Source organism: Mus caroli, unplaced genomic scaffold (assembly GCF_978045245.1).
Source record: "Mus caroli unplaced genomic scaffold, Mus_caroli_1 scaffold_4, whole genome shotgun sequence".
NCBI classification, from domain to species: Eukaryota; Metazoa; Chordata; class Mammalia; order Rodentia; family Muridae; genus Mus; species Mus caroli.
In genome coordinates this window covers 21,999,495-22,143,296 of record NW_028227259.1, presented here as the reverse complement: position 1 = coordinate 22,143,296, position 143,802 = coordinate 21,999,495, and the positions used below count along the sequence as shown (strand labels likewise).

The following is a 143,802-nucleotide window of genomic DNA, read 5'->3' as shown; positions in this document are numbered from 1 at the left end:
GTGCTGTAGACAGCATCTACAGGAACACTGTTGGGGAACCCTAAGGGCTTTTTCCAGCCCCACACCCTCCTTACAGCTTCCCCCTCCCACCTGAGGTCAAGGCTAGGCCTAGTTCCATTCTCCACCCACAGGATCATTCTTGAGTAAAAACTTCTCAGAATGACTGACTGATAGTTACCTGACCCTCTGGAAAGTCCCAGGTAGAGTTCAAATGCATGTCATGCTTGCTCGCTAGATTTAAAAGTCAATATGCTTAGTCAATAAGTTTGAGCTGTAATCTTGCTGATGTAACCTGTGCCCCTAAGAAGTATAAAAACTGCTTGTGATAGCCTTGGGGGTGGGGCTGCTTTCTCATCACTTGCCTAGAAGGACTGACTGATTGAGGGCTCTGACCCCAACACTCCTGAAAATAAACCTCTTGCTTTTGCATAGATCTGTGTCAGTGTCTCACTCAGGGGCATCTCGAAGTATCACTGACTGAGGGTCAGGGTCTTATACTGTGTTTCCACTGAACCCTTCTCTGTAGACCAGGGATGAGGTGAGACAAGAGATGGTAAGGACACGGGGGAGAGGTCAGAGTACCCCCTCACCCAGAGATGTGGGTGGAGTGGATAACCATGACTCTCCTCTTCCCTGCACAGCGGTTAACTGCCCTTGGGTATCAATCACATTATGCCTTTCATACCTAGAATTAAGAACATACCTGTTTTTGTTGGGGTGTTTATTAAAATGAAAATAACTAAACTTCGGTCCTTTGATGCCTGACAGCCCTAAAATGTCACCATAGATCAATGGTGATGGTGACCAATTAACAACACTCTGGCTCTTGTGATTACACCTCCAGGTTCCTAGCTGGGAAGAGTCTGGGACATGGAGTCCTGTGAGTGAGTCTCCAAACAGGCAGCATCATTTCTTTGCCAAATTCAAAAGTTCTCAAATTTAAAGTCATCAAAGTCTAGTTTAGCCCCAGTCAGGTGAGAAACTAGGGGCTAGGAGGTGTGCAGTGTGTGGAAGATGTGAATCAAAGACCCACAGACCTCTCCTGGATACCGCATGTTTTCAGATACTTAACTAAAATGAAATCTTTGCCATTTAGGGTACTGGAGCATCATCTTCTCATCTTTGGGCTTTAGGAGAATGGGACCAAGAGATTAGAACATTTCTTGCTGGATTCTGTCTTGGATTTCAAGAGCCCCATGCTCTGCTAAAGCTTGGGAACACTGAAAGAGAAGAAACAGTTTTGAAGATTGCTTCAAGAGGCTATAAATGGGCTAGATGTGGAGCCTCATTCCTCTAATGTATATGCAGGGAAAGAGAAGTGTGCCTCTGCTTCACGTCTAAATCAATGCTTGCTGGGTGTCTTAGTCAGGGTTTCTATTTCTGCACAAACATCATGACCAAGAAGCAAGTTGGGGAGGAAAGGGTTTATTCGGCTTACACTCCCATACCAAGGAAGTCAGAACTGGAACTCAAGCAGGTCAGAAAGCAGGAGCTGATGCAGAGGCCATGGAGGGATATTCTTTACTGGATTGCCTCCCCTGGCTTGCTCAGCCTGCTCTCTTATAGAACCAAGACTACCAGCCCAGAGATGGTCCCACCCACAAGGGGCCTTTTCCCCTTGATCACTAATTGAGAAAATGCCTTACAGCTGGATCTCGTGTAGGCATTTCCTCAACTGAAGCTCCTTTCTCTGTGATAACTCCAGCTGTGTCAAGTTGACACAAAACTAGCCAGTACACTGGGTACATACCTTTAACCCCAGCACTTGGAAAGCAAAGACGAGACAATTTTTTGTGTGTTTTTTTTAATTAGATATTTTCTTTATTTACATTTCAAATGCTATCCCGAAAGTTCCCTATACCCTCCCTCCCGCCCTGCTCCCCTACACACCCACTCCCACTTCTTGGCCCTGGCTTTCCCCTGTACTGGAGCATATAAAGTTTGCAATGCCAATGATGGCTGACTAGGCCATCTTCTGCTACATATACAGCTAGAGACACGAGCTCTGGGGGTACTGGTTAATTCATATTGTTATTCCACCTATTGGGTTGCAGACCCCTTTAGCTCCTTGGGTGCTTTCTCTAGCTTCTCCATTAGGGGCCCTGTGTTCCATCCAATAGCTGACTGTGAGCACACACTTCTTTATTTGCCAGGCACTGGCATAGCCTCATATGAGACAGCTATATCAGGGTCCCTTCAGCAAAATCTTGCTGGCATATGCAATAGTGTCTGGATTTGGTGGCTGATTATGGGATGGATCCCCAGATGGGGTAGTCTCTGGATAGTCCATGCTTTCATCTTAGCTCCAAACTTTGTCTCTGTAACTCCTTTCATGGGTATTTTGTTCCCTATTCTAAGGAGGAATGTTGGTTTTCCTTCTTGATTTTCTTGTGTTTTTCAAATTGTATCTTGGGTGTTCTAAGTTTCTGGGCTAATATCCACTTATCAGTGAGTGCATATCTAATGACTTCTTTGTGATAGGGTTACCTCACACAGGATGATGCCCTCCAGATACATCCATTTGCCCAAGAATTTCATAAATTCATTGTTTTTAATAGCTGAGTAGTACTCCATTGTGTAAATGTACCACATTTTCTGTATCTATTCCTCTGTTGAGGGGCATCTGGGTTCTTTCCAGATTCTGGCTATTATAAATAAGGCCGCTATGAACATAGTGGAGCATGTGTCCTTATTACCAGTTGGAACAACTTCTGGGTATATGCCCAGGAGAGGTATTGCTGGATCTTCCAGTAGTACTATGTCCAATTTTCTGAGGAACCTCCAGACTGACTTCCAGAGTGGTTGTTCAAGCTTGCAATCCCACCAGCAATGGAGGAGTGTTCCTCTTTCTCCACATCCTCGACAGCATCTGCTGTCACCTGAATTTTTTATCTTAGCCATTCTGACTGGTGTGAATCTCAAGGTTATTTTGATTTGCATTTCCCTGATGATTAAGGATTTTGAACATTTTTTCAGGTGCTTCTCAGCCATTCGGTATTCCTGAGTTGAGAATTCTTTGTTTAGCTCTGTACCCCATTTTTAATGGGGTTATTTGAATTTCTGGAGTCCAGCTTCTTGAGCTCTTTGTATATATTGGATATTAGTCCCCTATCAGATTTAGGATTGGTAAAAATCCTTTCCCCATCTGTTGGTGGCCTTTTTGTCTTATTGACAGTGTCTTTGGCCTTACAGAAGCTTTGCAATTTTATGAGGTCCTATTTGTCAATTCTTGATCTTACAGCACAAGCCATTGCTGTTCTGTTTAGGAATTTTTCCCCAGTCCCCATATCTTCGAGGCTTTCCCCCACTTTTTCCTCTATAAATTTCAGTGTCTCTGATTTTATGTGGAGTTCTTTGATCCACTTAGACTTGAGCTTTGTACAAGGAGATAAGAATGGATCAATTCACATTCTTCTACATGATAACCGCCAGTTGTGCCAGCACCATTTGTTGAAAATGCTGTCTTTTTTCCACTGAATGGTTTTAGCTTCCTTGTCAAAGATCAAGTGACCATAGGTATGTGGATTCATTTCTGGGTCTTCAATTCTATTCCATTGATCTACCTGTCTGTCACTGTACCAGTACCATGCAGTTTTTAATCACAATTGCTCTGTAGTACATCTTGAGGTCAGGCATGGTGATACCACCAGAGGTTCTTTTATAGTTGAGAATAGTTCTTGCTACCCTAGGGTTTTTATTATTCCAGATGAATTTGCAAATTGCCCTTTCTAACTCAGTGAAGAATTGAGTTGGAATTTTGATGGGGATTGCATTGAATCTGTAGATTGCTTTCGGCAGGATAGCCATTTTGACTATATTAATCCTGCCAATCCATGAGCAGGGGAGATCTTTCCATCTTCTGAGATCTTCTTCAATTTCTTTCTTCAGAGACTTGAAGTTCTTACCATACAGATCTTTCACTTCCTTAGAGTCACGCCAAGGTATTTTATATTGTTTGTGACTATTGTGAAGGGTGTTGTTTCCCTAATTCCTTTCTCAGCCTGTTTATCCTTTGTGTAGAGAAAGGCCATTGACTTGTTTGAGTTAATTTTATATCCAGCTACTGCACTGAAGCTGTTTATCAGGTTTAGGAGATCTCTGGTGGAAGTTTTAGGGTCACTTATATATATACTATCATATCATCTGCAAACAGTGATATTTGACTTCTTCCTTTCCAATTTGTATCCCCCTTGATCTCCTTTTGTTGTCAAAATGCTCTGGCTAGGACTTCAAGTACTATATTGAATAGGTAGGGAGAAAGTGGGCAGCCTTAAGACGAGACAATTTTTGTGAGGTCAAAGCCAGCTTGCTCTACATAGGGAGATCCAGGACAGCCAGGATTACATAGAGATCTTGTCTAAAACAATAACAAAAAGCCAGTTTTTTTCATCCTGAGATTATCTGACCTTCAAGTATTTTGAGTGAGGTACATGACAGTTGAGTTACCTTTTATTTAGCTTCCATTTCTACCTTTTTATCAAACAAACTGAGAGAAGACTAGCCAAGAAACACTTGTGTAATTCGTAGTACATTATGATAAGTGTTTAATTGAAAATGGAAAAAGAAACATTACGAGCAACTCCTGCCTACCAGGATGACTGGGCTTCCCTGAGGAAAAGAAAATGCTCACATCTGGAAAGGCTGGAAGCCGAAAAACCAAAAAAAAAAAAAAAGGCTGGAAGCAGAGCCTGCCATCTGGGAGTGGGTTCAGTGCTCCAGAGCTCCCCCTCCCCTGCAGTCCCCTCCCCCCCCCCCCCCCCGGCAAGGACATCTCTTACTGTATTCCAAATGAAGATTCCAGAGCTGTCTTGACTCTCTTGGGGATGTTCAGGACCTAGAGCTTCACTGCCTGATGTTAGCATGGTGCCTTGGTCTCTGTTTGCTGGTCGGTAGGTGGGACAATAACTGTGGTTCTTCCCCATCAGGGAGGTCTTGAGGTAACTCCTGTAGGCAGTTTGGCCAGCACAGCATTTGTAAAGCTAGAGGGCTTTGCAACTGTTAACTCTTGTCCTTGGTCACCACTGTCATAACTGTATTTTAGCTGTGATTTTAGTACTTTCATGAGTGCTGTGATGTAACAGTGGAGTCTGTGGTAGACAGCAAGACACAGGGGCCCCTGGGCTTCCTGACTCCACCTCCCAATGCCATCAAGTATCGTTTACATTTATTCCTATTATGCAGACAACCTAGATGTTGGTAGGTGCTGTGGTATTAGAACCATAGACATTAAGAAACCACTGCCCAGGAGGATGCACAGGCCTCTGATAGTATGGTTACTATGGTCAACCTGGGAGCCAGGATCAATGGCCCCCTTGCTGAGAGCAGCACCACACACAGGGCCCATCTTAGGTATCTATTTAATGGGTGTTTCCACTCCAAGAGACCCATCGCCTTACAGAACCATACCAATAGTGGGATTGAGCACAATACTTATCCGTGATCATTAACTTGCTGTCTACTGCGGCATGACAAAACACAGCTTAGAGGAGGAAAGGACTCATTTCATGTAACAACTTACAGTGCATCACCAAAGGAAGCCAAGGCAGGAACCTGGAGGCAGGGGCTGGAGCAGTGACCTGTAGGAGCACTGCCTGCTGGTGTTCACACATGGCAGTGACCTGTAGGGGGACTGCCTGCTGTCATGCTCACATGACTTGCTCACTTGGCTTTTTTATACAACTCAGGCCTAGCAAGGCGTCGACCTTGGAATTAGGAACTCAAAGGCCCATCTAATGGAGGCAGTTTCTGACTGAGGCTCCCTTTCCCCAGATGACTCCAATGCATGTCAAGTTGACAAAAACCCCAACCAGCATAAGTGGCTTCCCTTTTTAAAGTCTAAGCATTGTAATTCTTCACGCCCTTCATTTAGAACTAATTCTCAGTGTATAATTATCCCACACTTCACATTGTTCCGCTGCCACATCTATCTGTGTGAGCAATTCTTGCTGAGGGCCAGGGTGGGGGAATTAAGCACTGAAGCACAGCCCAGCACTGGGTGATGCTCTTCACCAGCAAGCATGGGGGACCTAGAAGCCGTGTGCTATAACTAGGATAGCCCAAAGGGATAGGGAGAACATCAGAGACCATGGTGGGTGCCATAGCAACATTGTTAGGGCAGCCCAGACCGGGAACAACTACATGAGCAAAGGAAGACAACAGAAAGCATAGAATATTATTTCCATATAATTTTTGAGTCCAGAGCTAAGTCCTGTAGTTGGGATAAAGGCAAACAAGAGATCCCAGAGAGTGTTGGAGAAGAATCCAGAACGTAGTTGTCTCGGAAACCAACCAGGCTAGAAGAAGCTGGAATGTTGGTCTCCAACCTGAACACCCAGAGAAGTTGTGGCCACTCAGGGACAGCATCATCTTCAGCACAGCTGGTGGCGCCGACCCTGTCTGAGGATTGAGCACCAGGTTCCCAGCCTGCTTCTAACGCATTTTAGAATGCAATCTTTGTATGGAGTTGAAATGGGGGAAGGGAACCCTGACCCTCCTCCCACCTCAAGGGTGAGCAGGAAACACTGGGTCTATACAGGCCTTGCAAGAACCGGGGACATGGAAACACATGCAAAGTGTATCTGCTGTGCTTGCTGTGAACGTGAATCAAAAGAACACGGTTGTGTAAAAGCCATTTTATTCTTTGAGAAATGATTACAGGATAGGCGTGGCAGTGCCTGCAACCTGGCATGGGTTAACAAAATCTATTTTGAGGATGGGCCTCACCTGTTAATTCTAGTACTTGAGAGGCTGAGGCAGAACTGAGTTTGAGGACCTCCTAGTTACTATGTGACCATGTCTGAAGACAGCACCAACACCACAAACTACTGACACCTCAGACTCTGGCAGTACTTACCAAGTACAGAAGGCAGGCAGTGTGACACACTGTGATTTCATGGAAACTTCCAGTAGGGATGGTTTGAATTATCTCCATCTCACAGATAAGAAAACTGAGCAACAGAAAACCGCATTTACAGAATGCAACATTAGTTCATGCCAAAGTCACAACCTTTTGAGACCTTCTGACATCTCCTCATGTTTATTCTCCCCCTACATGGCTGTCCTGTAGGCCTCTGGTCCTTTGATCTCACTGTGACTCGGCTTCTCTGGGAGAACATTCCAGGAGCAGAACGGGGGGGCTGTGAATGATGTGTAGTGCTCTCTGAACCACCTCATGGGCCCTATCCACTTCATTCCAGTCATGCTGGGCCCAAGGCCGCAGCAGCTTGGCATGTTGGTTTCCCTCTCCATGATGTTTGTGACCCTGGGCATGTGCACCATTTCTTTCATGCAGGAGGAAGAAGGCATCTGGGAAAGGCACTTGGATGCCTTGTCTTAGCTCTCTGGGCAACTTAGACCCATCACTCATGGAGTGTCTCCAGCTGTTTTGTGCATGTCTTGTGCCTTTTCTACAGTTGAGAGCAAATGTGTCACTTTCTGCCAGTGACGTCACCTGCTTCCAGCACAACCCTGGGAGTCAGGGGGACAACTTGAAGGGCACCCATTAACTAAAGTTAGAATGATCTTCCTCTCAACTCCTTCAAGGGACTCGTTTTGATTTTGCCAGTGTCAGGACTGAGGATGTTGCTCAGTTGGCACAGGGCCAGCCTAGCATACAGGCTGGCTTCAATCCCCAGCATTGCTTAAACAACTGGGTATGGCTGAGTGGGGTGGCCCACGCCTTTTAACAGCAGCACTCAGTAGGCAGAGGCAGGTTCCAGGCCAATCTGGCCTACAGAGTGAGTTCCATGACAGCCAGTCATACATAGCCTGTCTCAAGAAAGAAAAAAAACAGTTGGGTGTGGTGGCCTATGGTCTAAGTAAATCCAGTACTTGGGAAACACAGGAGGGAGGGGCAGCAATTCAAGGTGACCCTCAGGACTAGGCTTTAGCAGGGGGGAAATGAACTCAGTGGTTTTTTTTGTTTTTTTTCTTTTTTTTTAATTTTTAATATTTTTTATTACATATTTTCCTCAATTACATTTCCAATGCTATCCCAAAGGTCCCCCATAGCGCCCCCCACTTCCCTACCCACCCATTCCCATTCTTTTGGCCCTGGCATTCCCCTATATTGGGGCATATAAAGTTTGCAAGTCCAATGGGCCTCTCTTTCCAGTGATGGCCGACTAGGCCATATTTCTATACATATGCAGCTAGAGACAAGAGCTCCGGGGTACTGGTTAGTTCATCATGTTGTTCCAGTGTTTTTATATTTTATTATTCTCTGGGGACATAACCAATCAGAATATTCTGGCCCATGTGCCTGCCGGCCACCGTGCTCTTGGTTATTTGGGTTGAGTTTGCTGCTCTTCTGGAAGCATTCTTTGGTTAAGTGTCTTTCATGAAGTGAAGCCATTTGCCGGAGATGACAACAGTCTTCCTGGCTTACAAACCTTGGGCCAGGTCACAGATTTTCTCATCTGGTGGCCAGTGTGGGCAAAGCCTCATTTCGGCAATCAAGCTAAGACCACCTCTGAGAAAGAGTGTGTGTTGTGTGCAGTGAGCACATGGGGATATCTAGTGATTAACTAGTTTCTAAGTGTTGGGCTATACAAGGTCATCTGGAAATGAAAACAGTACACCTAGCCACAGAGCCCCTTTGGGCTCATACTCCACGGAACCTGTCTGAGTGCCAGGAATTGCCTGTAACATTCGTACCTAGGCAGGTAGGTGAGTACCAGGTGCCAGCCTGGGCTCCTTGACTGGGTTCTGTCCCTTGAGAGGAGATAAGAAGTCAGCAGGGGGTGGGGTGAGTCAGGCATGGTGGGCAGGGGAACCTTGCAACTCTGAATGACTGGCAACCAGGTTGCTTCTTTATTTATACAGGTTTCACAGACAGACCAACTAACGTACAGACAGGTTTCTGGATATGTGTTTGATTTTTTTCATTACTTGTCTGGGGTCACAAGTTCAGTCAGAATTGGAACAATTTTATTTGTATTATCAGCCCTATAACTCCAATTCAAAAAATCTAAGAAGGTCTCAGCCAAAGCAAACACATTTATTACCTGGCAACCTGCTAAAAGCTGGCAGTATCTGCAGTTTTAAAACACTCCAGACAAACAGAATATCTGACCCAGACTTTTGTTTTGTTTGGTTTGGTTTGGTTTTCTGTTTGTTTGTTTTTTGGGGGTTTTTGTTGTTGTTGTTTTTCAAGACAGGGTTTCTCTGTATAGCCCTGGCTGTCCCGGCACTCACTTTGTAGACCAGGCTGGCCTCGAACTCAGAAATCCGCCTGCCTCTGCCTCCCAAGTGCTGGGATTAAAGGCGTGCGCCACCATGCCCAGCACCAGAGCCTTTCTATTATGTCATAAATCCAGCAAGGTTGATCATTTGTACCTGGGGAATAATCATAACAGGAACTCAGAGGTAAGGGCCCTTAAAGAGTGGGACCCCTGTTAGGGTTGATTAAGGGAGAGATCCGGGGCTGAGGAGGAACCATGCAAGGTAGTGTTGGCAGGTACCGAGACTAAGAGGGGACTCAGAAAGGAGGCACAGAAGAAACATGGAGAGGCATTGGGGTGGGATGTGGCAGCAGGTCAGCTACATACTGAACATGCTGTAGCCAGGACAGGGTGGATCGAGCATTTCTTCTCAGCCCAGGGATGTGTGCAGCATAGCCAGTGGGGCACAAGTTTTCCCATGATGCCTGGCTTCCATCTTTCATCACAGCATCATCTACAACAGTAGTAAGATGGCTACTTAGGTTTTGAAATTGGCTATTTCCATGAGAGTGAATCCTCCAAGCAGTCCACTTCTCCTCTGTGGTGCTTTTATCGATGGGGTGACAGGTAAAGTTAGGTTAGACAGGAATAGAAACAGAGCTTTGACATTCTTGGTCAGGGCAGTCTGTGGACCCGATTTCCTAGTTCTTGCCATCATAGGTTTCCCTAGCAGGAAAATGCCAGTGCTGGTTGTTGGGGACAGAATTATAGGGTGAGCATTGGTGGATAGGTCTGCAAAATAGCAAAGACTGCCATTAAAGTATCAGAGAGAGGCTTGAGAACACATGCATTGTGCAGTTACTGCCAGGTCATGAATGTCCTACCAGGTGGTCTTGTTCCCTGGTCACAGATATCTGTATCTCCTCGTGGGTCTCCTTCCCTTTCCCACCAGCAATAGATGGGCCATCTTCTAGGTGGGTGGGAAGGTGTCATACATGTTTTGCTCATATTCAGATGGCCAGAGGCTGATCCTGTGGGAATGCACAAAGTCCCTGCCCATCGTGAGGAGGTCAGATCCTTTCCAGATCCCAGGCTTGGAGGGCAGAGATGCACCTGAATGTAATACCCCACTGGCTGTGCTGCTCGACAGGCTCCCATGGAAAGGGCTCCCTGGCCAAAAACCTCATCAAAGCCCCACATGACTTCGTCTCAGCCCTGACTCCACCCAAGTCGTTAGAGGCATTCATCCTGGAAGAGGGTCTCCCATTGTAAGACAAACAGGGCTGGACAGGGAAGAGTGACAGATGGCCCACCTCTCCTGGGATGTGGTTAGAGTGGCAACTTGACTTTGGGGGAGGAATTTAGTCAAAGGGATATGGCTGCTGCCCTCCTTGACTGCCTGTATGAGCTTTTTAAAATCTGTAACTTGATAGGGGTACAGACTGACTTAGCCCAGGTGAGGTAAGCACTGACTGGGGAATACCTGAAATTCATGACCTGTGGTCCTCCCTTCTCCCCAAGGTCACTGTCCAACAGCCCATGAGGACAAAGGAGATGGCAGACTTATCTCTGAGATCAGCTTCAGAGAGGCAGCCCAACTTTACTCTGGGTGAATCAAGGGCTATATAGTTTTGAGGAAGGCAGCTGGTAATTTCTAGGGTGGGTATGTTTCATTGGCTTCAGCTTAGGGTGCCAGTAATGCCTGGGGTGGAAGAACCTTACAAGTGTGGGTCTCCCTTTCCTCATGGGTCCATGAGGGTGAGGGGAGCAGAGCAGGAGGCAGGGTTCTGATAGCCATGAGTACAATGGAATGGCTACCAGGATCATAAAGAGGCTGTAGAAATTCTGTAGGGAACCATGACTGGAGCCATTAGCATCTGAAGGAATACTAGAACTGGCTATGAGGATGGAATGAGGTTAAGGAAATTCCTGTCCCCAGGGCGATGGAAGCATAAGTCTGAGTTCTGCCTCGCCACTGGGAGGGGGGGGACGGGGGGACATGAACACTGCTCAAGCAGACAAAATGGAAAGGCGCTAGTCTACATCCCATGCTCTCTGCCGTGGCAGTGCTGGGCTTGCTGAATTCCAACACCCGCTCAGGGTGGCAGAATGCCGTGGTTTTGTGTTCTGCCTCCCATGGGGTGTGGTAACACTGCTGGGCAGGTGAAATGTGGAGCGCTAGCCTGCATTTACTCTGTGCCGCCATCTGGTGCTGTCTAGTGAGGCGCAGAAACACTGCTCAGGGGAAGGGAAAACAGCCTAAAATGCGGGAGGCTGAAGTTGGAATCCTGAATTCCATGTGGAAAGTTGCTGCTAGAAAACACTGAGAATAAAGAAGCCCTGTGGGCTCAGGATGTGCCTGGGGTTGGAGGCTCCCAAACTCTTGGACATCCTGACATTGTTCCTAACAATGAGTTGGGAACAGATTTGGGTCAGAGAGCTGAGGAACCTGGAGGTAGGGGAACTCTGGCTTAGCTCAGTGGTGGAGAGTACAGGGAGCATAGAGGGGCCTCTGCCAGGAGGCTTAGATGGTGTGGCTCTATAAATAAAGGCTTTCTCCATGTCCCCCACGGTGATTCTTGATGAAAGAGGCAAGTCCTTGGTGCTAAACTGTTTATTGATTGTTGTCATGGAAAATGAATGCATACCAGACACTTGGAGTGGAGCAGAGATTAAATACCTTTTGCAGGGAGAAATGTCAGAGAACGAATGCTTACTGGACAATGAGATACCTCATTAGAATGGAGAACTCTGATCTGGGATACATCAGGTAGGGAGTGTGGTCCTGTGACAGGGGCCTGGTCGGGAGCAGGTGAAGCTACTACCGTCCTCAGAGGTTCCAGGGTTTGCAACCCGCTCACCTGTACCAAGTTCCCTGGCACTGTCCACTGCTCCACAACACCTTTCCTCTTTTATAATATAAAGGAGAGGCATCACTGGAGTGACTGTCTCTTATGTTATTTGCAATGAAAATCTTGGGTCAGGTGGGGTGTAAGCATCAAAATAAAACACAACATAAGCCAGAGGGGTAGCACAATATAAGCCGGAGGGGTAATGAGGAATAGGGGCTAGGAAGACAAAGGATTACTGAATCAAAGATTTGGTGGATTAAAACTGTTATATAGTTTGTGAAGGTATTAACATCTGTTTTAAACATCTATATATACATCATCAAAGTTTCCCCAAGTTCAGTAGCCATTAGGCTCTGGCAAGAGAGTTCATCTGTTGCTGGAAGATCCCAAGACTGTCAGCATCTGCTTGTCTTAGAAGTCTTCAGTTAGATGTTATATGTGGACAAAAGCAGCTTTTTAGCCCTAGGTAGGTCCAAGGGGGTGGGGAAAAAAACAATCCTTAACATCTATGGCCAATAGTGGAGTATTGACTGGGATTGCAAAGACAAGGAAAGGCGCCACTGAGGGGACGCCCAGTTCCAAGTGGCCTTGGTGATAGCCTGCAGGTGTTATAATAGCTACCATTGCCTAGAATTCTTTTTAATTGCAAGTATGAGAGTATTCCAGGGGCTACAGGAAGGGGAGAGATTTTGGAGTATGAGTTGAGTAAGAACTTTTCATTTCTCCCTGGGTAAAGGCCACTGCTCAATCCAGACCGGCTCATCTGAGACCCAGTTAAGGCAGGGAATATCATACCTAACGGTGGCTCTTAGAATTGGGGCTGACCCTGGGAGGGTGCTTGTCACAGTCCTCTATCTGGATGTACTCACTTTGCATGTTATTTGAGAGGACTATATTTAGGGCTTCTAAGATCTCTTTCCCCAACAGGTTGATTGCCATGTCCAAGACAAGAGGTCTGATAAGTCTGATCCAATGGCACCATCTGGATCCTACTTGAAGTCCTCTTTTGTGGTATACACCCAGGAGGAGCCTCCTATGCCCTTGTAGTTATAGACCGGGGATTAGCCCCAATGCTACGGGACCTTGGATCAGAGTCCTATCTGTTCTGATGTCAAGTAGGCATTTAAATAGTTCTCTTCCAACTTTTATATTGAGTTAGGGGTGTGAGTCTTCAAAAATATTAATGACTCACATTTTGTGGGTTTTCTGTCATATTGTTTGGGCTGCAGGTTGCCCCTTTTGGAGTTTAAAGGCAAAACAGGCTAGCCATCCTTATCATATTTAGAATGGCAATGCTTTTTCCAATGGAATCCTTTAAGGCATCGAAGACAAAGGCTTTTAGGATGTGCAGCTTCCACACCCTTAGATGGTGCAGAGTTGAGACATTCACCTTTCAAGTATCCCTCCTTTTTACCTTTAAAACATTTTTTTGTTTTAAGAGCCTCTATGAAGGCCTTGGCAAGGGAGGCGGCTTTATAGGAAGGGGTCCCAATGTCTTCAGTGGCAACTATCATTTCTCATGTTTATCTTCCAAGCCCTGACACACCAGCCAGTGTTCCAAATTCACGCCTCACCAAACTATGCTTTTAAGGAGGACTTCTCTACCCATAGAGTCAGGAATTTTGATTTCCAGGCTCAGGTTTGTTCTAAGAACAAAGTCAGAGAGGGCTTTTCAGGTATCTGCCAGAGGCAGAGAAGCAAGGAAGCCCAGTCTTGGGATGCAGAATCAGGGACTATGTGATCCCAGACCCGAAGTGCACAAAGGCGTACTTGATCAAAGCACTCCAGAGGTTGGGTAGCCTGTTGTTCTGTGGAGAAGTCATCTTGGCCCAAAAGCTCATTAAAGCCCCAAGGGATATTTTGTTGGGTTTGGTTTTGATTTTTCCTGATCTGTTGCAGGCATTCATTTCTATAAAAAGCTTCCCACTAAAGGAACAGGAGGGTAGGCAAGGAGGATCAACAGATGTCATGCCAGTCCTGTGGTATATTAAAGGCAGCAGAAAGGTTCAGGAGAATAGATTTGGCCCAATGGGGCATGAATACCATCCTCTCAAACTGCTTGTCTAAACTCTTGGTAGGCTTGGTAGGGATGCCAGTCTAAGGGCCAACCAAGATCAAGTGAGTTGAACTTTAACATGGAAAGCCAAGGTGTTATTTCCATTGTGGTCAAGTTTAAAGGAGTCTTAAATAATTATTCAGAGGTAGCTTGTTGAGGGGTAGAAGTCATGGAGCCTTCAACAGTTTCCGGAGTGTCTTCAGAGGGCGTTGCAGGGGGGATATAAGGCAACAGTGGAGGATTGAGAGAGGTGGGTGTGTGGGGGTCAGGGGTCATTTTCTGTCTAGTGTATTCAATTGCTTGTTTTAGGACAGCAAGGTCTGCCACAGGGAAGTCTTCAGGGCTTTCCTCCTCAGTCTTGGCTTGGAGTAAGGGGTTTAGGTTCATCCTCAAGTTCCTTCTCAGGGTGACCCATGCATTACTGAATGGCCGCAATGATGGGTGGAACAACAGGGAGTTGCCCCTTGGAATTCTGGGAGTTTGGGCGAGATAAGCCACCCACATCCATACCTCAACGTCATAGAGCCCGCTGGGGTTCATCAAAGGGGCTAAGGGAAACTGCTTCCTTAAAAGAGATTTTAAGCCCCCCAAGCTAGAGGAGGGCCTGCAGGCCTCTCATTTGGGATTCCAGCTGGTGAGAGGTAGAATTTCCCATGGCAGAAAAGGATAAAAGCACTCAGCCAAAGGGGGAATGTCCTGGCCAGGTTGCAAAGCCTGCCTGCAAATTTAAGAAAGCCAGCAACCACCCTAAGGCCTTGTAGCTGGTTGCTGTGCTACCAGGTTCTTTCAGAAAGTTTTTTGCCAATGCCAATGCCAATGGGGCTGTTGGGGTCAAACCATCAGGGAGACAGTCAGATGGAAGGTAAAGAGCCAGACGATCTTCAGGTCAGGGTGAGTTACGATGCTGATGTCCCTTAGGGAGGGGAGGACTCACCCTCTTCAGACTGCAAGTCCTGATTCTGCGCCACCAAATCCCAATCAGTTGTTACACACTGGTGGTGTCAGGACACAGAGGAAATGTGGAGCAAGGTCTTAGACAAGGGTTCGGTCAACAACTGAGGTGTAAGACCCCCAAAGACACAACCTGACGACAGATCGTTGCAATGGCAAGGTGTTTATTGCTCCCACGCGTGCGCGCTCGGGGTTGCTCAGCCTCGCAGGGAGAGTCAACCCCGAGCTCTAAAAGCACAGCTCTTTTTATACTCTTTTTATGGAGGGTTGAATAGTCATATTGTGATTGGTCAGCAAAGCAGCAATATATTTTTAAATTCATTGGTCAGCTAATTAGTATCTCAGGGAATTTTGGTGGCAAGATCAGGGCACTTTGTGGTTTTCTTTGGAATTCAGTACAGGGAAGGGCAGGAAACTTTTTCTGAGAACTAGTAATCTTGTTTTGGTGGCTGCAGACTTGGTCTGGTCATCTTCACCACTAAAACTATGTTTCTACACTAGGATACTGTTTCGGAGGACAGCTCAATTATTGAACTAGCAGGACTGGCTTATATAACTCAAGTCAGGGGAGAGGGAAGGAAAAAGGACAAGGGAAGAGATGCTGCAGCTGGGCAGAGCCTTCCAAGCACATCAGCTGGACTAGCAGACTGCTGCTTACTTGACTCTGAGAGGCCAGTTCTCTAGCAAGGAAACAGAAGCCTAACTGACTTTATCATGAATTAGCCTTTGGGCCTATGGAGTTGAGTAGGCCCAAGCCTGAACCTTCAGGAAAGGTCTGTACCTGAAACAATCAGGCTGGAGTGTTTTGGTTTCTCTGTGTAGCCTTAGCTGTTCTGGAATTTGCTCTGTAGGCCAGGCTGGCTTCATATTCAGAAATGCACCCGCCTCTGCCAGGATTAAAGGTATGCAGCACCACTGCACAGCTCAGGCTAGGCTTATGAGTGTCAGGTGAACCCTTGCCCATGGTGGTTGGCCATTTAGGGAGGAATGAAGAACAGGGTTTCTAAGTCACAAGACTCCTAAGAAATATAGGAGGTAGGTTTCTATCTCCTAATGGCTACCCTCCCAGTTTAAGTTCAGGCAGCCATTTTAAGTACCTGCAGCAACTGTGTACCAAACCATGGGCTGCTGTGCAATAGCCTGTCCTTTTGTTCATAAGGGAACAGGGACAGTCTGCGGGATCAAAGCAGGTCAGGCTGGCAGGTGATGGTAGATCTGACGAAACCACCAGAAACATAAGGTTTACTCACTATCAGGTAACTGCACTGGCTTTTCCTGGGGAAAAAAAAAAAACCTAGAGATAAAAAAACAATCATTTATTAGAGATGAGAGACCAGTGGGCCTCGGGGTAGGGCTAGGGCCCTAGAGTGAGATTCCTGCATTGGAGATGGGTAGCTTGTGGGCCACATTAAGTCCTTTATACTCTCTTCCACTAGGTCAGAACTGGTTATATGGTAAAGGCATTCTCTGAAGAACAGGTCACGCGCTTCCCTTTATTGCTGTCAGCAAATTAAAGCCCTTTGGTCCCCACCCTCCATGCCACAGATGTGAGCAGGTTTTGGAGTGGCTGGCGAGCTGACTCTGAATAGTGTCAGCCAGTTGGATGTAGATCTGGTGAGACTGTGGCCACCGCCCGAAGCCCACCAGACCATAGTTGCCGAGTTTACTCTGCTCATGCCTGGGAGCGCCACAGTGCATCACCGTGGAGAATGTAAAGCTCTTTCACTCCATATGTTCGAGACTCTTACTTAGAATTATGAGTTCTCTGAAAACATGAACTTTTCGCCTCATTTCTCTACAGGACATTTGAACATAATAATGAGGCATCAACATGGTAGTTTAAATCACATAGGCTATTTGCTCATTCCAGCTACAGCTAGAGTACACATGGCAGGTATAAGCCAGGACACCAAATGGATCCTACCGTACAACTCACTCTCCTGGGAGGACTTGATCTCTCAACTATGTGCTGGACAATTCTGAGTTGCCAAAGTTTAGGGCTCAGCAATGAAGAGCCCTGGCTGCCTGCTCTCCTTGGAGTTAGGTTCAATTCCTAGCAGCCAACTGTAACTCCAATTCCAGGGGGATTTGATGCCCTCTTTTGGCCTCCATGGGCACTGTACACACATGGTACAGACATGCAGGCAAAACATATAAAAGTTTTATAAATAAAACTAAAATTTTCAAAAGAATTTCTTGATGCCCTCTTCTGGCCTCCACGAGCACTGCATGCACATGGTACAGACATGCAAGCAAAACATAAAAGTAAAAATTTTATAAATAAAGCCAAATTTTTCAAAAGATCTTTTAGGTTAATATTGTGGCATGTTTCAGAGTAGGGCTGACCCATAGAAAATTAAATAATGGAACTTAGTTCTACAGACACAAAACTCTCATGTTCTCTATATACAATGAGAATGCCTCAGAATTCACCCGTTCCCGATATGAAGGGGACAAAGTAACCTAAAACCTTGACTCTACACACAGATGCCTACCTTCTCTTCTGGAAGTCGAACCAGTTCATCTCAAGCTCCAGAGCTGCAGAAGAGACGTTACAGAGATGATTAGACCCGCAACGAGATAATTAAGCAACACGCCCATGTTGACATTAACTACCTTCTTGTATAAACAGAACCCTTAATGTACTACCCAGAAATATTTGAACACAATTTTTATCTCCCTCTAAGTATTAATTCATTCACCAACGCTCCCATTTATTACATTTATTATTTTGAGTGAGCACACATGTGTGCTAGCACACACGTGAAGGTGCAAGAATAACTCTAGAGAGTTGGCTCTCTCCACCAGGTCCCAGAATCAAAGGTAATGGGCTTGGCACTGCTAAGCCCTCTCTCACTACGTTCTCCAACCCCTCATCTACTTTAAAAAGACGTGGGGTGACTGCATTAAATTCCTGCCTGTTCTGTTGGCCTCAGGTAAATCCTTTAACCCATCACAGCAGCGTATCCAGTCAGGTTAGAGTTCTCATCCTTGGCCAAGAACTGTTCCTGGGATTATGCCTGGGAAGTCAAATCTTTCCATCTAACACATACCTTGAATTCATGGTCATCCTGGACACAGCACTCATCTGCTCAAAAGAGAAAAGAGCCAGCACTGTTATAAGCAGCAGCCACAGCTTCTTTCAGAAAGGCCCTTCCTGGTGGCTTCTAGCTGCATTCGATGATGGAAGTCCTGCCTCTGACTAGCATTATTCCTGCACAGAGCTCTGATCTTCATACTGCTGACAGCTGGCAGTCCATTTTATTCCCTCTGGGAAATCTTTCCCACTGTTTCCACCCCTGAAGCAAAAACTCTTAATGTTTAGAAGCAAATAGTACCGCAAGTAATAGCGCTATGTGAAACATTTTCTTTGATTTCAAAACCAGCAGCAACATCAGAAGTGTCTGCTGAGGCTGAATGAGGAAGGGAAAAATAATCCCTTACCTTAGAAGGTGGCTCATGCTGCCCTTCACTCTCAGACGGGCTCAGCAGAACCCTAACCTCTAATGGAAAGAAAACTACCACCCAGGGAACTTGTTTACAAGAGCCCACAAGCCTATTTTTCCTCTAAAATGTCCTTTACCAGGTACAGTGGCTTATGTCCATAAATGCCAATACTTAGGGTCCTGGAGCAGAAATATCCCCTGGGCCAGCATGACAATCTGTCTCAATAATCAAATAATCTTTTAAAAAGACTTATTTCTTCTATATGAGTGCATTGTTGCTATCTCCAGACAACACCAGAAGAGGGCATCAGATCTCATTACAGATGATTGTGAGCCACCATGTGGTTGCTGAGAATTTAACTCAGGAACTCTAGAAGAGCTGTCAGTACTCTTAACCACTGAGTCATCTCTCCAATCCTGATATTTACTTTTAATTGGTGTCTCAACCAGCCACCTCTTAAACAGGGAGGACTCCTGGGTGCTCGCTAAACACCTATACCCGGTCTTAGGAACTCCAAATCACGATTCCTATATCATTGCTAAGAGGTTGCCTAGCCAATTTAGTCACTCAGATTTCTCCCAGGCCCCAACACCCAGACAGGCTGGGTCTGTGTCAGCAGTAGGGTAATCCAGGTCCTGTAGGCAGAGGTCCCTGCTGGACTCGCTTGCAGGTATCCGCCTGAATATACCCTCAAACCTTAAAACAAACGAGCACAAAACAAAAAGCCCAGCCTCTGTGCCAAGCGGCATTTGAAGGACACGAGCGGCGGCGAGGACGCGCCTGCGTGGGCGAAATTACCCCTGTCCTTGCTGACACTGGGATTATCCTGCCTCCTGCTACTTCCCGAGCTCTGATCTCATTCGCTTCCTAAATAGGCGATGTCCCTGTCATCGGAGTCCTGGGCAGGCAGGAGCCCCGAGTGTGCCCAGGACCCGGGCCGTCCGGACGTCGCGCCTCCACCCGGGAGGGGACAAATCCGGGCAGCGCAAGGCCGATCGCCTGTCCCACACCGAAGGGACGCGTACGGGCATGGACCGGCGCCAGGGGCGAGCGCCGTGAAAATCTCCGAGGCCACGTGGTGTGGTCCTGGGACTCGCAATGGGGACAGTACTTACCAGGAGCGCGCCGCGGCGGAAGAGCTGGGCGCCAGGGCGGGACCGAGTTTAAAACCGACCGGACATTGAGCACCGGGGCTCAGCCAACCAGATTAGCCCAGCGCCCCTCCTGCCCGCCCCTTCCCTGGTTCCCGCCTGACTCCAGCACCGACTCGCGCGCGCCCCCTGGGGGCAACAGAGCCACTGCCCCCGCCCGCTCCCCCAAAAAGACTTAAACAATTTTAAAATTATGTCTGTCTGTGCCCGAAATGCCAGACGTAGGTGTCAGCTTCCCTGGAGCTGGACTCACAGACAGTTGTGAACCTCCTGAATTGAATGCTGGGAACTAAGTTCAGGTCCTCTACAAGAACAGAACACTGTTTAACCGGCAAACCATCTCTCTAGCCATGTAAAAACAAACATAAACCAACCAAACAGACCAAAACATCCGCCATTAAATTCCTGCTACATCCTGCCACAAGTAAGCCACCTTTTATTTCTCCTTATAGCAACAGCCCTCAAAAGAGTTGCCTACTCTTTGTGTGCTCTTGGTATGTTAAGCGTCACAAGCCACTGAGGAACTGAAAAGTAAGACACCATCATCGGACCATTTAGACACTTATCAAAACACCTGCACCCCAGACCCCACTCATCCATTGCTTGTGGGAACGCAAGTGGAGAATCCAGAAGACAGTGGTGTAAGAAGGAACCAACTGAAGCCATTTGGAACAGGCCTTAACTCAAAGTTTAAGTTCCCAAGACCTCCCTGGGTAACTGACTTCCTGCTTGGTGAGTAGAAACATGAATGCTAGGTGAGTGCACTTAGACATGAATGCTGCAGTTGAGTCCTGTAGGAACAGTGTACCACAAAGACATGTTCTTAAGGAAGTCCCCTACCCCTAAGTCCTGATAGGTGGGATAACTTAGCACAGATGTTTGTGGATTTCAAGCTTAAAAGCCCTGTGCCATTCTGGCTTGGGGTTGCAGTTCAGTTCCTGAATCTCTTCTATGGCCCTGATTGATCAGCAGCAGCCTGAGTGCAACACATCTTTGTCATCTGCTTAAATACTTTACTAAGATGTTCGAAAACGCAGTCAGACGGAGTCTGTGTTCCTGACTGGTCGATTTTTGCTGCCTAATGCAAATAAAGATCTTGCTTTGGGTGGACTCTTGTACCTGCTTGGATTGTTTTGGATTTTTAGACCCCAACACAGGACCATATCTATAGGCACCTTGAATGGTTTCACTATCTGTTTCTGAGTCTGTGTATGTGAGTGTCTTTGTGTTCGTGCTCATGTTGCCCATGCACGGGGAGGTCAGAGGTTGGTGTTTCTTTCCCTCAATTATTCTCCACCTTAGTTTTTGAGACAAGTTCTGTCAGCTAGACTCTTCACCAGCAAGCCCCTGGGGCCTTCCAGCCCTCCCCTCTCCTGCATGAGCCACAGAGAGAAGAGCCTTGGGAGGTGAGGTAACAGGCAGGTCAGCTCCACAGGACTCAGTGGTCAGCGCTGACAAAACTTTGACAGTCAGACCTCAGTTCTTTATTTTAGGTATACTTAAGCACAGCACAATCGGGCAGAAACTATCCTTGTGATGGTCACCTCAATCCCACACGCACAGGAAGCATACCTAGGTCAGTCTCTCTGTCTCCCCTCTCCGTGCCCTCCTCTCCTCTTATTCCTCCACCCCCTACCCCTCTCTGGTTTTTCAAGACAAAGTTTCTCTGTGTTTCCCTGGCTGTTCCGGTACTCAAACTCAGAGCTCTGCCTGCCTCTGCCTCCTGAGTGCTGGGAGTGAAGGCGTGGGCCACTGCAGGGCCATACCTAAATCTCTGTGTGGAACATAGACAGATCAAACGTGACTACAGCAAAACTCTTTCTAAAGTACGTGTGACACCTTCCGTAACAGGAGGTTTTGTTGCTTGCCTGAGGAAAAACAAGCTTACAAGAATGGCTCTGGAGGAGCATCCAGTACCAGAAAGTCTTCAGCCACACAGATTGTACAGAGGTCACCAAGCTAGAAAGTATGTCTGCTCAAGGCTTCTGGGAGGAAAACAGGTTTGATTTTACATTCCTTCTCCTAAAAAAACCAAGCCTGTGTGGTTACCATCCCAGGCTCCCCTAGTGCATGCCTATGAGTACCAAGACCACCACGCCCCCTATACTTCCCAGCACTGGTGTGAGAGACAAGTGCCTCTGTAAAAACTGTCCCTCCCCCTTTCAAAGTGGGTGCTAGGTTTCCAATCCAGTCCTCAAGCTTGCTGGGAAAATACTTTACTGATTAGACCGAGACTGCAGCCCCTCATTTTAGTTTTAAATGAACCAACATGAACTAAGAGGCAGCTTTCTTGACACTCCTTCCACAGAGACTGACTTGTCACAAGGTTTCTCTTCTACTTCTAATGTACATAGAAGATGGAGAGGTGGGCTAGAGAAGGGAATCACATCTGCCATTGATTCAATGTGAAGATATATTGTTGCAACTATCAACTTTCTGGTCCCTGAGAATAATCGGGAAGTAACAGGGCTGGGGACAGAGAGGAAAGAAGGGAAGAGAAGTGCACAGTGAGGTGGCTCAGTGGGTCAGTACTTGAAGAGTTCAATCCCAGAACCCATGGAAGGGTGGAAGGAGGAGAAAGACATCTCAAAGTTTTCCTCTGAGCTGCATACGTACACTATGGCATGTGCTTGTATACAAACACACATGCACACACACCTCACACCTTATAGACAGATATACACACACCACAGACCCACACAGACATACATATACCACACACCTCACAGACAGACAGACATACACACCACAGATGCACATAGACACACACACAAACCATAGACCCACACATATACACATACCACAGACACACACATCACAGACACATACATGTCACATACCTCACAGACAATCAGACACACACACACCACACACAAAGAGACACATACAGAGAAACAAATACACCACGCATAGACACCACTCACTACAAGGACACAAATAACACCTCATAGACAGACACACCGCACACCTCACAGATAACAGACACACACATACACCACACAGACACATACACACACATCATACCTCCCAAACAGACAGACACACACACACACACACACACACACCACACACCTCACAGATAACAGACACACACATACACCACACAGACACATACACACACATCATACCTCCCAAACAGGCAGACACACACACACACACACACACCACACACCTCACAGACAGACAGACACACACATACACACACACCACAGATACACAAAAACGTATACCACATACCTCAGAGACTGACCAACAGACAGACAGACAGAAATACGTACACAGACACACACAAGTACATACACACACATCATTCCTCACAGACAGACAGACACACACACACATCATACACATACATACACACACCACAGACACACACACACAGAGACAGAGACACACCACACAGGCAGACACAGACACATATACATATTCAGCACACAGCATGCACACACACAACGCACACAGAGACATACACACACACACACACCACACATACACACCACACATAACACCACACAATAATAATAATAATAATAATAATAATAATAATAAAGTTTTAAAAAGAAGTGACTGAAAGGTAGCTAAAGTGAGTAAGAGCTGAGTGCTCCTGATTCTCTGGCCTTTGTGTTCCTATTAGGATCTTTGCTGCATATGTTAGTTTGTTTTGGTGTTGTTGGTGGTGTTGTTTTGGTTTTTTGAGACAGGGTTTCTCTGTGTAGCCCTGGCTGTCCTGGAACTCACTTTGTAGACCAGGCTGGCCTGGAATTCAGAAATCAGCCTGCCTCTGCCTCCCAAGTACTGGGACTAAAGGCGTGCGCCACCATGCCCAGCTCTATTGTATTTTTGATCCTAGAGTTGCATTTTCTACACCTATGCTCTTTATTATTGGTTTTTTTCATTGCATTGTACTAATAAAAATGTATTCTTTGAGGATGAATGCAGTGGGGCAGGAGAGAAAGACAGAATTAAGGAGACATGGAAAGGGAAAGGTGTCCTGTCTGGCTAAAGAATCCCACCAGCCGAGCAAAGACTCCCCTGACATTTGACAGCATTTGCTGTTACAGGGCAGTAGTCCTTTTATACAGAACTATTTTCAAGTAAGAATATTGAAACAGTGACCACACTTGAGGCTTAAGCATATCTGACTTTACTCCTTCCCAGATGTAAACTGCAGTTTTCTGGGACTCTCACACACAAAAGTCTGTAACTTCCTTTACAGTAAAAATGTAGCTGAACTCCCTATGAACCCCTGGTGCCCAGTGATCTCATTAAGTTCCTTGGCAGTCCTTGAGATGTGAGTCTAGAAGCCAGAAGTGTCTATACAGATGGTGTAACCACACTGAAGCGAACTCCCCTGGGAAGTCCACATTCCCAATTGGGGTTACCTGTACATTGCAGATTCCATGTTGCGCCTCTTTTGTATGTGTGTGTGTATAATAAATAACTGGTGCCCAGAAAACTCTACCAGGGGAGCTTTAACATGGGAGGGAAAACAAGGCTGGACAATTTTGATCCCTAAAATTAGTGAAAATAAAAAGGCAAGCTACCGAGAACAACTACTGTGGCGTGTGTTCTGTGAGTGGTAAGTTCTGTCAGGCAATGCTGCAGAACCCAACACTGTTAGCTCAGTGAGTTACACTCAGGCAGGCAGGTTGCAGTAGGTGATGGTGGCAGGAACTATTTTCCTCTTCTACACATGAGGGAGAGACTCCAAGAGGTTAAGGGACTTGACCATGATCATGGGCTAAATGAGAGAGCCAGGATGCTGATACAAACCTTTTGACTCCCTGGTCCTTACGTTTTATCTCGTCTTTACAGTCTATTTTTCCGAAGATAGCCACTTGGAGAATAACTTATATGTATGCTTGCCTTTATCTCTAATTATATGGTAAATCCTTTTTTTTTTTTTTCCTGATTTTTCGAGCAGGGTTTCTCTGTGTAGCCCTGGCTGTCCTGGAACTCACTCTGTAGACCAGGCTGGCCTCGAACTCAGAAATCAGCCTGCCTCTGCCTCCCAAGTGCTGGGATTGAAGGTATGTGCCACCACTGCCAGGCTGGATGGCAAATCCTTTATGTGGGGACTATACCTTAGTGACCCAGAGGACAAGTTGCTGAAAAGCTTCCAGAATGATGATGTGTGAAACGTCATGGCTATCAACAGCAGTGTTAACATTAGCTAAGTGCCTTGTTCTTTGTGAAATTTCTCCTGATTGTTCACCTTACAAGGCTAGCTCTTTGATTCACTTTAATTTTCTTTGATTCCAAAAGAGTACAAAGGAAACTGTTTTTTCCTTAATTACTCTTGTCTTTCTGAGTGTTGGTTGTCATTGATTATGATATGTTCAGTATGCTCATGTTTGTGAAAAATTCTCACAAACAGTAACTGCTTTTATTCCTCATTGTAATTCTGAAAATTAAGCTTATTTTCAGAACCTAGATTTAGTGAGAGTTATAGCCAGCCCAGCTGTGCAGGCCTGCTACTTGGGAAACTAACGACTATGATTGCAAATTGAAGGCCACCTAATAATATCTTTTGTCAAAACAAAAAAGAACTCGGGGGACAGCTGAGCCATGGAGCCCTTTCTTAGCATTCTTGAGGCCATGGGTTCAATCCCCTGTGCCTTTCCCCCAGTGTTCTAGTTGCTTTGCTCATTGCTCTGGTGAAGGCAAGTTAAGGACGAAAAGAGTTTATATGAGATCAGTTAGAGTGAGGATGTGTCTCATAGAAACCATAGGGAAGCTGCCCCTATGACACCTCAACAATATGGCTGCCTATATAAGACCTGAAAAATGACAATACCAACAGACTTGCAGACATAGAGGAGAAAATGCCATGAGGCCCACCCCTAAACAAAGAACTATAGGCAGCTAAGGGATGCAGAGTGGGAGAAAGTCTTCCCTCAGAAATAAGGCTCCTAATCAATTATACTAAGAGGTCGTCCTGGAAATTGTGTACATGCAAGTAACACTGAAAGGACTCAGCGTGTGTGTGTGTGTGTGTGTGTGTGTGTGTGTGTGTGTGTGTGTAAAACAATAACAACAGAAGAGGTCAGGAATTTTTAGAGGGAGTAGAGGAGTACTGGAGGGGTTGGAGGAAGGAAGGGGAAGGGAAGAAAATCATATAATTGTATTTCACTTTTTTTTCTTTTCGGTTTCTCTGTATAGCCCTGGCTGTTTTGGAACTCACTTTGTAGACCAGGCAGGCCTCGAACTCAGAAATCCACCTGCCTCTGCCCCCTGAGTGCTGGGATTAAAGGCGTACGCCACCACACCAGGCTTATATTTCACATTTTTTAAGTTTAAAAAAAGAGAATACTGGGCTGCAGAGCTGGCCCTGTGGCTGAGTGTGTACTGCTCTTGAAGAAGACCTGGGTTTGGCTCCTTTCACCCACTTCAGGCAGCTGACATTCACCTGTGTGACTCTGGCACCCAGGGAATGCTACACCTCTAGTCTGAGTAAGTACCAGGACGAAAGTTCATATCCATACACAACGTACATATAGACAGACAGACAGACACACACACACACAAAGGCAAAACACCCATTACACATAAAAAAGAAGGAACTCTCTTAGGGTTTGAGAAATCTAGACCTGTCATCAAACACTCAAAGGGCTATCACCAACTTCTATCTTAAAGACAAGATGTGAGGCAGAATATCCTGGCTTGTTGAGTATTAAAACTTGCAGAAGATGAGGAAGCCCCCACTCACACGCAGCCAACAGCTGTCACTTATTAACTCCGATTTATACAATGGATTCTGTCTGGCCAAAAGCCAAACAAAAATGGTGGCGCACGCCTTTAATCCTATCACCAGGGAAGCAGATCTCTGAGTTCCAGGCCAGCCTGGACTACATAAAACGGTTCTAGGACAGCCAAAGTTACAAAGTAAGACCCTGTCTCAAAGAAAAACAGACAAATAAACCCATATTTCACGCGAAACTTCCCAGATTTGAAAATGTTGTTAAATGAAAAACAGAGCACGGGTGCAAAGTAGAAGGAAACCTGGAAGAGTGCCCGGTGACGTCCGGTTTTAGCAGCCATAGAAGAAACTGATTCTGGGATAGTAAGGAACTTAGCCAAGATAACAGAACAGTATATAGAATAACATTCCTTCTTTCTCAAAGATCATCGCTGGGATGTGTGCTTTAAAACTCTGGAAAGATGCTGGAAAAATATAAAGGTAGTTGTAGACAAAAAGTAGGCCTCAAGTAAGTGCGTCTGGCAATCTACATCAAACAGCGCGCCTTGAATCCCAGCACTCAAGACTCAGATGCAGTAGCAGCTCCATGGGTTCAAGGGCAGCAAAGTCTTAAACAGGGAGCTCCCATTTGGAGAGACAATTCCCGCCCCGCCCCTCCAGGAAAAGCCGGATTCGTCCCAACAATAAAACAACAAAACAAGGCGGGAGCAGTGAACCCGCAAGGCGGAGCTAGGTTGCTGGAAGGCGACGGATTACGGCCTCTGTCGGCGATGCCTCACGACTCCTGCCGTAAAGGCCCCACGTGACGCATGCGCAGCTCCTCTCCCTTCCGGAATCCGGACGCGGTGGTGGTTGTTGGGCTCCTCGTTCCGCTGGTCCGTCGTCGCCATGGTGAAGCTGAGCAAAGAAGCCAAACAGAGGCTGCAGCAGCTCTTCAAGGGCGGCCAGTTTGCCATCCGCTGGGGCTTTATTCCTCTCGTGATTTACCTGGGTCAGTGATGGAAGAATTTGGGAGGAGCCGCAGGGCAGGGGTTGGTGGGGTCTGAGTCTCCTTTTTGCCATCCGGGGCTAGGAAATTAAACCGGGCCTCCGCGTTGTCCACGATTTCCGAGGCTGTCTGCCCGGGCTCGAGAAACCATCTTCGAGTTCCTTTTAGCTATTTGAGTAGTGTTTAACCAGTCACACAACCCCTTATGTTCCCTACTTAAATCTGTAAAATAAAAGCAAGGCCTTTCAAGATTGGTTTTAGGTTTATATGACTCCTAAAGAAAGATTAATCCTCTATTTGACTTTTAGAACGTTTCCCTCCTGTAAGTTAGCCTAAATGGGAAGACGGTAACCAGGTTAAAAGGTCACTGCCTAAAAGCATGATTGTGACCGTTGGATGCCTACGTTTTTCTTGTGTAATGAAGGATTTCGGTGATTTTTTTTTTTCTCCCAAAAGTTACAGACCCCATTTTGCAGGGAAAGAAACAGAGCCATAAAGTTGTACTTTCCTTGCCCAAGTGTCCAGGCAAATATTCTCACCTAGGGCTACACTCTGGAATTTGTTCTGTTCCTGGTTGAGTAGTTGTACAATATTTTATCTTAATTGCCTTATTCATCCCGTAAGGTAAACAGCAGAGGATTTTTAGCTCCAGGTCTCAGAGCTCTAATATGGAATCTGGCGTTTCTCATTAAAGCAGGACCCTCACAAGGTGCTGCTTCTGGTTTGTTTTACATGACTTGCATTATATAAGATAAAATACATTCCTTTGTAGTCTTGGCAGAGCCTTTAACTAGGCTGGACATTTCTCCAGGCAGCTGTTGTACCTGTGAGAAGTATGTGAGCTATGATAACCTGGATATTTTGATAAGACTTAAGTATTTTTCTTGGTGTTCCTAAGTATTACTGATGAGACAGTGCCTCATGTAGCTCAAGCTAGCCTTGAACTCCTGATTCTCTTTTTCCCTACCTTTCCAGTGTTTGAATTACAGGCCTGCACCATCACATACAGCTCTTTTCTCCTCTATTTTGAAAGAAAAGAAAATCTCAGACAGTGATATTATATAGGTATCAGATAAATAATTGTGACAGCTTACTTTTTTTGTTTGGTTGGTTGGTTGGTTGGTTGGTTTTTTGAGACAGGGTTTCTCTGTACAGCCCTGGCTGTCCTGGAACTCACTTTGTAGACCAGGCTGGCCTTGAACTCAGAAATCTGCCTGCCTCTGCCTCCCGAGTGCTGGGATTAAAGGCGTGCGCCACTACCCACTGCTGGCTCTACTTTTGTAGGCCGGATTGTCCATACAGTTCTTTGAGTCCCCCTCCATTTTCATAGTTTGCCTGTAGATGAGGCTGGCTGAACTTGCAATTCAGCCTCATCTCCGGTGTAGTTGGAATTACAGGTGCACTAGGCTCTTCTTTTGAGATACACCTCCGCCCCCACCACCGCCAGATGAGCCCCTTTCATGCAGCCTAGGCTGGCTTGGCTGTAATCTCAAGTTCCTCCTGCCTTCAACTTCTGAATAATGTGTTAAAGTTGTGCACAACTATGTCGATAACTAGAAGCTTTAGCTACTTGTCAGAATCTTGGGTCTGAGAACTGGATGCTTCACATTGGTTCCTTTCCTGGGACTTGTCATGGCATCCAGTAGGGGATTTAAGATTGATGCTGATAGGGCTGCCCTCCCAGCACTTCTGTGTGTGTGCCTGACCCAGACTTTTAACTTCTACCAGTGTCAGAAACCAGCAGTTGTTGCTTGAAAGTAGGATAAAATTCAGATCCCTCACGGTTGTGGTGTGTGGCTTTTTTCTTATCAAACTTGGGATTCCTAAGTGCTAGTTACTGTGCTCATCCCTCACAGTTCTTAACATTCTTAATGTTAATCATTTATTCAGGAAATTAGTGTGTGTGTGTATCAACAGAGTTTAAATTGTATTTAAATAGTAAAGGTATATTGCTCTAAATAGATAGATAAATAATATTGAATTATTTTCCCTCCTTTTCTATCTTGAGGCTTGCTTTATCAAGAGAGTAGTTTGTGGAAGATAAAGTAAGATATCCTCAATTACTCTTTCAGAAAAGGTGTCATTTTCCTCTTTCTTTAAGCATTTTGGAGTTTTCCAATGTGATTTGGGACTTGTAATGGTCTTGAGTGGCTGTAAAAGTAAGCCATGCTAAGATGATCTGCTAACTGCACAGTGGAAACAACTGTCCTTTCTGATGAACGAATGGTCGTGGTTGCTGCTCTACTTTCTGGTGGAAACTAGAAACCTTCAGCAGCACAAGTCAGCTGAGACTGGTGTCCCAGATTGGACTGTAGACATTTTGTATGCTGGACTTGTAATTGTTTCATTTGAAAGTTCTTATTTTTTTTTCCTTCAGGATTTACAAGGGGTGCAGATCCTGGAATGCCTGAACCGTCAGTTTTAAGGTAATGCTCTTGAATATCAACATTTGAAGACGGATGCTCATATATTAATTGGTATTAAGTCACTGGGAAGTGGATGGGTTGTTAGAAGTATTGTGGTCTAGCCTAGCTTGTATTAATTATTGTGTAGCTGCTTTCCTTTCTTCCTCCCACCTTAAAAATCTACTTACTATGTTATAATCATAATGATACACATTTTTTAAAGAAAAGAATTAATTTATCCCCTATGCCATGAAAGGGTAAACTTGTATATCTAATGCTAACATAGAATTTTGCTCTTTTCACTTAAAATTAGAATTGATAATATATCCCACTCAGAGACATGCCACCACAGTCTAACTTCCTATAAGACTTCTTCTCTTAAAGGTTCTATCTGCTTCCAGTATTTTATAGGCTGGTTTTGGTTTTTTTGTCTGTTTTTGGTTTTTTCGAGACAGTGTTTCTCTGTGTAGCCCTGACTGTGCTGACGTATGAGGCACATAGCACCCAGCTAAGACATAAGTAAGATGAGCATCGTTTCTGTTATTTGTGTTAGACCGAGGAAGGTTGTCTTTTTTTCTTTATCTTGGGTGTTTACTCCATTGAGAAAGAAATCTTAATAGCTGAAGAGTTTGCTTTCATCTCTTAGCTGTATATAAAAATACTTGGACTCACTGGGAGACCTTTATATCTGATACATAATGGCGAATGTATGCTGTGTTTTCTAAACATAGAAAGGCCTGGATGGCCTTTAAGGATAAACTATAGAGAGCCTTGGCACAAAGTCACATTTTTAATCAGTAAGATTGAGACATGAAACATGTCTCTTCTGTATTTTTTTCTTTCTTTCTTTTTTTTTTTTTTTGTTTTTGTTGTTGTTGTTTTTGTTTTCTGAGACAGAATTTCTCTGTATAGCCCTGGCTGTCCTGGCACTCACTCTGTAGACCAGACTGGCCTCGAACTCAGAAATCCGCCTGCCTCTGCCTCCCGAGTGCTGGGATTAAAGGCGTGCACCACCACCGCCCGGCACATGTCTCATTTCTTTCTTGGATCCTGGTGCCCTCCCTTTAACAAATGCTGTGGCAATCTGTCCCCCTTCCTGGATTAAAGATTCTGGATGGGAGTTAGCATAAGTGCAAATAGTGGCTGATTGCTCCCAGGGATGTGGGTGGGCCAAGGTGGCCCTTAGGTCAAAGTCACTCTTCCTTGATTGTGTAGCCATTTTCCTGTCAGATTTGGGGTAGTTTGAAGCAGGACTGGTAACTGGAGTGTGGGCTTTCCAGTCTCATTCAAAATACTCAGTGAAAGGGTGTTTGTTATGTCATTGACGCTTTATGTAGTAGTAATACAGTTTTACTTCAGTTCCCTGGTCATTTACGCTAATGAAAGTCAGTGTTTATCTTTTGGTTGACTTCATTTTATATTTTACTAAAATTTTCCTTTTCTCAAGGTAACCACATTTAAAAGTAACAACTGTATTTCTATGTTTGATTTTTGGGTTTTTTTTTATTTTTTTAATTTGTCTGCTTATGGATTCTTCTCCTCTAGTAACTGAGTTTAATAGAGAAACAACCGTGAATGTGTGAGACCTGGTTCCTCAGCTGTGTGTAGAAAGTTTTTGTTTCCAAGTTAATTTAATTTTCCTCTTCACAAATGTTTTAGCCTACTTTGGGGATAAAGGACTGTTTGGTCATCTGGATTTGGACGCGATCCAACATGGAAGGTGTATACTCCAGCTGGACAAGAAAGGAGACGTCATTTCAACACTTCTGTGGCAGAGTGGAGGAGCCTATATTGACTTATGATAGACTATCAAAATAAATATTTTTAACAATGTAATATTTTGCCTTTCATACTTTTTGAAACCTTGTGTGTCTCTCTCTTGGTATGTGTGTTTATATTATATTGTACCAGTGTGGAAGTAAGAGGACAAACTACTGCAGAAATTTGTTCTCTCCTTCTACCATGTGGTCTGGGGAGGTAACTTGGCAGCAAATGTTTTGACCCACTGAAGCTATCTGTCTGGTCTGCCTTGATCTTCTTGGATTAAGTATGCTGGGACTAATAGCTGAGGTTCGAGCCTTTTATTACATCTTTCTTTAGAACAGAAAATCTATGTGTGTGCTTGAGTACTGTAGCCTTAAAAGTAAAAACCTTTCCAAGAGAGTTCCTGGTTGGTCATTTGTCAGGTGCAGTTCCCTTTTGCAGATCATCAGCCTCAGTCCAAGTCGGGAGAGGGGGGGAATGTCAGTTTTTGACAGCCTGGATGCTCCACTGCACTGACATGAAGCTAACTGTAAGAGATGACGGTTTAGTGTCTGCACTGCTAGGGGATGGGAATAGTGTTGGGGATTGGGCTTAATTTATTTGTAGATTAAATGAGTCTAGAATTTTCTTCAGGTGTAAGCAAAGTAGAGCTGGCTTTGGCCGAGGCTCAATACAGCACTTTCTCCCAGTAGAAGAAAAGACAGCTAATGGATTGAGTCATGTCTTTCACTGCTTTCCTGGGACTTTCTGTATTTTGTTTTGGCCTTAAAAAAAAACTGTTTAGCATCAGTTTATCAGTGTAGTCCTAGCAGTTGTGGGACTCTGTGACCATCTCTCCGTCACATGTGCTTTCCCTCCTGCGTGTTGGGATTAAAGGAGTGTACCACCACACCTGGCTCATTTTGACCTGGTGGTGGTGGTGGTTGTTTTTAAGAATCTTGCTGAGTAGCTCAGACTGGCCTTCACCTCACTGAAGCCTGCTTTATTGTTTAGCTTTTTCATTTACTTACTTAGAAGTTGTAATTACCAATGGAGGAGCTAGAGAAAGTACCCAAGGAGCTAAAGGGAACTGCAACCCCATAGGTGGAACATTATTATGAACTAACCAGTACCCCAGAGCTCTTGACTCTAGCTGCATTTGTATCAAAAGATGGCCTAGTCGGCCATCACTGGAAAGAGAGGCCCATTGGACTTGCCAACTTTATATGCCCCAGTACAGGGGAATGCCAGGGCCAAGGGGTGGGGGTGGGTGGGTGGGGGACTGGGGGAATGTACTGGGGACTTTTTGGATAGCATTGGAAATGTAATTGAGGAAAATACCTAATAAAAAAAAAGAAGAAGAAGTTGTAATTAGTGATCAAGGTAGAACCTGAACAAGCTATAACATCATTTGGGAAGGGTCCATTGACTGAATGTTTTAACACCCACTGTCTAACTGCATGAACATGAGAATGACCTCTGCCTCCACTGCCATTTCAAAACAAACACCATGCCCCAGCCCTTTCTAATGGAAGTAACTCTTGGCTAAGGAAGTCTGTATCCTCAAGTTTTGTTGCATTTGCCTTGGAGGCACAAGACTGGAGACTTATTGCATAAGTCATGCAATATTTTAAGTGGAATTCTTGAGTGCTAACTGCAGAAAAGCATTTTTAGCAAGTATTTCATTTCTGAATTTAGGCATGTCTGATTTTGATTTTAAAACTTGTTGGCAACCAAAGCCCAAGGTTCAAACCAAGGCAGAAGCCACAGCTCCAGCTGAGGCCCGGGCTTCAGCTCCAGCCCAGGCCCCTGTGAAAGCCCCATAGAGAAGGCTCCTGCCAATGTGAAGACAGATGGTCTGCTGGGACACACCCACCTACACTATTTGCAGATGACCAGTGTCCTGTGCTGTTCTTACAAATAAACTTGAGGCAAGATTTAAAAAAAAAAAAGCCGGGCAGTGGTGGCGCAAGCCTTTAATACCAGCTCTTGGGAGGTAGAGGCAGGCGGATTTCTGGATTTCTGAGTTCAAGGCCAGCCTGGTCTACAGAGTTCCAGGACAGCCAGAGCTATACAGAGAGACCCTGTCTCAAAAGAAAATAAAAAATGTGTTGGCACTGTCCTTGCTCCATCCCTCTGTCACATGTGTTTATTGTCAGTGCTTTTCTGTCCGAGGAGTATTTTGGTGGACTTTAGTCAAGCAGGGTTTCTAGAAGTGAGGAGGTTGTAGGGGGCTGTCTGCCTAGATGACACAGCAGCAGGGACAGTTAGCATCTGGTTTTACTGTCTTCAGGGTTTGCCTTGAGTGAACTTAGGTGTCTTACTTAAGCAATGACTCTAAATTGAGCTTAGTATTCAGAGGCATTGCATTCGGTTTAAGAAAGGCTGGGCGTGTAGATGGCAAAGCACTTGCCTACCATGCAAAAAGCCCTGGCTGTCAGATACACAGAGAAACAAACTTGGTTAATTTTCTCCCAAGTTAGAAGGAAAAAACCCAAACAATTCCAGGTTTGAATCCAGGCTGGCTAACTCTAAGAGAGTATGATCTTATTACAGTCATGCTACCTTTCAAAATGATTTATGCAAATAATTAACTTTTTTTTTTTTTTTTTGGTTTTTTCGAGACAGGGTTTCTCTTTATAGCTCTGGCTGTCCTGGAGCTCACTTTGTAGACCAGGCTGGCCTCGAACTCAGAAATCCGCCTGCCTCTGCCTCCTGAGTGCTGGGATTAAAGGCGTGCGCCACCACGCCCGGCTAATAATTAACTTTTATAGCAGATAAAAATAATGTCAACAGCCAGGCGGTTAAATGGCTTTTTGGTGCCTGTAGGTCTGTATGCCAGGGAGAGGGCTCAGTAGGTGGCAGAGTCTAGGGACTGTGCACCTCCAGGTCTTCCCCTTAATAATGAGAGCTTGGGGCAAGACTGAAGCATCGGGGGCTGGTGAGATGGCTCAGTGGGTAAGAGCACCCGACTGCTCTTCCGAAGGTCCAGAGTTCAAATCCCAGCAACCACATGGTGGCTCACAACCATCCGTAATGAGATCTGGCGCCCTCTTCTGGAGTGTCTGAAGACAGCTACAGTGTACTTACATATAATAAATAAATAAATCTTTAAAAAAAAAAAAAGACTGAAGCATCACTCCCTTCCACTGTACAGCTCTTCTGGGAATGCTGGGAGGATTAAAGAATGAGGGCCAAGCCAGCCTTGGGCAGGTGAGAACAATCTTCAATTCCATGGAGTCTATAATTTAGCTAATGTTAATCCCAGGACCACCAACCCAACCTTTTTTTTTTTTTTTTTCTTTTTTTGGTTTTTTGAGACAGGGTTTCTCTGTGTAGCCTTGGCTGTCCTGGAACTCACTTTGTAGACCAGGCTGGCCTCAAACTCAGAACTCTGCCTGCCTCTGCCTCCCAAGTGCTGAGATTGAAGGCGTGCACCACCACGCCCGGCCACCAACTCAGTCTTATGGAGGCATTTTAATAAGGACTCAACCTCTCCTCTAACGCACCACCCAGCAGAGGGAGTAGAAGAGAAAAAGCTGTTAGGCTATGGGGGAAGTGGACCAGTTCAGCAATGGTTCTTTGGGGGCGAGCTCAGTCGTCTTTAGCAGCAGTTCAGTCCCATAGCAAACACCAAATCCGACTCAGCAGCTGTAGACCAGTCCTTTAGGCAGGCAAACACCAGGCATGAACCAGCAGCTGTAGTTCTAAAGGAACCACAAAGTTCACCAACCTGCCTGAAGCAAGGCCTCAGAAGTGGCAAGCTGCCACAGGAACTTCACAAGCAGTTCTTGGGAGAGTTTCTCTCTGGAGGCATTACCACAAGTTGAGCTCAGCAACGCTATGCAAGGTGAACCAATACACGTATGTGGTTCCTGAAGAATAGTGAGGTGGAGCAAACCAAACCACTGCTCATCTCCCGCTGTCTGTGGGGTCATCTTTATACTCCTTCATCAAGTGTCCTTTCACATATTTGCTGTATCAAAACATCCTTTCACCTGTATCTGCTTCAGGAAAAGTCTTTCCTGGTCTGCTTTAGCAAGATATCCTGTGTGTCCTCAGCAAAACATCATTTGGAAAACTAACTTTCCAAAGAAATGAGAAGTTTCTATTTCAGAGGTTCCCTCCCATCAGATGACTTTAGCTTGTGTCAAGTTGACATAAAACGAGGCAGCACCCCATCTATGGTTGGTTTGCTTTTTTTTTTTTTTTTTTTTTTTTTTTTGGTTTTTCGAGACAGGGTTTCTCTTTATAGCTCTGGCTGTCCTGGAGCTCACTTTGTAGACCAGGCTGACCTCGAACTCAGAAATCCGCCTGCCTCTGCCTCCCGAGTGCTGGGATTAAAGGCGTGCGCCACCACGCCCGGCAGTTGGTTTGCTTTTAAAGGCAAGGCTTCATATCCCAGGCTTCCCTAGAACTTACTAGGTAGCTAAGTCTGGCCTTGAACTCCTGACCCTTCTACCTCAACTTCCCCAACCCAGTGCTGGCATTCTAGGCACATACCAGCATACCTAGCCTTGAATGATATTCAGAATACCATTGGTAGACCCTTGGAAACTTGCGTACTACCCACCTACATAAAGATACTAAAAGCAATTTTTTGGAGGTGTGAAGTGTATTGTGGCTAGAATAGGCCCTTGTGGATCATATGCCAATTTGGTCCATGTGGGCAAAGGGAGCAGAGACAACAGACAGGAGTTTCAGAAGCCCTGTGAGTACATACAGTGAATAACACACCTGGACCAGCTGCTGGGAGTCAGAGCAACTGTACTTGGGGTGACTCGAGGGACTGAAGGTAGGAGTCCTCAGGATGCACTAAGGTCACTGGCTGAAGGCTTAGGGTACCAAAATGTCTCATTAGCATGGGGGAGCTTTACAGGAATCATCTCAGGTGCTAGCTGAATGAGCTCCTGTCAAGAGAAAGGAAATTCACCCTGTCATCTAGTGTAGGCTCCATGGCATTCCTTAGGTAGAGGCATATGTAGGGGGGTTGAATTTCCCAGACAAGGTCAAAGAAGGAGAAACCCAGCTAATAAAGATGTGAGACGTGCAGATAAGGTGCACAGGTGAGGTGCACACTGGGAATGTGTGGTGGTTGCCATGGCAACCGATGCATGAGGGTCCTTGTACCTGGGGGTGATGTTAGCAATGGATTTGGAGGCTGTTATAGACAGCTCCTGATGCCAACAGTGGACTTCAACCTTAATTAGCAGTTTCCCCAAACAGTACTGTGGTAATATGAAAAACAGTCTTTATGGTGGTTAATTCCAGTTGTCAACTTGACAAGGACTAAAGTCATCTAGGAAATAGGCCTCAGGGCACATTTGTGGGAGACTATGTTGATTAAGTTAATTGCAGTGTGAAAGCCTGTCCACGAGGTGGCAGCACTCCCAGGGTTAGGGTTGTAAGTGGGGAACGTGATCTGAGCTTCAGCACTCTGCTCCCTGCTGCCGGCTCTCCCTGCCTGCCCGCATGGACTCTGCTCCCTGCTGCCGGCTCTCCCTGCCTGCCCGCATGGACTCTGCTCCCTGCTGCCGGCTCTCCCTGCCTGCCCGCATGGACTCTGCTCCCTGCTGCCGGCTCTCCCTGCCTGCCCGCATGGACTCTGCTCCCTGCTGCCGGCTCTCCCTGCCTGCCCGCATGGACTCTGCTCCCTGCTGCCGGCTCTCCCTGCCTGCCCGCATGGACTCTGCTCCCTGCTGCCGGCTCTCCCTGCCTGCCCGCATGGACTCTGCTCCCTGCTGCCGGCTCTCCCTGCCTGCCCACATGGACTCTGCTCCCTGCTGCCGGCTCTCCCTGCCTGCCCGCATGGACTCTAACTTGAAACTGTGAGGCAAAATAAAGTCTTCCTTTCGCAAGTTGCTTTTGTAAGAGCATTTTAACATAACGACAGAAAAATAACTAAGACAGAGATACACTTTGGCCCTGGCTGTCCTGGAACTCACTCTGTAGACCAGGCTGGCCTCGAACTCAGAAATCCGCCTGCCTCTGCCTCTCGAGTGCTGAGATTAAAGGAGTGTGCCACCACGCCCGGCAGAGATACACACTTTATTAGTCAAAATAATCAGTGTGATCTTTTTTTGTTTGTTTGTTTGTTTGTTTTTGGTTTTTTGAGACAGGGTTTCTCTGTGTAGCCTTGGCTGTCCTGGAACTCACTTTGTAGACCAGGCTGGCCTCGAACTCAGAAATCCGCCTGCCTCTGCCTCCCGAGTGCTGGGATTAAAGGCGTGAGCCACCACGCCCGGCCAGCGAGATCTTCTTAAAATATACATGGAGATACCAGGTGTGGTGGCAGTGGTGGTGCACACCTTTAGTCCCAGCACTGGGGAGGCAGAGTGGATCTCTAAGTTCAAGGCCAACCTAGTCCACAGATCGAGCTCCAGGACAGCCAGGGCTACACAGAGAAACTCTGCCTTGAAAAAACAAACAAACAATAACAACAACAACAAAACAAACTAAAATAAGTATATATGCAGAGAAGGGCAAATAGATGAGACTATAATAAAATAAGTTTGGTCACTGTCTTAGTTAGGGTTTTACTGCTGTGAACAGACACCATGACTAAAGCAACTCTTATAAGCACATTTAATTGGGGCTGGCTTGCAGCTTCAGAGGTTCAGTCAAGGTGGGAGCTTGGCAGAATCCAGGCAGATGTGGGGATGGAGGACCTGAGTCACACCTCTTGTTCTGAAGGCAGCTAGAATGAGGGTCCTAGAGCCCACGCACACAATGACATACTTCCTCCAACAAGACCACACCTACTCCAACAGGGCCACATCTCCTAATAGTGACTCTCTCTGGCCAAACCACCACAGTCACAATCTTATAGTCAAAGTTGGTGATGAGTTCATTTTCTTTTTTTAAGGTTTGTTTATTTATGTGTATGTCTGACTAAGTCTGTGTCATATGTGAGGCCCCAGGAGGGCATTAAATCCCTCAGTACTGGAGTTACAGGCTGTTATGAGCCGTGTGAGGTAGGTGCTGGGAATAGAACTCAGGTCTTTTACCAAAAAAAGTATTAAAGTGCTATTAGCAGCTCTCCTGCCCCATATCCTTTCATTTTTTCGCAACAATAACTTAAAACTGAATGTTTTTTTTTTTTTTTTCTTCTGCAGTACAAACTTTATTGCTTACCCCATCAGGAGCCAGTGGAGAAAGGAGCCAGAGAGAGAGAGATATGGCGGAGCCCCCTCCCTTTTATGGAGGACTGTCCTCCGCCTCGGACGTGTCACTCCCTGATTGGCTGCAGCCCATCAGCCAGAGTTGTCTGAATGTTTTTTAAATGCAGGCATGGAATGTATTCCAAGAATAAATGGCAGTGATGGTGCTGCTTGCATCTAAGCCCGTCCACCTCATGCCTGACTTCACCATGACTGTCTCAGTAGTTTTGGAAAGTAGATTGGACTTTGTTTTTAAAATCATGTAATAGAAGAGCCTGTTGATGCAGAGCACTGCTTCTGTGTTATATGTAAACATGCTGCCTTGTCAGAAACTGCATTTGTCCTAAGACTCTGCTTCTGTACCCATGTCTTAGCAAGGCAGCTTCTTCCCCAGCCCCCTCTGCCAACCCCCTCTGTCTTTCTGCTTTCCATCTCTGTCTGCAAATTACATCACCTGGAGAGCTTTATAAAAATGCCCAGGTCCATGTGGCAACAGAACCGAGGGAGGGTGGGAGGTTGAGAGTCACGTGATGGATCCTGGGAAATCCAACTCTGAAGAGCAGCATCGGGGTGCAGATCTGAGTTTATTGCCCAGCCCCAAAAACTATAATATATAGTGTTTGATCCAATCCCAAGCCACTAAATCCTTGACCAATCGTATCTCACCACAATGTGCCCCAATGAAAGCCCTGCCTAATGAGGTAACTCAGAAAGAGTGGGTGGGGGCTGAGGGGAATATTATCATCTTCGAGAATGGGGGAATGGCCCCATTGCCCTGGCCTGGGTTCCCTTTTGCTGTCTCACAGGTCTGAAGGGAGCCAGTTTAGATCTAATGCCCAGTAGAGCAGATCAGGACTCTTCAAGGAATGGCGGGAGTCTCGTGGCTCACTCTCCATCCTGCTCCCCACAGATGATCTCCAGACTGCCGTGCAGTCATACGAGGTATGCTAAGGAGCTGCTTTGTCCAGTTCTCTGCTGTACTGTTTCATGAACCAAGGCCCACAGCCTGAGTGCCTAGCACAGCACCTTCAACATAGCACTCAACTTTTTTGTTTGTTTGAGACAGGGTTTCTCTGTGTAGCCTTGGCTGTCCTGGAACTCACTCTGTAGACCAGGCTGGCCTTGAACTCAGAAATCCACCTGCCTCTGCCTCCCAAGTGCTGGGATTAAAGGCGTGTGCTGCCGCCACCCGGCGGCATTCAACGCTTAAGGGACTATTTCCACTTGTGACAGTTTAACACTGAATGAAACTCAACTATTTATTTGCAGAAAAACCAAGAGCCTTTTCTCTATATTGGAACAGCTGAGAATCACAAAGTTGACAGACGCCTCCATTCTTTATGGACAACATCGTGCCGGTGTTTAAGATAATGGGCATCTCTGGCAGAGGTGTGGTATAAAGGCTCATGTGGCCTATAAACCTATAAAAATAATTCTACTTTGTATATTTTCATTTCTTCTCATTTTTGCAGTACTGAAAACATTGGGTCTGTGTACTGCACATGAAGTTTTGAATGATGATGGACATTTAATAACTGGATAAATTCAAAGATGAAGGATAAGGTTTTTAATATTTTAATGACATAGTATGATTTTTTTTCATGATTTATTTATTGATTATATGTAAGTACACTGTAGCTGTCCTCAGACACTCCAGAAGAGGGCACCAGATCTCGTTACGGATGGTTGTGAGCCACCATGTGGTTGCTGGGATTTGAACTCCAGACCTTCGGAAGAGCAGTCGGGTGCTCTTACCCACTGAGCCATCTCACCAGCCCCCATAGTATGATTTTGAAGTATCAATACCATTGCATTTAGAGTACCACCACCCTTTTGTGTATGTGTGCTCACTGGAGTGTACACATGTGGCGCCTAGAACAATCTCAGGGATCAGTTTTCATCTCCCATTTTGTCTCTTTGTTTGCTGCTGCACTGTGTAGCCCATGCTAGGCAGCCTGTGAGCTTCTAGGATTCTCCATCTCTACCTTAAATCTAGCTGTGGAAAAACCGAATTCTGCCCACAGCGTGCAGGTTTTCATGGCTCAGGACATTCAGATTCCGCTCCTCACCCCTGCACAGCAAGCACTTTACTGCTGAGCCATCTCTCCACTCCCCACACCTACCCTTTGGGTGAAATGTTTCATTCCCTTTAACTGTCTGCCATTAGGAAGAGAAGGCAGGGAAGGCTCACCCTGGCAAGGGGAGGTGTGATGATGGAGGTAGAGAGGAAGTTCACGCCTTCTCACTGGGAAACCTCGTCAGTTTGGGGCATGTTGGAACACACCTCTCAGCCCAGCACTCAGGAGGTAGAAGCAGGCAGGGCTATGGAGTGACCCTGTCTAAAAAAAAAAGGAGACCTTACCAATCCTCCCACAGGTGAGGAGACCCAGTCTGCTAGAATTACTAAACCTCTCAGCTCCACACAGTAGTTGGAAAGCTGCCATACAGAACATAGAGGCGGCTGGAGAGGAGGTGCAAGTGTTTCCTATGCAAGCCAGGCAGGGCAGGCAGAGCCTGCCAGGAGCCTGGGGACCCACATAAAGGTGGGAGGAACTGCTGACGACACAGACACAGCATGCTCTGCTTCTGTCCACATGCATGCTGGCTGGCGCTCTCTCTCTCAGACACACACACACAACACATTGATATGACTCTACATGGATAACAGAGGGCATACTTAGAATCCCAGTACTTGAGGTTTAACACCAGCCTGAGCTATAAAACAAGTCGCTCTGCCTCTCTGAGAAAATAGAACAGAAGGTACCATCTTAAAGAGTTTTCTCAAAATTATACAGTCTGCAAAGTAAATATCAACAATGAAGGCCCCATGCAAGCCTGACAATTTTTGAGATTTTGTTTTTTTTTTCTCTAGATAGGGTTTCTGTGTGTAGTCCTAGCTGTCTTGGAACTTACTCCACAGACCAGGCTCAAACTCACAGAGATTCGGCCGTATCTGCCTCTCAAGTGCTGAGTGTGCCACCACTGCTCAGCAAGATTTGTTTGTTTGCTTGTTTGTTTATTGAGACAGGGTTTCTCTGTGTAGCTTGCTTGATTGATTGATTGATACAGGGTTTCTCTGTGTACCTCTGTCTGTCCTAGAACTCACTTTGTAGACCAGGCTGGCCTTGAACTCAGAAATCCACCTGCCTCTGCCTCCCAAGTGCTGGGATTAAAGGCGTGCACCACCACCGCCCGGCTGATTTTATTATTTTTATGTGTATGAGTGTTTGTCTGTGCACCACATGCATGCAATGCCTCAGAGGCAAGAAGAGTACATTGGATCCTAGGAGGCTGCAGTTACAGTCTGTTGTGAGCAAGCACATGTGTGCGAGGTACTGAACCCAGGTCCTCTGCAAGAACAGCCTACCAGCTGAGCCACCTCTCCAGCCCCCAAGCTGACATTTCTAGATTGAGATAGGACAGCAGTGAAAGTACTAAATAAATGCCATGTCAGAAGAAAAAAAATGAGAATAAAACTTTATAGGAGTAGAAATCTTCCAGCTAAGCTCAGTTTGTGTAAACGTTTTATTAGTCTCTGAGGATTTATTAATGAAGGAATCTCTGTCTGGGCTGAGGATGGTGGTGGAGCCCTTCCTTCCATTAGCAAGGCTCCAAGTTTGATCTCTAGTATTGCATACACACACACACACACCATCACTTCACATAGCCCAAGACCAGGAAATTGTGAAAAGGTGTGTGTGGGGGGGAGTTTAAGATCTTTTTTATCTCTGGTCAGGGAGATGGCTCAGCTGGCAAGGACCTGAGTTCAAATCCCCAGCTCCCATGTAAAAGCCAGGCACAGTCACTAAAGTCTGTAACGCCGTCACTGGAAAAAGCAGGTACATTCCTGAGCTCAGTATCTGGCTTCTAATATGTTTCAGAGAAAAAAAGATGGCCATTGTTACAAGAAGTGGAACCAGGAAGGACTAGTGGTAAAGTACTTGGCACTGAGAACCCACTCCCTAAAACTCATGGGAAAAATCTAACATGACGGTGGTACACTTGAAATACCTGTCCAGGGGAGGCAGAAACAGAAGGAACCCTGGGGCTCGCCCAAAGTCTAGATGGGAGCCTGTTCCAAATCAAGGTGAGCATCTTGGGGAACAGGACCCAAGGTTGATTTCTGCTCTAAACACACACACACACACCCCTTACACACCTGTGTGTTCGCACTTGCACACACACACACACACACACACACACACACACACACACACACACACACACTAAGAAATACTTAAATGGAAGGACGTAAGAATAGAATATTAAGAACAGCCATAGCTTAACCACCATCTCATAAAACTATTGTGCTTTGGTCTTGGGTTTTTGTTTTGTTTTGGTCTTTTTGTGGTGAAACAGATAATATCTCACTATGTTGCCCAGAAAAGTCTTGAACCCTCAGTGATCCTCCTGCCTCAGCCTTCAGTTGATGGGATTATAGGTGTCTTCCACCTATTATATAAACACTGAATTCCCAAAATGGATACAGGAACCTCAACTATGAACATGCACCCATGAGTGTTTCTACAGTCTATGGCTACATTCAGCTTTTGACAACAGCTCCCCTTGAATAGGACATGGAGGTCAGGTATGGCCGACCTCTGCTCTCATTCTGTCTTCAGATGTCTCCATTCCTACTTGCAATACACTTACTCTGCTTCTCACAGCTGAGTTTTCATTCTTTGTTTTCTTAGGAACGGGAGGATGGAGGATGGTCACCGACTTAGTGATATCATAACTCAAGACAAGAAACTATTCTGCCAAGTTTTCTTTTGTCCAGGTTCATTAATTCAGAACTTTATCAGAGAACTTCAATCCAACTCTTGACTTTGTTTTGTTTGTTTGTTTGTTTGTTTGTTTGTTTGAGACAGGGTTTCTCTGTGTAGCCCTGGCTGTCCTGGAACTCACTTTGTAGACCAGGCTGGCCTCGAACTCAGAAATCCGCCTGCCTCTGCCTCCCAAGTGCTGGAATTAAAGGCAACTCTTGTCTTTGTTAAACAACACTTTTCTCAAAGATGCATTATTTTCCAGTGTTAGGCCAGTTTGTCCTCAAATTAAGCAGAATCTCAACGTCTTGCTGAGCCAGTTTGTAAACTCCAACTTCATTTAAGGCTGCTGTGGCAGGAATGTGCTCGGTTGCTGACTGCAGGACATCTTTCAGGAGCAATGCAGAACCGATGTTCAAATTCAGAATGATGCAGGCTTCTTTTACACTGTTTAGGAAAACAAGAAAGAAGAGATGCTCTTTTGGACCACCTTTGGAGAGTCTACACAGCCATTTAACTATCTATGGAGTACTTGATTCTACATGTGCTAGGACTACACAAGCTGTACAGGGTTAATAGATCATTCAGGCTTGTCTTGGCACGTCATTAGGATTTATCTCAGGACACTGTTTGATGCTAACAGATTATTAAATGTAACTATGAGTTCAGCTAGAATTAGGACTTAGGGGAAAAGCAAAGGAATAAAAATGAAGGCAGCAAAAAGGCAAAACAGCAAGGTCAACCAACCATAAAGAGGCTGGGGACGGTGATGCGCGTGTAATCCCAGCACTCGCACTCTGGAAGCCAAAGCATGACCACTGTGAGCTCCAGGCCAGCCAAGGCTGCATAGCGAGACTGTCTCAGAAAACCTAAACCAAACAGAATAGGAAGGCTGGTGTGGTGGCTGAGGATAAAGCTGCTGCAATCCTTGGCATCTGCGTGGCAGGAGAGAACTGTTCCCACAAGTTCTCACCTGGCCTCCACCCCACACATGGAAACCAAATTAGAATATTTAAATAATAATAAAAGCAAAAGGGGGCTGGAGACTTAATGTACGAGGTAGGGTACTTGCCTAACATGAATGAAGCATGGGAGGGGCTTTGGCGTGTGGGGTGAGCACCTGTAAACATGGTACTCAGAAGACAGAGGCAGGAGGAGCAAAAGCCCAGGGTCACCCTCTGCTACTGAGTACTGGGTTCAAGGCCAGGCTGGGATACATGGAACCTATCTCAAAAACAGAAAAGCAAATCAGAAACAACCATAGTTCCCAGGAAGCATAACCTTTTATGTTTCAAAGGAAGGTTTCCAAATTGCACAGACTTACACTTAATGTGAATTTTAAATCAATAAATTTTTTACTAGATTCCTAGTAACTGTTCTCATGTTTATAACTATAGTAAGAGCTAAAATTAATATTAAATTTGTAAGAAAACTGACTTTCATCTGGTCTAGGCTATTGTTAGGCACTAAACCTAATTTTCTGCATTTTCCTAATTTCCTTATTTTCTACAGGTGGCAGAATTATACCTGTATCATTTTCTATTTACTCTCCCAGTTATAAGCAAATAGCATTGAACCAGATGCTATGTAGCAAGTCCAACATGTAATTTATAGCTGGTTCTGATCAACTTTCTGTTGATGTATACCATATGCATTATTTTGGTTTCCCTATTGTGTTTTGAAAATATTAAAAGACATACAATGAATGTTTTAAGGATTTTTTTGTTTTTTGTTTTTTGGGTTTTTTTTTGGTTTTTTGAGACAGGTATAGCCTTGGTTGTCCTGGAACTCACTTTGTAGACCAGGTTGGCCTTGAACTCAGAAATCTGCCTGCCTCTGCCTCCCGAGTGCTGGGATTAAAGGCATGTGCCACCACGCCTGGCTTATTTTAAGGTTTTTTTGTTTTTTGTTTTTTGTTTTTTTTTAAGATTTATTTATTTATTATATGTAAGTACACTATAGCTGTCTTCAGACATTCCAGAAGAGGGCGCCAGATCTCGTTGCGGATGGTTGTGAGCCACCATGTGGTTGCTGGGATTTGAACTCTGGACCTTCGGAAGAGCAGTCGGGTGCTCTTACCCACTGAGCCATCTCACCAGCCCTTATTTTAAGGTTTTAATTATGTTGGGTCCCATTTTGGCCCTGGTTTGGGCCTTGAGGACAAACCTGAGCCTGGCTCGAGTTTTGAGACCTGTCTCAGTCACTTCCCTATTGGGATGACATGTTAGGCCCTGCCTCTGCCCCACTGTTGCTGATGTAGAGCTTTGCCATTGGCCCTGTCAGTCACTCCATACTCTCTGCCACCCTTCCTCACCCCCTATATACATCATCTTACCCCACCAAAAATCCCTCTCCCTATGTTCTGAACTTATATAAGCAAGAGGCTGATGCCATAAAATTGAGTTCCTGCTTCGACAAGACTCTAGGCTCGGTGTGTTTCTTTTGGGCTGTCGATACTTGCCATCCCACTCAGACCCCAGAGAGACCCCGGCAGGGCAGGACTGGGACCTCTCTCCTCTCACCTGGACCTGCTGGCAAGGAGCCAGCAATTTGTTGCTTTTTAGATTTTTAAATTTCATGTGTCTGTTTTGCCGGCATGCATGTCTGTGCACTGTGTGTGTGCCTGATGCCTGTGGAGACCGAGGAATGTGTGAGATGCCCTGGAACTGGAGTTAAGGGTGGTTGTGAGTCACCATGTAGTGCTGAGAACAAACCCCTGTCCTCTGCAAGAGCATCAAGTGCTCTTGACTGTTGAGCATCTCTAGCTCCAGATTTTAATTGATGCTATTACAAAATATATCAGCAAAACTCTGAAACTGTTAAAAAGAAGCCAGCTCCTCCAGCGTTTGCATACACCAATACTTATGGCTGGACATTGGACTTACTGTTTAAAATAGTTTTCTGGTCTCTTGCAATAGTGAGAAAACAAAGGAAAGAGGTTCCTTGTCATATCAAACTGCAGCTGGGCTGCTCCTCCTTCGTTGAAGTGGTTAGCAAGGATTATCTGCAACAAAGAGCGATCCATGTAACAGCTGCCATCCCAGGCAAGGATTATCTGCAGCAAAGAGCAGATCATGCGGTGGCCGCCCTCTCGGCCCCGGCCCCAGCCCCGTCTCCCGACTCACTTCCTGGTAGATGTACAGGTCCAGTTTCTCTGCCAGCATTTGCCAGAAGATTCTGAATAGTGAGAAACACAGCTGCTGCTCCAGCTGGAGCAGACGGTCCCGTAAGGTCAGCAGGAGCGGGCACGCTGAGCTGGACAGCGACATCACTGCCTGTTCAGACTGAGACGGCAGGGACAGCCATCTGGAAAAACAAATAACCTTCACGAATGACCCTTACCACTCTGTCTCCTTAAAGTTTCAAAACGCAATTTTAAATGTGAGGGGGAAATATACCGTCCTGGGGGAAATCTGGAGTTTAAAAAATCATGATGTCTAATACTCAAAGCTCTACCAGAAATAAATGTCTCTATATTTACATTTTAACTTTTAATTAATATTTCCTGAAAAATGCCCTAAATTTAATTACTTTATCTTTAGAATTCCAAAGATACCAGTTAATCTTATGCTCTGGTTTTAGCATACAAACTAACAGTATTTCCAAACTGACTGCAGTACTGTGTGGAGGTGCCATGCTAGGGTACAGAGGCAGGAGAGTTGTGACAGGCAAGCATGACAGGGCATAGACCACGGGGCACTTTGCTTTGTAAAGTGAGTGACACTGGGACAACTGAACCTCTCTAAGAGGTCACTCATTTATTCTAAGTAAATTCTTCAAAAGAATAGATTCTAGAACGATCCCATCAAACCCAATGCTTAAAGCTACCGTACACAAAAGCCCCAAGTTCCATCTCCAAGACTTGGAGTGAGGATTTTACAGAAGCTAAAACAGGGAGTAGAAATGGTATCTTTGACTCAGACTAACGTGTGTAAAGGGTGACTGATACAGGACATACCTTTCTTTCTTATACAACTTTGCAGAGTCTTTCACTTCTCTGAAAACATGGTCTACTTGGCGAGTCAACATATCAAGCTTTAAACGCTCTAAGAGGTTGATCATGTCATCGAAGACCGAGCTCTCCATGGAGGCCAGCTGTCCCAGCTGCAGTTTACTGAGGACGTTATTCTCTGCAAAGACCTCCAGTGCTGCCTGCTGCAGCTGCAGAAAGAACTGCAAACAAACATCTGTTATTACATTTATTGGCACAATTCTGGACATGGCAAAATAGAAGCTCTATATCACACACTTTCCTTATTTAACGTGTGCAGCTCAGGGCCAGTGAGATGGCTAAATGGGTAGTTACTTACTGCTAAGCCTGATGACCTGAGTTCAATCTCCAGGACCCACATAGTGTAAGCAAACAACCCTATCCTCTACATATATGCCATGGCACATGCATAGGCACATACTCAAGTGCATGTGCACACACACACACACACACACACACACCACACTGCTTGGCATGGTGGAAGATATCTGCATACGGGCCAGTGTGACGGCTCAGTGCACAGAAGCACTGTCAGTCACTAAGCCTGATGCCCTGAATCTTTATTCCTGAACCCCACATGGTGGAAAGACAGAGCCAAGCTCTGCATCTCAACATGTATGCTGTGACACACACATACACATGCATGCACAGTATAAATCATTTTTATAACTCAGTAGTTGTAACTCAGAGCTGTGCATCCATCATTTCTCTAGAACACTGCCATTACTTCCTCCCAACAAAATCCTCATCCATGCCTATCTCCATTTTGTGCCCATTCCTCCAACTCCAGGCAGTCACTAATCTACTGTTTATGGACTCAATGATCATGGACATTTCAAGAAAATGGAACCATATGAAGTTCTATTTTTATGACCAGCTCCTCTCTTAGTGCCATAGCATGTTCTAAGTATGTACTTCACACCCCAGTACATCACAGGACCATACATTTTATACATTCACTAGCTGATACACGTTTGGACTGTTTCCATTTTGTATCTATTATGCATAATGTTGCTGAGACTATTATGTGCATTTTTCTGTAAAAAGTGTGTTCCTTTGTCTTTGTCTGTCCTGAGGAATGGAACTGTTGGACTTGTAACTCCACCCACCGTCTTAAGAGCTGCCAGGCTGTCTCGCCCAGAAGCTGTAGCAGTTATGTCACCACCAGCCATAGCCAGAGGTTTGAAGCTCTGCCTGCACAGAGCGGGTTTGTTGCTTCAGTTTGGGTTGGGTTTTGATGTATGAGGGGTTTGTTTTGGTTGGAGACTGAATCTTGCTGTGTAGTTAAGGCTGACATCAAATGAGTAGTTCAGTGTAGCTTTGTACTCATGGCCAGCCTGCATCAGCCTCCCAAGTACTTGGTGTGCACTCTTTTCTGTGGTACTATGTAGTCTCGACTGGCCTGGGGCTCTGCAGATAGAGCTGGCCTTGAAGGTGTGGCACCCCTTTGCCTGTGCCACCACTGCTCAGAAGCCAGGGGTGTGCCTCCCCTGCCAGTTTCTTTTTCTTACTGCAGTTGTTTTTATTTATGATACTTTATTTTTCTGCTAGTGAGCATGTTCCTTTAAGTATTCAGTTTTTCTAAACACAGACTGAAGGCTGTCCGAAACCTGGAGTTCTGACAGTCAGAGAACTAAAATGTCATTTTTGTAGTAGTCAGCCCAGAGTTACCAATGGCCACACGTCCAGGAAGTGCCTGAGAATGCAACCAGAAATGACCTGTGGAGTGGGCATGCCCAGTCTATTCATTACACACACCCTGCCTGCACTTATCACCGACAGTAGAACTGGAGCTCTGTCACAGACAACTGAAAAGAAAATTCTGAGAGGCTGGACAGTTCAGGAGTGGCATGGCCCAACAACAAATGGTTATCAACAGCCAATCAGAAACAAAGGAAGGTAAGCTGCCGTTCTCTTCTCTGCATCTGGACTTGTGTGGGAACAGACCTTTGATGAAGCACTGTGAGGATGTCTGAAGGACTTGGTGTGAAGACAAATCAGCACCATCAAGGCCAGAACCCAGTTAGTACAGCCACAGCCACAGCCACAGTCACATAGTCACAGTCACACAGTCACAGCCACAGTCACACAGTCACAGTCACACAGCCACACAGCCACAGTCACAACCACAGTCACACAGTCACAGCCACAGTCACACAGTCACAGCCACAGTCACTCAGCCACAGTCACAGTCATATAGTCACAGTCACAGCCAGAGACACAGCCAGAAACACAGCCACAGCCACAGCCACACAGACATAGACACAGTCACAGCCACACAGTCAAGTCTCAGCCACAGCCACACAGTCACAAAGTCACAGCCACAGTCACACAGTCACAGCCACAATCACACAGTCACAGCCACACAGTCACAGTCTCAGCCACCATCACAGCCACAATCACACAGTCACAGTTACAGACACAGACACAGTCAGAGACACAGCCACAGTCACAGCCACACAGACACAGTCATAGCCAAACAGTCTCAGCCACAGTCACACAGTCACAGAGTCACAGCCACAGTCACACAGTCACACAGTCACACAGTCACAGCCACAATCACATAGTCACAGTCTCAGCCACCATCACAGCCACAATCGCACAGTCACAGTTACAGCCAGACACAGCCACAGCCACCATCATAGCCACAGCCATAGTGACAGTTACATCCAGAGACACAGCCACAGTCACAGCTATAGTCACAGTCACAGCCACAGTCACACAGCCATAGCCACAGCCACACAGTCACATCCATATCCACATCCACAGTCACATAGTCACAGTTACACAGTCAAAGTCACAGTTACAGCCACACAGTCACAGTCAGAGCCAGTCACAGTCAGAGCCAGAGCCACACAGTCACAGCCAGTCACAGAGACACAGTCATAGTCACAGCCATACAGTCACAGTCAGCCCTTACCTTCTGCTCTTTTTCTTGGTCTCAGCAACAGATTCTAATCTACCACAGTAGAGAATAGCTAACTCACTCATCCTCATTAACAGACAGTGGCACCAAACAGCCATGATGTTCTACAAGGAATTCCATTAACACTAAAACTCTATCCTGGCATGAGCCTCTCACTGAATCATCTGGCAAAAGAATGACCATCTGTTTCATGTGTGAAAAGTCTTAGCAGAGTGGATCAGCATGGAGCTGAAATCCAAGTACTCCCTGAAAGTCCAACATAGCACAAAAGAACCAAGCAAACAACTACAAGCTGGTTGGCTTTATAAGATGAACACACCAGGCACTGCATTCTGTATTGAATACCTATATGCTGGCTGGCTTTATAAGATGAACGCACCAGGCACTGCATTCTGTATTGAATACCTATATGCTGGCTGGCTTTATAAGATGAACGCACGAGGCACTGCATTCTGTATTGAATACCTATATGCTGGCTGGCTTTATAAGATGAACGCACGAGGCACTGCATTCTGTATTGAATACCTATATGCTGGCTGGCTTTATAAGATGAACGCACGAGGCACTGCATTCTGTATTGAATACCTATATGCTGGCTGGCTTTATAAGATGAACGCACGAGGCACTGCATTCTGTATTGAATACCTATATGCTGGCTGGCTTTATAAGATGAACGCACGAGGCACTGCATTCTGTATTGAATACCTATATGCTGGCTGGCTTTATAAGATGAACGCACGAGGCACTGCATTCTGTATTGAATACCTATATGCTGGCTGGCTTTATAAGATGAACGCACGAGGCACTGCATTCTGTATTGAATACCTATATGCTGGCTGGCTTTATAAGATGAACGCACGAGGCACTGCATTCTGTATTGAATATCTATATGCTGGCTGGCTTTATAAGATGAACGCACCAGGCAATGTACTCTGTACTATATTCACTAGGTCACTGTTTTTCCTTCTTCCAGCAAATGACATTATGCACACATATTTCAAGTAAATTCTTTCTCTTTTTTTTTTGCGCTCTCTCTCTCTCTCAATCTCTCTCTCTCTCTCTGTGTATGTGTCTCTCTCAGTGTTTCTCTGTGTTTCTGTCTCTCTCTGCCCCCCCCCCCCCCCCCGTCTCTGCCTGTGGATTGAGATGTAGCTCTCTGTTACTGTTCCAGTGCCTGCCTGCATCCTGCCAGGATCCTGTCATGATAATGGACTAAGCCTCTGAAACTGTAGAAAGCAGGCCCCCAATTAAATGTTCTTCCTTATAAGCGTTGCCTTGGTTATGGTCTCCACAGCAACAGAACAGTGGATTTGACACATATACTCTTCAAGGAGAGGGCAAAAGTAGGTAGTAGAATCCTTGAAGGAGAAAACGGATGTTTAGTGATCATTAGATCCAACTTTGGATGTTTATTGCTGTCTATGTTTTCTGTGACAGTGCAGGATAGCCTAGAACTCACAGCAATCCCCACCTCAGCCCTTGAGTGTTGTAATTACAGGCATACACCACCACTGCCAGTCATACTTTAAAATACACTTTGCAAAGCGAGACGTTAGTTCTTTTCAATGTAATTGTGGTTATGCTGTGTTTTGTTTTGATTTTTTAAGAAGTTCTTGGGCGGGGGAAACGGATCAGTGGGTAAACTCCCTACAAACATAAAGCACCCAACGTGGTGGTGTGCACCTATAATCATAGCACTGGGAGGCAAAGCTGGGTCCATCCCAGGGTTTAACAGCCTGCCAGTCTAGCCAAAAAGACAATTTCCAGGTTCACCAAAAGACTGCCTCCAAAACTAAGTTGGGAAGGGAGAAGAATAAAATCCAATCTGGTCTCTGTGTATAAACACACACACATGCACATACACACCTATACAACACCAAATTCTTATCTAAAATATTTATCATTAAATATGGTATGTGAGATATACTTTTAAAAAAATCAAGTTAGCTGCAGCAAAGAGAAGTTACGACAACCCAAGGGAGTTATGAGCTCTGACTTCCTTCAGAGGATCCTAGTTCAGAGCCCAGCACCCACATGGTGGCTTTCAACCCTCTTTAACTCCAGTTTTAGGAGGTCTTTTAACCTCTGTGGGCACTGCACGCTTAACATGCATGCAAAACAGTCATACACATAAAATTTAAAAATCTTAAAAACAAAAACAAGTGACAGTTGCATAATGCACCCATCAGGTGGGCCTGTGGGAAGCCTGTAGTGCAGTTTCTTAATCATTGATTAACATGGCAGGGCCAGCCCTTTGTGGGTGGTACTGCCCCTGGCTTGGAGGTTCTGAGTACTATAAAAAGCAGTCTGAGAAAGCCACGGGGACCAAGCCAGTAAGCAGCACCCGTCCATGACTTCTGCATCAGCTCCTGCCTCCAGGTTCTTGCCTTGAGCTCGGGTACGGACTCCCCAGATGGAAGCTGCTTTTGGGCACGGTGTTTTATCACAGCAACAGGAACTAAGGCAGTCCTGTTTTAAAGATATTTTGTAAAAAGTCAAGCCCTGACTTCATTTTTCTTTGCAGTGCTGGGTGATGAATCTAGGGCTTTCCACCATGCCCCATCACTGAGCTATACCACCAACTTAAACATACTGATTTTGACATCATTGTCAAATAATTACTTTCTGTGGTGGCATTTAGCACACTATTATTTCCAGAGTACAAAGCCGGAAGAGAAAAACGGTTCATGTTATTCAGGAACTCTGTCTGTCTTTGTTTTCTTTCCTTCCTTCCCTTTTGTTTTGCTTGTTTTGAAGTAGGAGCTCATGTAACCCAGGCTGGCCTGGGACGCACACAAGAGTGATCCTGAGACTCCCAGGCCACGTCCCCACGTGCTGGAGCTCAGGCTGCACTGCCTGCCCGCCTGCTTTCTTCTTTTTCTCTTTCCTTTTTTTCTCCCTCCCCTCCCCCCCCCCCCCCCCCCCCGGTCCTGAAGATCAAACTCAGGACCTCGCTGGTGTGGCCGTTCGGATGCTCCTGAGGGACACCTCCAGTCCTCCTAAGAGTAACTCATTACACTATTAGTATTTATTAGTATTTACTCAACTGCTTTAGACCTTTACTCACATCTCCTACATTTGGCATCACTATGCTTTCTGTCTAACATGTAATTCTTTGGCTTGCAGCAAAGTCAACATTTGAAAGGCTAAAGGAGATCAAGGTACTAGAAAATTATTTCCTATAAAAGCACATTAACTCACAACATTGTCAGCCCAGTCTGCCAGCACTGCTGAGATATAGTTCACGGCATTGAGAATCGCACAGTACCGAAAGCCCAGGGCCGCTCTCGTCTCCTCCTTCATCACCTGCGTTAACCGGATCCTGAAATCATCTACTAGGTCCTTCTGTAGCTCCAGGAACTGCAGCTTCCGGGAGGCTGTGGGGAGATTTTTATACCTGTCTGCGGAGAGAGTGAACAATACATGAAGGAACTTGGTACTCTCCATGACAGCTGGTTTTCCCTAAAGCCTGGCTTTCCTGCCTTTATGATCAAACTCTTAAGAAATTACACAGGTATAACATGTCAGGACTTCCAGAGTGCTGGGATTAAAGGTGAGTGTTACCACACCGGGCTCAATCAAAAGTGAGGCTACTGTCACAGATTTCTTTTTTTTTTTTTTTTAGATTTATTTATTTTTATTATATATAAGTACACTGTAGCTGTCTTCAGACACTCCAGAAGAGGGCGCCAGATCTCGTTACGGATGGTTGTGAGCCACCATGTGGTTGCTGGGATTTGAACCTCGGACCTTCGGAAGAGCAGTCGGGTGCTCTTACCCACTGAGCCATCTCACCAGCCCTACTGTCACAGATTTCTACTAGTGTAGAAGCAACATTAAGTTACTGCACCAGTGTTTATTAACTACTAAAAAAATAGGTACATGTGAAACATACTATTGTTTAAGTTTTATTTTGATGTACAAGCATGCCAGGTGCCTGAGGAGGCCAAGAGATCACTGGATACCCGGGGCTGGAGTCACAACAGGTTATAAATGGGAGCTGACTACATCTTCTGTAAGAGCAACAAGTGCCCGTACCTGCTGAGCAATCTCTCCTGTTCCACTCACTGCATTACTTTTGTTGTTTGTTCATTTGTTTGTTTTGGTTTTCTGAGACAGGGTCTCATATATCCCAGGCTGACTTCAAACTTGCTTTGGAGCCGAGACTGGCCTTGAGTTCAATCCTCCTGCTTCTGCCTCACAAGCTAGGATTACAAGTGTGTACCCCCATGCCCAGCTTTAAAAATTAATTCTAAATTAGCACTGTATGTTAAAGGCCAGGGCTTACCAGTTATAACCAAAAGCAGGGTCATAAAGACTTCCGCACAGTCCGGAACCTTCATTTCGTCCACATCAGAGATGTCTTTATACTGGGATACCCAGGCAGCCTCTGACGAAAGCATTGAGTCCATTTTTTGAAGAGCAACTAACACGAAGGAAGAAGGATCAGTTAAGGATCAGTTATTTCATCCTTCAATTATCAACTCATACCTTTTTTTAGGAACTATGTTTTTCATACAAAATAAATTTTCAATCTCCCACTAACTAATCACAGTATACTTAAAATGTCCACTTCAGAGTTAAATAAGAGACCCGATTCTCCCTCAGTAGTTATGCTGACTAGAAGTGGCACATCTGAAAATGCCCAACCAAGAGTTGAAACTGTGTATGGCAGAAATCTACAAAACATCACAAAAAAAAAAAAAAAAAAGCCGGGCGTGGTGGCGCACGCCTTTAATCCCAGCACTTGGGAGGCAGAGGCAGGCGGATTTCTGAGTTCGAGGCCAGCCTGGTCTACAGAGTGAGTTCCAGGACAGCCAGGACTAGACAGAGAAACCCTGTCTCGAAAAACCAAAAAAAAAAAAAAAAAAAAAAACATCACTACCTTCTACTGGTTTGATATCCCAGCATGTAGATTGTAATTTAAAAAGAAAAACAAACAAAAAACAAAAAACAAACTGAAGTCTTGTGGAAAGAAGAGCGTCTTTGAAGGTAGTTCAGTAGATCCTGCCCAGGAAAGATTTAGGCACCTATAGTTCTTACTCAGAGCTGTAAGAAACAACTCCGAAACTTTACATACCAAAACCAGCCATTGCCAGGCAGTGGTGGTACACACCCTTAATCCTAGCATTTGAGAGCAAAGGCAAGTGGATCTCAATGAGTTTGAGGCCAACTTGGTCTATACAGAGCGTTCCAGGTCAGCTAAGGCTACACAGTGAGACTCTGTGTAAAAACAAAAACAAAAAGCAAGCAAGAAAACAACAACAGAAACAAACTAAAACCCTCCAGAGAGCCCTCCCCGCTCGACAGCCATACGAGCACTTACACTTTCTCTCCACCGTCAGCCATCTCTGGAAACAGGTCTCCTCCGACAGGATGTGCATGCAGCTGGCGAATGTGCTGGGATAGCCATGAACGGTGTGCAGCTCCCTTTCAAACAACAGCACCTCATCCACCAGGTGACAGAAGAGGTTGTCGTCGTAGAGCAGGCAGGGGATATCAGAAGCCAGCTTCTCAAGAATGAGCATCACAAGGCCACGGGAAAACTCCAGCTGAAAGAAAGGCACAGGCATGGGGGGTCGTGCCCAGGGGGACGCCAAGGAAGCTGAAAGGCATAGGCTCAGCCTCTTACCCTTGCATTTACTGCAGAGCCCACTTTGTCCAATATTGGCTGAATCTTCTCATCCAGAAACTGAGTATGATTTCCAATCCACATAAGTACCTGAGCCAAGTACCATTCAGGCTAAGGGGAAGGGAAAATGGTATCAATTCTTTAGGTATTCTATGGTGATGGGAAATTCTAATTAAATGCACTTAGTTAAAAACAGACACAAAAATTAACTGAAAATTCCTGAATGTAAGAAAATAATTCTTACCCTGCACTTCAAATTCACAAAAGACTTCATAATCAAATGTTTACCAATATACTTCCACAACGAATTCCAATAATGCGGCTTAAGTCAGTAAACTCATAATTTAAAATACCACATTGGGGTTAGGTGTGGCTTCCTGGTATAACATCTGCCTAGCTATACAAAGCCTGTTTTAACCCCAGCATCACTAAAAGAGGAAGAGAGGGCATAAGAACAATAATGAAGAAAAGTCTCTCACACTTAAGAACAAACACACAAAGCCCTGATTCCAGAGCAAGACTAAACAAGCAGACAAAAGCCACGCCAGCAGGATGGGCCAATGGGTAAAGGCACCTGTCAGCAAGCCTGACAACCTGAGCTTGGTCCCCAGAATCCACACGGTGGAGGGAGAAAGCCAACGCCCACAGACTGTTTCTGGCCTACACAGAAAACAAAAAACAAACTTTTTAAAGCCCTGCAAACCTAGCTGATGAGGCATTACAAACAACTGAAACTTTTACATTGTTTTTTGAAATAGCATTCCAAAAATGAAGGTTCTGAGATAGGATCTCATGTAGCCCAAGCCAGCCTCAAAGTCTCTATGTAACCAAGGGTGATGAACTTTGGATCTTCTTGTCTCTACTTCCCGAATGCTAGGATTTCAAATATGCACCATCACCCGTGACTTATGTGGTACTGAGGACCAACCTGGGCTCCATGTGAGCTGAGCAAGCACTCTGCCTACACTGAGCTACAAATAATTTTTATTTTTTATTTTTTTTCTCGAGACAGGGTTTCTCTGTATAGCTCTGGCTGTCCTGGAACTCACTTTGTAGACCAGGCTGGCCTCGAACTCAGAAATCCGCCTGCCTCTGCCTCCCGAGTGCTGGGATTAAAGGCGTGCGCCACCACGCCCGGCTCTACAAATAATTTTTAAACATGATTTTTTTCTGCTTTCTCTTTTTAAAAGGTAAAGTAAGGAAAAAAGAGTCAACTGCTCTAATTACAAATATACCTAAGCCTTAAAATAGGTGTAACTTCCTAAAGGAAATAGGCACAAAGCATTCACATTTCTTACACTTTGCTCTGTGTGTGCGCATGTTTGAATGTTTGTGTTTGTGTCTGTGTACAAGTGCCACTGTGTAGGGCACCATAGCAAATGACAGCCTATGGGAGTTACTTTTCCCTTGCCACTACCATGTGAGTCCTGGGGATCAAACTCAAGCTGGCAGGTTTGGAGGTATGTGGCTTTACCTACTGGGCCATGCCACCTGTCCCACATACAGCATTTTAAGTTGTCTTTAGAGAGGATTCTGCAAGCATTTCAAAAGTTTTTCTAGACGACAACTTGAAACCATATAGTAGGCTGGGGCTATAATTCAGGGATAGAGCATTTGCCTCGTACATGCAAGGCCCCGGTTCAATCCCCAGCACTGACTGGCAAATCCCCACGTGTCCTAAATGTTGGCGATATAAACAAGGGCTGCATCTAATCTCATGACTGTCTCCGTGACAGTGTACTAAATTCATTAGGATCACACGTTCGAAATGAACCAACACAACGCAGAATTTTCTTATACTAAGTCATGTTACTGCCTTTCTAAATGCTCAGTTTATGCTTTGCCTCATTGACTACTGAGTACTAAAGGATTCCGCTCTTCTGATAACACTCTATGCAAAACAGAAGACCCCTAAAGCACAAACAGGAATCTACTGCCACAAAATTCATTTGTATGACCTGTGCAATACCTGCTGTGATCTTGCTCTTAATTCAGAATACTTAGTGAACCCAGCTCCATACACTGCATTGGCTACATACAGCTAACATTAAGAATAAAGATAGTTCCCACATCCTAGTAGATTATAATTACAGAAAAACCCTGGCAGGCTATACTGATGGGGTCCCTCAGTTCAAGTGTTGGTAATGAGTTCCTTTGAAATACTTATTCTATCCCTCCTGCCATGACGTTCTCTGTAGCTATGATCACTGTGGCACTCACTTCTCTTCTTTCTAGTTCTCTCTCTGCAGGAGTGGTCTGTACAGTGAAGCCTGTGCATTGATCAGCTATAAAGCCTGCACACGCAAATGTGATGATGTCCCAAAGACAGTGTGGAGCCTGACAGCCTGTCGGCCTAAGCCCCAGTCACATCTATAAAGAGCAGCTATTAGGCAGGAACTCAGAAGGGAAAACGGAAACGTGAATAGAGACGGTCTTTAAGCTAAACATGTAAAAGTCCAGACTTAGGTAACGTTCACTACTAATGAAAACTCAGGGTAAAATTAAGCTAAACATGTAAAAGTCCAGGCTTAGGTAACGTTCACTATTAATGAAAACTCAGGGTAAAATGGACACTGTAGCATAATCCCAGCACTTGGGAGGCAGATGCAGAGGGAGCGTATGTCTGAGTCTCCTTGGACCCTGACTCAAAAACAGAAACACAAAAGTAAAGAGAAAGTGAAGCGCACGCGCTCTGGGAACGCACGCGCTCTGGAACGCACGCGCACCTTGCTCATGACGTTGGTCTGCCGGCTGCCTCTGAAGTGGTACCTGAATCTCTTCTGAAGGGGACCCAGCATGACCTGCATGGGCAGGATCACAGGAGGGGAGGCAGGAAGACAGTATTTTTCTGGGAGTTGTTTTGGCTCAGTTAATAACTCATCTCTGACACAGGCAAGTCAAGGAAAAAGAATCAAAATCATATTTATATGCACAAGAACACACACAATAATTTTTTCAACAAATGCAATAATACTTAGCAAAAGGTCTAATACAAATAATGCAGAATGTAACTGAATCTGAATTCACTAAAAACACGTTCAGGGCTGGAGAGGTGACAAGTTAAGAATATTTGTTGTTCTTGCAAAGGATTCTGGTTCAATTCCCAACACCCACAAGTTAACTCACCATCATCCTTACTAAAGTATCAGGGGATCTGATGCCCACTTCTGACCTCCACAAGCACAAGGCATGGCGGTGCACAGACACACAAACAGGCAAAACACACATATTCATGAAATAAACAACCAATGACAACATAAAATGTCTTTTGAATTAGTCAGCACTCAGGAAATCAAGTTACATAAGCACTTCTCCAACACTGTGTCAGCCAGGTTCTTCCCATTGCTGATTGGTTTTCCTGCCCTAATGACCTGTGGGCAATGACAGCATGGATTAGCTGCTGGGCTGCTTTGGATGGGAATGGCGCCCATAGGCTTGCCCATAGGGAGTGGCACTGTTAGGGGCTGTGACCTGGTTGGAGAAAGTCTGTCACTGGGAGTAGGTTTTGGGGTTTCAAATGCTCCAGCCAGGCCCAGTGTCTCTCTCTTCCTTCTGGCTGCCAATCGGATGTTCAACTCTCAGGTACCTCTCCAGTACCACACTGGCCTGCAGGCCACCACACTTCCCACCAGGACAGCAATGGACTGAACCTCTAAAACTAAGCCAACCCCAACGAAAGGTTGTCCTTTATAAGAGTTGCCATGGTCATGGTGTCTCTTCACAGCAATAGAACACAGGCTAAGGCAGTGATTTATCTTAGAACTCTTTCTACAGCTCTGCCACTTCCAGACAATTCATTTTTTAAAGCTAATATATAATTTCCAATAGGCAGTTACATGTCAAGTCTAACCCAGGACCCTCACTTTGGCTACTTGGCCACTTGGAAACCTTTCTCCCCTGACTGTGGGGGCCGATCCCGTGCCTCATGCCCTCTGCCACTCTGTCACAAGCCCAGCATGTGCTACTCACTAACCACAGGTCTACTGTCAGGGGAAGTGTTAGTAAGTTTCCACTCCAACAAAGATACGAGGCCTGTAGTTTCAACAGCTGACAAAACAGTGTCCCCAGGCTACTGTACAGCTCCGGGGTACCGGCAGGCCGGCTCCCGCCAACAGTTTGAGACGGGGTATGTGAGATGAATGGCCAATGCAGCTGTGCTAAAACTTCTTCAAAATCACTGTAACAGAAAAGAGACAATGTTTCATACGATCCCTCACATTACCAAATACTCATCAGAAAGCAGTCAACAGCAGTCAACATTTCCTGCCTGGTAAGCTTGTCCTTGAGAATTTTATGCCAGAATTTAACTGTGGCTCTCATGAAACTAAGAAGATGAGTACAGGATGACTCCTGAAGCTGGATGTCCAGTTCTGTCATGGTCACCAGGAGAGAGGCTGCCTCTGGCACACTGTTGGTCATCAGGTACTGCTGAATGTTATCACTGCGGGACAAAGCAGAACACATGTTAATGAGAGTTTCTGTGGAGTAAGTGTGTGTGTGTGTGTGCATGTGTGTATATGTGTATGTGTGTGTGTGTGTATATATGTGTATGTGTGTGTGTTTGTGCGTATGTATATGTGTATGTGTGTGTATGTGTGGTGTGTGTGTGCATGTGTGTAAACGTGTATGTGTGTGTGCATGCATGTATATGTGTATGTGTGTGCATGATGTGTATGGTGTGTCTGTGTATATGCATGTATATGTGTATGTGTGTGCATGTGTGCGTGCATATGTGTGTGTGTGTGTGTGTGTGTGTGTGTGTGCACCCTGAGGAAAATGGCAGGTATCTTTTCAATCACTCTCTCCCTTATTTTTGAGACAAGGTCTCTTTTTTGAATCTGGAGCTCAGTAATTCACCTGGAGTCTACATTCTAGATTCTCCATCTGGCCACTAAGCTCCAGGAATCCTCCTGTCTGCATCTCCAACTTAGCTTTTTAATTCAGGTGCTAGGGACTGAACTCAGATGTTTATGCTTGCACAGAAAGCACTGTGCTGTTGAGCATGGTGTCGTACGCCTTTAATCCCAGCACTCGGGAGGCAGAGGCAGGTGGATTTCTAAGTTTGAGGCCAGCCTGGTCTACAGAGTGAGTTCCAGGACAGCCAGGGCTATACTGAGAAACCCTGTCTCAAAAAACCAAAAAAAAAAAAAAAAAAGAAAAGAAAAGCAAGCAAACAAGCACTGTGCTGACTAAACCATCACTCAAATCCCTCTTTGGAATAAGTTTGAGCTCAGAAAAACTTTCTCCTTCATTGTTGACATAAAATTACATCTAAGGTAGAATGAAGAACTATCATGGGTTGGCTACTCATTTCATCCAATGCTCATATCTGCAGGAACATGGAGTCCCCTCCTTTAAGACTCTACAAGCCTGTGTTCCACATGCTTTCCTCCACCTGTCCCTCCCCATCCTCTCGAGGACAGACGTGTCACATTCCTGCAGGCAACACTCATGGTTGCAGGCAGGACTTCTTTCATAGAAGTCACAGTCTCTGGGATAATGTAACTAGCAGCTGGGAGAGTGAAGGACAGCAACCTTCAGTTTTTATCTACTTTGCATCATTGTTACCATTTCTCCATTAAAAAAAAAATGTATCCCGCTGGGCGTGGTGGCGTATGCCTTTAATCCCAGCACTTGGGAGGCAGAGGCAGGCAGATTTCTGAGTTTGAGGCCAGCCTGGTCTACAGAGTGAGTTCCAGGACAGCCAGGGCTACACAGAGAAACCCTGTCTCAAAAAACCAAAACAAACAAAAAAAGTATCCCAAATTAGCTGTTTCATTAAATTAAATAAAGACCATTATGCTTTTTAAAAATGTACAACTATAAGCAGACACAGTGACGCAAGCATGTAATTCTTGCACTGTACAGAAGCAGAGGCAGAAGGATCAGGAATTCACAGGTCATGAGACCAGCCCTTCAATTACAAAAGAAATGAGATGGGGCTGAAGAGGCGGCTCAGTGGTTAGAGCACTGGCTCTACCAGAGGTCTAGAGTTCAATTCCCAGTACCCACATGGCAGTTCACAGCCATCTATACTGGTATCTGATGCCCTCTTCTGGTATGCAGGTATACATGAGATAGAGCACTAATATACACAAAATAAACAAATAAATCTTTAGAAAAAAAGAGAAAGAAATGAGACAGGTGCAAGAGTACATGCCTTTAAACTCAGCACTCAGGAGGTGGAGACAGGCAGATCTATCTCTGTGAGTTCAAGGCCAGCCTGGTCTACAGAATAAATTCCAGGTAAGCCAAGGCTACACTGAAACCCTATCTCAAAATCCAAAATGTTATTTCACAAAAGAACAGGAAATGTACAAGTAACCACACAATATAAAATTTCCAGAATTATATATAATACTAAAGTATGAAGGACACTCACAGCACAGACAAGAACAGAGAGACAATGGCCACGTGACACTGATTCTATACAAAACACTCTGCCAGGGTGCTAGTTCAAGCGAGGAGGCGGGGCTTGGGGATGGGGGAGGGAAACAGAGAGACTGACAGATAGAAGGAAAGAGAGAGCACAGAAAAACAAAAAACCTAGTCATTAACGGGAAATTTGGAGATGAAGCCTCATAAGTTCCAAAAAAATGGAAATAGAAATGTTTTTGCAAAGGCCTAAGGAAAAAACTCTATTATCAAGGGAGTGAAATAACTGTCTGTATGGAGCTCGTTATTAATTTGATTCTTATTCAGTATGTTTCTTGGGTTAAAATTCTCTTTTAAATAATTCAGGTACCAAAAAAGTTTCTGAAAACTCAAGTCTTGTTTTGGTCAATCTCTGGCTACTATGAAAGGGGACTTTCAAGCAACTTAGAAACAACTCACCCTGCTTATAAAGGTTATTAATATTACTTTTGTTATGTTCTTCCAGAGGGGCAAAGAGAAATGAAGTGACATGAAGCAGGACTTACAGTCCTTTAGAAAAGGTCCTGGGGAGATGGCTCAGTACGTAAAGCACTCCTGGGCAAGCCTGAAGCCTGGGGTCTGGACCTGTACCACCATACAAGAAGTGAGGCATGGTCACGCACCTGCAGTCCCAGCACAGGGAGGGGACGCAGAGGGACCCTGGCGAGTCACTCGCCAACCCACCTAGGCAATCAGAGAGCTCTGGGATTAATGAGAGACTGTCCCAGAAAATAAAGGAAGACAGCCAATGTTCAATTTGGAGGAGACAGGGGACCATACCATGAAATAGAATAATCTGGCCACTGAGGCAAAAATGTTTCTCTGACTTAGCAGGCAAGACCAGATGTAATCAACCTGTAGTGTTCACAAATATGTGAACTTTATTTTTGTTTTTACTCAAAAGAATTTTCTTATTTTTCCTGACTCAAAAATAGTTCAATTCTGTTATTCACCTAGGAGCAATGTATAGTTAATTTGTTTTCAGTTTGGCCATGAAGCCATAAGCTGGTCTTGAACTTTTGCTATCCTCCTGCCTCAGTCTCCCAATAATTGGGACTACAGCATCACACTGGCCTAACTGTGCTGTTCTTTTTGTTGTTGTTGTTGTTTTAGAGACCAGGTCTCAATATGGAGCCTGGGTTTTCCTGGAACTTAATATGTAGACAAAGCTGGCCTAAAGCAACCCTCCTGCTTCAGTCCTCCAGTGTCAGGATTACAAGTGTGTTCCATCACACCCAGCCCATAGTTCTTTTTCAAACATTCATTCATTTACTTGCTTACTTCCTTACTTATTTTTTGAGACAGGGCTTCTCTGTGTAGCTCTGGCTGTCCTGATACTCACTCTGTAGACCAGGCTAGCCTCTAACTTATAGAGATCCACCTGCCTCTACCTCCAAGTGCTGGGATTAAAGGTATATGGCACCACTTATTTATGTGTACAGGGCCTTGGCCTTCATGTACATGTACCACATGTGTGCAGTGCCAATGGAGACCAGAAGACAGCATCAGAGCCCCCTGAACTCAAGTTAGAGATGTGTGAATTCCAGAAACTGAATCCAGGTCCTCTATAGAATAGCAAGTGCTTCTAACTGCTAAGCCACCTCTCAGCTTCTTACATCGCAGTTCTTATTAGATGATACCCATATTTAAAAAATTCAAATTCAGGCTGGAGAGATGGCTCAGCAGTTAAGAGTACCAATTGCTCTCCCAGAGATCCTGTGTTCAATTCCCAGCAACCACATGATGGCTCACAACCATCTATAATGGGATCAGATGCCCTCTTCTGGTGTGTCTGAAGACAGCAATGGTGTACTCATATACATAAAATTAATAAATAAATCTTAATTTTAAAAATTCAAATTCTAGTGGCAAAATACAGTTCAATATTTGACAATTCGTAATATTAGTAGGAATACTGGCGATCATACTCAGGGAAATCTAGCATTAGAAACAGTAGGTTTTACCATGTGTTCAAAATGCAACTGCTTAGCCTTAAAAATTTAACTTACAGAGGGCAGCCTGGTCTACAGAGTGAGTTCCAGGATGGCCAGGGCTATATAGGGAAACCCTGTCTCGAAAAACAATAACAAAATATTAACCTACTTATATTACTTTCTTTAAAGTACAAATTAGGCTCCATGAAAAGTTTATGTTCATTTACAATAGAGCAAAATAAGTATTATAATAATGTTATTTTCCTAACAACAGGTAAAATTATAATCTCTAATTAACTCAATTATCTAATCGCATAGATACATTCTCTGAGACTGAGCCTCAAAGGAAACTATAATCCCGGAGCAATGCCACCTACCTCAGCTCCTCAATCTGTGACACCCACTTAAGGTATGTGAGATGTCGCCCAATCTCGTCTATCTGGGTGATCATGGCTCCAAGGGCATCCAGCCAGGGCTGAGCCGTCAGCAGGTGGCTGCTAATGGAGCTGAAGAGAGGCGCTTCCTGCTCCAGACACTCATCAAGAAGTTGTTTGGACTCCTCTGCATCTTCTAAAGCACTTTGAATTCTTTTAGGGATTTCTGATGAAATTGTAAGTACCTAACAACACACAAAAATATTAGCAATGAGGTAAAATATCAGTTAAGACTTTTCCAAAAACATGTTCCAACAGAACTCAAAGTTTTCCATTAAAATTTTCAAGTTAGCTGGACATGGTGGTGCACATCTTTAATCCCAGCACTCAGAGGATAGATGCAGGAAAATCTTTGTAAATTTGAGATTACATCTGAGTTCCGGCTAGTTATAGTTACATACTGAGACCCTGTCTTAAAAACAAAATACAGGAGCCGGGCGTGGTGGCGCACGCCTTTAATCCCAGCTCTCGGGAGGCAGAGGCAGGCGGATTTCTGAGTTCGAGGCCAGCCTGGTCTACAGAGTGAGTTCCAGGACAGCCAGGGCTACACAGAGAAACCCTGTCTCGAAAAACCAAAAAAAAAAAAAAAAAAAAAAAAAAAAAAAAAAAAATACAGGGCAGGAGAGATGGCTCAGGGGTTAAGAGCACTGACTGCTCTTCCAGAGGTCCTGCGTTCACTTCCCAGCAACCACATGGTGGCTCACAACCATCTGCAATGGGAATCTGATGCCCTCTTCTGGTGTGCCTGAAGACAGAGACAGTATACTCATATACATAAAATAAATAACTCTTTTAAAATAAAACCCCTTCAAAAAAAAAAAAAAGGCTTGGCTAATCCGGCAGTTGGGAGGCAGAAACAGAAGAACGAGGACTTCCAGGTCAGCCTTGGCTATTTATTGAGTTCTAGGCCAGCCTAGGCTACATAAGACAGTCTCAAAAAGAACCAAACGAGGGATGGAAGGTGGTTTTGTAGGTAAACTACTTATCACACAAGCATGAGAGCCTAGATTTGGATCCCCAGCACCGCATAAAAAGCCAGGCACAGCAATGTGTGAATCCTGCTCAGTGGCCAGCCAGCCTAGCTAAACCAGTGAGCTGCAGGTTCAGTAAGAGACCCTGCCTCAAATGAATAGGTGGACAGTGATAGATATCGGACATTGACCTCATTGACTTCTGACCTATTTGTCTGGATGCTCATGCACACATATACCATCACACACACACACACACACACACACACACACACACACACACACACTTAAAAGGTTCAATTTCTTCATCCTGTAGCAATCAACCCAAACATATCTATACAAGGTATATAAATACTATATATACATATATACATATACATACATATATATAGAGAGAGACCTCCCAACACATGGCTCCCTAGCAAGTATCTGTAACACTTTAAAAGCATACAGCCAGAGATCTCTTGCTTCACCTACTAAGTTATTTTCCTTCAAAAAACAAATGCATCTGTGATTCAAGCTGTACTGATAAAAAGCTGGGATGTGTCTCAGCAGTAGACCACCAGCCTAGTGTGTGTAAGACTCCATCCAATTCTCAGCAGCACAGGAAAAGACCTTTTAAGTAGGCAGGGTGGCACAACCTGTGACCTCAGCACTTGGGAGGTGGAGGCAGAAGGATCAGGAGTTCCGTGCCATCCTCGGCTACAGAGTCTGAGGCTAGCCTGAGTTACATGAAGCCCTGCCTCATACCAGAAATACATCTGGGCCCCTGTATTTTGCTGAAGCCTAGGGTGAGACCTACAGATTTGGATATGCAGGTAATGTCTTTAGACATGTCATTTATTAAAGGATATTTTTACAGGGGCTAGAAGGGAGGAAGAAGGCAAGGGGGGAGCACAGATGACCCCACTAGGAAGGCAAGCATCAGACTCCTAGGATACAGGGCTGGCTGGAGCCTGTCAAACTGGCACAAGCTAGAGTCATCTGAAAAGATGCCTCCATCAGACAGTCCTTTAGGCAAGTGTGTGGGCATTTTCTTGCTTAACCTGGAAGTGTCCAAGCCACTATGGGTAGTGCCACCCCTGGGAAGGGGGAAGGTGGTCCTCAGTTATATAAAAACCAAGTATTGTAAATCGAAACCACCTTTATTCCCCAAGTTACTTTTGATCACAGCATTTTATCACAGCATTAGAAAGCGAGGCCAGGGGCTGGTGAGATGGCTCAGTGGGTAAGAGCACCCGACTGCTCTTCCAAAGGTCCAGAGTTCAAATCCCAGCAACCACATGGTGGCTCACAACCATCTGTAATGAGATCTGGCACCCTCTTCTGGAGTGTCTGAAGACAGCTACAGTGTACTTACATATAATAAATAAATAAATCTTAAAAAAAAAAAAAAAAGAAAAAAAAAGAAAGCGAGGCCAGCCTGGTCTACAGAGTGAGTTCCAGGACAGCCAGGGCTATACAGAGAAACCCTGTCTCAAAAAACCAAAAACAAAAAAAAACAAAAAAAAAAAAAGAAAGAAAGCAAGCAAGCAAGACCTGAGTGTTGGACAGACGGCAATGCTACTAGCCACTGAGGGAAACCTGTTAAGAGACAAGTGAGAATAATATTGGACAATTTCAGGTTTGTGGTGGTTTGAATGCGTACAGTCCCCAGAGATGTGTGTGAATGCTTGGCTTATGGGGAGTGGCCCTATTAGGAAGTGTGGCCTTTTTGGAGTAGGCATGGCTTTGTTGGAGGGAAGTATGTCGCCGTGGGGGGGGGGGTCTCCTATATTCAGTGTAGCACAGTCTCCTCCTTACTCCCTGCAGATCAAGATGTAGAACCCTCAGCTCCTTCTCCAGCACCATGTCTGCCTGCACACTGTCATGCTTCCCACCATGATGATGATGGACCAAACCTGGAAGCCAGACCCAATTACATGCTTTCCTTTATGAGAGTTCCTACTGGTCATGGTGTCTCTACACAGCAATGAAAGAAACCCTAAGACAAGGTTCACTTATGGACTTCAGCAAGTCTCTGTGGATTAAGGAGGTGAAAGAGCAGTAGCAAGCTAGAAAATGTCGAATGATAATAAAGGCTTTTTAAAAATACCTGAACAACCAAATGAATGAACAGACACCTACTAAAAAATGAAGGGAAGGATTTTGGTTTGTTTTCTGGGGAGACCTAAGACCTAAATATGTTCGTCTACTGAGAAGACAGGACTGTTAGCGAAGCAAAGGATAAAGCAAACTAAGGCCACTGGCCGCCAAGGTGCTGGGAAGGAAGCAGCTAGGGTGTAGGGCTGCCTTAGCACTGGCTCCAAGGTGCTGGGAAGGAAGCAGCTAGGGTGTAGGGCTGCCTTAGCACTGGCTCCAAGGTGCTGGGAAGGAAGCAGCTAGGGTGTAGGGCTGCCTTAGCACTGGCTCCAAGGTGCTGGGAAGGAAGCAGCTAGGGTGTAGGGCTGCCTTAGCACTGGCCGCCAAGGTGCTGGGAAGGAAGCAGCTAGGGTGTAGGGCTGCCTTAGCACTGGCTCCAAGGTGCTGGGAAGGAAGCAGCTAGGGTGTAGGGCTGCCTTAGCACTGGCCGCCAAGGTGCTGGGAAGGAAGCAGCTAGGGTGTAGGGCTGCCTTAGCACTGGCTCCAAGGTGCTGGGAAGGAAGCAGCTAGGGTGTAGGGCTGCCTTAGCACTGGCTCCAAGGTGCTGGGAAGGAAGCAGCTAGGGTGTACGGCTGCCTTAGCACTGGCTCCGACTAGAAGACTTATGTGGGGTAGAAGTGTTTCCTCTGTCTGACAGGAACAGAGAGATCAGGGGTTGGCAGGCATGTGCAAACTCCAATGGTATATACATATGAAAATGTCATAAGGAAATCTACTTATGCACTAAAAACATTAAAGATATATTTCTAAAGCCTAGGGGCAGCAGGTGGTAATTCAGCAGGTAAAACATCTGCAAAATCAGCCTGATCACTCAAGTCTGCGCTCTGGGACCCCTGTGAAGGCTCCATGCTCTCTGCATCAGTTCCCGTCTCCAGGTTCCTGCCTTGAGTTCCTGGTTGGCAGTGTGCGGGCCTTGCATGCATAAGGCCCTGAGTTTGATCCCTGGGCACATGATTTGGTGGTACATGTTGAAAATCCTAGCATCCCAGAGGTGGAAGGAAGAAGACCAGAAGTTCAAGGCCCTTCTCTGCTACACAACTAAAGTCTCATCTGGGACCCCGTTTAAAACAAAAGAACTAGTTTACCTCGGAAAAGGTAAACAGATTATAAATAAGTTTGGAAGTATGGGATAGACTGTTAAATCAATACATTCATGCGAGATGCTTCGCTTTTTGGTTAGAGAAGAGGTAACAACATTTCAGCCACACAGATAGAGGGGAAACTTCTGGATGACTGAGGACAATATAAGACTGCATGACAAGGCTGAAGACACCTATGGTGTCAGGCCACAAATTAGGCTAGCCTTGACTAACTCAGGAGTGTGACATCCTCCGCCAGAGCCTTGCAAGAACGGAAAAGCTGAGCCATCAGGCTACACAGAGACATCTGTGTGTATGTAGGTATGACGGGAAAGCAGAGAAGTGGAGGCCTAACTCAGCCTAACTCAGCACATGGGGATGGGAGAGCATAAAGACATACCATGCCCACATATCCAGAGTTGGCTCGCCCTAATTAATTTCTTACTTATATGATAAAATATTTTCCCTTTGATAGAGTACTGCAACTATAAAACCTTCTTATCTTTAGCATAAATGATTTTCATTGGGTTTTTAAAAATAGAAGCACTATATTCGTAGTAAAATGAACCCCTAAAATGTTTAAAAGCAGAAGAAAATAACTTTTCAGCCAGCACCCAGAAACAATCATTCTTACAGTTCTCTCCGTTTTTTATTATTTTTTATGACAGGGCTCCATGGAACCCAGGATGGTCTGAAATCATCCTGTAGCTGAGGCTAGCCTTGACCTCTTGATGCAGTTGCCTCCTACCTCCACGCACTGAGGTTATCAGTGTGTGCCACCACTCCAAGTAACCACTATACATTACTCATGTTTCTCTCTATCTGGGTAATTACACACACTTGGAATGGTTATGTGCAACCATTTCTGCACATTCTGAAATTACTCATAGAGTTGTTCTAGAAGTTACTGAATGAAAGAGATATACAATGCTAGCTATCATAAGAAATTATTATATCAAAACAACATAAAATGTTAGCTATCACAGCAAGTCAGTAGGAAGTCTTACTTATAAACTATGTCGCAGGGGTCTTTAAAGCCTGTCTCTCAGTTAGAGGCTTGCCCTCATGGTCTGCATCGTCAGTGCATGATATGCAATACTCATAATACTGCTTATGTTCCACGTCCATGAACACAGTTGAAAGAACTGCACTGAGGCTAACACTTACCTGTTCTTCTAACTTCACTTTGCTTTCTGTCATTTGTTCTATGAGTTTACCAAGGGTCTTCAAAGACTTAAGGTCACTTCCCACTTCCTTCTCTATGAATGCAGACACATAGGAAAGGAGCTCGTCGTCACTGCCACCTTGGCTGAGCTGCTCGCTTCCAGCAGGAGCTGCAGTGTTCATGTCACCTACAGAAAGGAAAAGCATCTACTCAGCAGCACCTCGAGGCTGTCAGAGAGATACGCAGGCCAGGACACCAGAGCACCGAGGGCTGGAGGCCAGGACACCGAGGGCTGGAGGCCAGGACACCAGAGCACCGAGGGCTGGAGGCCAGGACACCAGAGCACCCAAGGCACCCAAGGGCACCCGAGGCACCCAGAGCACCCGAGGGCTGGAGGCCAGGACACCAGAGCACCCGAGGGCTGGAGGCCAGGACACCAGAGCACCCGAGGGCTGGAGGCCAGGACACCAGAGCACCCGAGGGCTGGAGACCAGGACACCAGAGCACCTGAGGGTTGGAGGCCAGGACACCAGAGCACCTGAGGGCTGGAGGCCAGGACACCAGAGCACCCAAGGGCTGGAGGCAGCGCCGTGGTACAGCACTGGCCTATCATGTACCAGTCCACGGGTTCAATTCTCAGAACCTCCTGATCATTTAAAGAGACACATCCACACTCTATCTCTCGATCCATACCCATGCATCTAAGTGTACATAGATAGTACCTGAATGATAATAGCAAAGCAATTAATTAACCAATTACCAGAGATGCTTGTGGGCTGAGAAGGTTTAGAGCAAAGGAAAAATTCCCCAAATCTCAGAATTATTAGGAGTCATATGTATGATAACACATAACTTTTCAAAGTTGATAAAGAATCAAACAACGATCCAGAATCAATGGGTTGCTCTAGCTTTAATAAACATGACAAACAATATTGAAATATGTTATTGGAACATATTGGAAAAAAACCAAGATGGTATCCCATACATAAAAACCTGTACAGGCTTTTAAAAACATATTGACTTATTGCAAGAGAAGAAAGGCAATGGAGGACAACATTTACTAAACATTAAAACAAGTAATGCAAGCCGGGCGTGGTGGCGCACGCCTTTAATCCTAGCACTTGGGAGGCAGAGGCAGGCGGATTTCTGAGTTCGAGGCCAGCCTGGTCTACAGAGTGAGTCCCAGGACAGCCAGGGCTACACAGAGAAACCCTGTCTCGAAAAACCAAAAAAAAAAAAAAAAAAAACAAGTAATGCAGGGACTGGAGAGATGGGTCAGTGGTTAAAGCACTGACTGCTCTTCAAGGGGACCCGGGTTCGATTCCCAGGATCCACATGCCAGCTCACAACTGTCTGTAACTCCAGTTCCAGGGGATCCAACACCCTCCCTCAGACATACATGCAGGCAGAACACTAATGGACACAAAATCATACTAATACTAATACTAATGCTAATAAAACCAAGCGATGCAGAGGGACGGCAGAGATGGTCATGAGCTTTCCTCTTATCTCAGATTAGGAGTCCTGCTAGTTCCTCTGGACTTTAAGCTGACCCGGCCCGCACACTGCAGGCTCCGCCTTCTGCCAGGAGCAGAGCAGCTTTCCTAGACAAAGGTCGTTACCACTAATACTTTGTGGAGCAAGGGTCAAATACACACACAAATTTTTAAACATTTTTTGAATTAAAAAAAAAAAACAAAACATTTTTTACTCAATAAAAATCCACTGCAGGGCTGGTGAGATGGCTTAGTGGGTAAGAGCACCCGACTGCTCTTCCAAAGGTCTGGAGTTCTAATCCCAGCAACCACATGGTGGCTCACAACCATCCGTAATAAGATCTGACTCCCTCTTCTGGAGTGTCTGAAGACAGCTACAGTGTACTTACATATAATAAATAAATAAATAAATCTAAAATAAATAAAATAAATAAAAAAGAAAATTAAAAAAAAAAAAAAGAAAACCACTTAAAAAAAAATCCACTGCAAAAGCAACTAAATAGTCAGGGGTGGCGGTGCATACCTCATCACAGTGCTAGGGAGCAGAGGCAGGGGGATGAGAGTGCTAAGTAAAAACAATAAAACTCTTTACCGAGATTTAACCGCAGTGAGATGGTCTCCTACTGTCCTAGAATCTGTTATTCAATGGCATCGCTTATTTGTTGGGCAGCTGCGCCACAGACTCAGCCATCCTGTACCTCAGAAGCGCCTCATGAGAGCTTCTTGGCAGAGCTGAGGGGTACGTGACTCACGTCTGGCTACATAAGCTTTCTTCTCCCACTCTACTATTAATGGTCTGTGGCAAATGGTTTCTTTTCAAAGTGGCTGCTTCTATTCATAAGCTACACACACACACACACACACACACACACACTGGTTTAGTTTTTGTTTTGAAATGGAATCTTTCTATATAGCTGGCAATGATCCTGACTTTCTGACCCTCCTAACTCAGTCCCAGTGCTTGCTTAGACTACACGAGTTCCACCACACTGGCTTATGCTTGGTGCTGGACCTGGGGCACTGAGCATGCTGGGAAAGCACTCTATCAGAGTCTAAATGAAAAGATGCCTAAATGAAAACCTAAGAATGAGATGTTGGCTAAATATTTATGTACAGTGTACTAGAACATACCAGTGCGTGCATGGTGGCTCATACCTACCTGAGGCCAGGATTCAGGGGCTAAAAGAGGACTGATATAAACTCAAGGCCAGCTTTAACTACCCAATGAGATTGTGTCTCAAACCCCTACAAAAAACACCAGTTACAGGGCCAAAGAAATGGCTCAGAGGCAAAGTACATTTCAAATAGTACAACCTGATTTCATCCAGAACCCATATAAAGGGTTAAATAAAAATAAATATAAATCAGAACTGCCTTCACAAAGTTGTCTTTTCATCTCCACAGTCACGCTATGGCAGGCACACACACATACACACACACATACATACATACATACATACATACATACATACATACATACTACAAACTAAACAACAGAAACACTACTACAAGGCCAGCTCTTTTCCCTTTGTTCTATTTAATTTACATGAATTAAAATATTTTAGTGTCATTGCATACACTAGCAAGATTTTGCTAAAAGGACCCAGATATGGCTGTCTCTTGTGAGACTATGCCGGGGCCTGGCAAACACAGAAGTGGATGGATCACAGGGCCCCCAATGGAGGAGCTATGGGAAAGTACTCAAGGAGCTGAAGGGATCTGCAATCCTATAGGTGGAACAACAATATGAACTAACCAATACTCCACCTCCCCCTGGAGCTCGTGTCTCTAGCTGCATATTAATCAGAAGATGGCCTAGTCGGCCATCAGTGGAAAGAGAGGCCCATTGGTCGTGCAAACTTTATATGCCTCAGTACAGGGGAACGCCAGGGCCAAGAAGTGGGAGTAGGTGGGTAACGGAGTGGGTGGGGGAGCGTGTGGGAGACTTTTGGGATAGCATTGGAAACGTAATTGAAATAAATACCCAATAAAAAAAATATGGAAAAAAAATTTTGGTGCTGAAGGTGTAGCTCAGTGATAGTGTGCTTACCCACCCTAAGCAAAAACCCACATTTAATTCTCAGTTCTACAAAAATAATGAATCAATAAAGACAAACTGGCCAGCAACATGGCTCAGCAGGTAAAGGCACCTTCCATCACGCCTGATGTCCTAAGTCTGAGCTCAAGACACACATGGTGGAAGAACAGAGCGAACTCACAAGTCCTCTGATCTCCACACATACACTATGGCATGCAAACACGCAAACACACACACACACTAAAATAAAATGAAATAAAAAACTTTATTTAGAAAGAAGAATTAGAAGATTGTTTACAGACATGAAGAGCAAGAGGCCACTGGTAGGAGAAATAAAACAAGGCTACGTCTCAACTTCCAAACTACAAAATAAATAATAATGTCTGCCTCAGCCTATAAAGATTAAAAAATGAAACTAAAGTTCATGTTTCCTAGCTTTCAGTCCAAAACTCTATTGTCTACTTTATATATTAACATAATTGGTTTTTCTGTATCTAAATTTTAATAATATCTGACATAGATGGGAAGTTCAGGGTTATCTTCAGCTACATAGAAAGTTTAAAACCAGCCTGGGGTACACAAGACACAGTGTCTCAAAACACAGAATAATCCAACTGCACTCACGTCCTGATAGGAAGATAATCTTTAGAATCATCCATAAATAAAGCCAATAAGTTGTGTCGATATACATATCGACAGACTTGAGCTCTGTATCTGAGGCGGCTAATTCTACCTTCACTTGAAACAACAAAACCCACACGCACCACGTGTAACTATTTAAAGGTGCATACTACATTCTTAAGTATATGAGATCCTTCAAAACTATACAGAGATTTTTTTATTACCTATTTCTGTCTGTTCATTTACTTTTGAGAAAGATCTCATGTATCCCAAGCTGGTCTCAAACTTGCCATGTGGTAGTCAAGGATGACTTTAATGTCAATTTCTAATCCTCCTGCCTCCACCTCTTGGGTGCTGGGATTACAGTCATGCACCATCATACTTAATTTTATCTGTTGTTTCTTTTTTTTTTTTAAGATTTATTTATTATATATAAGTACACTGTAGCTGTCTTTAGACATACCAGAAGAGGGCATCAGATTGTATTACAGATGGTTGTGAGCCACCATGTGGTTGCTGGGATTTGAACTCATGACCCCTGGAAGAGCAGTCAGTGCTCTTAACCTCTGAGCCATCTCTCTAGCCCTTATCTGTTGTTTCTTAAGACAGGCTGGAGAAATAACAGCTCTCGTCGATTTTGTCGAGGACCAGGGTTGGATTCCCAGAGCTCATGTGTGAGCAGCCTAGAACCATCTGTAGTTCCAGTTCCAAGTAGGCTGAGTCACAGACATACGTAACCAAAACACCATTAAAAATAATCTAAATTTTAAAAGCACAAGTCTAGGCTTAACTATTCTGCACATAACTTAAAAAAAAAGTTAAAAACCAAATACACTAATATTTGTGTACAATATTTTAGATACACTATAATTCTGTGACCTAACCTGATCTCCATATCACGGTAATCCTCCTGCCTCAGCCTCCTAAGGGCTGGGATTTCAGAAGTGAGCCACACCTGGCTTGCCAGATTTTTATGTCTCTCCCCTTCCTTTTTTTATAAAGAGAATGCACCATTGTCACACAGCAGTTAACTGAGTCACTGAAGACACGGACAAAGTCCTTAACGAAGTAGTTTGCACCTGACGTTCTAAAATGACAATTTGGCTGATGTCAAGAGTCAAGGCATCTGGGCAGACAAAAGTAGAGAAAGTTTGTTTGCATTTTTTGGTTTGTTTCCTTGTTTGTTTGTTTTGTTGTTGTTGTTTTGTTTTGTTCTGCTTTTCCCTTTTTGGTTTACAAATGGGCTGGCAGGTATATACTAAACTTTTGAGATTTTATGTGTGTAGGTGTTATATGTATGTCTGTGTACCACATTAGTCAATGTACAGAGGCCAGAAGAGGGCATTGGATCTCCTAGAACTATAGTTACAAGCAGTTGTTAGCCACACTGTAGGTGAAGTCAGCTCCTGTGAAGAATATCAAATTCTCTTAACTGCTAAGCCCATTCTGTCTGTGGCTTTGTTTGTTTGGTGGTGTGGGGCTCAAGTTCAAACCCAGGGCTTCCAAAGTTCTAGGCAAGAACTTTGGCACTTTAACTTCCCAGGCCATTTCAGGCTTTGGGTTTTGTTTTGTTTTGTTTTTTAATTATTATTTATTTGTTTAAGGATTTGTTCATTTGATTTATGTGCACAGGTGTTTGCTTCCATGAGTTTATGTGTACCATGTGTGAGCAAGAGCCCTGGGATGCCAGGACTGGACATTTATACCTCTAAGACTGAAGTACTGAGCTGTCAGGTGGGTTCCAGAAACTGAACCCAGGTCCTCTGTAACAGCAGCAAGCACTCTTTTTTTTTTTTTCTTTTTGGTTTTTTTTTTTCGAGGCAGGGTTTCCCTGTGTAGCCCTGGCTGTCCTGGAACTCACTTTGTAGACCAGGCTGGCCTCGAACTCAGAAATCCGCCTGCCTCTGCCTCCCGAGTGCTGGGATTAAAGGCGTGCGCCACCACGCCCGGCCCAGCAAGCACTCTTAAGCACCAAGCCATCTTTCAAGCTCCAAGGGGGTGGGGGAGCTTATCAGAAGCCAACAGTAAGAGCAAACTTCCTCCTGGGAGCCACATGGAAATGTGGGCACCCTTTCTCTCACTGTCAAGGCCGCTGAACTTAACTGTTAACATAAGGGCTCTTTAAAAATTACTTCAGGCTGGTGAGATGGCTCAAGGGTTAAGAGCACTGACTGCTCTTCCAAAGGTCCTGAGTTCACATCCCATCGACCACATGGTAGCTCACAATCACCCATGATGAGATTTGACGCCCTCTTGTGGTGTGTCTGAAAACAGCTACAGTATACATAGATATAATAATAAATAAATCTTTAAAAAAATACTTCAAAAGCTCCTAAAGAGGTTGGGCATGTGACATCTGTGAAATAGAAGACCACTGTGGATCTGGAGTCCAAGGTCATCCTTAGTCACACAGTAAGTCTGGGGCCAACCTGGGCTACGCTCCACCTTGTTAAAAAAAAAAAGAAAGAGAGAGAGAGAGTAACAAAAACAGCCCCTTCAGGGTGCTGGATTCCTAATAACCTGCTACGCTTATCTCATCAAGTGAAATAACAAATATCCTGGAGTCTGACATATTTTCCTGTCCTAGGTACCAGGTCTTTTCCTTGTCACCTACCCAGACCAAGCCCCGGGACCTAAGGTGTGGGCTACCTGCAGCAAACTGTAATTACTTATTCACTGAAGGCAAAAGTACATTTAAGCGATTATCAACCTCTTCCTTGAACCCAGTAACAGTGACCAGCATAACCCCTCTAAATGCCTGATAAGGAGCTGACAGTTCATTAAAATGACAGGTCCCAGGGAAGCCAAACCAGTTACTGTACTAGGAAGGGGTGTCGATGTGCTCTTTCTACATTTCACAGTCTTAGAGAGACAAAAGTCCACGTGCAAAGGTAACTAATATTTATTACTGTTTAAACATTGTACAGAAAAAAACACTCCATTTAAAAGATAGCAGACTAAGAAACCCTTTTGCAGACTCTGAAAAGGCGAGCTTCGAGGGGCAGCTAGACAAAAAGAACTAAGGGCCTGCTTACTTTTCTCCTCTGTGTTCTTCGTTTCGTCACCACTCTCGGGGCAGCACTGGCAGAAAAACAGGTGTGGCAAACAAGTTAGACTGAAGTAAGTGGAATTCATACAGCGCTCCAAAAGGTCCCATGCTGGTGGAGAGGTCCTAGGCGCCTCTCCCAGGGGCATGCCTGACACTACTGCCACCTTCCCAGAGGTCTGGACCACCTTCCCAGGGTCCGAGTTACCCTGCCCGGACACTGGGGCCACTTTCCCGCCAACTCTCAAAACTGTCATCTTCTGGGACATCGGACATTGCACTGTGACTACCTCCCCTGGGACGCCCTTGCCTGCCTCGGGCCGTGGGAACCACCGCCAAACGCTTCCAAGGTAACCCGGCGGGGACAATGTCCCCGGGGCGGGGGTGGGGGTGGGGTCTGTGCCACCTCGCAGGGTCACCAGCGTCCCTTCCCCGGGTTTCCAGGGACGCCTCACCGGGGCTGCCGGCACTTCGCCGATCTCGTCAGCCGCAAGCATCCTGCCTCTGCACGAGTTCTGGATTCCATGCACCGCCAGCCCGGCCTGCAGAGTCCGGCTAGGGAACACACAGACTGGGCGACCAGACCAGCCTTCAGGGACGCGGGGTTGAGCGCCACCTCGACTTCCTATCACCGACTCTCTGGTTCCGTTCTCTTGGCCTAGAGAGGCATATCTGCGCGCCGCTGTCCTGTTCTGTGGCGCCCCCTGTTGGTTGGATGTCATGTCGGCCGCTCAGGGAACCCGGCAGCCCTACTGCTTCTCAGGCGGAGTTCTGTGCAGGAGCTCTCTCCACTTCTTTGGAGTTACTAAAAATAAAATTAGGCCCTGGCATGGTGTCTCATACTTGGAATTCCACCGTTTGGGAGGTGAAGGCGGGAAAACCAGGAGTTCAAAGTCAACTCCAGCTACACACTGAATTCAAGGAGGGGAGAGGAAGGAGGGAAGGAGAAAATCCTCATGATACCCTTAGGATGGTGAGCCACAAGTCGGGAGCGGAGGCGGGAAGATTGCCACTAGTCCCTGCCAGCTTGCTCTATAAAGTGAGTTCGGTATCAGCTAGAACAACACGTATCTCAAAATGGCTTAGCGCATAAAAGCATTTGCCACCAAGACGCCCGAGTTCAATACCTGGCCCACGTGGTACTAGGTAGGAGTGTCAAAGTGCTCTTTCTATATTTTACAGTCTTCGAGAGAGACAAAAGTCTACGTGCAAAAGTAACTAATATTTATTACTGTTTAAGCGTTATACAGAAAAAAATACTCCATTTAAAAGGTAGGAGACTAAGAAACCTCTTTTGCAGACTCAAGAGCGAGCTTCGAAGGACAGCTAGACAAAAGGAACTCTCCTTCATATATTTTCGAACTGGAAGGTCCAGATCTGTTTGTAGGAGGATTGAAACATTCTGGGAGTCAGACAGAGGAAGAGCACTCAAAATCTGGCATCCAGTTTGCTCAGCAAAGCCCCCTAAACCTCTACTGTTATCCAGGGAGGAGGAACTGGAATTACTTAGAAGCAAGGGATAGGTAGAGAACATAGAAATTTGACAGGCAAACCCTGGAAGGCAGTGCCTTTGAGACCAAAACAAATGAGGAGAAAACAGAAAAACCAACAAACAAGCAAACAAACAAAATCTTTGGAGGAAACAGAAACCAGTCCGTGAGAAGAAAACTCACTGAGGTGTAGACATCCATGCAGACAAAACACCCATACACATAAAATGAAAAAAAAAAAAATTAAGAGCCGGGTATGGTGGTGCATGCCTTTTATCCCAGAACTCAGGAGGCAGAGGCAGGTGAATCTTTATGAATTCAAAACCAGCCTCATCTACATAGTGAGTTGAAGGATCGACAGAGCTATATAGTGAAACCCTGTATAAACAAACAGACAGACAGACAGACAGACAGACAGGATCTGGAGAGATGGCTTCAGCAACTAAGAGTACCAGCAGCTCTTTCAGAGAATCCAGGTTCACTTTCTAGCACCCACGCAGCAGCTTACAGCTCTCTGTCTGTAACTCAATTCTACGGCATCTGACTCTCTCTCTGCACTCTCTGGACACCAGACACACACCTGGTATACAGTCATACATACAGGCAAACATCCACACACTTTAAAAAATAAAAATAATAAAATTTTAAAAATTTAAAATTAGGGAGCTGGAGAGATGGCTCAGTGGGTAAGAGCACTGACTGCTCTTCCAGAGGTCCTGAGTTCAATTCCCAGCAACCACATGGTGGCTCACAACCATCTGTAATGGGATCCGATGCCCTCTTCTGGTAGCATCTGTAATGGGATCTCTTCTGGTGTGTCTGAAGACAGCTACAGTGTACTAATATACATAAAAATAAACAAATAAATCTTTTTAAAAAAATTTAAAATTAAAACAGGATCTAGGCTATATTATACCACATAGTTGTATTTGAGTCTGCTGACCTTAGGACATTAACTTTTTAATTTACCATAGCCCCAAGAATGTGCAGATGTACAAGAATTAGTGAAATGGGCTAGGCATGATGCCACAAGTTTATAATTGCAGTGCTCTCAAGACTGAGGGAGGAGGCTCTTGAATTTGGGACTAGCCTGGGCTATATACTGAGCACCTATCTTAAAAAGGAAAAAAAAAAAGACAGAAAGAATTAATAAAATAATTAAAGACAAATGAAAGAATTTAGGTAGGTAACTACAGAGAATAATCTTAGAGGAAGACAATGTAGAAGCCACAAGTCTGAACTAAATATGTGTGACTGTAGTGATTTGAATAAGAATGTCCCCATAGGTTCATGTGTGCGAATACTTGGTCTCCAGTTGATAGGACTGATTGGGAAGCATTAGGAGGAGTGGCCTTGTTGGAGGAGGTGTGGCCTTGTTGGATGAGGTTGTCACAGGCAGTTGGCTTTGAAGTTTCAAAAGGCCACACCTTTCCTGACTTTCTCCACCGTGTACTTGTGGACAAAGATGTGCGCTCTCAGCGTCTGCCCACCTACCAGCTGCCAGGATTACTGTGGACACACCCTCTGAAACTGTAAGACCCGATAACTCTTCTTTCTATAATTTCCTTTGGAGGTGGTGTCTCATCATAGCAGTAGGACAGTAATTAAGAAGTGACTCATTTAGCTGGATGTTTCCACTAAATCCATATTTTAAAAGCAAGTGTGGGACTCAGGAGATAGTTTAGTCAATACAGTGAGGACCTGTGCTTAGATCCTGCTAGTCATGTAGAAAGCTGGTCACAGCAGATCCGTGCAATCCAAGCAGCAGAGAGACAGAGATAAGATCCTCCGGCTTGCCAGCCAACCAGTCCAGTTGAGCTCCAGGGTCAGTGAAAATTATTTACAAAAAGTAGAGTGAAGGGGCCATGGAGATGGATCAGAGGTAAGAGCACTTGCCAAGCAAGCCTGACAACTTGGCTTCCGTCCCCAGAAACCATGTAAGGTAGAAGGAGAGGACCAGCTTCTGCAGACTGTGCTCCAGCCTCCACGTGTACGCATGCCCACATCATAAACACACAAGAATAATAAGTAACTAAGGTAGAGAGTGAAAGTGGAAAGCACCATGATAGGTCTCCACAAACTCAGAACTGTACATGGACCTTAGTTTTTGATATTTTGATGGTTTTAGGCAACCCCTTGAAAGGGCCACTGGAACCCCAAGGAGTTGAGGAACTCCTGATTGACACAGTTCAGAGTTCCAGCCAGGAGATGGTGCTGGTCCTGTACGATTACAATTAACCCAGTCAGGATAGTCCAGCATAGGCATGACCAGGGCTTGTCTCCAAGGTAATTCTAGACTCTGTCAAACTGACAACACTAATCATCACATATGCAAACCTCACATATGTAAAACACATGGTTACAACACACACACACATGCACACACACACACACACACATCTAAGAGAAATACAAAGATCTGAAATAACATGTTTTTGTTTTGTTTTGCTTTTGTTTTGTTTTTCTTTTCTTTTCTATTTTGTTTTTTCAAGACAGGGTTTCTCTGTGTAGCCCTGGCTGTCCTGGAACTCACTCTTTAGACCAGGCTGGCCTCGAACTCAGAAATCTGCCTGCTTCTACTTCCCAAGTGCTGGGATTAAAGGTGTGTACCATCACTGCCCAGGTGTTTGTTTCTTTGTTTAAAAACAAAACAAAACAAAACAACAGGGTCTTACCTAGGCCATGTTTACCTGGGATTCCTTACATATCCCAAAGTGCCCTTAAGTTTCTGATCCTTCTGTCCGCATCACCTGAGTGCTTGGATTATGGGCTTTTGACTCTCCACAAATTTTGATTTATTTTATTATATTTTATTTTACCCTGAGTTGAAATCTGGCAAAATATTAAACCTGAAATGCTATAGAGTGCTTTGATTTGGTCAGTTGGCTACTTGAAGCATGAGAAGAAAAATATATTTTATTTTTCTTTACGCCAAAGCATTAACCAGCTATGATGGAATTTTCTTGAAGACAGTCCTACTGGGGAGCTGTCAAAGGTAAGAAACTCATTCTATTAATATGCACTATTAATCATAATAAAAGGCCATAGCTGTGAAAGAAGCTCCCATTCAAGCACAACTAACAACTAATAAGGCAGTCTCTGTTTTTGAAGTCCTAAAGGATTCTTTGCATAAGGCAAGTCACTTCCCAGGCGCCGATGGGCGGAGCGTCCTCGGGAGCCGTGGGCCGGTGGAGCGGGCCCCGCCCCGGGGCGTGGTCGGCGCGGCGCAGCGCCGCACGTGTGCGAGCCCGGCGGCTGGTGGGAGAACCGGTCCCTGTGCGTCTCCACGCGGTGCAGCCTGTGCGGGTCGGCGCTGGCCGCCGCCTCCTGCGAGTCACCGCCGCCGCCCTCCCGCGTCCCGAGCCGAGCGCCCTCTTCGCCGCTCGGCCCGCGCCCTCAGGCTCCCGGTAAGTGCTCTGCTTTGCGGCGTGGCCCCAGGCCTCCGGAGAGGCGCGCGGCCGGGGAGGGAGGGCGGCCGTGGTCGCAGCGCGCGCCGCTCCCTGTTTCTCCGCCGCCAGCTCCACCTTCCCCGCTTGTCTTATTTCTGCTCCACGTTCCCGGATCCTTGATCCCAGATCCCTAGTTCCCGATCCATGCTCCCCGATCCCGGCTATTCGCCCTGATCCTCGCCGTTCGTTAAGCGGCGCCGCGTCCCGATCCTCTGGCCGCGCCGCTGTGGGCTAGAACCTTCTTTTTCCACTTCTTCCTTGCTTTGCCGTGCCTCGGGCGCTCCCCAAACTCAATTCCCTGTTAGAAAAGCAAACCAGCCTTTCCCCGGTCCTGCTCAGCGCTCCCAGATCGCCCGAGCAGCCTGCACTGGTCCCGGCCTGGTGCTGGGTACTGGGCGCAGATGTTTTACTTGCTGGGCAGGCCTTAGGGGCCGCTGCTCTTCTCAACCACGGAGAAGCGATCAGGCTGATGTCTGGGGTCTCTTCTCCAACCTCTGCTGGGTGACAGTGCAGGCTACTTATTCTGTGGTCCGTACCACCAGCCCTTCACTGAGGGGCCTTTAAAATGGCCAGCACATGGTCATTGCTCTTAATTACTGCCAGTCAAGGAAGAAGGGTTTAGTTCAAGGCCATTTCTTTAAAAAAGAGATCTCTAAAATATAGGTGTTACTTTGGTTTGTTCCCACTCTTAAACAACAACAAAAATCTGTGGCCATCCGTAAAACACTAAGCCCCAGTGTCAGGGCAATGGTTTTATTAACGAAGGAGCTGTCAAAAATCAGACTGTTCACTGTAGTGAGTGAGAAAGAGGGGAAACTATGTGCAGTCATTAGCAAATAACCAACAGTCAGAATTTGTTAACTTAACAAGTTTATTTGAACACATAAACCTCTTTTGTCTTGAGATAGGACTTACTATGTAGACCAGGCTTTCCTCAGCCTTCTTTCTGAGTGCTGCCCTTACAGGAGAGGGACGGCCACTTGAGTTCCCCTCTGAACATCTCTCTCTCTCTCTCTCTCTCTCTCTCTCTCTCTCTCTCTCTCTCTCTCTCTCTCTGTGGGGGAAGGGTTGAGGCAGAGTCTCTCTGTTATGTGGACTGTCAGTCCTGGAATTCTCTATGCAGACCAGGCTGGCCTGGAACTGCTAGGCTTAGGTCACTGCCAGCGTTCAGCACTTGTGTTGGAGGCTGACTTGATCCAGGGCACCGATGAGCCTGGGATTTGGCGGCATGTCTGTTACCCCATTTCCTAGCTGGGATCTTTGCAGGCTCTGTTCTGCCCCCATGGAACTCACACAATTTTCAGGTCTACTTTTTTCAAGTCTTTAAAACACCTTTACAGAGGCTTTACCCCAGGCCACCCCTTTCTCTGCTTCTAAATGGCTTGCCTGTCCTAATCCTGGGTTGGTTGGTTTGTTTGCAGCACTGAAGACTGAACCTAGGGCATGCTAGACAAACAAATGTTCTGCTTCTGAGCACATCCCCCACAAATTTATTTTGTTTATTAAAATATCCTTAAGTAGGTTGTAATCTGATTGCAAGAAGTCTTCCATCTTTCTCCAGTGTCTACCCAGGACATACTTAATAAATGTTAGAGTAGATGACTCTGATAGACTTAATAATAATTTTTTCAGATTAGGGTGTAGAGTGAGTTTTGCCATTAAAGTAAGTAATGCCTGCTGTTTCAGGCCTAAGCAGGAGTATCACAGGTTCAAAACCTACCTGGGTTACATTAACAAAGGCATTCTAAGCATCTTAGCAAGACCCTGTCTCAAAGCAAGAACAGGACAGTATAGTTCATTGTTAGCATGCTTGTTTATCATGCCCAGCACTTCATGAGACCCTGTCTCAAAAAACAGACTTCTAAAAGAGCAAACCATGGTTACGATATCAAGAATCAAAAGCTGAATAAGAGGTGTCTTAGGGACGTGGCGTGGTGGCACACATCTTAAATCCTAGCTCTTAGGAAGCAGAGGCAATTGGACAGCCAGGGCTGTGTAGGGAGACCCTATCTCAAAAAAAAAGGGTCCTTGTATGTCATGTCCCCTCTCTCCAGGGGCATAGTAAATGCCAGTGAGCAAAGGTGGATGGCAGCAGGTATTAGACTATATCCAAGACATATTTTAGTTTTCCAACAATTTAAGACAGGATAAGTGACCCACTTACTAAATGACAAGTCCTGGGATCTGACTCCCAAGATCTGGTGTTCCCTTTGTAACTGGGAGCGAGGTGGGTGGTCTGACTGTACAGTCCCTGAGGCAGGCTGCATGCATGGCTTTTGCTGGCTGTGCTTGCCTGTGTGCTGAGAGTTGTGGCCTCTGGACAGGTATCAGGCTCTCCTGGGGGCTGATTATTTGGAGCCCGTTATTGTAATTACCCCTACTTGGTGGTTGCTCAGGTGGTCATGTGTCTGCTGTGGAGTAAGATCTGCCAAGTCTTAGAATTTGCTTTATTTTTATTACCTAACCATGGCTGTTCCTGGTTTTTCTTTAACCTTAGAGGACTAGAGTATTATTAGAGCTCATTTATGGTGTTTATGGATACGCTCACTTTTCGTCTCTCTTTGTAATAAAAATAGGAAAAACCTTCCATTCTTACTTCAGTTTTAAGTAAGATCAAGTAGATAGGTGCACACAGCCTGGAATATCTTTATTGGCTGCCCTGTGTTCAAGCATCTCCTAAGCTCCTCTTTACTGGGGACGGATGTGTGTGGCGTCTGAGATTTTGTTCTATATATCGCAGATAGTACAGTTAAATAATCTTGTTTTGGGCTGGGTCTTTATCTTTTTAAACATTTTTTAGATTTGTTTTTATTTATTTTTATGTATTAATTTTTGTTTAATATTTATTTATGAGTGCTCTGCTGCATGTGCACCTGCGTGCCAGAAGAGGGCGTCAGATCCCTTTATGGTCATGAACCACCATGTGGGTGCTGGGAATTGAACTCTGAGCCTCTGGAGGAGCAACTAGTGCTCTTAACCACTGGGCCATCTCTCCAGCCTGGCTGTGTCTTTTTAAATGTGGTGAAATACACGTAGTCGCTGGCATAGTGGAACACTTCTACAGTCCCAGCACTCAGGAGACAGAGGTTGCAGAGTTAAGAGTGAAAGCCCAAGCTTGTATATTTACAACGTATGGTTTGTTTTGTGTTACTTTTATCTGGTGTCGTGTGTGTGTGTCTGTGTGTGTGGTGTTTGTGGGTGTGCGTGTGGAGGTCAGAGAACCACTTTGGGAGTCAGTTCTTTCTCCTACCATATGAGTCCTGAAGACTTTACTCAAGTCTGGCATTCTCACTCCCTTACGCAAAGCTCTCTTGCTGGCTTTGACTTTTTGAGAAGCCTTGCACTGAATGTGGAGTTTGACAATTTGGCTAGATGCACTAGCAGTGACTCCTAGAGAATCCTTCTGTATCCACCTTGCCAACCTGGAGGTTGACTTAAAGAAGAAGGGGGTGGGGGGGGAACAACCCAACAACCCATGAGTGCTAGAGATCAAATTCAGATCCTTGTCTGTGCTAGGCAGCACTTTACTATGTATGTACCTTCTCTTGCTGTTTTGGGTCAGGATCTCTTGTATCCCTCGCTGGCCTTGAACTCCTGGCCCTTCTATTTCTCCCTTCCAGTGCTGAGATTGCAGGTGTATTTCACCATACCTGGCTGACATTATAGGTACTATACAACAGCCCCGCCCCCCGTAGCTCTTGGTATGGTGTTAAGTGTGCTTTCATTTATGTGCTGCTGTATTTTATCAGTTTTGAAAGATAATGCATATGCCTAGAGCAAGATTATACTAAAATCATGGTGGATACACACCTGTTATTACCTAACCACCTGGGTCCTCCCTAACCACCTGGGTCCTCCCTAACCACCTGGATCCTCCCTAGCCACCTGGGTCCTCCCTAGCCACCTGGGTTCTGCCCTAGAAGGAATTGCCTCTTGCAGATCCTAATCAGTTGTATCTACGAATTATTCAGCTTATTTATTTTAATTTGCTTTATGTATATGCATGGGCGCCTGCTTGTCTGTGTACATAATGTGTGCATAGGTGCCTGCACACGCCAAGATGGAGCTCTGGATACCCTAGGACTGAAGTTACAGGCTTTGATTGTGAGAGTTCTAGGAACAGAACGTGGGTCCTCCGAAAGAGCAGCAAGTACTCTTGACTTCTGAGCCATCCATCCCCTTAGCTCCTGAATTCTGTTTGTTTTTGTTGTTGTTGCTGTTACTGTTTTTTATTTTATAAATTCTCTGTGTGTGAGAGTTTGACAAGCATGTGTGCAAGTATACACCACACACATGTTTGGTTTCTGCAGAGGTCAGAGGCATCAGAACCATTGAAGCAAGTTAGGGATGATTGTGAACTACTGTGAAGGTGAGTATTAGGAACCAAACCCAGGTCCTCTGCCAGAGCAATAAATACTGCTGAGCCATCTTGCCAGCCCCTCTCTAAATTATGTCCTTAAGATAAATTCCTTCGCCGGGCGTGGTGGCGCACGCCTTTAATCCCAGCACTCGGGAGGCAGAGGCAGGCGGATTTCTGAGTTCAAGGCCAGCCTGGGCTACAGAGTGAGTTCCAGGACAGCCACGACTACACAGAGAAACCCTGTCTCGAAAAACCAAAAAAAAAAAAGAAAAACCAAGATAAATTCCTTCAAACAAACAAACAAACAATTCTGGCTTAAAATGATGTGTGTGTGTATGTATACATGCACTCACCCACACTTTGTTTGTTTGTTTTGAGGAAGGGTCCATTATAGCCCTGACTGGCCTGAAACTCACAGACATCCACCTGCATCTACCTCCCAGTGCCACCAGACCTGGTTATTCTTAGGACTCCTGATATGAAGTGCTCTGCTAGTTTTCTTCTTTTATACCTTGGAGTGCACGCAGTGTCAGAATTACTATCTCATTAGAAGTTCCTTTTGTATTTTATTTATGTGTGTGTGTTGGTGATTGCTTTCGAAGGCCAGCAGAGTGTCTGTTCCCCTGGAGCTGGGTTTGTAGGTGCTTGGGAGCCACCTGATATGCGAGCTAGGAACCAAACTTGGGTTCTCTGGGTGCTCAGCAAGTAACCATTGAGCCATCCCTGCACACCCTGAGAATTATTGTAATAAATGATCTTTTTAAGGACTATTTGCTCAAAGTTCAGCGCGCTTCTGTTTGCCAAAACTAGTCTTTTTATGAGAGATTGTTAACTTTCTACTCTTTCTACTCTGTGAAAGGTTTTCTTAAATGTTTTCTTGGAGCCTTAAAGATGGAAATGACAAGCACGTCCCTGAAACGTGGGTGCCTTGTTGTGGAAGATAATGACAGTATGACCCCACACGACGAAACAAAGAAACAGAAGGTGTCCGAGGGCTGTGTGACCAGCAGTCAGGATGGGGTAGAGAATGACGGTCTACACAGCAGTGAGAACGAGCCTGGGCCTCCAGAAGCTGAAAGCACCGTGAAAGATGACGAGAATTCCAGCGTTCAGGTGCAAGAGGAGGAGGAGGAGGAGGAAGACGGCCTTTCAGAAGCAGGGGAAGAGGAAGAAGCAGAGAGTTTTGCAGACATGATGAAACATGGGCTCACAGAACTTGATGTGGGCATCTGCAAGTTCGTGAGTTCCCATCACGGCTTCTCGGGGATCTTAAAAGAAAGGTGTGTTTAGCAGGCATGTTGTTCCCAGTTGTGGTAATGCTGTCCTTCAGAAAGAGTTTGGCCATGTAGTCTTGTACTTCCCTTTCTCTCCTCATTTCTTCCTAGTCTGGCCCCAGGACTTAGGCACGCCAGCCAGGCGCAGCTACTGCACTAGAGGCCCGGCCCTTCCCATTTCTTTCTCTCTTTGCTCCCCACTCCATTTCTCCCGACTTCCCCATCAAAAAAACCAAAGGAACTTTGTTTTTTGAGGCAGTGTCTCACTAAATAGCCCAGGTATACCCATAAGCTGTCTTGAATTTTCAGCCCTTGAATGTTAGAAACTTGGGGGCGAAATATACAGCTTTCTGGTTTTGCTTTTTCTTTTTTTTTTTTTTTCTTTTTAAATTTTTGTTTAATATATGAGTGCTCTCCTGGTAAGTAAGTGGTCTTGGGTTTTGAGCGTGCTGGGTGTCTGTTCCTGGGCTTTCAACCTAAGCAGTGTGCACACCAGGAAAGCACTCTTGCTGCACTGTACCCGTGATATTTCTTGCTTTCTTTCCATTTCTTCTGTTTCTTTTGCTTTTAATCTCATTTTTTCTTGATAGGGTCTTGCTACATAAAGCAGTTCAGCCTTTAATTCACAATCTGGCTCAAGATGAATTCTTAGTCCTTATCAAGGAGAGATCTCTCCCAGAACTGTTTAACTAAACAGAATTTCCAGATGATACAGGTTGTTAATGTGTGTGTAGAGGGTGGTAGTATTTGTTTTGTTAAATTCTTTTAGACATTTCAAGGTTTTTTTTTTTTTCTTTTTTTTAATTCACCATATAATCTTAACTTTTTTCATCTGAATAGACCATATTTTCAGTAGAAAGGGGTTATTTGGATTCAGAAATTGGATAGATTCCATTCAGCTACTTAGTGGGTATTTAAGGTTCCCGAGCTTCAGTGTTCCTATCCAGAAGAGAAAGAATACCATCACAGTGAGAGTGGCTGGGGTGTTAGGTGTGCTGGTGGGAGCACGCTTCCATGGTAGCTTAGGGCAGGCTTACTGCACTCTGACTTAACTATTTTTAACTAACTTATTTAGTTTTAATTAACTAATGACGGTATTTATGACTTTAATATAGACTGTCTAATCCTAGGTGTGTGTTTATGCGTGTGTGTGTGTGTGTGTGTGTGTTTGCATTTGCATTTGTGCGTGCTTACACGAGGGCGTGCGTTGCACATGTAAGGCTAGAGGCCAGCCTCAGGTGCCCTCCTCCTTCACTGTCCACACGGTTGTTTTTTAAAGATTGATTTTATGTGTATGACGTGAGTCCCTGCATGTATTCATCTGCACCACATGTGCACCGTGCCTAAGGAGCTAGAAACGGACGTCAGGTCCACTGGATCTGCAGTTGCAGGCGGTTGTGGGCTACCATGAGGTTACTGCGGTCCAAGCCCATGCTCTCTGCGAGAACAGCTAGCGCTCTAACCATTAGGCTATCTCTTCAATCCTCCTGTACTGTTTTGAGACAATATCAAAACCTGGGACTCACCAGTGCTTATAGACTGGCAGGCCTGAGGCTCCAGGATCCTCTCGTCCCTGCCTCTCCAGCATATCCCAGGCCTGTGTTACCACACGTGACTTTTTCACCTCAAACGCAAGTCCTCATCCGTGCTTGCTCCTCAAGCACTGTGCTGACGGGGCCTTAAATAGTGATGGACTTACCTTGTGCATTTGTTGATATGCTCTATGGTAATATTTTAGAAGCTCCTCGTATAGCACTGCATGTGTTTCAGTGTCCATTAAAATAAGAGAAGATTGCTTGGTATTATTTGGCAATAAAGATTTTCCTTAAATCTCTTGTTTTGAACAATGGTGAGCTTTGTTTACTTTTTACTAATAGTAAAATTAGGTAGAAAGTAAAACAACATCCGCCTCTTGAAAGCTTTGGTTTCCTTTTCATCAGATACTCTGACTTTGTCGTTCACGAAATCGGGAAAGATGGACGGATCAGCCATTTGGATGACTTATCTGTTCCAGTGGACGAAGAGGTAAAAATGTGTCTAGATAAAGCTCTCTTCTATATGTAGTCACTCTTCCTAATGATCCTGGAGAGGAAGTGTTACTATCTGTGTGTGACTCTTGCTTTCTTGTGGTTGAAGGACCCTCCAGAAGACGCTCTCACTGTCTTGACAGCTGAGGACAGGCAACAGTTGGAGGAGCTCCAGCTTTTCAAAAATAAAGAAACCAGTGTTGCCATCGAGGTAAGCGGCGCAGGAAGTGAGGTCTCCGGGCTGGGCTGCTTCTCATTGGGTGGATGTTAGCACGTGACCACTGAAGAGTTAGTTATCTGTGCTTAACTAAAGGGTGACTTAATGATCTCAAAAGAGCAAAGTCTACCATTAATCAAGTATATTTGTTTAAATCAGGGCAAATAATCAACTTCAAGATAAATATATCAAAGGAAAAAGTTGGTTTGATTTTATTCTTACTGAAGCAGGATCCCAGTGGAGGCTGGATTCGAACCTTTAGTCCTCCTAGCTCCACCATGCTGTGAAGAAACACTGTAACCACAGCAACTCTTATAAAGGCAAATGTTTATTTAACTGGGGCTGGCTTACAGTTGAGAGGTTTAGTTCTTTTGTCATCATGATGGAGAGCATGCTGGTAGACATGATCCTGCCTCCTGATCAGCAGGCAGCAGAAGAGCATCTGAAACCTCAGAGCCCACCTCCAGTGACTCACTTCCTCCAACAAGGCCACACCTCCTAATAGGGACACCCAGTTTCCTGCAGCTTCTCACAGCTCATTATCTTCCTCCAACACACCCCTGCATTCCTTTCCCACCGCCATTTTTCCAGCAATCGGAAACATGTAAGGTTCTGAAATTCCTGAATTTACCCATAGACACAATCCCTGACAATCAATACCAAGTAGAAAGGTCCTAGCATGGTTGTGCTCTCTCCCTTTCCCCCTCCTCCTCTCCTCCTCCCTTTTCCTTCACTCTCCCCCCCCCCCCCCCCTCCACTCACTCACTGTGCTGTTTGCTTTGATTTGACTTTGTGCGTTTTGAGACAGGCTCTCACTGTATAGCCTAAGATGGCCTGGGACTCTCAATCTGTAGCCCCCACTTGTTGGGATTATGGGCATTCATGAATCACATCCTGCCTTTGTTTTGTTATTTCTGGTTCTGGAGATTGAGCCTAGGGGTTTGAAAATGCTAAACCATTTTAAATAAAATGGGCTTTATCCCCAACCCTACGAATAAGGTTATTTTTCTGGTTTGGTTTGATTTTTGGTGAATTTTTTATTATTTGAGACAGTTTCTCATATACCCTATCCTGGCCTCCAACTGTGTAGCCGGGAATTACCCGGATCCTGATCCTCCTGCCTCTGTCTTTCAAGAGCCGGGCTAACAGGCTCACACCACCATCCGTGACTACTGAATCTTCTTTTGTGTGAGTGTGGGGGGAAAGATGCAGAAGTGTGTGTGTGCTTTCGGAAGCCAGTGGACAGCCTTTGAAGCCATCCACCTTGATTTTTGAGACAGTCACTCACTTGGTGTAGAACTCACCCAGTTAGCCCTGGCTAGCTGGCAGGTAAGCCTTAGAGAGCTGTCTCTCTTTGCCTCCCCAGTGCTGGGACTGCAAGCGTGGAACACTACGTCCCCCTGGAAGTACTGATGGCTGGGCAAGACCTGTGCTGACTGAGTTATCTCCTCAGCTCCTCAGGTTGTGCCTCTGCACAGTGTAATTGCCACCAGTCAGAAGTTACAGAAACAAACCCTGTTCTTTTAGTGCTGTCTGTCTTCTACTGCTTGTATGGTTTTAATCTTTCTATTATTTTTGAAATAGTCTCATAAATTATGTCCTATAGCTTCTTTTATCACCAGCAAAAATAATGTTCTTACTGTTGAAAAGGTACCAGGCTTTGCAGAATTCTCTCTAGAAACAGCTCTGTTTAGTTCTTACACTCGCATCAACCTGTGTGGTCCACACATTCCTGCACCCACCTCTTCAACAGAGGAATGAAATATTCTTAAAAAAGAGTTCTGGGTTGTTTGTTTGTGATCTTGTGATCACATAATTTGTAAATGTGTCCTGTTTCTCAAAATAGTTTCTTAAACTAGTTGGACACGCTGGCGGGCACAGGAGGAGATGGAAGGGCGGGGGAAAGGACAGCAGTTCCAAGAACAGCCAGTTAACATAAGACCTGTCTAGAAAAAATGGTTGGGTTTTGTTTGTTTGTTTTGAGACAGAGTATAACTCTGTCGCCTTGGTTGGTCTTGAACTCAGAGATCTGACTGCCTCTGCCTCACAAATGCTGGGATTAAAGATACTTATTACATTTGTCAAAAAAAAAAAATCTTTTTTTTTTTTTTTTTTTGGTTTTTCGAGACAGGGTTTCTCTGTGTAGCCCTGGCTGTCCTGGAACTCACTTTGTAGACCAGGCTGGCCTCGAACTCAGAAATCCGCCTGCCTCTGCCTCCCGAGTGCTGGGATTAAAGGCGTGCGCCACCACGCCCGGCTAAAAAGAAATCTTTTAAAGTAGACTTGGGAACTCTAACTCTTTTTAAGGTGCCGTCAGTAGCAGGTAGTTCAGAGCTCAGCCCAGCAGTTTGCGTCTTCAGTTTTCTCTGTGCTTCCCACCCCACTCTACCTGTGTTTCCTCACACACCTTGGCCCACAGCTAGTGAGTGGGGAGGACTTTCACATTTGTGTTTAAGGATGAGTTGTGTAGAGCCAGGCATGCTGGCGCACGCCTTTAATCCCAGCACTTGGGAGGCAGAGGCAGGCGGATTTCTGAGTTTGAGGCCAGCCTGGTCTACAAAGTGAGTTCCAGGGCAGCCAGGGCTACACAGAGAAACCCTGTCTCGAAAACGAAAAAATAAAAAAGTTGAGTAGACAAGCAGTTGAGGCTGGAGAGATGGTTCAGCAGTTAAGAGCACTGGCTGCTCTTCCAGAGAACCTGGGTTCAATTCCCAGCAACCACATGGCAGCTTGCAAGTGTCTATAACTCTTGTTCTAGGAGAGCTGACTCTCTTGTGCAGGCAAAGCAGCAATGTACGTAAAATAAAAATAAATAAACAAATAAACACACAAAAAGGAAAAAAGGAAAAAAAAAACATTGGGGGAGGGGGTGTCTTTCTAGACAGGGTTTTTCTATATAGCAACTGGCTATCCTGGAATGTCTTATATAGACCAACCTGGCTGCAAACTTACAAAGATCCCTCTGCCTCTGCTTCCTAAGTGATGGGATTAGAGGTCTCAAGCCAGTGACTCACTGCAGTGAATATTTGCAGGTAAAGCTACTTGGGCAAAGGGTACAACACACCACAGCCTCCATGATGAGTTTTGGGTTTTGTTTGTTTGTTTTGTTTTCAAATTTGGTTTTTGTTTTGGGTTTTAGGGGGGTGTTGCAAAGGGCCAAAAGATAAGAGGGATTGGGGTGTGTGATGTGAAATTCACAAAGAATCAATACAAAAATATTGAAAAAGATAGTACAGGCTTCCCTTTGCCGTCCCCTTGTGTACATTTTCCATGTGTAACAAAACTGTTACCCTGGAAGCTGCATTGCCTGCTAAAGTTGTTAGAAATAGACGACAGAGTCCCAAACAAACCACACCATGCAGCAGCGGGGAGGGTTTACTGGGAGGGGCGTCAGAGGCAGCCTCTGCGAGGGAGAAAAGAGAGAGGCTGTCCAGGAGACCAAGTCTATTGTCTAGGCCCTAACACACAGTGCAGAGGGGCATGGGGGTGTGGCGGGGGGTGTGGCACATGTGCAAAGGGACAGACACAGGAGCTGTTGCCTAGAGATGACACCAGGTCCCTGAGAGCTGGCAGTAAAGATGCCTGATTAGTGTGAAGTCACTTCTAGCTGTCCACAGATGTGCCTGATGCTAACACAAGTTTTAACTTTAATCTTTTTTTACATTCATGTTTATGGGCGTTTTACCTGCCAGAAGGAGGCGCCAGATTTCCTGGGAGTTGTGAGCTTCGGTGTGTGTGCTGAGAGTGGATCCAGGTCTTCTGGGAGGACAGCCATTGCTCTCTCCTGCTGAACTATCTCTACAGACTCCAGTTTAACTTTGGTGTCTGTTTTGTTTTCTTTTGTTCTCTATGCGTCCCTGGCTGTCCTGGACAGGGATTAAAGGCCTGTACCACCACTGCCAGGGCAGTTTTAACTTTTAAACAGCAGAAATTATGGGCAAATTACATCATCTGTTAAAATAATTTTGTTGCTGAGCGGTAGTGGTGCACGCCTTTATTCCCAGCACTTGGGAGGCAGAGGCAGGTGGATTTCTGAGTTGAAGGCCAGCCTGGTCTACAGAGTGAGTTCCAGCACAGCCAGGGCTACAGAGAAACCCTGTCTCGGGGAAAAAAAAATTTGTTGTTGTTGTTTTAGTATAGTGGTGTGGGTTTGGTTTTAAATACTTATGTATTTTATTTATATTTCTATATAACCTATTATATTACACTTTTATATGAACATATATGTATTTATACTTGCACATTTATATATTTCGTGTGTGTGAGTGCTCTGCCTGCATGTACGTATATGCACCGCATGTATGCCTGGTACCCAGGAAGGTCAAAAGAGTGTCAGATTCTTCTGACACTGCAGTTACGCATGGTTATAAGTTACCACTGGACGCTGGGAACCAACCCAGGTCCTCTGCAGGAGCAGAAAGTGCTCTTGACCGCTGCGCTATCTCTGCAACCCTAGTTTTAGAAACCATCTCAATCCTAGAGCATACGACATGTATGGTCAAGCTACCCTTGAACCTGTGGTTGCCTGGGTGTTGGGATTATAGGCAGTGTGAGCCACCATGCCTCCCTCGAACTTGCTAAAATTTCACTCAAAATATATGTTTATATTCATAAACTGTTATTTCAACAATCCTGCTCTGTGCTGTGAGGAGGTCATTTACTCAGGACTACACTTCAGTTTCTTTTCTGTATCATTTTCTGTTTTGCTAAGGTACCCATCAGCTGTAGCCTCTGGGTTGATATTTTCCGTTTTCAGGTTGCAACAATTCAGTTAAGCTGTGAAATCAAGGTAGAGGTCTCCTAATCAGCATTGTCATTTCTAGCAGTCAGAGGCAAGGGACCTTGAAGTGGCCCAGTTAACACATTCTTTTATAGATTTCAAAAACTCTCATAGTGTGTGCATATGTACACACAAGGCCATCAGAGTGTGTGGTTGGTGCCTCTTGCCATCTTGCCAGCCCCACCATCAGTATTTTTAAGAGAATAAATTAATTCTAAAATATCTATGCAGTGAGTACAGATAGCATCTATGCATTTTGGGAAATCTTTTCCTCTTTAAAATATGGCATATTCAGCCTTTTATGATATTGGGTAGAGGTAAAATCTGTTTCTAAATGAGAAAGGTCAAAAGCTGACCAAAAAAGTTGTTTAAATGATAAGTCTGCATTTTCTTTTTTCTTTTTTTAAGATTTATTTATTTTATGTATATGAGTACACCACCATTGCTCTCTTCAGACACACCAGAAGAGGGCACCAGATCCATTACAGGTGGTTGTGAGCCACCATGTTGTTGCTGGGAATTGAACTCATGACCTCTGGTAGAGCAATCAGTGCTCTTAACTGCTGAGCCATCTCTCCAGCCCAAGTCTACATTTTCTTTGTGTTGATTTTCTCTATTGTGTTAGAATTTCCCCCATAAAATTCATTTAGTATAGAATAAAGTTGAGAAGGAGGCGGTTGTAGCAGAGGAATTGGCTTCCTCACCTCCCAGAGGCTTGTCTGTCCGCATCCTGCTCCCCCACACATGTTGTCTAATACCACAAGCAGCCTCTGTGGTCACCACAGAGCCTCCTGCCTGCTTCACCCCCAGCTGTCAGGCCCTCCCACAGTGTAGCTTCAGACAGCCCCAGGAATTCTCATCTCCACGTGTGGCACAGTAATGGATTATCAGTGAGGTTATGGGGATTAGAGGAAGAGGTGAGTCTGAGGGGCTTGCATAGTGCTCCAACAACAAGCCCTCAGCATCCGAAACAGCAGGCAGCTCAGACGTGTTTTCTCAAGCATTAGGCAAGCATTCTTGTTGACTTTGTGGAGTTGTGTCTTCCCCAACTCGCTGTTATTTTCCTGTTTAATCCTGTTAGAGTAATGCCTCTCCCGCTTTCAATAGGTCATTGAGGACACCAAAGAGAAGCGAACAGTCATCCATCAGGCCATTAAATCTCTCTTCCCAGGACTAGAGACAAAAACAGAGGATAGAGAGGGGCGGAAATACATCGTAGCCTACCATGCAGCTGGCAAAAAGGCTTTGGCAAGTAAGTGTGACATTGGCTGCTATCTCCTCCCCTGCTCCTTTGCCTTGCCTCTTCATGTCCATGGGCTGATTTGCCATCTTATGGAGAGGGATCTATGGGTCATGTCACTCCTTGCGGGTGGGGGAGAGTTGTCAATAGTCATTTCAGATGTAGAGTAGGCCTGAAGTCTGTCTGCTAGTGAGCATTCAGCCTCATATGTGAGTGAAGACACAGAAAATACAGTGATGCCTGAGAAGTCCTGTTCCCAGAAGAGCAGAGTGAACTGAGGATCAATTCAAGAAGAAGTGGAGGGATAATTGCTCATTGTGTGCTTGCTCTTAGGGAGAAGGGACGTTTCATAAGAGTTCACTCCCCTCCTAGGGCCATGTTCCCTGCTCTGCTTGGATATCCTCACTCAAATACAGAAAACATGACATTTTTAAGGAGTTAGCTGCTCACCTGAGTCCATCTCTCATTATCTATACTTCAGTCATCGTAAACATACTGTCAGTCACTTGGTGTTTATGTTTGCTTATGTTCTACACAGCCAGGAGACTTTCCATTTATTTATAACCCTAAGAAAAGGTAGATATTTCTTGGGTTTTTTTTTTCTCCATCAAATCAGTACATAAGATGTCTGTGTCTGTGCTGCATGTCTCAAGTTCTCCTGTCAGTGGTCTGTCATTTCAAAGTAATGTGCCGCAGGGAACCCATAGGATGATGTCATATGAGACTTGAACCCACTAGGGCTTGGTCAGTATCCCCTAACGAATTTAAGAGATGGTACTGTATAGAAGACTCTGTTGTTGGTCAGTGTCCCCTAATGAATTTAAGAGATGATACTGTATAGAAGACTCCGTTGTTTGCAATGATGCTTCTGGTGAAGTGAAAGGACTGAAGAGAAAGCCAGCTTGACTCCCTAGAAACGGTCAACTGGAAGTGAGAAGCTTTGAGTGGCTGGAAGGGAAAGATGGAGATCTGAGGCTACTTCTCAATTGGTGCCAAAACAAAACAAACAGACAGACAAACAGATAGACAAAGGAAGCTAGGCATGGTGTCACGTGCCTGTCGTGGGAGGCTAAGGCAGGAGGATCTACAATGTCTAGGTCACAGTGTCTTAGCCTTCGTGTCAGACAAGCTTGCAGAGGGCTCACCGCAAGGGAGGTGATTTCAGTGGCTGAGTTCTGCCAAGGGCATGATGTCACTTCCAGATGGAGGGGACATAGGTGGCTCACCCACATCCAACTGTGGACACTGGGTCTTCATTCTCTCATGGATACATTCAGGGAGGCTGCATCAGCGTTTGGTCAGCAACCACTCTGCAGAGGACAGGCAAGGTCTGACTCTGCCGTAGCAGTCATGGCGGTGCAGATTGCAACGCTCACAGTCGCTGGGAAGCTGTGTGTCTTTTGACTGGTTGCCTCTTTAAAAAGACCTTCATTTCCTAGGAGAGGCTGTAATTTGCGCAAGGTCGAGGGAGTTTACAGCCCATGGTAGCCATTATAGTTTGCCCTATCTTTTTCTTTAATACTGTCTCACCTTGTTCTGTTTCCATCTGGATTTTCCTTGCTTATGTCATAGGCACCTTTTTGTTTGTTTTTGAGACAGGGTCTTACTGTGTATCCCTGGCTGGCTTCAAACTGTCTGGTCTCAAACTCAGAGATCAACATGTTGCCTTAATCGTAAGATTCCATCGTAAGTGCGTCCTGTGACATAAAGCACCCCTCCCCATATGAGTAACAGAATATTTTACTTTTCAAAGAAGCGTATTGGATCGGCATTTACCCAGATTTCTGAACCGCTCGGGCTTGAGGCCATTTAGACAGAGGTGGGCTACATCTATCTTTTCCAGTTTCTTCCACCTCCTCACAAAGGCTGAGGTAGTCACTGGGGGGAGGGGGCTTGCATTCATCTTTTCTCCTCCTGTTCTGTCCCCAGTTGAGAGTGAAGTCCCCAAGGAATCAGAGAGAACAGGTGTCTGGAGACGCCATCCTTGCTCTGACAGCAGAGCCCAATGCCAGTGGCAGGCGCGCCGTGCTTCTGGGCCCTTTCACATTTGGATGTAGCAGCCTTTAAGGCTTTCTTTTTTGGGAGCTCATCTGCTGTCAAGCCCTGGTATAATCTCTGGGTTATTTGATACTTAGGAAATTTACAGCACTCCTTTTTGTTGTCATGTAGCTCAGGTTGACCTCAAACTCACTATGTAGTGATCTTGAATTCCTGATTTTTCCAACCCCACTTGTGCCTCTCAAGTGCTGGGGTTATAGTTGTCTACCATGACACCCAACTTAGATGTATAATATTTTTTAAAATTTTATTTATTTATTTTTTAAATGTTTTTTAGTTTTTTGAAACAGGGTTTCTTTATGTATCTCCGACTGTCTTGGAACTTTCTCTGTAGACCAGGCTGGCCCCAGACTCAAGAGAGCCACCTGCCTCCCTAGTGGTGAGGTTAAAGGTGTGTGCTGCCACCACCAGCCACCAAGATTAACAATATTAAACTTCCCTCAAATAGAATTATGCGTTCTAAAACATAGGCATGTTAACTTCTGAATCACAGTGCCCAGTATCAGAAATAACCAGCCATTAACCTAGTCCAAAAAAAGACACATTGCTTTACCTACTCAAGCATGGTAAATTTTATAAAATTATTATAACATTATACAACCAAGTAATAGATTGATATTTTGGAATTTTATGCATCCCACTGCTTTTAAGAACTTTTTTTTTTAGGGAAAGGAAACTGTATTTTTTTTAAAAAGATTTATATATTTATTGGATGTATGTGAGTACACTGTTGCTGTCTCACCACCAGAAGAGGGCATCAGATACCATTACTGATGGTTATGAGCCACCATGTGGTTGCTGGGAATTGAACTCAGGACCTATGGAAGAGCGGTCAGTGCTCTTAACCACTGAGCCATCTCTCCAGCCCCAAGAACTTGTTTTTAACCACAAATTTAAAAAAGAAAGCTGGGGCTGGCCATGGTAGCATACCTGTATCATCTCAGCTTTCAAGAGGCAAAGGAACCATGAGTTCATGGCTGACCTGAGCTGCATAGTCCAGAAGGGCTACTGCCTTCAGGAGGGAAACCTTGTATGATTGATAATCTTTGAACTTTCTTTGAATTTTCTAATTCTTTGAGCTTTCTAAAATAAATGGTTCCCAGTCAGGGTCTCTGGACCCAGGCCTTCTCCTACTAAGGAGGGAGAGGCACAGACACAAAAAAATCTCCCCAGGACTGGCTGTAGGAGAAGAAAGAACCCCAGAACCCCAGTAGAATGGGCTTCAGATGTGGCGCTAGAGTGGCTCAGAACTGTGCCCATCGCTGAGCAGCACTGGAACCTGCTGCTGCCTGTTTGGTTAGCTAAGGATGAGACTGGAAAAGAGCTTACACAGTAGGCTGGGGCAAAAGGCACCATACACACAGTGCTTTTTAAATAAAGCGGTAAAGCAAAGAGAAAGGAGGAGAAATATAGTAAGGAGAAGACATAAGCTCGACTTTGAAGATAAGGAACCTTGAATGTATCACATGGGAGAGATGGAGAAAGGAGCAGGTGCAGACATAAGGACAGCCATGAAGGCAGCGGGTGCCGCAGGATGCTGAGAAGCAGAACGCTGTCGTGTGGGTGCTTCCATGAAGACGACCTTGAGTAAGCAGAAAGAAGGCTCTCTCTGCTGCCCCATGGTGTCACCCTCTCCAGGCTCCCAGCACATGCCTTCCTTATTCACAGGACCTCTGGGCAGGATTCCCCCATTTCCCTTGTTAACTGTTTGCTCTATGTAAGTCTGGACTGTGGTGTCATAGATTCCTAAGATTGTACCAGCTTTGTGGGACTAGGAAGCATGTCTCCAGCCTCAGAATTCTTTGCAAATGTATTATAAATTAGAGTGCCTCAAAACTGTGTGAAAAGCCCTGTAACCTCATTCCCGTTGTGAGGTCAGGTGGACATTGATAAGTTTTCCCAGGGGCTAGAGTTTTTGTAGAGTCCAAAAGATAGAATTGTTAATTATTCAGAATATTCCCAGTGCAAATGTTTACTCTTTTATATATTGAGTATTCCTAGAAAAAGAATATTTGCATTTGTTAGTTGCAGAGACCATTGAATTCATGGTCTGTGCTTGGATCAGCGAATAAGAGGTGTCCTGTCAAGGGAGGAACCATTTGGATTTGTAGTCTCACTCCTGCATTGCTTCTTGCCATTGTGCTCGTCTGTGACTGTGAAAGGCCAGTGGTTGCAGCATGTCGCTACACTTCAGCTCACAAGCTCACCGTTCTTGGTTTTTTAGCTTTTCATTATAGACATATATGATGGTAAAGCAAGGACAGAACCTTGCATTCACTGGACATGTCTCATACGTTTCTTAAGGCTTCTCATCTATAAATTGGTGAATATAGAAAACTAATAATCTGCCGGGCAGTGGTGGCGCACGCCTTTAATCCCAGCACTCGGGAGGCAGAGGCAGGCGGATTTCTGAGTTCGAGGCCAGCCTGGTCTACAGAGTGAGTTCCAGGACGGCCAGGGCTACACAGAGAAACCCTGTCTCAAACAAAACAAAAAAAACAAACCAAAAAAAACCTAATAATCCCAGTGTCCAAATTTTAAAGAGTTTTACATTTCAGTACAAGAAACTTATAAAACACACAGCTGCATGAAGCAAACAAAACAGCAGTTTCTCAATACGCACAGCATGACAGACACCACCTGCTGTATTTACAGGGAAAAATAGTCTGTAGAAAAAGTCATTCTATATGTAGACCTAAGGATTTGCTGTTCCCATGGCTGCAGACAGGACAGCTTGGAGGATGGACTCATCCATTATGAAGAGACTGAGACAGGAAGGCTGTGCCTAGAGGGGAGTTTCCTACTTGTTCGGTGTTTGCCACTGCAACATCCCACTGTTCAAGTCTGAGTGGCTACTGACTAGCACAGAACTCTTAGGTGCTGTGTGGAAGTCTTCAGTCTCCTGTCACCATGCGATCATGTGCATGCCCCTCTCTAAAGCACGCTGACAGTATTTATTATAAATTAAACATTGCTCTCTTGTGCTCTTTATGCTGTGCCTTCGGACAGAGGTCAGAGCTGCGGCAGGTAAGAGCGCTTGGTGTTTCCTGTAGACAGGTAAAGTGCCAGCGTTGTCATAAGGGCTGAGTGCAGAGAACTTGCCTTAAGGGTAGTGAGCTAGAAGAAAAAATGAAAAAGATATTTCCATTCACAAAACCCTATGGGAATGGTGAGGAATTCACTCTAAGAGCTGAAGGGGTCCTTGTAATGTTTTTCTATACATGACTGTATAGAATGTGTCTGTACATGACTCTCAACAATCATCAAGAGGAAACTGATTTTCTCGGCATCTATACATACTGTGGTGCTTTTCTGAGGAGGGTTACTGCTTGTCTACACTGGTTGATGGTTCTTTACATTGTAATGAAGTCACTAACCTGTTACCAAGACGTGGTTTTGCTTGGCAAAGCCAGATGTCCAGTTAACTTCTGCACCAGGAATATCTTCTGCCTCTGAAGATAAAGGGTTTCTAAGTTTATGTGAAAAGACTTATTTAAGGACAAAGGAAATTTTTTTGAAAACAAAGGATTCTTTCTAGTTGATTGTGCAAAATCCTTTATGATAATTTTTCTTTCATGGAGTTTTGTGCCGTTGAAACTAAATATAGTCCTTGACAAGCAGCCGCCTCTGTTGTGCAGGACGCGTGAATGTTTGCAGTGTCGCAAATTCTAGCTGTAGCTTAGTTTTCTCAGAATCCTGACTTTTTTACTGAGTAGTTTAAATTTAAATCTTGCATTGTTTAAGATGTGTTTCCAGATTGTAGCATGATTAAAATGTTCAGTTAAAAAAAAAACGATTATCACCATCAGGCTATCCCAAGTCATAGAGAGTTTTTATGGTATATCTGACATTTAATTTTGTTTGTTTGTTTGTTTGTTTGTTTGTTTTTAAGATCCAAGAAAACATTCTTGGCCAAAATCCCGGGGAAGTTACTGCCACTTTGTTCTCTACAAGGAAAACAAAGACACCATGGATGCCATCAATGTCCTATCCAAGTACCTGCGGTTAGTGTCTTGTTCTTGTTCTTACAGATCAGTAAGGGAGGATGTTGTATCTTTCTGTGTGAATACAGGGGAAAGAGCAGGAATCAGAGATCAGTAAATGACAAGCAAGCTTCTTAATGGTAATGTTCTGGGAAATAAAGCAATAAACTTTTTAATCCCCATGCTAGTAATCCCGGATGAAAGTTCTGGAGGTCAGGAATTCAATACAATTAAGAGTTGCAGTTCAGCCAGGGAAAAAGGATATTTGCTCAAAGGAACGCAAATACAGTAGAGATTGTAGGTTTTGAGGGTAGGTGAGGTGCCAGAAATTTTTCTGTGTTTGTATTTTTAGTAGAGATGAAGAGATAGCTTAGCAGTTAAGACCATTGGCTGCTTTTTAGTAGGACACAGATTAATTCCCAGCACCCACATCAAAGCCTATAACCATCTATAACTCCAGTGTCAAGGGATACAACGCCTCCTCTGGTCTCCACAGGCACCAGATGTGCTTCACACATGTGAAGAAGTCACATACCATAACCAAAGCACATTTCTAATAACTTAACATTCAAACACTCAGAAGTTTGTTTTGTTTTGTTTTTCTTGTTTTTCAAGACAGGATTACTCTGTGTGACAGTCCTGGCTGTCTTGAACCTCCTATGTAGAACAGACTGGCCTCGAACTCTCATAGATATACCTGCCTCTGCCTCTCAAATGCTGGAATTAAAGGAGTATACTATGCCCAGCTAAACTAACTTTTTTTTAAAAAAGAAAAGAAAAGAAAGAAAGAAAGAAACTATCTGCAGATACCACAACAGATTTGTATTGTGTGGAAATATAACTCTGTTTAACCATGGCTGTACAGCAGACGTGTTTAACCATGGCTGTACTTAAACAGCAGACGTCAGTCAGAGTTCTCCCGCACACCCAGGAGCTGCAGGCTGCAAGATAGGGTTTTTTCCTTTTATTTTTTCTTTCTTTTGTTTTTGTTTGTGTTTGTTTGTTCCGACAGGGTCACTAGCCCTGTCTGTCCTAGAACCCGATGTAGAGTCCACCCTAGCAGCCACATTGTAACCTGGTCATCTCTCTAAGGGCCTTGTTTCCAAATGGTATAACATGCGATGGTGGGCGTCAAGGCTTCTAGGAGTCTGGGGAGAGTACAGGTCAGCCTGAATACTGTACCTAATTAAATAACATTTCACTTTTCTTACTAGCTTCCTTACAAAGAGAGCCTGTGGCTTCTCTCCAGGGCCTCGTGTCTTAGAGAATGGGTGGCCCTCGTGGGATGTAGACAGGCAGAACTAGTTCCCCCGGGGACACAGCTGGGACTTGTGCGCATAAGCAAACTCTTCCGAGGAACTTCGTGTATCTTCAGATCAGAACTATCCAGACCCCTGTCTTAGCATTTTTAAATGTCGAGTTATAAATTATATTTAAGGTAAAAATCATATTACTGTAAATTTAAATGTTGAGGTATAGATTATATTCAATGTAAAAATCACATTACTATAACATCTTGAAAACTGAAGCTATAAAATGTTCAGAATGCTACATTATACCTCTAGAATATTTCCCCCTTTACTGTCATAGTTTTATGTAACTTAACAAATTGTTTCTGACTATGGAAGAGTGCAGCTTGTATATTTTTTCCTGATTTAGCCCAGTCTGAGCACCTCTGATAGCCACAAAGGCTCTGACTCAAGCCCTGCCAAGAGCAGCTGTGGCTGCTTTATTTTGCACATTCTCTTGTGTATTTTCCTCAATAAAGTTTCTCCTTAAGTAGTGTGTGTATTTTGAGACTTAAGTTATTAGAAATGTGCTTTGGTTATGGTATGTGACTTCACATTGCTGTGTTTGTGTCTCATCAGGGTAAAGCCAAACATATTCTCCTATATGGGAACCAAAGACAAAAGGGCAATCACAGTCCAGGAGATTGCTGTTCTCAAGTAAGTGGAGCGCCCGGTGCCCGCCCAGACTGACAGTGCACAGCCCCAGCTCTGCTTTAACGAACTTACCACTTTCAGCTTTGCATGGTCTCTCTGCCTTTTAAAATCCTGTAGATGTATTTATTTGTTATGTATGTATACATACATACATACGTATTATGAACAGACAGTGGCACATTTGTGGAGGTCAAGGACCACTGGAAGAAATCCACTCTCTCCTGCCCTGTGCCTCCTTTGGATTGGACTCAGAAATAACAGCAGATGCCTGTATCTGCCGAGCCAGCTTGCCAGCACAGCTTCTGCCTTTTTGTAGATATTATTTTCTACTTCAGTTTTTTCATCCTGAATCTCTCTCTGTTTCCAAATCTATCAAACATGGTTCAGTTTTGTTTGTTTGTTTGCTTGCTTTTGAATAATTTAAAAAGCCATTTGTGATAGAGACAAAAGAATTCCTTTCTCTCACTTATTAAATATCATGTCCTTTAATATTCACCTAGGAAAGAGTGAATAAGAGCTTTTGCATGTAGCAGACATACAGATGGAAAGATGGTATAAATAGATGCTGCAGAAGAGCATTAGATAAGCAAAATCCCCGAGACTCAGACAAATATCACATCTTGCTTATCAAATATCCCCTTGCTATACGCAGTTTTAAGTTGTTTCTGTGTGTGTTGGGGGGGGGGGGGTGGGGGAGATTGTCATGGGAGGGGAGGAAGACATCTCAAGAGGAAAGACAGGAGAAAAAAGAGAATGTAGGCATATGTGTGGCAAAAATGTAGAGATGGAGACGATGTTAAGAAGGTTTGGAATCTCAACAAGAGTTGGGTAGGCAGCAGGGTAGAAGGCGTGAAATGACACCCATGTATAAAACCGACATAAGGAAACTTGGTCACTGTATGCAAAACTAAAGAGGGAAAGATGGAAAACAGTAAGAGTGGATTCAGACGATTAAAGGATTAAAGAGGGGAAGGACGAAGAAAGGCAGGCAAGGAAAGAAGGTGGTTGAGGGAGGGCTAGAGGGAGGGTGTGTACACCCTGCTGTGTACTCTAGTCCTTTTCTTCCTTGACCTGAGGCAGTGGCATGTTGTCATAGCAACCCCCTCCATCACATCACTGGGTAAACATGAAGATGCTGCTTTGTTTGGAACGGGGGGGGGGGGGAGGGGGGGGCACCCTGAGGAGAGGAGTTGAGTTGCTAATTTGGGGATTAAAAATATAATAACTTAAAAACAAGGTGCCTTTAATCCCAGCACCTGGGAGGCAGAGGCAGGCAGATCTCTATAAAAATTCAAGGCCAGCCTGGTCCACAGAGCAAGTTCCAGTACAGCCAGGGATACACAAAGAAACCTTGTCTTGAGAAAAAGTAAATAAATAAAAAATTTTAAACTGAGGCACTGGGCTGTCTTCCTCAGCCAGCAGGTGTCAGGCTTGATCAGTGTATTGCTCTGTCCCCACGGAGCCTGTTTTCATTTTCCTGTTGATTTTGGGAGGAGCTGCAGTCTAAATGCTGGCCTCTTGAAAGCACATTGCACTTATCTCGAGGATAAAGGCTGCAGCCTGCGTTTGCTTGAGGGATCCACGTGGTGGGTGAGTTGGCCTTTCCCCTGAGGACTGGTGAGGAGAATAGACCTATGCTGCCACACAGGGATTCTAATTATTGCCGGGCTGATCAGTCCTGGGAAAAGCAACTTCGCTTTCCAGACTCTTGCAGCTTTGATCTACTTCGTAATCTCAAACTGCCTTACTCGAGCGACTTGCTTCGTTTCCTGCCAGTTCCTGTCTGAGCTTGGGCCAGTATGTCTCTGTTTTACTAAAGGCTTCTGTGTGGCAGGTTGGTTTGTTGGCCCTTACTACTTAAAAACTGGCTTGTCACACGTGAATTCCCCAGAGTGGGTGGACAGTGTTAACAATGAGCGCCTTTCCCTTTAAGAACTAAACAGCTCTGGGCTGTGCTGCTCACATGGATGCAGAGGTGGCTGTCCATTATGTATTGGGGAAGAGGATGTTATTCAGCTTTTAAAAAAAGTGAGATACCAGTATATCCTACATTGTAATAAGCTTAAGATTGTTGCATTGTTGGGGATGTTGTCACAGGCCAGTAATTCTGCCATTCTACAGAGTGAAGCTGGGAAATCGCATGTTTGAAGCCAGCCTGGGCTACACAGGATGACCTTGACATTTAAAAACAGCAAAAAATTACACCAAGTCAGACATTTAAAAAAGAAAAAACATTGACTTCTTTTCCATTTACATGAAATGTCCAAAATGGGGAAGTGTGTACATAAAAAGCAAATTGCCGGTCACAGGGGCTGCAGGGACCGTTAGAGACTGTGGAGCAGATGCTGCCTGGCTGGGATTTCTTCCTCAGGTGGTGGAGACACACCACACACATTGTGAGTCCATGCTGAAAACAGCAAACAGGCAGTTTAATGTTTTTTAAAAAGGACAAAGCTGGGCACTCACCTTTAAACACACACTCTCAGGAGGCAGAGGCAGGCAGATCTCTGAGACCAGCCTGGTCTGTGTAGTGAGTTCTAGACCAGCAAGGCTGTATGTATAGTGAGACCCTGTGTTACAAAAGAAAGAAGAAAAAGTCAGCCATTAGGCTCTGTCCTGGCACTCGTAAGAAGCCGTCATCCAGGGTCACGGGGCAGCCAGGCTGATAACTTGGTTCTTTTTGGCCTCTGTCTTTTGCTTTTGCTTAGCTTTATTTTATCTGTTTTTTTCTGTTTCTGCTCTGAAACCCCGTCCTTTCTCCAGCAGTGTCTGCTGACTACAGAGCTTCATCAGTTGGTCCGCACTCTGTTTATGCTGATCCCCTGCTTTTGTGGGTCCTTGTCCATTTTGAGCATCCTCCCTGCATGCACATCTTGATTCAAGGGCCTGGAACACACCTGCTCAAGCTCGCCCTGGTTTGTGTGAGGCCCAACTGCTTCACGGAGCAGAGAGAAACTGGGTGTTCCAGTTTCACCCATTTCCTGACTTGGATGGCCATCTTCCTACGTTTGATATTAATGCAGCAACTTTTTTTTTGTTTTTGTAACTTAGTAAGGCTGAATACCTGACAGTGACCAAAAGTGAGAAAGGGAGGTGGAGCACTAAGGAGCTTCCTTACATAGCAAGCAAGGAAACAAACGGGCTGGTGCCTAGTACATATGAGTGTGTGTGTGTGGCATTTTTGCTAGAATTCCAGGAGAGCTGAGAGTTTAAGGATAGAATGTTTGCCTAGCATGTATGAAGCCCAATGCTCAATTCCTAGCACTGAGGTAACATAAATTCTAGTAGCTCGGATATTAGATAGATGATTTTTTTTAAAGATGTATGTTATTTGTATGTGTGTGAACAGTTTATTAACTTCTACGTATGTGCACTGTATGCCTGGTGCCCATGGAAGTCAGAATAGGGTCACATCTGGAAATGAAGTACAGATGGTTGTGAGCCACTGTGTGGGTGCTGAGAATCAAACCTGGGTCTCCTGCAAGAGCAACAAGTGTTCTTAGCCATTGGCCATCTCTCCACCTCCAGGGGAATTTTTCAAGCTTTATTTTTAATTTGCCTGTGTGCCCTGTGTGGGGTACCTTCAGCGGCCAGAAGAGGGCATCACATCCTCTAGGGCTAGAGTCACGGGTGTTTGTCAGTAGCCTGGTGTGGGTGCCTGAGATCCAGCAAGTACTCTTAAGCCCTGTGAAGGTGAATTCTAAAATGTACGTAGTTTCATTTTCTTTTTTAATGTATTTACTTTGGCCAAGGAGTAGAGCAGAGTGGCCCCATTAGTTCCCCCTTGTGTTAGAACTGGAGAGGCCTGTTGAACCGGTCCAAGAACAGATGCGTGGGGGCGAAGCCACATCCCCAGTGCTTCCACAGTCCTCTGTTCATAAACACATATACACAAATGTCCTCACACGGAAACATAAGGTGTACGCGAGTGTGCACAGACATAACTACACTGGAAGCCACTGACAGACTCAAGCCAGGCTCACCTCCTTGTCTCTGCTGCTTGACAGAGTAGCTGTCACTTCAGAGGAGACATGGACATGGAAAAATTAACACTATGCTCTTGGGCACCATGGTATGTGTGTTGCATTGTTTCTAATCATTGAAAATAGGAAACAATTAGTCCGTGATACAAATCAGAGAATCTTAAAGACAACTAATAGATAAATAAAATTGGATTCTTAGAGCCTAGATGGATCTAAGGATTCCATTTGTATTCAGGTTAATCCAAAGACATGAATGGAAGCCTTTGGGGTGGTGATGTCAAGTGACAGGCATGGGGCAGGAAAGCAATGGCTGACACCTTTCATCTGTGTATTGTATTTTGAGGTTTTGGGTGCTGTTTGTCTGTCTTTAGGCAGGATCTCACTTGGCTGACCTGCGGCTGACCAGGAAGACCTCCCTATAGCCCGCGCAGGGGCTTTTGGCCTTGCCTTTTTTGTGTTGTTGATCTAAGTGTGAGTGTTTTGCCTGTGTGTATACCATATGCTCAGGCGTGGTGCCTGTGGATGTCAGAGGAGGATGTTGGGTCTGGAACTAGAGTTGCGTGTAGGTGCTGGGAATCAAACCCAGGTCCTCTGTAAGAACAACAAGTTCTCTCAACCACTGAGCATCTCCTCAGCCTCGATTATATATATTTTTAAAATAAAAATACAAAGTTTAGCATTTTCAAAATTTTTATATATCAAGAACATGAAGCCCTCTGAGATAAACCTCTTTTGTTATTTATGTCTGCTGCTCTTCTAGTGGACCTGAGTTTGGTTCCTAGCACCACACTAGGCAGCTATGGCCTCCTGTAACTCTGGCTCTAGGGATAGCCAACGGCTGACCTCTGGAAAGACCTGTAATTATTCATGTGTATACACACACACACACACACACACACACACACCTGTAATTATTCATGTGTATACACACACACACGCACGCACGCACATACGCATGCATACGCGTGCACACACATAAATAAAAATTCAGTCTTTCAAAGAAAAAACTGTTAACAACAGCACTGAGTGGGGAGGGTTATGGAGTAAAGAAAGAACAGACTTTTCCATCTTGTGTTTGCATTTCTGCACAGATTTCCTGTCGAGGAAGGCAAAAGACTTTCTAATGAGACAGTTCCAACAGCATGGGAAACACGTCTATGAAACAGCAGGGTACAGGGTTCTGAATCTAGCTCCACACATCTTCAGTGTGCTTTTAAGGGAATGAGGAAATGCAGGGGTCTGGGCCTTTTCCAGGGATGAACCAATGAAGTGTCTTTCTTCTCTGTGTTTTTGTGTTTCCAAGGTTGTGTTGTGGTCCAGAGTTTGCAGTATTTTTCTTACTGGCCCAATTGTGGCAAATCTTCTTAGGTGTTAGAGACCATTCTTTGCAGTTATGTGGATTGCTGTCTGCCAGCAAGCATAAGCAGCTTTGCCACCTCCTGCCCACGGAGGGTAGACACCGAGTAGACACCGCCGCTCTCTTGTTCTCCTTGGTGGTAAAGTCCCACCATTCTAGTACTGTTATGCACAGGAATGAATAATCCAGGGGGAAAGGAGAACTGCATCTAGCTACCTGCTGCAGCCTCCGTGCAGTCACAGCCCTGGCGTGCCCTTGTCTTCTGTCGGGACTCACGGTCCTTCCTCTGCTCCTTTTTTTCTTTAAAGAATAAGTGCACAAAGACTTGCCCACCTCAATAAGTGCCTGATGAACTTGAAGCTCGGGAATTTCAGCTATCAGAAAACCCCTCTGAAGTTAGGAGCCCTCCAAGGAAACCACTTCACTGTTGTTCTCAGGTAAAGTGCCACAGTGCGAGTGCAGTGAAGGGAGGTGGGGTGGGGGTAGTGCAGAGCTGGGGCTGGGGGTGGGGGGTACAGAGCCTGGCTGGGGCTTGGGGGGGGTGCAGAGCCTGAGAGCCTGGGCTGGGGCTGGGCAGGGGTGGCAGGGGTGGAGGGTGCAGAGCCGGGGCTGGTAGCAGGGCTCCAGGAGTCTGTCTGCACATGTCCCAGTTGGGTACAGGGTACCTGGGTCAGATAGAAAGGCTAGGAGAGCAAGGCATGAGGAATAGATACTGTGTAGTATTTTTCCTGATAAATGGTCTTTGTCCCTCCCTGAAAAGATTCCCATAGCCCTCAGAAACACTGTGTCCTTCAGATACAGACTGAAAGATAAAGAGCCTACTATTAGGGGCTGGAGAGATGGCTCAGAGGTTAAGAGCACTGACTGCTCATCCAATGGTCCTGAGTTCAAATCCCAGCAACCACATGGTGGCTCACAGCCACCCATAATGAGATCTGACGCCCTCTTCTGGTGTGTCTAAAGACAGCTATAATTTACTCATATACATAAAATAAATAAATCTTTAAAAAAGTGTGCTTTGGTTTGTATGAGGTGCCTAAAATGGACACATTCATAGGAAGATTAGAGCTTGCTTTGGTGGACGTTTCAGTTTGTGATAGGCATGGTTGCATATGCATGTAATTCCAGCACTCAGGAGGCAGAGGCAGGCGATCACACTGCTTCAAGGTCAACCTGGTCTACATGGAGTGCAGGCTGGCCAGGGCAAGAGTGTGCAGAATGAGGGAGTGAATGGATGAATGGATCTGGACACAGGGAAGGAGTTTGGGAACAGCACAGTGGTAGATGCTGCACCACATTGCACATGGGCTTCATGCTCTGATAATTGGTACTGATGAAAACAAGCTGGAGGACGGAGGTGCACACCTTTATCCCAGCAGTAAGGATTAAAGCACACAGGCAGTGCAACCACTGAGTTTGAGGCCAGCCTGGTATACAAAAGCAAATTCCAATACAGCCAGGGCTACACAGAGACACCCTGTCTCAAAAATGGTAAATTTATATAATCGCATAAAAACCATGTCCTTGGGAGGGAAATAAGAAAAGATGGAATAGGGGGGGAGGGCCCAGGAGACTTTTGGGATAGCATTTGAAATGTAAATGAGGAAAATACCTAATTAAAAAAAAATGAAGAAAAAAAAAAGAAAAGAAAGAAAAGATGGAATAGCTAGTGAGATGGCTCAGTGGTTAAGAGCACCGACTGCTCTTCTGAAGGTCCAGAGTTCAAATCCCAGCAACCATATGGTGGCTCACAACCATTCGTAACAAGATCTGATGGCCTCTTCTGGAGTGTCTGAAGACAGCAGTATACTTACAGATAATAAATAAATAAATCTTAAAACAGAGAGTTAGAGTTATTACGCCGGGTGCACGCCTTTAATCCCAGTACTCGGGAGGTAGAGGCAGACAGATTTCTGAGTTCGAGGCCAGCCTGGTCTACAGAGTGAGTTCCAGGACAGCCAGAGCTACACAGAGAAGCCCTGTCTCGAAAAAACCAAAACAAAACAAAAGATTGTCCTCATAAATGCATTCTATACATCAAACATATTAATAATATTGAGTATTTTAAGAATTAAATAATAAAAATGTTTCAACCTATATATATATATACACATATATATATGTGTATATATATATATATAAACCTTTCATACCCTAAGATATCATTAATGAATATTTAATACTATCTGTAACTGAGGATCCTATATCTAATGTTGAATACTAAATTGTTTCAAAACATACAAAATATTCTTGGTGAGTTAAGCATAGTAAAAGAGCATGAAATATTAAAAACGGATCATTAAGAAATATGTTCAGGCCGGGTGGTGGTGGCGCACACCTTTAATCCCAGCACTTGGGAGGCAGAGGCAGGCGGATTTCTGAGTTCGAGGCCAGCCTGGTCTACAAAGTGAGTTCCAGGACAGCCAGGGCTATACAGAGAAACCCTGTCTCAAAAAAAAAAAAAAACAAAAGAAATATGTTCAGAAGCCCTTATATGATACCACCTGACATAGTGAGAGAGTATTTAAAATGCATTATATATCTGTGTACATTGTCTAACAATCAGTTTACTTAAAGATTATCAGTGTTTCTAGGAAATTATTTTATCAGTAAGTATATTTTTAAAATTTCAAAATAGCAAAATCTCTTTGAAGTTAAACATTAAGAAAATGCTAATTTCAAGCACAGTGAGAGAGATTATTCATAATATTTCCATGGTATTTGTAGAACATGATTTTAATATTTTCAACAGTTAATATTCAGCAAACAGAATAATTATTTTAAGATGTATTTCGTTGTTATGTCTCCCTTTTCATTTCTGACTTTGTTAATTTGGATATTGTCTCTGTGTCCTCTGGTTAGTCTGGATAAGGATTTATCTATCTTGTTGATTTTCTCTAAGAACCAGCTCCTGGTTTGGTTGATTCTTTGAATAGTTCTTTTTGTTTCCACTTGGTTGATTTCAGCCCTGAGTTTGGTTATTTCCTGCCGTCTACTCCTCTTGGGTGAATTTGCTTCTTGTTGTTCTAGAGCTGTCAGGTGTAGAAGCTGCCCTTATGTGCACAATAAAATGTATTTGGCTGTCCATGGTTTTTTTTCTTGTTTTTTGTGATAATTTGGGTCCCTGCAGGAATATAACAGGAACTGATGAGCAAGTCCAGCAAGCCATGCAGTCTCTGAGGGAGACCGGCTTCATTAACTACTATGGCATGCAAAGGTTCGGGACCACGGCTGTTCCAACTTACCAGGTTGGAAGGTTTGTATTCAGTCTTCTAACGTTTACCTTTGTATCTTTTTTATTTAGGTTTTTTGTGCTGTTTGTTTGTTTTAGTTTTTTGTTTGTTTTGTTTTATTTTGTCTTGTTTTCTGAGACATTGTCTCACTGTTTAGCTGAGCTACATACTGGAGCACCTAGCTCCAGATCCCTGTACCTACAGAAAAGCCAGGTGTGATAGAACACTTTTATGACCCAGTGCTGGGAAAATGGATACAAGTGCATCCCTGGATCACTTGAGGCTCGTGTGTAATGCACACACTCACACACACAAAGGAAAAAGATGGGACCTAAATTTATATTTTTCTTCCCACTATTAACAGTCCGTCCAAGGGGGAATCTCTTAGGTTTTGGAATTTAAGACAGGGTTTCTCTGTGTAGCCCTGGCTGTCCTGGAACTCACTCTGTAGACCAGGCTGGCCTCGAACTCAGAGATCTGCATGTCTCTGCCTCCCGAGTGCTGGGACTAAAGGTGTGCACCACCACTCCTGGCTTCTCTGTTACTTTTTAACAGGTAAGTGGACACCAGTAAAAACCAGGGTAACACAAATCCAGAGTATGCAAACCCAAGGCACTGTGATCTCTCTTAACACGTGGGTCACCATTATTCACCTCCCATCTGCCCTCCCCCACCCTTTCAAGAAAACTGTAGAAGATCTAATGTGGAACATAAGAGCTTGGTTCACATCTAGATAATAGGAAAGCCCTCCAGGGTAAAGTAGAGTAGAAATCTCATCAGTAAATCCTTGGTTTCATAATCGTCCAGCGGGAATCCCACTGTCCAGCAGAGATTGCATTGCATAAAGTAACTTCCTCCTAGGAGCTGGCACGCTGGAGTCCACACCGCGTGCCGTCTGAGAACATGTCTTCCTGGTTCTGTCTCAGCACTGGCAGGCGGAGGCTGCGCCTCAGAAGGGCTGAACTAGCATACTGGCTGGACAGCCGTAGAAACAGTTTTCTCTAGTTCAGTTTCCCACCATCAGGTTGTATTTGCTTGTGTGATTTTACAAGGACCAAGGGTTAACTCAGTCTGCCGTGACACCTCTCTCAAGCAATGTTGTAAAAGGAGAAATAGAAATATTTCTAACTTAGACAAAGTTTGGAGCTGTGATGAAAGGATGGACCATCTAGAGACTGCCGTATCCAGGGATCCATCCCATAATCAGCTTCTAAACGCTGACACCATTGCATACCCTAGCAAGATTTTCCTGAAAGGACCCAAATATAGCTGTCTCTTGTGAGACTATGCAGGGGCCTAGCAAACACAGGAGTGGATGCTCACAGTCAGCTATTGGATGGATCACAGGGCTCCCAATGGAGAAGCTAGAGAAAGTACCCAAGGAGCTAAAGGGATCTGCAACCCTATAGTTGGAACAACATGATGAACTAACCAGTACCCCGGAGCTCTTGTCTCTAACTGCATATGTATCGAAAGATGGCCTAGTCGGCCATCACTGGAAAGAGAGGCCCATTGGACTTGCAAACTTTATATGCCCCAATATAGGGGAATGCCAGGGCCAAAAGAATGGGAATGGGTGGGTAGGGACGTGGGGGGTGCTATGGGGGACTTTTGGGATAGCATTGGAAATGTAATTGAGGAAAATATGTAATAAAAAATATTAAAAATTAAAAAAAAAAAATATTTCTAACTTAAGACCAGACAGGCACAGTGGAGTCCACTAGACCGTGGCTGAGCCTGCAGAGCCCTCCCGTAGAGTACGAGGGGCCCTACACGGGAGCTCTAGCACCTGAAGAAGGAAAATCACCCACACTGTCTCCGGAAACACACAGAAGCTTGATGAAGACACTGGCTGTTGTGGGACAGAGCATTTAGTGAAGGCTGGCATCAGCTTGTTTTTACTACTTTTAATTAATTTCGCAGGAGCAAAGCCATGTCACCCTATAGTTTTGTACCCAAAGAATTTTTTCGCAAGTAAATACTTGCTCAGGAAAGTGTTGCAGACTTAACCCGGAAACACAAGTTTCAGAATATCCCCAAAGGTCTGCAGAAGTTAGTTCAGATTTTCAAATTATTTGTTTTCACAATGTCAAATTATTTCCTGCCTTCAAAGAACTTACTGTTATCAGCATAGGGTTTCCCAGCATATAGTTAAACAGACGATGAATTGTATCCAGACTATATAAAGGCAATATATGAAAAGCTATATTGTTGTCCAAACGGACAAGCCTTAGCTTTCTCAATGCTTTTTGTTCACCGGTGTCAGTCACATATTCTGGTTGGTTTCATTGTTTCATGTGTACATATTCAGTGGTGTCCTGCACACCCTCTGTCCTCACGCCTGCCCTCTAATCCCCCCACCCCCACCCATACACCCCACCCCCGCTCTTTCCCAGCTTTCTTTCCTTTTACTCTCATGTGTTCTACATGTGTCCCTGAAGTTAGAGCTCTTTACAGGAGCATGGGTACCTTATGGCTGAAGAACGTGTTCATGAGCCCCACTCCATCCTATGATGGGGAATCAGCAAGCCCCATTTTCTGAGGAGCTTGTATGAATAAACACAGCTGCTGCAAGTTCAAGAGTGCTACGGTCTGTCCTGCTCAGAAGTTAGCTTCCTTCCCATACCCTCTCCAGCTTATACATTCATTCTACATTTCCCTTCCTCTTTGATGCTCATTGGAGGAGATGATATAGATGCCGTATATATAGGCATTCAGAAACATTCTGAATCCAGGTCTTCAGCAGAACAGATAAAATAATGTATATGCCTGTTTCCTGTGTGTTTGTGGGCTTGTGCATATTAAATGTAATGCACATAGAGGCCAGAAGGGGGCAGCAAGTCCTCTGGAGCTGGGGTTCCAGGCAGGTGTGCCCATTGGAGGGTAGGTCCTGGGAATCCGGTCCTCTGCCCAAGGAATACACACTCCTTTTAGAGTAGGTAGTGACCTCTGAATCTGTATCATCATTGTACTGCATACTTTTAAACTTAATAAACTAAGAAGTGTTACTTGGAGCATATAAAGCTTATTATATGCAAAGTTAACTAATGTAAATACTGTCTAATTCTAGAGCAATTCTACAGAATTCCTGGACAGAAGTCATGGATTTAATACTGAAACCCCGTTCTGGAGGTGAGAAAGATTTGTGTAAAAATACAGTGCACAGAGTATATAGCTAGATAGTCATGTAGTCACTTTAAGTAAACGTAACTGCAAGTTGTTATTTTAAGTTCTTGATCTTTCTTATTCAAAATTTTAATGCTATTTTTTTTAAGACTTATTTCTTTAATGTATGTCAGTACACTGTTGCTCTCTTCAGACACAGCAGAAGAGGGCATCAGATCCCATTACAGATAACCACCATGTGGCTGCTGGGATTTGAACTCAGGACCTCTGGAAGAGCAGTCTGTGCTCTTAACTGCTGAGCCATCTCTCCGATATTTTATTTTCATGGTTTTGCATAGGGGACTGAATTTTTTTAAGTCTGTATCCTAGTCTTAGCTTTATTCATGCACGGTTGAATGTACTTGAAATAAATTAATTTCTCTATGGTTACTTCAAATTCTCTGACTTATAGGAAACTTTTATGTATGACTGCTTTGATAAAAAGTGTTATACTGAAATATGTAATCTTGGCAACATACCTTAAGGATTTTTAAAAAGTTGATTAAAAATTTTCCAGGAAATATCTCTAAAACTACACTGTAAAAGCGGGATTTAACTGGTAGTTTTTAAAATTTTTAAATAATAAACTTGATTTAGGTAACTTCATTTGCAAGCTAAAAGCGTGTTTTTATTTTTAAAGAAAGCATTAACCTTGCTAGAACAGGGGCAAGAAAAGGAGAAACTTCCTTCCGGTTGTTCTTTGCTGGGCTAGTTGCAGTGATGATGTGTCTCTGGCTGACAACGGAGCCGGGGAGGAAGAAGCCCACTCCCTGTGGTCGCGTGTTGTCGCTTTAGGGTGACTGTGAGCGTCTTCGTTACACGGAAACATTCTCCCAGTTCTAGGTTCCCTGGGAAGCATGTTAAATGATGGGCGATTTCTGCAGGGAAGTTTGATGGTGCCTTCTCTCTCCCGCAGCTGAGAAGGGTTACTTGGTGAAGTGCAGAGAAGAATGGGCCAAGACCAAAGACCCAGCCTCTGCTCTCAAAAAGCTGCCCGTCAAAAGGTGTGTGGAAGGGCAGCTGCTTCGAGGACTTTCCAAATATGGAATGAAGAATATAGTCTCTGCATTTGGCATAGTGAGTGCAATTTGTGAAGTGAGGCGGTGACTCAGAGGTGGTCAGTGCTTTCTAAACATAATCTTAAAATGATCTTGAAAGACCAGCAAAGAAGAATCTTTAGTAGTCTGCAGAGGAATTTATGAGGGTATACTTCAGTTTTAACCTGAGAGCAGATTGATGTGGAAAATGCTCACAGTGTTTGTTGATATTAGAAACACAAGAAAGTATCTGTGGGGAATACTTAATGTAGCCGAGTGGGATTTGAGACCCTCAGAACCCACTGTGTGGTCATTTCTTCCACAGCTGTAGTTTACGTTTGTGCTCATGCAGGGCACAGGCATTTGCTGAAGCATGTGGGTGGAGGTCCGGAGAGTCCACTCTCGCTTTATAGTATGTCCCTGATCAGACTCAGGTAGTCAGGTTTGGCTACAAGTCCCTTTAGCTGCTGAGCCAGGCCTGGCCCTACTGTAGTCATTCCTTGGTCATGTTCTCATTAGAGCTTTCAACTGCCCAAGATAGGCGGTCGGACAGGAAGTCGCTAACAGATCGCCAGTGTGGTTGCAGTAAAGGGGAACATGTTGGTAAGCATAGCCCTTATATGTGTATAATTCAGGACGCTTTAAAGTGCTTTCCCACTGAGCCACATTCCCAGCCCCACATCAGTTATATGAAATGTGAGTTTCTTGTGTTAGAATTACCACGAAATGAGCAAAATGTCTGGAAAATAGCACTTTAAGTGTTCAGAATTGTTCCTTTGTCTGTTTCTCCATTCTCTGCAGATTCCAAGAAACAATCGCTTAATGTACATCCACAGTTATCAGAGCTACGTGTGGAACACCATGGTGAGCAGAAGAATTGAGGAGTACGGGCTAAGGCCTGTGCCCGGGGACCTTGTTCTCAAAGGAGGTATGACGTGGAACACTGCTGTCGTGCAGCTAATTAGGACTCCGATATTTTATCACAGTGTTTTTCATCCAGTGTGGTACTAGTTAACAAAGAGATGTGTAGTAATTGGGAGATAGAAAGACCGCATGAGGTCAGGCTGCTCGTTTGTATCATCAGTGAAAAAAATATGTTAGTGTTTTGAATAAGCAGCTAAGTCTGGGGGCTCCAGCTTAAGTATAGCAGAATAACTTTTGGGCCAGTATTGACTAAAAGTCCATTACAAACATTATTCAATCTGGGTCTTCAAAAATATGTCTATTCACGGATGTGTCTCGGTGTTTCAGAGAGCCATCAGGACACCAGCCTGGAGCTAACTGCACTGGTGAGCTTGATAGCGTAAGCCAAAGCATTCACAGAGGAAGTGCTTGCCAGGCCATGATGGCACCCAGCACTCAGGGGGCAGAGGCAGGATCTCTGAGTTCAAGGCCAGCCTGGTCTACAGAGCTAAGTCCAGGACAGCCAGGGCTACAGGGAGAAGCCCTGTCTTGAAAAGATGAGGGGGGCTCGGCGGGGGAGAAGAGAAGAGAAAAGCTAGGATGAGGGGCTGGAGAGATGGCTCAGCAGTTAAGAGCACCGACTGCTCTTCCAAAGGTCCGGAGTTCAAATCCCAGCCACCACATAGTGGCTCACAACCATCCGTAACGAGATCTGACGCCCTCTTCTGGAGTGTCTTAAGACAGCTAACAGTATACTTACATATAATAAATAAATAAATCTTTAAAAAAAGAAAAAGAAAAAAGCTAGGATGAATCTAGAACTTGGCTCAGCTATAAAGAACACTGGCTGTTCTTCCAAAGGAGCCAGGTTCAGTCCCCAGCACCCACATGGTGGCTCACAGCTGGGTATAACTCCACTTTCAAGGGATCCAGTGCCCTATTCTGGCCTCTGAGGTTCTGCCCACACACGGTGCACAGACATACATGCTAGCAAAATATCCATACACAAAAAGTGAAACTTTTTTAAAAAAAGAAGTGTTAATGTCCTGTGCACTATGACACATTTACTGTGTGTCACCTTCAGTGTGCTGCATCACTGTGTTTCAGTACTGCTGGGAAATCTTCTGACTTTTATGAGATTTAACCCCTTGCCCAAGGTTCCTCAGCTAATTAAAGAAGGAGACATGCAGGCAGCTGGGCCTCTGCAGCTGGACACCTGTGCTTCCAGCTCACCTAAATGTGTGTGACTGCTAGGGACCTGAACTCGTGAAAACTCCGTTCTTAACCTGCTGTTTACTTGCGGACTTGCAGCCACGCCCACCTACATTGAGGAAGATGACGTTAACAGCTACTCCATCCACGATGTGGTGATGCCTTTGCCTGGGTTTGATGTTATCTACCCCAAACATAAAAGTAAGTTCCGTGTCTGAGCCAGCTCGTTAGGACAAGTGTAATGTGACTGAGCCAGCAGCAGCTAAGATTGAAGCAGAGGGGGAATCGGTACTTGAAGCCTAATCTTAAAGCTTTCTTTCTAGCTCATTTTCTCTGTGAATTCTAGGCTAGCCTGGCCTATAAATTGAGTTCTAGGCCAATCAGGGCAACCTAGAGAGCCCCTGTCTAAAAATTTAAAAACAAACAAACACACACACACTGCTCAGATATATTTTTTATGGTGAAGGTCTTCCAGGAAGGAATGTATTCGGGGGTTACTTTAAATTAGAAGCTGCCGCTCTGTGCGTCATGGGCCTGTGATCTTGGGTGCTCAGGCTGGAAAATGGCTCCATCCTGTCTGTTGGAGGCCAGTCTGAGAAGAGGAAATGAGAGGTTAGGATGCTCTGCCTCTGCGTCCCATTCTGCAGATGTTTTGTCGCTGCTGTCACCTTCCTGGATACCGGGGGGTGTTGGGGGGAAGCATAGAGGGAGGACTTGTAACTTCTGTGGTTCTGGATTCAGAGGCAGGAAAAGGCAGCTCTGAGTGGTTTGGAAGTACACCCAACACTTACTCTCAGCCAGCACTGGCCAGTGGACAGTGTATTTTCCCCTGTAAGTTAGAACTGACTGGGACTGAGGCCCTTCTTGGCTCAGGATTCCTCTAGCCAGGGTTATAGAGTACGCCATCCATGTGGCTCTGTTTCCAGTGCTTGTACTGGCTGAGTTCGCTGACGAGAAGGCAGTGGACGGGAGCCAGAGGGGATGAGGAAGGTAGACAGGGACTGTCTGCTTCCCTGAGAAGCAGAGTGCAAGATGCTAAGGCTGTTGGTTGCCACAGCCGCCGTGAGGGTCTGTTGATTCTGCCTGTTTCTGAGGTGTTTGTCTCCTTTTTCTGTCTGATGCAGGCCAGAGCACAAGTATGGATTCTCCGGTACTTTGGGCTTCCTTACTCTGTCTCTGAAGGCCACCCTCCCTCCTTTTTGTCACATGACTGACCTCCATGCCTGACTCAAATGGCATGGCTTTCTCTCTTCCTGTTCTCCTCCCCCTGGATAACTGCTGAGATCTGCAGCTCACCTTCTTTGGAGTTTTTCATTTAAACAATGATAAAAAAAAAAAATTGTCCTCAAGCTTTTAAGAAGAATGGGGAAAGCAAACCTTTGTTTTTGTCAAGATCCTCCTGGAACAGATAGCATAAATAGAGATAAGAAGGGGGATTTGTAAGACACATGGGTTTACTTGATTACAGCTACTGAGAAGTCCTGGGCTATCTGTGTGCTGGAGAAAGAACCAGAGACGCCATTGATCTGTCAAGTCAGGGGCTTCAGGTGCAGACCTGGGTCTGCTGGTACAAGTTGTGAAGTCCGGGAGCAGGAGAAAAATAATGTCTGAGGTCTGTGACTAGGGAGTGCCTCGGCCTTTCCTCTGTCTTTCTGCTCTCTTCAGGGCACGTCCACAGGAGAAAAGAACCTGACCACACTCAGATCATTGAGGGAAGTCAAGACAGGAATGCAAACAAGGACAGATGCAGGAGCGAGAGCAAAGCTGCTTACTGGATTGTTCGGCTCCCTTACTTAGACAGCCCCACCCACGGTGCACCAGACCTTCCTACATTAACACAGCAGTCAGGAAAAACATACCTCAGACTTGCCACAGGCCAGTGTGATGAAAACAATCCCTTAGTTAAGGTTCCCTTCTCCCAGGTGACAATACTTGGTATTGAGTTAATAAAAATGATTGGGCCGGGCGTGGTGGCTCACGCCTTTAATCCCAGGACAGCCAGGGCTAAACAAAGAAACCCTGTCTTGAAAAACCAAAATAAATAGATAGATAGATAGATAGTCCATTAGTCGAGCTAATACCCTAAGTCAGCCATCACTAAAAAGAAAAAGAGGCAGGAGGATCACTGAGTTTGAGGCCAACCTGTCCGTGTAAGTTAGAGACTAGCTAGGGATACATAGTGAAACCTTGTCTTCAAAAGAGAAAATATTAAGGGCCAGCAAGATGGGTAAAGGCACTTGCTGTGTGGCAGAGCAAATTTGGTAACTGTTAAGTCCCTAGAACTCTTGTGAAGTCAAGGAAAGGACCACTGCCACATGTGCACTATGCCCACACACAGAACGACCCTCTCTTATAAACACACACACACTCACTCTGAGCTAGGTGTGGTGGTCCATGGCTTGGGAGGCAAGGCAGGTGGAGCTCTTAAATTTGAGGCCAGTCAGCTCTACAGAGCTCGTTCCAGGATAACCAGTACTACACAGGGAAACCGTCTCTCAAACAATTAAATAAATAATTTGTGAAACAACAACAAAAATAAGGAGTCAGAAGTTACTGTTGAATCCTCTTAGCCTGGGACAGACAAAACCAAAAATGTCAAAGGAGGGACAGCTGAAGGAACCAGAGTCAACTGGAACCCGTGACAGCTCTAGTGCTTGTGGGTACATGTGGAGGCCAGCTAGTCTGCCGTGTTCCAGAAGAGCCACAGGAGTACAGGGAAACAAGCCTGCTTGGAGTAGGAGGAACCATCTAATATGTGCCTCGGGTAACAGTCCCTCACAAATGTAAGGGAATACTAGAAAACACCTGTGGGCTGAAGTGACCAGGGCTCCTGTTTTTAAACATTTAGAGTCACTGTGTATAAATTGTACTTAGAGTGGGCCGGGCGTGGTGGTGCACGCCTTTAATCCCAGTACTTGGGAGGCAGAGGCAGGCAGGTTTCTGAGTTCTAGACCAGCCTGGTCTACAAAGTGAGTTCCAGGACAGCCAGGGCTACACAGAGAAACCCTGTCTCAAACAACCAAAAAAAAAAAATTGTACTTAGAAGGTCCATGTGAAGCTAGCTTGGAAACTTTATGCCACAATCCCCTGTGGCTGGTTACATAAAAACCACAGGGCGACTGAAGTCAAGCTGGAGGCGCCTTCTAGGCCTGTTTTACTACATCGCTAGGGTTAACTAACTTGGTTGGGGCAGTCTGACTAGACTTGTTAATGGTATTTCTAGTATCGTGAGTTGACCACTAGTTCAAGGAAACCTGCTGACAGGCTGTGCTCCAGTTAACTGTTTGTGTTTGTGTTAGTCAGCGAGGCCTACAGGGAAATGCTTGCTGCAGACAACCTTGATATTGACAACATGAGACACACGATTCGAGATTACTCCTTATCGGGGGCCTACCGAAGGATCATCATCAGGCCTCAGAGCGTCAGCTGGTGAGTGTGACCTGAAGCACCACTGGGGGGTTCTGTAGAATCACAAGGTTTTGTGTTGTGTGTGTGTCTTTCTGTGCTCAGAACCTACTGTATAATGTGCCATAGCTGTCGCCTGCCCTTATTACCACGGTTACCACTGCCACCGGTTTTTGTTTTTCAAGTGCTTAACGAATTAGAGTTGGCTACAGTCATACAGTGAAAGTTATTTCTCTTACGTTTTGTTGGAATCCCTGACTTACTCAACAGATGTACAGAAAATGAGCTTTCTCGCCTTTCTCTGTAAAGCTTCCATTTGCTTCTGGGACTAGAAAGATGTCTCAGCAGTAAGATACTGGCTGTTCCTCCAGGGACCCAGGTTCAATTCCCAGTACCCACATGGCGGCTCACAATGGTTGTAACTTCGGTCCCAGGGGATCTACACTCTCTTCTGACCTCCTTGGGCACTGCACATCTGGTGCACAGACACACATGCAGGCAAAACACTCATACATACAAAATAAGATTAGAATTAAAAAATATTGTAAGGGCTAGTGAGATGGCTCAGTGGGTAAGAGCACCCGACTGCTCTTCCGAAGGTCCAGAGTTCAAATCCCAGCAACCACATGGTGGCTCACAACCATCCGAAACGAGATTTAGTGCCTTCTTCTGGAGTGTCTGAGGACAGCTACAGTGTACTTACATATAATAAATAAATAAATCTTTAAAAAAAATAAAAAATAAAAAAATAAAAAATATTGTAAAAGATGCCTTTGATATTTGTTCTGTTTTTTTCAAGTTTTTTGAACTTTAAAATGAAATCCTGTACTAGTTGACCATTTCCAGGAAATTCTTTTCCCTGCTTCTCTTTCTTTTCCTGGCTGTGGCCATGAAGTTATCAGAGTTGGAGTTTACTGTGCACAGTCTGGAGAGCAGTCTCTCCTGACAGGGTGATGGCCGCAGTGCCCACTGTGGAGGAAATGTGAAGGCCATGGTGACTTCCACCGTCTGTGCGAAGTGATGCCTGCTGTGCTATGGAACCATCCTCATCCTTCCCATCGTCCAGGGTCATTGGGCTCTACTGTACAGCAGTGGGGAGGCCTGCAGCCAGCCTGGGTGCTTTCCTTGCCCAGCGAATGGGGACAGTGACGAGGAGGAGGAGGAGCTGTGTGCCCCTTCTCACCCTCACTTCCGCTCACTCATGCTCACCTCTCTCTGTGTGTTTTGAAGGGAAGTTGTTGCATATGATGATCCTAAAATTCCACTTTTCAACACGGATGTGGACAACCTCGAGGGGAAACCACCACCAGTCTTTGCTTCTGGTAAGTCAGTGCTAGGGGAGTGTTTTCTTATGGGTCTGCGCATGCACACTGCACACACGGGAGATCAGAGGATGATTCTAAGGGGTTGGTTCTCTTTACCCTTTTGGTCCTGGGGATCACATTTAAGTCCAGACTTAGTGCAGCTGCTTCTACTTAATGGGCCCCCTTGCCAGCCCTTCCTGCCCTGGTCATCAGGTCCCTGAGTACAGCTACCATACCCTGCTGGTCCATACACTCTTGTGCTCTCATTTTGTGGTCTCATCCTCCGAGGACCCTTGGGGAGTGGAATCGTAAGGAAAGGGGCGTAGCTTTTGGGGAAGCCCCGTGATCTTTGGTCAGTCTTGACCATACTCTTCTTTCTTGCCCGGCAGAAGGCAAATACAGGGCTCTGAAGATGGACTTTTCTCTTCCTCCTTCTACTTACGCCACCATGGCCATTCGAGAAGTGCTCAAAATGGACACCAGCATCAAGAACCAGACCCAGCTAAATACAAGCTGGCTGCGATGAACAGTGCATCACTCAGAGAGGGGATGCAGACCTGCCTCTGACCTTCTGTTCTGATCTTTTTTAAGTGCTGACTCATGTTTGGAATTTAAAACTTTTGTAGTAAAGGATGATTTGTATTTTGTAAAGTTTTTAATCAGCTTAAATACTTTGCAATATTTGTACACATATACAAGTCCTGAGGATCCTAATTACAGCTCAGAGATAGAATTGGGTCAGCATATCCTGTAGGTGCTTAGATTCTAGTACAGCATCAGCTTCCTGCCTTTAAAACAGGGAAGGGGGACTTGGTTTAAAGTTGTGGTTTTAGGTTTTGCTGCACACCTGAAGTACAAACCAGAATCTTAGAAGTTTGTGATGAGATTACACATGGTCCGTGTCAGAGCAAATGCAGCAGACTGGAAATTAGAGACTGCACACTTAACACGCAGTTCTCGATTTGATTTCAATAATAACAAAACATCCACGGGTTTATAATCACAGCGTGGCTTTTGTTGAGTGACTGTGTTAGCTTCAGGTGAGCATTTATACACATCTTAGCTTGCAGTGGCTTTTCTGGTTAGTCTATCAGCATCTTTCAGGGCGGTCTTTTCCTTGATAGGAGCCTGTAGCTTTTCTTGGGTACAGTCTGATTTTACTTTGGGTGCCTCTTACTTTCAGAACCTTTTCACTGGACTCAAAAGTAAATAGTGGCCAGCCTGGTCTACAGAGTGAGTTCCAGGACAGCCAGGGCTATACAGAGAAACCCTTTCTCAAGAAAAAACAAACAAACAAAAAGTAAATAGTGATCACAAAGGAAATCTGGAAAACTTAGAATGGCTCCTGCAGCAGGGCAGTGGTGGCGCACGCCTTTAATCCCAGAACTTGGGAGGCGGATTTCTGAGTTCAAGGCCAGCCTGGTCTACAGAGTGAGTTCCAGGACAGAGAAACCCTGTCTCAAAAAAAAAAAAAAAAAAGAAGGGCTCCTACTTCCGTCTGCAGCGCTGACCCTCAGCCAGCAGCTGCTTAGGGGTTTCCATCATGGCAGTGCAGAAAACCCTCCTCTAAAAAGATGGATATGCCTTTCAGACAGTGTGAGACATGACTCTAGCCAGTTTTATTTTCTGTTATTTCTTAAAGCAAATGTAATAAATATTTTTTAAGAACACATTTTTTACTAATTATGTAAATAAATCAAATAAATATTCTAAAACTGAGTGCATGTAAAAATCTTGTCCCTGGCTAACGGGCTGCAAGGCGCTTGATGAGTGGACAGTCCACAGTCATCACCAGATGTAGCATAGTGGCATCTCTATCAAGATGGGCTGTGAGACTCATACAGTATCCACTGGGGTGACTGACTCATCATGGCCTGGACTCAAGGTAATTCCTCCCACGGTGTTGCTCCCTGGCCTCCAAGTGTGCTTCCTGGAGTGAAGAAAATGCCTGGAGTGAGACAACAGCCATTAAAATGTAATTGAGGGGGCTGGTGAGATGGCTCAGTGGTTAAGAGCGCCAACTGCTCTTCCAAAGGTTCTGAGTTCAAATCCCAGCAATCACATGTTGGCTCATAACCATCCGTAACGAAATCTGATGCTCTCTTCTGGAGTGTCTGAAGACAGCTACAGTGTACTTACATATAATAAATAAATAAGTAAATAAATAAATGGGAAAAGTATAATTGAGAACCAATAGTGCATTTCTCCCCCCTCTCCTCCTTTCCTTTCCTCTCCTCTCCTCACACTGGCCACACACTGCTGAAGTGAAAAGAATGAGTCAGAACTGATCCTTCCAGCCAGCTCACACTACTATGGACCCCCAAGTGTACGTGTCCATGGTTACTGAGATTCGAATGATACCCTGGATTCAAATAGCATGCAGACAAAAAAGAGTGTTTTATCCTGCAGAAGACTTGTATACTAGGGTCTACCATCTACAAAGAGAGAGATCCTGAAGTGAGCTCACAGGACCAATTTAAAGCTCATTACGGGAATTCCAGAGTAGGTGACCTTAATCTTGCTCAGAACCATTGTTGGGGCCTAGGGGCTTGCCACTGGAAGTCTGGAAACTGTTGCTGCCCCATTGTCCTTGCCTCAGGCCAGGTGGTAGGGCAGCTTCTGAGACCTGGATATGCCTAGTTCTTAAAAACATAGATTTAGGCCCAGTCTCCTGAACTGCCAATTTGAAGCCTGTCATGGAGTTAGCCTAGCCTTCTCAAAGCAATAAGATAAATAACTCAAAGTAGCTTCAGGAAGTCCTGAAACTGACCAGATCTACTAGGCCCCTCCCTGCCAGAATAAAGTGTAGGAGCCAAGGAGTCTCAGACAAGCTGAGCTGCAAAGAAGACTCCGAGACCAGACCAGCTGCCTGGAAGAAGCAGAAACCAGCTGAGCTGCCTGGAAGTGGTGTAGAGCAAAGAGGTTCCTGGAAAGGACCCCTCCAGCCTCTGGGCTGCCTGCAGGCTGTGCAGTGTTCCCAGCTTTGTCAGGTGTCAACTGTGCTAAGGCGAGCTTTGGTGATGCAGCTGTCTGAGTCATTTCTGATTCTGTAAGTCACCTCTTGCCCGTAGTCCTGTAAGTAACCCGCTGGTTCACCAAGTTGGACCTCGGTAGACAATTCAATGTGAGCTGAATCTCTAGCATGGCCTTGTCACAGCAGCAGGAGCATCAAGGCATTCCAGACTGTCTTGATAACAGCAGGAAGTGAGGACCAAGAGGAGCACAAAAATAACACCCTCGTAGGCAATCAGACAACTCAACAGAGTTAATTTGTGCTAATTAGAGCATCCAGAGGATACTGCACTATTAGGCAGAAGGTTGTTGCAGGGTTTAACTGGACTGTGGTCTGGCTGCATAGGAAGGATCATCCAGAGGACTGAGGGCAGGAAGTACCTCAGCATCAAGGCAGCAGAGGGAAGACTTAATGCAAAGGAGAACATAAAAAGGGGACATAAACAGTAGACCACAATTTCCTCAGCAATGTGACACATCAAGGGTTCAATGCATCTGATTTGAAAAAGATCCCCTTGCCGGGAGAGTTCAATCTAAAATCTTCCAACAGTAGAAGTTGAACATCCATGGTACTTACAAAGTAGCCAGACACATTGTCTTAGTCAGGGTTTCTATCCCTGCACAAACATCGTGACCAAGAAGCAAGTTGGGGAGGAAAGGGTTTATTCAGCTTACACTTCCATGCTGCTGTTCATCACCAAAGGAAGTCAGGGCTTGAACTCAAACAGGTCAGGAAGCAGGAGCCGATGCAGAGGCCATGGAGGGATGTTCTTTACTGGCTTGCCTCCCCTGGCTTGCTCAGCCTGCTCTCTTATAGAACCCAAGACTACCAGCCCAGAGATGGTCCCACCCACAAGGGGCCTTTCCCCCTTGATCACTAATTGAGAAAATGCCTTACAGTTGGATCTCATGGAGGCATCTCCTCAACTGAAGCTCCTTTCTCTGTGATAACTCCAGCTGTGTCAAGTTGACACAAAACTAGCCAGTACACACATCGATTTAGATTTCTCAATGCCAAGCATTGGCCGGTACCCAGTGATGTCTTCAAGCATGCAAGAAAAAAATCTGAGAGCCTACAGTTCTAACATGTAGGCATCCCTCCGGTGCACTTTGAGAGCACAGTGGGGAATAGCAAGAGCTCCAGCAGATTGTGTCTAGCCACCATTTGACCCAAAAACCAAAAGGCAGACTGAGAGGAAGGAGAGAAATTTAATCAGTATGTCTATATTGAGATACATTAAGATAATATCTGTATTGAAAGGTGTTAAGATATAAAGTATGATAGCTCCACCTTAGAGGGGAACACTGGCCTGAACACTCCGCTAGCATGGGGGCAGGGGTCTGGGGAGGGGTAGCCTAAGTAATGAGTCTTGGTCAAACTGTGATTTGGTTTATCATCTCAGGACTGGTCAGGGGTCACTGCTGCCTAAGCAACAGACAAGACTGTCCACACAAGATCTTTGTTTATCAGATTTGTAGTTTCTGGGATTTACAGGAGGCTGACTAACAGCAAAATGAGCAGATTCAAAATAGAGACTGTTGCAGAAAATATTTAAAAAGGAACTGGCACGTACCCGAGCTAGTGCCAACAACTCTCTGCCCAAGCAGCCTGGCCGGCCATGCACTGATGGGCAATGGCCGACCTGTTTTTATCTCGTGGAGACTCTGACTCAGTGCTCCAAAATCTCTCCACCCAGCTCACTAAGTACCCACTGGCACTGGCGGTCACTACCACACCAGTCCTGTGCTTCAAATCCCCCACGGCCTTTGTGGTGCACATCTGGCAAACCCACACCTTGCCCCCGTGATCCCGGTCGAGCCACCGCGTGAAGAAAAACACAACACAACTTAGTTCAGAAACAACGGTAACTCAATCATTGGGCACAGCAACTAAAATCCTAACCCTGTAAGTCTTATTAAATCTAAATCTAGGGGGGCTGGTGAGATGGCTCAGTGGGTAAGAGCACCGGACTGCTCTTCCAAAGGTCCAGAGTTCAAATCCCAGCAACCACATGGTGGCTCACAACCATCTGCAATGAGATCTGGCGCCCTCTTCTGGAGTGTCTGAAGACAGCTACAGTGTACTCACACATAATAAATAAATAAATCTTTAAAAAAAAAAATCTAAATCTAGTGGCAAATCCTGATGGATCTGCCACTGAAACCAGGAGACATCTTGTCCTCACACTATCCCCATCCAAAAGGACCTAACTCTCTCCTGCTTCCTCTCTTCCTCCATCCAACCTGGAAGTCCCGCCTACTCGCCCAGTGATTGGCTCCTTTCCAGGCAAGCAGCACCCCAGGGTAATCACTGCATCCCACAGTCCAGGGGGGGGGGGGTTAGAGGTTCTGCCACAGACGCATGAATGGCCAAAATCTGATGCTGGCTTAAGTCAGTCCTTACTTCCTGAAGAGACACTGAAATTCCAATCCTCCCATCCAACCTGGCTAGTTTCCCTGGCAACAAGCCCAAATGCTGTGGTCATTTCAGATCCTGGAAGGTACTTTTTATGAATAGCTATTTATTTGTTCTTCTTTTATGTCTATAAGCATTTGCCTACATGGATGACTGTGTATCACATGTGCACAGTGCCCATGGAGGCCAGAAGAGAGAGGCAGATCCTCTAGAACTAGAGTTGCAGGCAGTTGTGTACCACAAGCGGGTGCTGGGAATTGAACCCAGGTCTTCAGGAAGAGCTGCTGGTGCTCTTAGAGCACTGAGCCATCTCCCCACCCCCAGCAGCTGTTTCTTGTCATTTAAGAAATTCAAGGGTTTCAGGAGCCCTATGCCAGAGTTGAAAAAGGCCAAATTCACAGTTTTGTTATAAATTCTAACATCACAAATATGTAGATTTAAATTATGATAAATGCTGTGAAGAATATTCAACAAGAAAGAGAATGAGGAGGTGGAAAGAAAGTGTTGTACTGAGTCGTTCAGCAAACCTCTCTGGAGAGCTCAGATGAGAGAGCATGAGACAGAAGAGCTGAGCCAGGGGCCCTGGAAGGAAGCATGCACAGCCTGCTGGGGCAGAAAGAAAAGAAATGTTTTAAATATAAATGTATAAATGGCAGGCTGGCAGGATGGTTCGTAGGTAAAAATGCTTGCCACCAAGACTGGTAACTAGAGCCTGCCTGCCTCCATCAGATTTCCTGTAAGCAAGCATTTTCTTTTCTTTTCTTTTCTTTTTTGTTTTTTGTTTTTTGTTTTGTTTTTTCGAGACAGGGTTTCTCTGTGTATCCCTGTCTGTCCTGGAACTCACTTTGTAGACCAGGCTGGCCTTGAACTCAGAAACCCACCTGCCTCTGCCTCCCGAGTGCTGGGATTAAAGGCATGCGCCACCACGCCCGACCAGGACATTTTCTTGATATGGGAATGCCAGCCCAGGGTGGGCAAGGCCACAGCGGGACAAGTGGTCCTCGTGCAAGGCAAGTGGTGTAAGAAAGCAGGCCACAGAGAGCAGCCGGCATGCAGTGTTCTTCCGTGGCTTCTGCTTCAGTTCCTGCCTCACGAGGACTGTAAGCTGTGAGATACACTACACCCTTTCCTCCAGAGTTGCTCCTAGTCTTGGTGCTTCTCACAGCAATAGAAAGCAAACTGGGACGTGGGGAGTATGCCTTGGAAGTCTGGATTTCCAGTTGAGGTCAAGAGAAAACAGTGGTTGTCACCAGAGCATCATAGATGGATACCTCCTTAGCACCACAGTCATAGAGACATTTTTTTTTAAAGATTTATTTATTTATTTATTATAAGTACACCGTAGCTGTCTTCAGACACTCCAGAAGAGGGCGCCAGATCTCGTTGTGGTTGGTTGTGAGCCACCATGTGGTTGTTGGGATTTGAACTCTGGACCTTCGGAAGAGCAGTCAGGTGCTCTTACCCACTGAGCCATCTCACCAGCCGAGACATTTTTTTTTTAAAGACAGGGTCTCATTTAGTCTAAGGTTGAGCTCCAACTCAGTGTGTAGTGAGGCTGACCTTACGTTTATGATCCTTCTCCACCCACTTGTCTGTCTGTCTTTCTTTTTCCCTTTCTCTCTTTCTTTTTCTCTTTTTTCTTCCTTCCTTCCTTCCTTCCTTCCTTCCTTCCTTCCTTCCTTCCTCCCTCTCTCTCTCTCTCTCTTTTTTTTTTTTTTTTGGTTTTTTGAGACAGGGTTTCTCTGTGTAGCTCTGGCTGTCCTGGAACTCACTTTGTAGACCAGGCTGGCCTCGAACTCAGAAATCCACCTGCCTCTGCTTCCCGAGTGCTGCGATTAAAGGCGCGCACCACCACTGCCCGACTTCCTTTTCATTTCTTGAAATCCTTTCTGCCTTTATTTTTTTTTCCCCTTGCATGTATAGCAATGTAAAACAATGTAGAACCTCTTTTATTCTTAAAGACATCACACTGACTAACAAAGATCTAAATAGTAATAACAATGATTGTTAGATTAATCTACTAAAGAGGAAAAATTATTTGTGTTAGTGCAGGTTGCTATAACCAAGTACCATAGGCCATAGAGTAAAGGGGTGTAAAACCATGTGTGTCCCTACTTTTATTTTTAATTTTGTATTTATATTAATTATATATGGTACATATTATTTTGTAATTATATTTTATAATTAGTGTATATTATATATGTATGTATTTATATTTAGTTTTGTATATGCTACTCTACCATAGAGTAGAGTGTAGGAACAGCTGGGAATGGGGTGCAAACATACTTGTCTGGCCTCAGTGGGAGAGGAAGCGCCTAGCCTCACAGAAACTTGAAGTTCCAGGGTGGGGGATACCCAGGAAAGCAGGGAAGGGAAAGGATTGTGGAGGGGGTGACTGGGAGGAGGGCAGTGAGTAGGATGTAAAATGAGTAACAAAGTAAATTTTTAAAAATGACAAGCAACATTTAAAAAGGCACTGATCCCATTATCTGGGCTCCACCATTATGCCGACTTAATTATCTGGGCTCCACCCTCATGCCTAATTGCCTCCCACAGGCCCAGCACACACTTTAGAGAACATACATGTTCAGTCTGCAGTGTTATAGGAAGTCTGAAGCCAGCATAAGCGTAATATTTAAAACATATTTAATACATTCTAACCATTAAAAGTTAATGATCTGCTGAATATGTCTTGAAATTCCAGCAACTCCCACAGGAAACTCCTTCCTTGGAGATAGTTATCCACTTCAGATGTCTGAGGAAGTGAACTGTGTCATTCCAACAGAAGCACTGATAGGCATTTGTCAGTTTCACTTAACGTATGATCTGCTTTTCTAAAGCTAATGTAGAGGATGAGTACCTGAAGACAGGGTTTGCTGAGTGTGCACGTGTATGTATGTAACAGAGGCTGCAACAACCCCTGCACGCCCTACCCTCTCCCAACTGTTGGTATTTATCGTGTTAATTGGCCAGGAGACAATGACTATCCACTTTTGAGCAAACACGCCTTTTTCACCAGCAATAAATGCGATGCTGTTAGTTAAAAGGTAAGCACTGACCAGATCCTAGCGGCTGCTCAGACTGGTTTCTCAAATGCAGACGTTGAAAGCCAGAGCCCACAAGTCTGGGGTGAGTGAGCATCTCCCCTTCTCTCGCCTCCTTTCTTCCTGGGTTCCAAAAGGGGCCGGAGCTGCTCTCTCAGTGCCTTGAATGTGTGCTGGGGAATGATGGAGCAGTATCACTCTCTCCCCGTTTCTCGTACTCTTCTCTGTGAGAATGAGTATCATCTAGTAACCTGTGCTGGCCGCAAAGTTGCTACACAGCTAAGGATGACCTCGAACCTCTGCTCCTCCTGCCCCTACTTCAGCCGTGCTGACATTACAGGTAAATGCCACCGCACTCAGTTCACGCAATGCCGGGGATCGAACCCAGTGCTTCATGAATGCTAGGCAGTCATTCTATTAATTAGCCATATCCCCAGCCCATCTCTTCTTGGACTAACTCTAAAAAGGAGCTTGTGAACCCTCCAGCATTAGTGCTTGGTGCCTGTCCTTGTTGGGTCTGCGGCACCTAGTTTTAGGAACAAGAGAATGTCCCTTTAGAAAGGATTTCTTTCTTCACGAGTCTCATTGCTTTGAGGGTTAATCTAACTACTCTGGCTGGCCTCAGCCAGAAGCTAGTAAAGTCAGTTTAGTCAGAACCCCCTGTGGTGGTCTGAATATACTTAGCCCAGGAAGTGGCACTATTAGGAGGTGTGGGCCTTGTTGGAAGAAGTGTGTCACTGTGGGGTTGAGACCTAACCAGGTGAGAGCCAGTCTTTTCCTAGCAGCCTTCAGATGAAGATGTAGAACTCTCAGCTCCACCTGTAATCCAAGCACTTTGAGATAAAAACAAGAGTACATGGTTATTCTTGGCTATGAAGTTCAAGGCCATCTGGGATACATGAGACCCTGGTTTAAAATAAAACAAAATAATATAAAAACCAGCCTGGTTGTGGTGGTGCACACCTTTACTGACAGCAATTGGGAAGCAAAGGCCGGTTGATTTCAAAGAGCAGCCTGCTCTACGTAGAGAGTTCTAGGCCAGCTAAAGCTAAACAGAGAGACCATGTCTCAAAAACAAAACAAAAGCAAAAAGAGCACGTCTCTTTAAACCCTGCTTTCAACCAGGGTGATGGCCCATGCCTGTGGTTCCTGACCAGCTCGGGCTACATACTGAGGAAAATGTGCATGGGTGTGTGCACACACGCTTAGTTTAGAAATGATACTCCTCCCCTCATCCCATGATTACTGGATTGTCCCATAGAAACATACTCAATTCTGTGTACCTAGCAAATCCCCATTCTAGGTCTATAGTGTTTGTTTAATCCTCAGCTGCCAAGAGTTCTGTGGTTGCTACCCTTTAGCTATCAGTTCTTTTGTGGCCTTGTCCTCAGCTAACAGAGCTACTTAGCCCAAGGTCGCAAAGGACTGGTCCTTATCTAGTATAATGGATGACCCAGCCAATTAACACTGTCTGGAGGGAATGCTTAAGGTCACAGAAGTCCTGAGTCTCTTGTGGGGAGTCATGGAGAATTTCATAGCTCCAACACAGGCTAACTTCCCCTCTACCTACTTCTGGCTCCTCCTCTTCCTCCTCTTCTTCCTCCTCCTCCTTCTCCTCCTCCTTTTCCTCTTCTTCTTCCTCTTCCTCCTCTTCTCCTTCTTTTCCTTCTCCTCCTCCTCTTCCTCCTCCTGCTCCTCCTCCTCACTTTTAAAGTTTTATTATTTTTATTTTGTGTGTGTGGACATTTTGCCCACATGTGTGCCTATGCACTACATGTATATGGTGTTCTCAGGGGCCAGAAAAGGTTGTTGGATCCCCATAAACTGGAGTTATAGACAGTTAAAGGCAGCCATGTAGATACTAGGAACTGAACCCAGATTTTCTGCAACAGCAGCCAGAGCTTTTGACCACTGAGCCATCTCTTCAGCCTCCTTCCTTTTCTCCTTCTCCTCCTTCTTCCTCTTCTTCATTTTTTATTTTTCAAGACAGGGTTTCTCTGTGTAGCCCTGGCTCTCCCAGACTCTATCTGTAGATCAGGCTGTTCTTAAACTCAGAGATCTGCCTTCCTCTGCCTTCCAAATGCTGGGATTAAAGGTGTGCACCACCATGCCCAGCTTCCTTTTCATCTTTTAAAGAGTGCTTGTTGCTCTTGCAGAGGACCCTGGTTCTATTCCCAGAGCCCACATGGAGGTTTACAACCATCCATAACGTTAGTTCCAGGGGATCCAATAACCTCTGTTGGCACCAAGCAAGGTCATGGTCTGCATACATGTATAATCGAAAAGCACACACACAAAATAAAGTTGTTTTGGTTTGTTGTTTGAGACAGGGTTTCTTTGTATAAGAGACTTAGATGTCCTGGAACTTGCTTTTATAGACCAGGCTGGCCTTGAATTGAAAGTGATCCTCCTGCCTCTGCCTTCACAGTGTTGTGATTAAGGTGTCCACTACAACCTAGCTTCTGTTATTCAATTATATGATGTGTTAATTTCCTCCTCATAGAACAGTGGTTCTTAATATGTGGGTCACAACCCTTCTGGAGATCAAAGACCCTTAAACAGAGCATCACATAAGACCATCAGAAGTACCAGATATCTATATTACCATTCATAACAGTAGCAAAATTACAATTATGAAATAGCAATGAAAATAGTTATGGTTGGGGGTCATCACAACACAAGGAGTTTTATTGAATGGTTGCAGCATTAGGAATGTTGAAAAGTACTACCAACTATACTCAATGCTATACTACAAACCTTAGATACTTTTTAAAAGATTTATTTATTTATTTTATGTACATGAGTACACTGTAACTATCTTCAGGCACACCAAAAAGAGAGCATCAGATCCCATTACAAATGAGCCACCATGTGGTTGCTGGGAATTGAACTCAGGACCTCTGGAAGAGCAGCCAGTGCTCTTAACCATTGAGCCATCTCTCCAGCCCAGATGTTCTTATGTAAATAATCTGTAATAGCTATATACTTTTTTTGTGGGGAGATTTGGGGGCCATTTGGCAGGAATCTGACATTGGCCAAGGACAAGGAAAATGGGCTTCAGGTAGGAATCCAGATAAAACTAAGGAAAATAATGAGAAAAAACCAGGAGTCTGTCCTAGATGCAACAGAGGGAGGGACTCATTGGACTAATGAATGCAGGTCTAAGAGAGATGACCCAGAAAATCCGCTGCCTCAGGGAAATGGATGAGAGGCCAGCACCAGGCCATGCAGTTCATTCCTTGGCAAAACAATCCTTTCAGCATATCTTTCAAGCCACCCCAGGCAGGGCAGGACTGGACCTCAGTTCCTCTGCCTACACAGTATTAACTCCTAAAATGGAGATGCAGGCTCTTCCTACTGGAATATAAGGTCCGCTGTTGCCAGGAACTGTAGGATTGCTACTGGGTGGAAGCAGTGCCACTATGGTGGGATTAATGACAGCCTCCGGAGTCATAGATGCAGATTATACTGGGAAAATTAAAATTATAACTTCTTCACCTACCCATATTTCTGTCATTCAACCTAGACAGAGAATTGCTCAATTACTCCTTATACCATCGGTTATGACAAAAAATAAGTTTAAACTAATGTTCAGGAACCAAAAGGATTGGGTTCTTCAGACGCTTATTAGGTCCAAGCGATAAAAGCTGAAATACCTGAACTAGTCTTAAGAATAAATGGAAGCTGGGCGGTGGTGGCGCACACCTTTAATCCCAGCACTCGGGAGGCAGAGGCAGGTGGATTTCTGAGTTCGAGGCCAGCCTGATCTACAAAGTGAGTTCCAGGACAGCCAGGGCTATACAGAGAAACCCTGTCTCGGAAAACCAAACCAAACCAAACCAAACAAACAAACAAAAGAATAAATGGGAAAAAACTTAGATGCAGAAGCAGATGTACCTGTAATAACCTCTGTTCACTGGCCTGGATCTTGGCCCAAAACAACTACCATTACTCAATTACAAGGGACAGGGCAAAGTTATAGTCCTGAGCAAAGCAGTGATCTCTTACATTGGGAGGATGAGGAAGGTCACCAAGGATATTTTCAACCTTACACTGTTTCCAATTTGCCTGTTAATTTGTGGGGGAGAGATATAATGAAAGACATGGGAGTCCTTCTATACAGTCCAAATAGAAATAGTAAAGTTACACAACAAATGTTTGATTGTGGTTATTTACCTAACCAAGGGTTAGGAGAGCAAAATCAGAGAGAACTAGAGCCCATTATAGTTAGCCCTAGAAAAGGAAAAACAGGTCTAGGGTATTTTTAATGGAAACCATTGACAAGCCTGCACTCCATATGGATAAAATCACTTAGAAAAGTGATGTTCCTATATAGGTTGATCAGTGGTCTCTTACTTCAGAAAAAATCCTGGCCACTCAATAGCTAGTGCAGGAACAGTTGCAAGCTGGCCACATTGAACCTTCCAGTTCCCCCTGGAACTCACCTATATTTGTAATTAAGAAAAATATCAGCCGAGCAGTGGTGGCGCATGCCTTTAATCCCAGCACTTGGGAGGCAGAGGCAGGCAGATTTCTGAGTTTGAGGCCAGCCTGGTCTACAGAGTGAGTTCCAGGACAGCCAAGGCTATACAGAGAAACCCTGTCTCGAAAAACTAATAATAATAATAATAAAAGAAAAATATCAGGTAAGTGGAGATTATTGCAAGATTTAGGAAAGGCTAATTTAAACTATGGAACTCATGGGGGCATTACAATATGGCCTACCTACCCCAGCTGCCATTCCAAAAAATACACATAAAATCATCATAGATTTACAAAATTGTTTTCATACTATTCCTTTGCATCCTGATGAATGCAAGGTTTGCATTTACTGTCCCTGCTTGTAATTTTAAAGAACCCAAAGTTTTGCCCTAAGAAATGGCTAATAGCCCTACTTTATGTCAAAAATTTGTTGCTGGTTCAATACAAGAGATTAGGACCTTGTATCCTTTTATGTATATTATTCATTATATAGATGATATTTTATTAGCTGATCCATCTGTGGAGGGTTTTACTACAAGCCTTTGCTCTTATACAACAGGCTTTAAAATTTTGGGGATTAGTTGTTGCTCCAGAAAGAATTCAGAGACAATATCCTTTTCAATATTCAGTAATATCCTAAACAAATTGTAGCACAGAAAATTCAAATAAGAAAAGATAATTTACTTTTTCTCAATGATTTTCAAAAGGAGATATTATTTGGCTGAGACCTCATCTTTGCTCACTGCAGGAGAACTTATACTTATTTGATGCCCTCAAGGGGGATGCAAATCCTAATTCCTCTCAACAATTAACTGATGAGAGACAAATAGCTTTGCAGAAAGTAGACGAAGCTATCAGCCAACAACAGATACATTATATAGACTATTATCAATTGTTGGCTGCTTGCATCATTGCTACAACTCACACACCCACAGCAGTCCTTTGGCAAAGGGGACCAGTAATGTGAATTCATCTGTCTCCATCTCCAGGTAAAGTTTTCACACCCTATTATGAAACTGTTGCTGTGTTAATACAGAATTGTAGGATAAAATCACAGAAATGTTTTGAGAAAGAACCTGATGAAATATTTATTCCTTATTCCAAACAGCAATTAAATTAGTTATTGAAAAATACTGATATTTGGCCTATTGCATGTGCAAATTTTTCAGGGAAAATTGATAATCATTATCCAAAAGAAAATTGTAACAATTTGCCTCTATGCTTGCTTTTGTATGCCCATAGAGAATGTGCTTACTGTATTTACAGATGGCTCATCTAATGGGAAGGCAGCATGTGTGACTGGACCACATGTTCATTCTCTTGAGTTTCCCCCTTCTTTAGCACAACTAATTGAACTACTGTAGCTGCTGTTTTTTTTTTTAAAGATTTATTTATTATTATATGCATGTATACTGTAGCTGTCTTCAGACACAACAGAGGAGGGTCAGATCTCATTACAGATGGTTGTAAGCCACTATGTGGTTGATGGGATTTGAACTCAGGACCTTTGGAAGAGCAGTCAGTGTTCTTAACCGCTGAGCCATCTCTCCAGCCCGTTGCTGTTTTTGAAATGCTAAAATATGAAGCTTTTAATTTGTATACTGATAGCCAATATATATGGTTTACAATTACTTGAAACTGTTCCTTTTTTAGATACTGCTAATTCTCAGATGTTGCAATTATTTAGGCAAATGCAACTCAATTTAAGAGAACTTACAGTTTTCTTATCTTGTAGGACATTTAAGAGCTTGTACTGGATTGCCTGGATCCCTTAGTGAGAGCAATGCCACAGCAGATCTGTATACCAGGAAGGTTATAGGCCTTACACACAAACAATCTCATTCTTTACATCATCAAAATAGCAATAGCCTGAGACAACAATTTGGTATTTCTAGAGAGTGAGCATGTTAAAGTGTCTAGAATTGTCCTGAACGTCCTCAGTTCCTACCTGTACCACACAATGGTGTTAATCCTCGAGGACTTGTACTTAATCAAGTATGGCAAATGGACGTTACTCATATTTCTGATTTTGGAAAATTAAAATATGTACATGTTACTATTGAAACCTCTTCAAGCTTTCTAGTTGCAACTGATTTTAACAGGAGAAGCAACTAAAAACATAATTAGTTATTGCCTGTGTTGTTTTTCTATACTGGGTGTTCCCAACCATATTAAAACAAATAATGGAACTGGCTATTGCAGTTGAGCATTTGAGGCTTACGGTTAACAATTTAATATCACCCATATTACTGGTATTCCTTATAATCCTCAAGGACAAGGCATTATGTGGAACGGGTCCATGGAACTTTAAATAATATCTTCATAAAATAAAAAGTGGGAGTTATATCCCAATACACCACAAGACTATTTAAATCATGCTCTTTTTACGTTAAATTTTTAAAATTTGCATGTTCGTGGACGTTTAGCAGCTGAGGTTTTTTGGCATCCTCACACTTCCACTATGTATGCTTCAGTGAAATGGAAGGATCCTATGACCAGCCAAAGGCATGGACCCAATCCTGTACTCATAGGGGACTAGATCGCATTTGTGGTTTTTCACAGGAAGAAAATGGGGTGTGGTGGTTGCCAGAAAGGCTGGTGCGACAAATGGAACAATCTCACTGCTGCTGGTTTCCGCACACAGTGAAGTCCACTGGGCCTATGCTCATGACCCATCACTGAGACATTCAGCAGTGTGGACCAGATTGAAGATTCCCATGACCGGTAATAATACTCAACTTCTTGGATCTCCCTGGACAAGGGAGTCAATTTATAATAAGACTGTGACTTTCAATGCAGGCCATCATACTTTATCCATAAGGCTTTGTTATCTCTCAAAACTTCAATTCCTAGCATTCCAGGAAGTTTCCTGGTTCCTGTGTATGTGGAGTCTATAGGTTAGTTTTGGGAATTATAAAAGGAAGGAATCCCTAAGAGGTAGAAGGAGAGATGTTCTCATAGTAGGTCATTCCACAGCCTGAAAGGCCACAGAGCTCAAGGCTACAGAGTGAGGCCCTGTCTATCCCACCTCCACTCCTCCCCCCCCCAAAAAAAAACATGCACACAGAGGATTTTTCTTTTTCTTGTGAATATTCACTTATTTATTCCTACAACAAATAATTAGAAAGTGTGTGTTATATACTGTAATGGTTTGTATGTTTTTTTTATTTATTTATTTATTTATTTTTTTTTTTGGTTTTTCGAGACAGGGTTTCTCTGTGTAGCCCTGGCTGTCCTGGCACTCACTTTGTAGACCAGGCTGGCCTCGAACTCAGAAATCCGCCTGCCTCTGCCTCCCGAGTGCTGGGATTAAAGGCGTGCGCCACCACGCCCGGCTTATTTTTTTATTTTTTGTTTTTTGTTTTTTTTTTTTGAGACAGAGTTTCTCCGTGTAGCCCTGGCTGTCCTGGAACTCACTCTGTAGACCAGGCTGGTCTCGAACTCAGAAATCTGCTTGCCTCTGCCTCCCAAGTGCTGGGATTATAGGCATGCGCCCCGACCGTCCGGCGGTTTGTATATTCTTGACCCAGGGAGTGGGACTATTTGGATCTGTGGCCTTGTTGGAATAGGCCTTATTGGAATAGGTGTGTCCTTGGAGTAGGTGTGTCTCTGTGGCCATGGGTTTTAATACCCTAGTCCTCAATGCCTGGATGCTGCTATGTTCCTGACTTGATAATGGACTAAACCTGTAAGCCATCCCCAATTAAATATTGTCCTTATAATGTTGCTTTGGTTATGGTGTCTGTTCATAGCAGTAAAACCCTAACTAAGACATATACTAAACTTAAAAGACCAGTAGAGGGGCTGGTGGGATGGCTCAGTGGGTGGGAGCGCCCGACTGCTCTTCCAAGGGTCCAGAGTTCGAATCCCAGCAACCACATGGTGGCTCACAACCATCCATGGCGAGATCTGGTGCCCTCTTCTGGAGTGTCTGAAGACAGCTACAGTGTACTTACATATAATAAATAAATAAATCTTAAAAAAAAAAAAAAAAAAAGACCAGTAGAGCCAGGCAGTGGTGGTGCACACCTTTAATCCCAGCACTTAGGAGGCAGAGGCAGGCGGATTTCTGAGTTCGAGGCCAGCCTGATCCACAGAGTGAGTTCCAGGACAGCCAGGGCTACACAGAGAAACCCTGTCTGGAAAACAAACAAACAAACAAACAAACAAACAAAAGACCAGTAGATAGATCATCAGATGAGTGTTTCTGCTTGTGTAAACTTTTTGCTAGTACAGAATGCACTCAGTACTGACAATTGCAACAAAAGAAAATGTGCACATGGTATTTATTCTCCATGTGCTAAGTTCTCTTCTAAGCCCTTTCTACAAATTAACTGAATTTGTCTTCAGTACAACTTATACAGTAAACAGGAGTTTTATCTTCATTGTACAAAGAGGGAAGCTTAGGCACTGGCAGGCTAAATAGCTGCCTGTATGCATATTTGATACCCAACAGCAGAGACTTGAATGCAGAAAATTCATTTTGTGTCAGTGCATTTAGCTGATATAGATAAGCATGGGCACGGTGGAGGGTATGAGTGTGGAAGTGGAGACAGGAAAAAGATAGATAGGGCTATAACTGTCCACTTTCCAAGGTTAAGAGATCCCTAAACTGAAGTAAAGAAGAAGACTTAAATTCTTACTCAAGGAAGCCAGTTGAAAAATGGATCAAAAACAGACAGGTAGATGACAGAAAGTATATGGGGAAGAAGATGGTGGGGGATGGGGGATGGAGAGATGACTCAGCACATAAGAGCACTTGCTGTTCTTCTAGAGGACCCCAGTTTGAAACCCAAACCCCAGTTGGCAGCTCACAAGTGCCTGTGGCTCCAGTTCCAGAGCATCTATCAACCTCTTCTTGCCTCTGAGAGCACATGGTAAACAGACAGCTATATGCATAAAATACAAATAAATAAATCTACAAATGAGGAGATAGACAGATAGGTAGATACCAAGAAAACAGACAGAAAGAAGAGGTCTAAAGTGAATGAAGGCATGACACAAGGTAGACAGGGATGATAATTGGGCCTCCTGGCTCCTTGCCAAGTTCCCCACTCTGTTCAGGATCACTAAATGTTGAAATGTGGACGCATACCAAAATAAAGGCAATGCATGGTGTTATGGAGGATAAAAAAGAAAATGGATGGATGGGGAGAGAGAGGGCGGGAGGGGGGGAGAGAGAGAGAGGAGAGAGAGAGAGAGAGAGAGAGAGAGAGAGAGAGAGAGAGAGAGGCACTGGACACTGGATGTGTTGGTACACACTTGTAATCCCATCACTTGGGAAGCTAAAGCAAGAGGATCATGAATTTGAGGCCATCCTATGCTACAGAATGAGATCTTGTCTCAAAAGTGAAGAAAAGGAGGAAGCAGAGGAAGAAGAGGTATAAAGGAGGAAAGGAGATTTTTTTTTAAAGCCAGAGTAGGTAACGTTGTCAAGGTAGGTTTGCAAGGTGTCTCCAAGCCAAGAGAAGCATGGTCATAAGTAACCAGGTCCCAGGGTTCAGCAGCAAACTCCAGAGATGACACAAGTCTGGGAACAGTGATGTCTTAATGATGTCACTGTCCTGAAGGCAGCTCACACCACAACTCAGGCAGATGTGCACATGGAGGACACAGGTCAATTATTCCCACCCCCGCCGTGAGCCTCTCCACCCTGACACACAGCAGATTCCATCTGAGGAGACACCAAACAGAAACACCAAGCAGAGGAAGCAGAAACCCAAACACTGGACCTTTTGTTGGGGTCTGAGAGTCACTTCACAAACCACAGGAACACAGTCTCAGTCAGACTGGGATGGTTTACTGACCATACACCCTAGTATTGATCAGATCAGGGACATAACTCAAGATATCTGAACTTCAACAACAAATATTTCTCATATAAAGGAAGAAAAACCACAAAAACCATAATGAGCTCATATATAGGGGCAGGAAGTATTGCCTGGTGGTCATGCTCTGACTCATAAATACACATAAAAGAAAAAAACATACAAAAAAGATTCAGTCATGAAGAGAGAACAATTCTAAATTCTTTCCACCAGTTCTGATCCTCACATGTCTTGTGAGGAACTTCCTACAGAGGCCTAATGGAGCAGATTCTCCCCTCCTTTTTCATGCATATGTGTATGCATGCTGGGACATACTGTGTGTGTGTGTGTGCACGCACATGCATATGGAGGCCACGGGACAGCCCTCAGGTGTCATCCTTAGAAGCATCTGCAAGACAGAGTGACTCTGGCCTGGAGCACATTGGAAACAGGTGTCTTTCTCCTTCTTCCACCCTTCCATGGGTTCTGGGATTGAACTCTTCAAGTACTGACCCATTGAGCCACCTCACTGTGCACTTCTCTTCCCTTCTTTCCTCTCTGTCCCCAGCCCTGTTACTTCCCGATTATTCTCAGGGATCAGAAAGTTGATAGCTGCAACCATATATCTTCACATTGAATCAATGGCAGATGTGATTCCCTTCTCTAGCCCACCTCTCCATCTTCTCTGTACATTAGAAGTAGGAAGAGAAACCTTGTGACAAGTCAGTCTCTGTGGAAGGAGTGTCAAGAAAGCTGCCTCTTAGTTCATGTTGGTTTTCATTTAAAACTAAAATGAGGGGCTGCAGTCTCGGTCTAATCAGTAAAGTATTTTCCCGGCAAGCTTGAGGACTGGATTGGAAACCTAGCACCCACATTGAAAGGGGGAGGGACAGTTTTTACAGAGGCACTTGTCTCTCACACCAGTGCTGGGAGGTATAGGGGGCGTGGTGGTCTTGGTACTCATAGGCATGCACTAGGGGAGCCTGGGATGGTAACCACACAGGCTTGGTTCTTCAAGAGAAGGAATGTAAAATCAAACCTGTTTTCCTCCCAGAAGCCTTGAGCAGACATACTTTCTAGCTTGGTGACTTCTGTACAGTCTGTGTGGCTGAAGACTTTCTGGTACTGGATGCTCCTCCAGAGCCATTCTTGTAAGCTTGTTTTTCCTCAGGCAAGCAACAAAACCTCCTGTTATGGAAGGTGTCACACGTACTTTAGAAAGAGTTTTGCTGTAGTCACGTTTGATCTGTCTATGTTCCACAAAGAGATTTAGGTATGGCCCTGCAGTGGCCCATGCCTTCACTCCCAGCACTCAGGAGGCAGAGGCAGGCAGAGCTCTGAGTTTGAGTTCC

The 143,802-nt window shown here is 44.8% G+C and overlaps 3 protein-coding genes and 1 non-coding gene across 5 annotated transcripts; 2 read left to right on the top strand and 2 right to left on the bottom strand.

Moving 5' to 3' along the window:
• Positions 1-17,947: 17,947 nt before the first annotated feature.
• LOC115031235 (small nucleolar RNA SNORD93) lies at positions 17,948-18,018 on the bottom strand. The gene has a single exon (XR_003836846.1). It is a non-coding gene; the product is annotated as a small nucleolar RNA SNORD93 (small nucleolar RNA).
• A 9,102-nt stretch (positions 18,019-27,120) lies between these two features.
• Positions 27,121-31,547, top strand: Tomm7 (translocase of outer mitochondrial membrane 7). The gene is made up of 3 exons (XM_021163743.3): positions 27,121-27,309; positions 29,684-29,732; positions 31,371-31,547. The coding sequence occupies exons 1-3, from the start codon at positions 27,207-27,209 to the stop codon at positions 31,384-31,386; spliced, it is 168 nt and encodes a 55-aa protein (XP_021019402.1). The 5' UTR covers positions 27,121-27,206; the 3' UTR covers positions 31,387-31,547.
• An 8,607-nt stretch (positions 31,548-40,154) lies between these two features.
• Rint1 (RAD50 interactor 1) lies at positions 40,155-77,893 on the bottom strand. Its single transcript, XM_029477543.2, has 15 exons — positions 77,725-77,893; positions 77,259-77,304; positions 70,071-70,255; positions 64,655-64,896; positions 60,197-60,370; positions 59,957-60,106; positions 58,656-58,812; positions 55,930-56,040; positions 55,624-55,849; positions 54,586-54,723; positions 53,499-53,698; positions 47,339-47,553; positions 46,506-46,686; positions 46,266-46,384; positions 40,155-43,827 (listed from the first exon to the last, which is right to left on the bottom strand). Exons 1-15 carry the CDS (start codon positions 77,764-77,766, stop codon positions 43,635-43,637), a joined length of 2,379 nt encoding a protein of 792 aa, XP_029333403.1. The 5' UTR covers positions 77,767-77,893; the 3' UTR covers positions 40,155-43,634.
• Positions 77,894-81,990: 4,097 nt separating this feature from the next.
• Pus7 (pseudouridine synthase 7) lies at positions 81,991-125,171 on the top strand. Of its 2 annotated transcripts, XM_021162743.2 has the most exons (17): positions 81,991-82,166; positions 87,428-87,848; positions 89,783-89,867; positions 89,979-90,080; positions 95,974-96,118; positions 101,174-101,191; positions 102,057-102,168; positions 104,016-104,093; positions 109,739-109,867; positions 112,561-112,686; positions 115,734-115,795; positions 116,745-116,905; positions 117,667-117,793; positions 119,080-119,181; positions 122,280-122,409; positions 123,616-123,707; positions 124,079-125,171. In XM_021162743.2, exons 2-17 carry the CDS (start codon positions 87,460-87,462, stop codon positions 124,213-124,215), a joined length of 1,995 nt encoding a protein of 664 aa, XP_021018402.1. In that variant the 5' UTR covers positions 81,991-82,166; positions 87,428-87,459; the 3' UTR covers positions 124,216-125,171. The 2 variants fall into 2 exon arrangements, with proteins under 2 accessions (XP_021018402.1, XP_021018403.1); XM_021162744.3 differs by lacking the exon at positions 101,174-101,191.
• Positions 125,172-143,802: the final 18,631 nt, after the last annotated feature.

Bases quoted from the DNA above. Each gene is read 5' to 3' on its own strand.
- Tomm7 (XM_021163743.3), top strand. From the start codon at position 27,207: ATGGTGAAGCTGAGCAAAGAAGCCAAACAGAGGCTGCAGCAGCTCTTC. The intron at 27,310-29,683 runs GTCAGTGATGGA...TTTTTCCTTCAG, and splicing joins TCCTCTCGTGATTTACCTGG to GATTTACAAGGGGTGCAGAT.
- Rint1 (XM_029477543.2), bottom strand. From the start codon at position 77,766: ATGCTTGCGGCTGACGAGATCGGCGAAGTGCCGGCAGCCCCG. The intron at 60,107-60,196 runs GCAGGAAATGTT...TTTCTGTTACAG, and splicing joins CTCAAGGACAAGCTTACCAG to TGATTTTGAAGAAGTTTTAG. The intron at 54,724-55,623 runs GTAAGTGCTCGT...CCTTCGTGTTAG, and splicing joins GCTGACGGTGGAGAGAAAGT to TTGCTCTTCAAAAAATGGAC.
- Pus7 (XM_021162743.2), top strand. From the start codon at position 87,460: ATGGAAATGACAAGCACGTCCCTGAAACGTGGGTGCCTTGTTGTGGAA. The intron at 102,169-104,015 runs GTTAGTGTCTTG...GTGTCTCATCAG, and splicing joins GTCCTATCCAAGTACCTGCG to GGTAAAGCCAAACATATTCT. The intron at 112,687-115,733 runs GTTTGTATTCAG...GTCTAATTCTAG, and splicing joins CCAACTTACCAGGTTGGAAG to AGCAATTCTACAGAATTCCT.